Consider the following 144,179-nt stretch of genomic DNA (forward strand, 5'->3'; position numbering starts at 1 on the left):
AGTGAGATAAATTGTGATTGAGTTTTAAGGGGTCTGCCTAGTCAGTGTGTGTTTGTGTTGGTGAGGCGGGATGATAAGGTTGGCACTTGCTGGTGTTTCTAGTGTGGTATCTCCTCTAAGTGCAAGGCACTGAACTAGCACACAGTCTTCTCATCATGCATAAGGCAAATATAATAGTTGAGCAGTGATCATAACATATGGTGGAGGAAAAAAGATAAAAGGTTAAATGTAAATCTCTTACGTACTTTCAGTTATCTGCAGTACTGGGTGTTTCATGCCTAAACATTCTGAACACAAATATTTTATCCATTTTCACTGTTATATAAATATAGTTTGAAAAAGAAATACAGATACGTAGCTTCTCATTTGCCCTCTGCGTATTCTTAAATGCTTTTCATAATTGGACACCACTCAAATATCTTGAGCAGTTATCAAATTGCGTGGTTTTTTCTGAAGGTCATGTTATGAGTGTCGTGGATATGGAGAACTACCGATAGTATTTCATCTCTGGAAAGTGTAAAGTTTTGATGCTCAAATTAAACACTAGTGAGGAAAAAAATATTTTGTAAAACGTCTGGTTCTATATTTTGAATGTGTTTTTTATGGAGGCCTAATTGTGAATTTTTAAATTATAACTTCTACATATTCTATTTTGTAACACACTTGTAATTTTTACCTATTACCTAGGCCTATGCCTAATTGTGGCTATATCACAGTTAAATGTTTTATTTGTGTGTTTGTTGTGTTTTTGAATTGTATACTTAATTTTTGTCGTAAATAAGCATTCATGCTCACATCTAACCATTTATCATAGTATGTTTCCTTACACTTTTATCAAAGGATGGTTTGTTTATGTTTCCCTGTAGTACAATAAAACTAAACAGTTAATACTCCAAAAAAAGTACAATAGAACCTAGATTGTCTATGACCCGATTAACCGGGCATTCGGTTAACCAGGTTCTCAATTAAAAATTAATCATTAGGAAAGGGGCAAGAAAGGAGTAAAACTAAAAACTATTTTACTTAATTGTAACTATTACATATTTCCAGAATTGTTTGTTCATTCAAGGCAAGTTATTCGTTAAATTGCACGTACCTATGCATTTCAAATTGTAAATATAATTCATATTTTTCATTGAAACTGTGTCTTTTAGGTCATTACAAATAATTTCATTCATACATAACTTTAAAATGTAATAATTAGTGTCAATAGTACTTGTACATTTGTTTTGTTTAACTTATGAAATTTTGCTGCATTGTATAACCTAAATACATTTGAATTCGATTATCCATGATTTTTGCTTATCCATGCTGACTTCCCCCTCCCCCCCTTCCACAATTACCCTGGTTAATCAAGGTTCTACTGTACTACAGAATCAATTTAAATTAAATAATAGTGAATATGTTTTGTTAACACTGTATGTACCCATTAAAATAAATATAAATTATGTACATTTAAATGAAAATGAGTGTGTAAAATTAATGGGATATATATTTTTAAAAAAAATTTTTTACTCAGTTACCAATTTTTTTTATTAAATTCAGGAAAAATAATGTAACCACATTTTTACCTTGAAAATTAAAAATTTAACTTGTTACTCTTGAATCCAGACTATAACAGCACGAGTTTTGGTGTAGACATAGACTTCGTAATATTTTACATACCTACTGTACAGTTTTTTTTCCCAGCAGTATAGTTTCCATTTAAATTAAGTATTATTTGAGTATCATGTAAAAATAAAAGGGTGTGTCACAGTGGATGATTTTATTTGGACTCAGCATTATTTTTAACCCTGTAAAGTATGATTTATCATATACAAATAAATGAAAATCAGCCATAATTTGCACTGAAAATATAACTTAAAACATACTTCTGGTTTTGTCTCTTATTTTCTGAATATGAATGGTTTCATAACAGTTTTTACCTTTATGGCAGCAGAGTACAACTGAACCTTTGATACTGTGCTGTTTTTATTTTTTTATCGCTAAATTCCTTCCACAGAATTCTTGTGTTGAATTCTCAATCTGCTTTCTTGAATTTTTTCCATGATAAAACAGTGAAAATTGCAATGGCATGTGTCCAAGGAATTACGTATATTAAATGCACCTTTCCTGCACTGAACTCAATTGAAACCTTTACCAACCAGGCATTTTGCAACTCTGTCTGGTGTTGTGATATGAGGGAAAAAATACACAACTTGGTCATGTCTTAAGTCTGGTGGCATGTATACCATAGGCCTCTCAGATTTGTGTGTTTGGATCTGCACTTCTTTATGACAAGTATGTGAGTGAGGGAATTGTGGAGTTCGGAGGTTGAGGTTGGTATAAAGGTGGGAAATGATGAAGGGAAGGTTGTCAGTAATGGGCAGAGGAGACAGTGGAAATGGAGTGAGAGGATTAACTACTAATATGTAATAAGATGTAGTGAATAAAGACAATAAGTACAATGTGTTGAGTTATTATTAATAAACAAAAACAAGAGGAACAGAACATGGCATAGTCGGCAGGATCCGAAGGGTAGAAAAATAATAACAAAGGAATAGCACATCGCCATTGCCACAAAATGGAGTTCAACAAGCCAAGTCCGTTGAGCATGAGTGGGAATGTGGGACAGAACTTCAAGCTATTTGAACAGGAGATTCAAGTGTACTTCTTAGCAACAGAAACGGACACGAAGTCGGTTAAAGTTCAAGTTGCCAGTCTTAAGAATCTGATGGGAACAGAGGCGTTAAAAGTGGACAGTGCAATGAAACAAGCAGAGGACAGCGGGGAAGAAACAGTTGAAAGTATATTGGCAGTAATGGAAAAACATTGCATGCCACATAAAAATGAGACAATGGACATTTACAAATTTTTCAGTCTTAAACAAGCCAACAGCGAGCCTTTTGACAAGTTTTACACTGATCTAAAGTTGTTGAGTGAACCATGTGAATTTGGAGAGCAGGAAAATAAGTTGTTAAAGGTGCAAGTGGTGCTGGGAATTGCATCATCTACAACACAGGAGAAATTGTTACGTGATGATAAGACTTTAGATAAAGTGATTACATACTGTAAGTTAGTTGAAATTGCTGAAGCAAGTGCTAAGGTTATAGAGGATGGACAGGCGCTGCAGGAGGTGTTTGAGGTTAGGCCTACTCTAAAAGTGTCCAAACAGCATTAGTGGGGCGCACAAGTGCCACAAGTGCAAGCGTGGGACAAGCGGGACATTGAGTGTACTCGGTGTCTGAGAAAACACGAGGTACGGAATTGCCTGGCTTATGGGAAACCATGCAATAAGTGCCAAAGCTTTAATCATTTTGCAGTGGCATGTAAAAATGTGAAAAGACACTTGCGAAAGCACTGGGAGGGACAGGAAGATGTTTACTGTAGGTTATGGTGTAGAAAGCAGCAGTGACTGATCACCTTGAGGTGTTTTCAGTGCGACAGATCACTAGTGGACCTAACATTAAAGAATGGTATAAAAAATGTGCATAAGGAATATGAACATTCAGTTCAAGCAGGATTCTGGATCAGTTAAAAACATTACCGTACCGCGACTACAGGAAGCTTAGTCCCAAGATCCCATTGAGCAAAACGATAGTCAGACTACAAGCCTTTGGGGGGTCTCAGGTAAAGCCATTGGGTAAACTAGTAGTGGAATGGGAAACAAATAAGAAGATAGTTCTTTCAGAGTCTATGGTTTTACCAGATGAAGGAGCAAGTCCAATACTGGGGATGAATTCATGTGTTGAGCTGGGTGTTATACAGAGAGTAGGGACAATTGACTCAGATAGGGCAAAGTGCAGTAAACAAAAGGAAGTTGTCAACAAGCACAAGCAAGCTTGGGATGTTTCCCAGATGTGTATAAGTTACAATTAAAGGAGAATGCAGTTCCAGTAGCCAATCCTAGTAGAAGGGTTCCACACTCTATCAAAAGTAAGTTAAAAGAGACATTAGAGAGCCTGGAGAGTAAAAATGTCATCAAGCGTTGCTCAGAAGCGATGGAGTGGGTCCATACATTAGTGGTTGTAGAGAAGCCAAATGGGTCGCTTCGCCTGTGTCTAGATCCTCAAGACCTTAACAGGTATGTGTTGAGAGAGTATTGTTCCATTCCAACTATAGAAGAGGTGAAACCCAGTCTGGCTGGAAAGAAGTGGTTCTGAGTGCTTGATCTAAAGGATGGATTTTATCAGGTACCACTTTATGAGGAGTCCAGTAAGTTATGCACGTTCACCATGTCTTTTGGTTGCTATAGGTTCCTGAGATTACCCTTTGGACTAGCCAGTGCTCCCGAAGTGTGTCAAAAACTCAACAACAAGTACTTTGGTGACATACCTGGAGTATTTGTTTACTTTGATGATATATTAATCTGTGCTGAGACCAAAGAAGAGCATGACATAATCTTAGAGAAAGTGTTGGCCAGGGCTATTAAGTATAACATAAAGTTTTATTCAGAAAAGTTTCAGTATTGTGTTCCTCAGGTTAAATACTTAGGATTTGTAGTGAGCAAGGAAGGAGTTCACCCAGACCCGGACAAAGTGATAGCTATAGAGAGCTTGAAAGAACCCCGAAATAAACAGGAGTTACAACAACTCATGGGCATGATGAACTATCTGAGGGACTTTGTACCAGACTTTTCTGAAGTAGTTACACCACTCATAGAGTATCTCAAGAAAGATGTTTTATGGACATGGACCAACAGACAGCAAACCGCATTTGAAAATGTAAAAAATATAATCAGCATAGCTCCCACGTTAGTTAGCTTTGACCCTAGTAAAAACATCACGATACAATGTGATGCAAGTCAAAATGGGTTTGGTTGCTGTTTATTGCAAGACAGCAGGCTGGTACATTTTGCTTCTCGATCCATGACGGCAACCGAGCAAGGCTATGCACAAGTGGAAAAAGAGCTTGTGACACTCCAAGGTTGGAGTGCCACATTATTTGATTTCTTCTGGAGTTGTGTTGTGTTTCTCAGAGCGTGTCGAGAGAGAGTTCAGCGGTGTTCAAGATTGTTGAGCTTGCCTTTAGTTTTTCTGGAGTTGGTACCAGTGTGTCTGAAGGATTTTGTGCTAACGAGCGATGTCTGTATGCAGTCGTTTTTTGTTGGTCAATGGATTGAGTCTTTTCAAAAAAAATAGAGGACTGCAAACTAGATGAAGGGGTGTGCAACGAGAAAGACTGTGAATGTTAATTTTTCTTTAATTTTAGTGTCGCTGAAAAAGCAGTGCTCCGGCCTTTGTATTTTGAGAGCGAAATCCTGTAATGTTGTTGAATATAGGATTGCTACATGCTGTCACAACGATTATTTGGATTATGTGGATTCAATTATTTCTTGGGTGAGAAATAATCACTCCGTCTTCTGATGCTGATCGACTGCCATTGACTTTGGGGCTTTGAGTCAAATGGCGAGTCCTCGGCTGAAGCTGGTGGGAAGAGATACGTAGGGAATGCTGTGGCAACAAGTACGAAACTGCATTTCATATTCGTACATACTCCGTATTATTTCTTTGGTGAGAAATAATATTCCTTCTTCTGACGGTTAGCTGATTGACGACGACTCGGTTCCTAGTTTCCGCTCAAATGCCGACTACAGCATCGAAGAGGCGATTCCCGTTTTCCGTCGCTGTGGCTGCTTGAATGGGGCTGTCATGCTGGTGCGCAGTCAAAAAAGGAAGAATCCGAACCAAGTATCCTTCGTATTTTAAATTGCCTAGATGGGCAATAAAAGGTTAACTCTACGAGTCAGCTAAAAAACTATGTTTAACGTCCGAGTTTCTAACTTGTACTCCCACTTTTCAAAGTTCGTAGTGAAAGAGAGGGAGGTCATTTTTTGTGCATTATAATATATATATATATTAGGATTATGAGTTTATCACATTTTTTTTTTTTTTTTTTGTGATGGCTCAGCGAAAGTAGGTGCCCCGACATATTTAACCAAATACTGTGTGGTGTGATAGCAATTCTTAGAGTAGTGATGGGGTTCTTTTATCGTATTGTTAAATCGAAGTACCGTAATGATCTGCATATATATACGTGGTGTAGCAATGCAGGAATTCAACAGCGATGCAATTTAACGCCTTTCAAATGTTGTACAAAAAGGGTTAATATATAAGTAACTGGAGTTATAATTATATTGAATTAATCCATTGGAAGCTGTGATATTTTGTGATAAATGTGATACATATGTGTTAAAAAGATAGGTACCTACTTGAATTTAAAAATTGCTGGAACAACATTCATACTGACTCAGAGGAAATGACTGATAAATCGTTTTGTGAATTAAACATAATGAGAAAAAGCTGAGTTTCTTTTAAACTCGCTGTGGTACGTAGTGTATTGGTCGAAGGTTATATTTACAAGCAGTGCTGACTGCACGATATACCTTAAAATGGCATGTATTACCTAGTATTTTAAGCATTATATTTTTCTGTGATACAAATACATATTTTTGTTATACAAATATGATCTCTGTGATGAAGGGGGGTTTATATTAAGGTGTGGAACTCTAAGAGAAAATTATTTGTATCATAAGTGGAGGGGAGAGTGTTGATTGCTGTTATGGCCAGATTGTGGTATAGACTGGGTTGTCAATGCGTCCGCTGATGCAACAGGTCAGGAAACAGTAGTATTTTATAGCATGTAAGTGGTTCATTAGTATACTCATGCACGTGGAAGATGCTAAACGGAGTTGTACAGTCTGAGCTACCCTGATGCGCTGTGAATATAACCCCTGTCTTGTAGTCTTTCTTGCTCCCAATTATAATTAATGCTTTATTCTGAGATTTTGGAAGTGAGTCACCTTTTAGGAAGAGTTGTAAGTTGAAAGTATATTACCCTTTTATGCAGAGTTGTTGTTGCCATTTTGTTAGAATGCTTATTGCTGTTTAAAATACAATACTTAACCACTGCTCTTTTGGTTGTTTTTTTTAAGTAGCTCCCTTCCGTTTAGTCCCCAAATTTGAGTGTGAGGAAAGGTCAAGCAGGGGGGTAGTTACAAGCTTCTAGCCATAAGTTATGCATGGGAAAAATTTCATTATTACTTTAATGGCAACAGAGTTACAGTGTATACTGATCACCAGCCACTAGTAACATTGATGAAAAATCAAGTGGTACTGACGTCGACCCAAGTGTCTCCTCGGCTCCTTCAAGCCGTTATGCCTCGTCAACGTCCTCTCTTGCAAAACTAGTACACCGACTGTGAAGTGCGACGGTCAGGGACGCACCCGCATGCGCCCTAGTATGCCAGTGGGCTTCTTTTTGTGTGTAAATAAGTATGCTTTTTATGTAGTTTTAAATGGTCACGAGCCTCAACAATTGTGTATATTTTGTAATCGTAACTTATTAATTCATGTGTAAATAATTCTGTGATTTTTTCTCAAGTGTTGCCGTGCTATTAATGTAATCGCAGCCTGGAGCGTCGCGGGGTGGGCCTCTCCCACGCCGGCCGATTTCCCCTCCGCGGCCCGCGGGCCTCGGTCCGCTGGCGGGCGGGGAAGTGCAGTGGTGTTCTGGGCGCGATCGAGGACAGACGTGCACGCCGCTCCGCGCTGCTCGTGAGGCGCGTCTTTTCAGCTCGTAGTCCGACGACAGTGTAACTTCACGGGATGTCGCTACAGCCGAGCTGCATCCGTTGTATCGCTCACCCTGTTGAATTTTACGAGTTTTCCGGGACGTAACCAGACGACCGTCATAGGCCGTGTACGCGCAGTTACGGACCGCCGAACCTCGCAGTCAGTACGAGACTTTTACGTGACGGAACGCGCACGCGTTGCGCATCATTACGGAGCAATCTTAATCGGGGCCATTGTTACGGGAATAACTTCCCAGTTTGTGTCGGGACGTGTTAACGGACAAGACTTTCTTCCGGGAGTCCGAGTCGTAGCGGGGAGGGCGCTCGTTCCGCGACGGGTTCGCCAGGCTGCGGCAGGCTCTCTAAGCGACAATAAAAGGGGCTCGTGGAACATTCAACACCGAGTTATGCTTGGAACTGCCTACCATTCTTCCTCCTCACCTAAAATTCCCTCCAGGTCCCGTATTTCCCGGTCCCGGCCACGTTGGCCTGGACCCACACCTCACCGACGAGAGCTGCACGGGCAAGAAAGGGAAATTACGCAAACGGGGAATCAGGGACCTAAAGCCGAGGGATGTCAGTACAAATTAAAAATATTCGGCTTAAGAGGTTATGGTTAAAGTGGTTGATGTATAGTTTAGATGTATGCTATCTACCAAGAGCAAAAATGTATGTTGCATATTTGTTGTCTAGAAACTTTCCGGTCACAACAGTGGAAGATGATGCAACAATGAAAGAAGTAGTTCATGTTGTAGGGATGGCTGAAGTTGTATTCTCAAGGGACAGATATCAACAGTATGTTGAACAAACACACAAGGATGTTCATTAAAGTAAAGTCTTAAATTATGTACAAAATGGTTGGCCCACTCAAATGGAAGAGGGGGAGAACTAAAGCATTACTACAACATTAGAAATGAAATTTATGTTGAAAAGGTGCTAGTAAATTTTAAGGACATGCTCATTGTTCCGGGCTTTCTTAGACAACATGCTCTTCAATTACTTCATGAAACACATGAGGGATGCAACAATACTGTCAGGAAAGTCAAATCACATTTTTATTGGCCAGGCATCACAATGAAAATAATTGACTTTATAGGTAGGTACTATCATGTTACGTGTCAGAGGTTCAGTACCTAACAAAAATGTCAAACAATCACTTCTATCTACTGTGATTCCTGATTATCCGTTCCAGGTTGTGTCAGCGGACATAGCATAACATGGAGGGATATCCTACCTAGTAGTAGTAGTAGTAGACAACTTATCTAGGTGGCTTGAGATAGAACAGTTGCAAAATAAGACAAGTAAATCTGTCATTGCAATACTCTCAGGAATATTCAGTAGGCTGGGAATCCCTGAATAACTAATCATGGACAATATGGCATTTGGAAGTTATGAAATGACCATGTTTGCAAAACAATGGGGTTTTCAAATAATCACGTCAAGTCCACATTATCCAAAAGGACATGGACTAGCAGAAAAGGTAGTAGGAATCGCAAAGAAAATAATAATGAAATCTGATTACACCAAACAGAACTTGAAGTTATTCTTGTTGAATTATCGCACTACTCCCCTAAGAGATGTGAAGATATTACCAGCACAAATAATTTTTTTTTTTTTTGTTATGGTCTCCAGCCAATCAGCCAACGACCAGAGCCCGACAAGGAAGGGGGGAGGGGAAATGAGTCGGTAGATTTACAAATGGCCGACGATGATAGAGAAAATGAAACAATTAAACGAAAATGTCATACGCACGGTAACCCTATCAGGAAAATCACAAGTAAATATTATTATGAGCGAGGAAATGATAAATCAACTTAAAAATCCGAAAGGGAGCACCGATTAATGCTTCTGGAAATTTCAACGGAAAAGCAACATGTAATTCTCGAAGTCCCCTCAGAAAAAGTTCTCTGTTTGTAAAATCGACACATTCCAGAAGAAGGTGATTGAGATCCGCGCGAGGAGCACCACAGGCGCAGATCGGGTGGGGAAGGATGCGTAGCTTGTATAGGTGTGCTGGCGTAGAGTTATGATTTGATCGGATCCTAACCGATGAAACGTACGTCCCACGACCATAAACGCTGAAGCGTCGGAGATGTCGTGAGTCGAGTTCGGGATATAAACACGCAAAGTTGGAGGAGCATGAACGTCTATAATCCATCCAGTCTTGTTCCCATGAGCGCCGAATCATGCGAACTAACAGGGGGTAAAAGCCTCGGAGATAGAGTTTTTCAATCAGGGTCCCTTCACTTATTGCAAGTTTTGCCAATCGATCAGCCTGCTCATTTCCCCGTATACCAATATGCCCTGGCACCCAGATAAACGTAAACGTTACCCCCTCGTTTGTTTGTTGGAGACAAAGGGTCTTCAGTTCCCAAATAAGGGGTTCCAAAGATGGGGTGGTAGATAAAATGGCCTGTAGAACACTATAAGAATCCGTAATGAGGATGGTATGGCCAAGCCTGTGAGCAACACTAAAAAGTAACGCCTGATATAAAGCCGTAGCTTCAGCCTGGAAGACGGTCGCATGAACTGGCAAGCGATAGAGACCCGTCTGTCCTGTGCGGGGAAGAAAAAAAGCTGCACCCACACCGTGTTCGTTTTTGGAGGCGTCCGTATATATACGTGTAGAATGGGGAAACTGATGTAGCGTATCCAGGAATGTCGTGGCAGTGATAGTTGTGGGTTGGTGTTTATCCCCCACGTAAAGACATCGGGGAGAAGTAAAAGTAATTTCATAAGGTGTAGAAAATCTCTGGAATTTTAAGTCTTGAGCAGCGGCGGGAGTGTTAAAACAGGTCAATATTGTTTGAGGAACAGGGAGGTTCAACTTATCAACGCATCTGGCAACAGAACAAATCCGGAGAGCTCTCGTGTGCAACCAATATTTACCCCATAAAAGTTGCCTCCGTAGAGTTAGTGACATAATGTTACATTCTGCCTGCAAGAAAGAAATCGGCGTAGACTTGAAAGCCCCTGTAATAATACGGAGACATTGATTCTGAATAGTGTCCAGGGACCGCAATAAACATTGTGGCGAGTGAAGTAAAACGATACTGCCATAATCAAGAATCGATCGAATGGTAGCCACATAGAACTGTCGTAGCGTGACAGGATCCGCGCCCCACTTTTTAGAGGAAATTGCCTTTAAGAGTTGAATCCGTCGAAAGCATTTAAGTTGTAAGTATTGGATATGTTCCACTCCCCTACCTTTAGCATCAAACATAACACCTAGGTATTTATGAGCGGTAACAAGAGGAATGGTATAGTGACGGTAGACCGGGAGAGGAACATGTACCGCTTTCCGCTTACGGGAAAAATACATGGTGCTACTCTTCTGATGTGCCACATCTAAGCCATGTTGTACCATCCAACCCTGTAGATAATGAAGTGCATCCGACTACCCTGGCAGCCTCCGGAAAGGTTCGACAGGAGGCCCATAATACAACATCGTCAGCGTACGCTAAGAGTCGGGAGACCCCACCAATATGAAATACCAAATCCTGCATATATAAGATAAATAATGTTGGACTCAAGGAGCTACCCTGCGTTAGCCCCCGGTATGCTATCCTGGACCACGCAGGACCTGCAACCATGCGAGGACTATAACGCCGTTCTGTATTTAACGCGTGTACCAAATGAATAATGTGGATAGGTATCCCTATAGTATACATTTTTTGATACAACACTGAAAGTGAAACATGGTCAAAAGCAGCAGCAATATCTAGGAAAACCGTGGCCAGAATGCGTTTGTGAGTAATCGCTTCATGGATATGTGAATAGAGTTTGCCAATAGCGTCCCCTGCACTAATACCGGAGCGAAACCCAAATTGTTCCGGTCGAAGCAGGTGATTACTTTCTAAGAACCAGACAAGGCGGGCTTTAAGAATTTTCTCAAACAGCCTAGCAATACAAGAACGTAAGGCAATAGGGCGATAAGAGGCAGGATCATCTACCGGTTTATTCGGTTTAAGAATAGGTATAATATAAAACAATTTCCAGGTGTCCGGAACAAATGCCGTAGTGTAAATCATATTATATAATGCTAAAAGATATTGGGAACACCGGTTGGGAGATGCTTGAGGATAGAATAAGATATCAAATCCGGGCCAACTGCCGTATTCCCACAAGTATTAAGACAATGCATATACTCCGCCCTCGTGATCGGTTGTTCATAGAAATTCGGATAATGTTTAGTTGGTAATGCAGCAAATACGGGCGGTTGTATTTCATTAGCGTCTGGGAAATAGTCCGGGGCAATCAGTTCCAAGAAACGAGGCCACAGGTCCTCTTTCATCATAGGAGACGTATCATATCGTGTACAATGTACAAAGGAGCCAAACCTCTTCCATACGAGAGTTGCCGGACTCGAACGAGATAGGTTGTTACAAAATTTCATCCAACTTGCACGTTTGACAGTTTTCCACACCCGCTTGGCCAACACCTGAACACGCTTTAAGTTTACATAATTCGCCATAGTCGATTGGCGTTTATAAGTTTTTAAGGCGGTGATGCGGGCATCATTTGCATCCTGACAGTCCGAATTCCACCAGGGCGCCATACAGCGTTTTCTATTTCCCCTCATCGACCTGAGAGGCACAGTGAGATGCACCGCTGTGGATAATTGAGTTAAAAAGAAGTAATAACAATGTAGTAGAGTATCGGGTCGAACCATAGGCGTGACTTGAAACATTTGGTCCAAGTACGAATGAAAAGTGACCCAGTCCGCTTTCCGAGTATTATAGATAGAGTAACCAGAGCGTGGTGAAATCATCGTTTCCATTTTACCAGGGCATGTAATTTGGATAGGGTAGTGATCACTGCCCCAATTATCGTCCAACACCGTCCAGGCTAAAGAGTGGCAAATATCCAGAGTGGTGAGGGTGAGATCTATGGCAGAGGGCGCTGAGGAGGGGGGGCCCCGCCAGGTAATGTGTTTTGTGTTAAGAAGAAAAAGGTTCGACGAGTGTAAATACTCCACTAAATTACAACCCGCCTTGTCCGAGGAGACATTGCCCCAAACAGTATGGTGACAATTAAAATCTCCCCCCACAACAAGCGTCCCAGAAAGTTGTGCAAAAAATTGCTCCCAATCAGAGGCCTGAAAACAAGACCGCGGTGGAACATAAACAGAAACAACGAAAATTGGACCAGTTCTTAAACTGAGACGGATTGCAATAGCCTCCATAGTCATCATGGAATTGGGAATGGTTAAAGGAACTTCAAGGGCACCATATGATTCATTTACTAAAACAGCCGTGCCCCTCAGGGACAACGGGTAAACATATGGTCTGTACCTGGGAATTCGTATTGTACTCTGTGGATGTAATCCTGACTCCGAGAGGATTAGAACGTCCACAGCATGTTCACTTAAATATTTCAAAAGTGGGTAACGATTGGACCAGAGGGAACGAGCATTCCACTGTATAATGTGAAAAGTCTGATCAATCATGACTGGGTATAGAAATAATAAATAGTGTAGTTATTTAAGGTTGTAGAACTTGTAGAAAGGAGTGTAAAATACTCTCTCTGTCAAAAGTAATTGTTGGGTTTTCTCGGGCTGAGTTAAACATCAGTTCTAGTGTATCAATGAGTGAATTAAGTTTATCATGATAATCTGGCAGTGTCGGTTGTGGGCGCACCGGAGTATAAGTTTGCGTCTCCTCCCGTGGAGACGCACTTCCCCGTGCAGCCGGGTTGTTAAGAGTACTTTCCTGTGGAATAGGAGCGGTACCAACAAGAGGGCTCTTATGTCCAAAATTGCATTGCACTAGAGGTATCGGCGGATTGACATGTGTATATAAATCAGGGGTCTGTGGGCGGAATTGGGAATAATAGTGCCTGATATCAAAATTAGTAGAACGGCCCACATCCGACACTGGTGGAACGGACTTGTAACAAACAAGATACCCATCCTTACGGATGGAGCGGTGAGGCTGGGGAGAATGGGCTGCCTGCGCATACGAGTGGTCAGAATGAGTAGCGGTAGGAGGTATAGTTATTGTCTGAGTGTTTAATACGGGAAAGTCTGAGGCTGTTAGATTGGGGAAGTAACCAGGGGCGGAAGCATTACGCGTTCGCTGTGGTGTGAAACCCGTGGATTTCTGAACGACATCTTTTGCCTCTAAATAGGGAAGGTTTTTATATGCCATTACCCTCTTAATTTCGCGCTCAAATTCCCACACGGGACATATTTGTTTATCTGTGGCACAATGATTGCCTCGACAATTGACACATATGGGATTGTCTGTATGGAGGCAGAGATCCGGTTCAAGATTCTGACCACAATTAGAGCATAGACTATGCGAAGCCCTACATATGGTTGAGGCATGCCCAAACCGAAAACATTTCCGACATTGGAGTACAGAAAGAACTCGCGGGGTTACCTTGTAGCGTTCTTTATAGATTAATATTGACTCCGGTAGTGTCAATCCTGCGAAAATCACTTTCACTAACTTCAGTGGTTTACGGGGCCCGTTAGGGTCATACTTAGTCAAACGTTCAAAGGAGACAACAGTGTGCATGGGTGATTCTACCCCATTTACTAACTCCGCTACATCCACTTCCAATGGTACCCCATAAATCAAACCCTCTTTCTGTAGCAAGCTCTGGGGTATAAACACCTTTAGGTTAAGTTTGGATGGCAGTTCAGATCGAAGGAAATAATTGGCTCCTTGAGAGGATTTAAACGTCAATTTCAAACGGTTTGTGCCTGATCTCTGTATAAGTTCTATGTCAGGGTTTGGATGTAATTTACGCCCAATCGCCATAGGATGTAAGTTACCGATATGTTTATCAAGGGATTCTACGAGGATTACATAGGGCCCAGGATGTTGAATAGGAAAAGATGTTGTCGAGCTATGGTCATACCTGCTGTTGTCTAGAGTTTTCGCAGTCTCATCTGTCTGGTTGGCTTTCGTTGATCTATTCTCTTCTGGGTTTTCATCTGCTTGATGTTTCCTTTTAACGAGAGTAGTCGGTGCAATATCCATTGCAATATTCTGAGTAGTTAAATTGATCACATCACTGTCAAATGTACTCTCCACTACTGCCACTACGCTAGATTTGATCCGCGCTCTCGTGCAGCTGAGCGAAAAGTGAGCACAAATAATAATGAGCAGATAACTTAGGACCCGGCTACCCCTTAAACAACTGCTGCCAACAGTTACGGATGTACGTCAAGACTTAATTCAGGCGAGGATGAAAATCAAACTGAAATATAAGACAGCTGGAAAAGAAAAATAATTTCACCAAGGAGAGGCAGTGCTATTAAGAGATCAAAAAATGCAGTGCTGGAAGAAGGCAGTGGTCATGGGAATGTATTGACGCCCAGTGTTGCCAGGTCTACCACTCACCAAAACAGGAGATTGAACCGTGAAAAAACAGTAGAAAGAAGTAGATATCCTAAACATATAGTTTTCCTTTACAATTAATTTAGTAAACCTATTTTTACACACATTTACTTTTGCATTTACACATTTAATTTTGACCCAAAATAGACATTTTCCAACGGCAGAAAAACTCTAGGATCTTTATAATCAACTTTATCTACATCAATGGATCTTACAATTTCTGGTTTAACATAGCACTCGAGGAGAGTTTTTAATACAGAAACTACACTCGGCCTCAAATTTTGAATTTGTGGTTGCTCACTCTGCATTTGCTTGTTCAGGATATTGAACATAGGCAAAACAAACTGAAGAAACTCAAGATACAATTTGTTGAAGGGTGATTTTAATTTTTGAAGAATGGCATCTGATGCTAATAACTTATCTTCAAAGGCAGCCTGGGTGAAAAAAAGTATGAGGGCATCATACTGCTCCAAAACCCGAGATACAACTAACTCAAGGGATAACCATCTTGTCTGACTTGGATGCAACAGCTTATGTGGCTTTACATTCACAAAACTTTGAAATTCTTTGAAGGATTCAATACGTTTAGAACTTGAATGAAAATAATTGAAAATATCACGGACCAAATCTTCCGGTCCCTTGGAAGCTTCGCACAAGAATATGATGAACACAAATGGAATGAGTGGCAAATACACCTCATTATAAAAAGGTCGGGCATGTCGTTTTTCAAAAGAATAGATAATGAATGTCTTTTACCCATCATTACACTAGCGTTATCAGCAGCGAAACCGATTAGGTTTTCTTTGTAAGGAATATTTTCCTTCTCAAATGACTGTACCAAGCTGTTATGCAAGTTAACAGCATTTGCTTTACTCACAGGAATGAGATCGTAAAATGCGTCAACTACAACCTCTTCTCCAGAATGCACTCGTCCGACTACACATAAATGTTTGGTAGAACTTGTGTCAGTTGATTCATCAACAATCACCGAGAATTTATTTTCCCTCAATATATTGCAAAGTAATTCCTTACTTTCCTGCCCTAAAACATGTTTAACAATGGCAGTTGCTTTAGTTCGGCCACACTTGATTTTTTTTTGCAATTTCAGAATCAGGGCAAACTGATCTAATAAGGGCTGTCAAGTGACTAATTATATTAAATGAAATGTTGTGTTCTGCTACAAATGCAGAAAGACTAATTTCAGCTTCTTTGACTTTATTACTTAAATTGGTTGCTTGAGATGCAAATGAAATTGTCGCGGCCTCGTCTCCGGTGAAGCTGTGGAGACGGGGTGGACGTCGCTCGGTCGTTCAGTTGTGTTGTTTGCCCGGCGCCAGCTTTTGGGTAGAGCAGCCTCACACTCTGAGGCGGGAGTGGACCGTTCGGCCCAGTGCAGCTGACCGAGGACGTGCTGACAAGGAGTAGCTAGCAGGAAGATTGGGTGTAGAAGAGAGGATGCCCGCGGTCTCACGAAGAGTCGCTAGCGGAAAGGATGGAAGTTGGAGAGAGGGATGCCCGCGGTCTCACTAAGAGCCGCTAGCAGGGGATTGCCCGCGGTCTCACGAAGAGTCGCTAGCGGATGGGTGGGCAGAGAGAGGTAGAATGAGAGAGAGAGAGAAGGAAGCCCGTGGTCTCACTAAGAGTCGCTAGCAGAGGATTGCCCGCGGTCTCACGAAGAGTCGCTAGCGGATAGGTGCGAGAGAATGAGAGAGAGAAGGAGAGAGAGAAGGAAAGCCCGCGGTCTCACGAAGAGTCGCTAGCTGAGGAAAGGAAGATGAGGAATTCAAGCCAATAATACCACATTTGCCTGAGGTAATATTTATTCTCCCAGATTGGCTGGGAGAGAGGAAAGCTCACAAAGGTATTTCTACTCCCAGATTGGCTAGGAGAGAAGAGCTGTCTAGGCTTGTTAGCCCGCACAATTTATACAAGTTTCTTCTAGAACCATTTGTGTTAAAGTTTTACATGCATGATGATGATCTTTTGCATTTTACAATATTATTTCCACATCTACAAAACATACTTCCAGTATACACTTAAAATAATCTACCTAAATATTAACAATAATAACATATATAAAATAACTATGATACATTGTCTCTTTATATTTACACTGCCATCTGGTGACGAGTGGTAGCACTACCAGGGCCATGGCTGGAGTGTTGCGCCGCGGACAGGATTGTGACCCAGGTTTTTTGTTTAATAAAGAGGAGGTACGACGTCAGACCCTCCCCCCCCCCTGGAAAAGCCCGGGTCTAGGCCGTCCGCGCGCCCTCCAGCAGGCACATGATGCCTTCTCTCCTCGTAGTTGCGAGAGTCAGGGCCGGCCTGCTGGTTCCGGACTCCCTGGGTCGCCATTCACCAGTGTGTCCAGTTCGCGGCCGGTGACATAATCTTCCAGGTACAGTGGGGGCCGGCGTCGTCGTCGGCGGTGTCTCTGGTTGTCCTCAGCTGGTTCCTCCACCTTGACCCGGAATTCGGCATCAGCGAGGGAAGCTCCGTGCCCCCATCCGCCTCGGGTAGGGGAAGGTGGTTCTGTTGTCTCAATGTCATCTGGTTCTGTCACCAGGGGCTGCTCCTTCGTGGTGCCTATGCCCGCCTCTGGTGTCCCAGTGACATCAAGGATCTGCATTCGTGCTGGGTGACTCTGGTGCTGTCGCCTCGGGGTCGTGGCAGGGGCTTCTGCAGGCCTCTCCATTCTTGTCCTTGGGCTCGGTGTTCCCTGGAACAGATGCTGCCTTCCTTGGGGTGTGACAGATTGGTGGTTGTACGGCATCGGTCCTGTCACATCTGGAGTAGGGTCCTCCATGGCATTGCCCCCTTCTGGGAGTTCTGTTTTCCGGATGTGGTCCCGGTGTACTTTTCGCCTTTGCCTACCCCGGCGCACCAAATACGTACTTTGACTTAGCTGCTTCAGGATGCGGTGTGGTCCCGACCACCTGGGGCTCAGTCCAGCACAGTAGTTCCTAATTACATTGGACAGGGGATGTGTGCGGACATACACGTGGTCACCGGGCTGTAGCTCCGGTGGTTGTCGTGTGGTCTGCGGGGTTATCTGCTGAGTGTAGGCCCTCTGGGGTTCTTGCGCTGTTGTCAGCTCAATCGCTTGCCGCCGACAGCGATCCTCGGGGTCTTCCCCTTCATCTGTCACTCCATGGGCCGTCCATATTTCATCCAGTCCTTCTGCTTGCTTTGCTCGTCGACGCTCAGCATCTGAGGAGGTGCGTTGGGCGTCGAGAACTCGTTGTTTGAGTTCGATCGGGTCCGCTGGAGGTGGGTCATCATCTTCCACAGTGAGCAGGCGACAGGTCATGTCTCTTGGCCTGTGGTCGTGTGCTCTGTGAGAAGGTGGTATGCTTCCTAGTGTATATACTGCCAGGCGCTCACGTTTACCTAAATTTACCAGGCCTGATGCTGGTGAAATCAAGGCCCCCTGCTCTACCAACCATGGCTGTCCGAGTACCAAATCTTCTCTGAGTCCTTCTACCACGACTGCTGAAGTTTGGGTCACCATCTCCCGTATACCCACAGTGATGATGGCATCTCCAATGGATGTTCCGGTTCCAGTGTTCGTAGCAAGGCGCAGGGCTTAGCGTCTGGGTGTGATATCTGCGGGTTGGTACAAAGTGCTGGGCGACGAATACATGGCTCGCCCCTGTGTCTATAAGTGCGGCAGTCTGTCTCCCGTTCAGGGTGATGGGGATCTGCATCAGTCTGTTTTCTATCGTGGTGAGCTGCCCCAGTTGTTCAATGTTGTTCCCTGTGGCTTGCAGCAGGGGATTGGCTGGTACGGGGGTTAAGTCTGTAGGTCCTACACCCCCTACTGCCCATTTTCCCACCGGTTGTTGTTGCTGTTGGTGTCTCTGGCAGTCCTGATGCCAGTGATACGTGCCCTGTGGGCATCCAAGACGGCACTGTGGTGGTCGGCTTCCATCGTGCCGATTGCCTGCATTCCGCCATTCTGGAGATGTGTTTTGGTCTGTCCCACCAGGTGGGCCCTCGAACGCCTGTGTTGCTGTCCGCCATGGACGTTCCTGCGGTATGGCCCTGCTTGTTTCTGCAGGTGCTCCGACCTGGTGTCTGGGTCCTCGTTCGGGGATAGTTGTCCCAGTCCGACGTCCCAGGAGGTGTCGTAGGTTGCCTTCTGTAGCTGTTGCCTGTCGTACGTAGTTCTCTACCGTCCCATTGCAGTATGGCCTGAGGAATGGTTGCAATTCTTCTCGCATTAATGCAGTAACTTCTGGCAAAGCTTGCTCGGGGTCTTTTCCTGGGGCTATGCGCCGGTACAGCTTCAGCTTGTTTGCGACGAACTGCTCTACTGACTCTGAGTCCTTTTGGGACTCGCCGTAGAAGCGAGCCTTACAGCTCATGACTGCCATGCGGTCGTCAAAGCGCCGTGTTAAGCGGGTAGCGAACTCCTGCCACTTCATGTCGTAGCGTCCCCACAGGTTCCACCACTCACGAGCTTGCCCACGTAATTGCTCACTCGTGCGTTGTGTCCATTCTTCAATCTGCACCCCGCCTTGTGTAAACCGTCCCTGACACCACTGCACAAACTCGCATGGGTCCTCATGCGCTAGCCCACTGAACTCTGGTAGCACTATGCGTCCTGTTGCGGTAGCTGTCCGCCCCATATGCACGTTTGGTTGCACTGCTGGGCTTGCAAGTACCTCCCAGTCTATGAGGTTTACCCCTGCCTTCTGTGTTGGTGCCTGTGTGGGCCTTGGTGTCGCTATTGTATCCCAAACCAATGTACCCATTGCTAAATCTGCTCTCACTGGTTTGCACTCAGATGTGTTGTGCCACTGTTCCTCTCCTGTTATTAGGTCAAAGTCCCTTGGTGGTTGACCTGTTTCGCATGTGGTTGTCAGTCTGTGTGGTAGCATTGTGTCTCGAATTTATACACGTTCTGTCCTGCACACAGTCTTCTATACTCGTTTAGTGAATATACACACTTCGGGTCGCCGAATGCTGCTGACTGTTCATGAACTCTGGTAGTCTCGATGATGAAGTGCCACACGTTCGGGCGCCAAATGTCGCGGCCTCGTCTCTGGTGAAGCTGTGGAGACGGGGTGGACGTCGCTCGGTCGTTCAGTTGTGTTGTTTGCCCGGCGCCAGCTCTTGGGTAGAGCAGCCTCACACTCTGAGGCGGGAGTGGACCGTTCGGCCCAGTGCAGCTGACCGAGGACGTGCTGACAAGGAGTAGCTAGCAGGAAGATTGGGTGTAGAAGAGAGGATGCCCGCGGTCTCACGAAGAGTCGCTAGCGGAAAGGATGGAAGTTGGAGAGAGGGATGCCCGCGGTCTCACTAAGAGTCGCTAGCAGGGGATTGCCCGCGGTCTCACGAAGAGTCGCTAGCAGAGGATTGCCCGCGGTCTCACGAAGAGTCGCTAGCGGATAGGTGTGAGAGAATGAGAGAGAGAAGGAGAGAGAGAAGGAAAGCCCGCGGTCTCACGAAGAGTCGCTAGCTGAGGAAAGGAAGATGAGGAATTCAAGCCAATAATACCACATTTGCCTGAGGTAATATTTATTCTCCCAGATTGGCTGGGAGAGAGGAAAGCTCACAAAGGTATTTATACTCCCAGATTGGCTAGGAGAGAAGAGCTGTCTAGGCTTGTTAGCCCGCACAATTTATACAAGTTTCTTCTAGAACCATTTGTGTTAAAGTTTTACATGCATGATGATGATCTTTTGCATTTTACAATATTATTTCCACATCTACAAAACATACTTCCAGTATACACTTAAAATAATCTACCTAAATATTTACAATAATAACATATATAAAATAACTATGATACATTGTCTCTTTATATTTACACTGCCATCTGGTGACGAGTGGTAGCACTACCAGGGCCATGGCTGGAGTGTTGCGCCGCGGACAGGATTGTGACCCGGGTTTTTTGTTTAATAAAGAGGAGGTACGACGTCAAAGTTAATGTTTTTTGACCAATAAGTTCCTTTCCACATTGCACATGTTTATCAGACTCTACATGTCTAATTAATGTACCTTTACCTCCAGAAGCAATGCTAATATCACAGTTACATGACTTACAATATGCAAAACCGCATCCTTTCTTGCTAGACTGTAACCAACCCTTAAACAACTCTTCGTTTTCCCACTCACGTTTGTACTTCTGAGAATACTTCACCTTTTTACTCATAGCAAATAATTAATAATAAATTCAGCGTTATCAAAATCCATTCGTAATAAACAACGGCACACTTTGTCCGTAACACCACATCGTCCGAAATTATTACAGGCGACCGCGAGACAATAACAGTTTCACTTCAAAGCACACAAATCTGATGACTGATAAACAGAGTACCGACAGGCGACAGTGACACGACACGATGACGACACTCAACAGACGGACGAGACGAGTCACGAGTGACGACAGCTCTATCTCAACCTATAAGGGCGCCTGGGGTGGGGAACTCCCGGAAAAAGATACGCTCATGCCACAGCCACACACCACTAACGAGGGGAAAGTCCCTTAGGTAACTATCAGAGATTCGATTTAAATGTATCTCGCAGTAAATCGATATATCGCAGTGTGACACTAAAATTTGAACTGTTGCAGGCTAGAAAACTCAAGAACATAAAAATATACACTTTTTAGTTAAAATTCAAGCCATTTTTGTTAATTTTAATAAAAAAATTGTTGACGCAGGAAAAAGCAGTAGATTTGCTTGACTTTTCGCTTTTTAGCAGTAGAACAGTAGATTTTTTAAAAAGGAGATCTACTGCAAAAACAGTAGACCTGGCAACACTGTTGACGCCAACCGCCGGTGCTCCCTCTGGTTCTCACAGGCCGTTATGTCACAACAACACTTACTCTTAAGTGCATCGAATACGCCCGAGCATGATGTCCGCCGAGTGAGTGAAAGTGCACCGCGACGAACACCATGTCGACTACAACGCCCGGTTGGGTGTGGCAATGCGCTAAATTAAATCATTAATACTTATTTTAAAAACAACTAAATTAATAACAATTATAAGATAATTAATTCAAGTAAAATTATGTACAATTGTTAAATGATCATGTATTTTCAAAGATGTCATTTAAGTCCAAAACTGGTCGGAGCTGTTTTCCCACGCTTCACGTGTCTTGGCGCAAGGTCGCGCGGCGCCCTCGCGCTCAGTTACCGTCGGGAGCTCACAGGGGTCGGTCGCTCCGCGAACGCAGAGCCTTCAGATTTCGCGCCACATCCAAGTCTCAGCAATAGTGTAAGTGCATCAAATCCTTTTCCAGCTCTGCGCCTGACCCCACTCAGTCGCACGTCATTTCGTGCGACTAGTTACTTAATCATTTAATCCCAACATGGAGATTTTCTACATATTATGTAATTTTCATGTCCAGAGTTTAAGGACAGTGTAAATGAGTCTTACGCAGTTTTCAGGCTTCGAAGCCAAGTAATCATTATCGTCAAAGAACATAAATTCACCTTGGGGCAATCTGGTGCAACAAAGGAAAACAAGGAGAACGACCTCGAGGTCGATGTGTTGATAGTTGCCTGCAAAGTTATTAAGTGTTCATGTGTTCATTCACCATGCCAAGTGAATATTAATCTGCAAAATTAGTTCCAAATCTTTGTTTTTTTCTTTAATTATTGATTAAAATCTCATCTTTCTTAATTAATTAAAGATTATTCACTGTGCGATCAGGACACAAAAAACTGCCTAATTTTTCCAAGCCTCTGTGTACTTTGCATGGAAAACACTGCCTCCTGCGGCAGGGGCATATGGACGATTCGGGATATTGTGTTTGGCGTACGTCGTGCGCCGCACGAGGTCCGCCTCTGCAAACACCTGTGGCTACTGCTCTAACACATCCTCAAACAGGGGTGCGTACTCGGGCGGCACCTCGTTGCGAATCCCTGCCAGACATATGGATGGGGGCATCGGGGGATGTCGTGGTGGTCCAACGCCGTACAGAGTACGTCGCCCTTGCCGGCGCACGTGCAGCTTACCATCGCCAATGTCGATCGATGCGTCCTCCTGGATCAACCAGGGTAGCCCCAGGATCAGGTCCTCGCGCAAGCCTGGGATCGCCAATGCGGTGGTCTGACTGAGCTTGTCTTGTATGGCTATGGTTACCTGCATGCGCCCAGACGTGAGCGCGTTTACTCCATCTGTGGCCAGCTGGATGACGTCCTTCCCGGGCAGCAGCCGGGCTCCGGCACCAAGCGAGCAGCGACGAACATGTGGCTCGCTGCCGTGTCCACCAGGGCGTGGATAGGCAGCCCATTCAGGCAGACAAGGACCTGTAGCAGCTGCACCGCGCCATCCCCCTGCTGTCCCAGTCGGACAGGCGCTGTGTCCGGTTCCGCATCGGTGGCCGCACTTCCCGCGTTGTCTGGTTGTGTGACGGCCGGGGCAGCCGCCTCGACATGGAAGTGGGTTGAAGCTGGTGGTCCCCTCGGAGTTGAAGTTGCTGTGGGACACCTCTTTCCCTGGGTGGGTGGCGGCGCCAGTGTCCGCTTCCGACGTACATCATGGCTCCGTGTCGGCCGTGATTCCCACGGTGCGGGTGTTGCTCTGCTCGTCCTTGCTCCTGCAGCTGTGCTGGGTGGTAGTTTTGTCGCAGCGTCCTCCTCTGGTGATGGTGTTCTGCTTACGTCGTAAGGTCCAGTCTCTAGGGGGCAGTGTCCGACTATGTCACTGTCCCGACTGGTGTCCTTCCCTTGCTATTTTCTCCCACAATCTGGCCTTGGTCGGACACTCGGTTTGCCAATGATATTCCACATTGCAGCAGTATAGGCAAAGCGATGGCCGCCCGCTCTCTCCCTCTCTGTCCGGGAGCCTCGACTCCTGTCTCCCCGGGATGTGCGGTGCTGGTCTGATTTTTCGCCGCAGGTCGGTTGGTGTCAGCGCAGATAAGTATGGCATCACTGCCAATGCCTGTTCGGTCTCCACCTGTTCCTGTATCTGGGTCCCTCCGCCCCGCTCCTGCGACTCGTGCGCACTTCTAAATCTACACATAATTATCTTGCTCCACTCCCAAGGCTATTTCCAAAAAGTCTATTAAATCCCGGTCTGCTACTCCCCTCAAAAAACGGTCTCAGTTGTGTTAGCACTAATTTACCGATGACGGGTATGATTTGTTTCACGGGTACGTTCGGGTCCAGTAGGCGATGCAATCGTGCTTTCTTGTGTATGAAAGCTTCGACACTTTCATCCCTGCCTTGCACTTCGCAGTGTAGTGTCTGTCGGCAATGTGCCCGCGCGAGATGTCCTTCGAAATGGCTTTCGAGTGTCCGTTCGAATTCATTGCAATCTGCTAGGTAATCACCCATTTCGGTCCACCACAGTAAGGCCCACCTTCGCAGTTGTCCGCTTACTCTAGCTACCCAGGTGTTCCGTGGAACGTCCCTCAGTTTATCCCGGCACGTCAGGATAAAGGCTCGTGGATTTTCGTGTATTTCTCCCGCGAACTCCGGCAGTGGGGTCGACCTTACCGCTACTTGCAGCACCATTGGAAACTCGTTACGTCCGCCCAACGTCACCGCTACCCCTACTCCACTGTCCGTGACTTCACCCTCATCTCCCTTCACAACCACACTGGTCATTGTTTGTGCGTCCATTTCCCTGTTACCCTTGCTTTGTTCATACGTTAGCTCACGGTTACTGTCCCCGTCACACTTGTCCGTCCTCAGCTTCACCTCCTGTGTCCACAAACACGCACACAATCTCTCCGTGTCCCCGCCTGCGGCGTTATCATCTGGACGCGGTAAGTCACACCACTCACACTTTCCTGACATTAGTTCCGTCAACAGTCGCTATCTTTCCCGCATTGCCACCCGGCTTCTGTTAAGCGCCAGCGCCGTGGGATGCATTGTAACCCGATCCACCACTATCTTGTCGCGCCGCCCGGAAGCTCTGGCTTCCGCTCGCAGCTTCGTCTCCCACGCTCGGCTCTGCCGCGTCGCGTATTAGCCCAGCTCGCTCAGAATTTAATAAAAGTTTCATAAAAATGTTCAGCATGAATTTATTATGAACTGGCGACACAAGTTGGGCTTCACTTGTCGTAGTCGCGGATTTCACCCCCCTGTGATCCTGGTTGACGTTCTGTACTAGGGTCGGGGTCCACTCCTTGTGGCGGGGGTAAAACACTACTATCCACACTACAATAAAAGTTTGCCAGTTTGGATACAGCTTATTTAATTAATCCCTCACGCAGTCCCTTTACATGGGGCTACCTGAGGCACAACACCCGTCCCTCCGCAGAGTGAAGCTCGGCTGCACGTGTTTCGGTGGGCAGGCGCCTATTGCGGGCTGCCCCCTGTGGTCTCGTGGTACGTTTGTGCGAAAAACTAGCTATGACCCCTTCGCGATGACAGCTGTGAAGAAGTTATGTTAGGATGTCGGCGACTGAGACATGAAGTCCGTCCCACTACTGTAGTGACACGCCCGCTGGTAAGTGCAATGTCTAGTCACAAAAACCCTTATATACAATTAGAAATTTTTACAATAATGTTTCGCGGTGTGTCACACGTTGTCCTGAACTCCCCTCTTCTAACGCTTGGTCTCACCAGTCGCTGCTCTCCGACCCGGGCCTCCGTGCACATCCTCCTCGTCCCGTCGCCAGATGCCAACTGCCTTCCCTGCCGCACATCGCCCCTCTCCGCCCGTCCTTCCACCACTCCACGACACGCGCAGCGCTCAAAGAGATTCTGGTTTTGGCCTCGGCTTCGTCGCCCAGTGGACAAAGTTGCGTAAATATTTGAAATATTTCTTGAAAAAACATATAATTATTATCACTACAAAATATTACGTAAATAACATTGAACATATTACATATAGGTACGTTCTTGTTCTGTCGTAACGTTTTTTTAATACACAATTAACACAATATCACTTAACACACTGCAAGGGGCAAGGGTGGATCAGGGGTTGGCGCAGCATAACGGTCTTTATGAGCAGAGGAGACACTTGGGTCGATTTCAAGTGAACATGTAAACTCTATTTGGCAACAGGATGAAACCCCTTCATATTAAATTCTCTTTGTACGAGAGTGGTTGAATGTCAAATTCCCTGACCGTTTACTTGGTCCTATTGGTCAAGAAAACGAGATCTTTTTCGCTGGCCTCCATTTTCACCTGACACAACACCATTAATTTTTTCCTCTGTGTTTTACAAAATATCATGATTATGTTCCGCTGCTACCTAATGATTTGCCCGAGTTAAAACACACAATTTAAAAAAAACTACTAGGTACTACAGTATTCTGGACTTGTTAACCAAAGTGTGGGAAGAATTGGACTTTATAATGGATTTCAATCAAAACATTAACACCACCCGTCGGTGCTCCTCTCTTCGCACAGGCGGTTATGCATAATCAAACCTGATGAGAAGCATGTGCGAAGAACGCGTCTGTTCACACAGCGAAGTGCAGTTGTGAGCAGTACGTGAACACTACAAAGATAGCACCGCTACCATCCACGTAGGCAGTATCACTCCACCGGGTGAAGCAAGACACTTTCACCGAACTAGGCAAAAGGGTTTATGTATTTCTTTTCAGGGACAAACTAAAACTTGTAACAGCCTTCAATTACTTTTCTGATAAATACAAATTGTTCAATGTGCGACTATGTCGTTAAACTTGCACCCACGCGTGTTTTAACAGTGTTTCTATAATATTATAGGCCCCTTCTGGGAGAGGTACTCTCAGAATAATTATTCTGATTGCCGTAACAAAAGGGATAAACAACAGTGCTATAACAAGTAAACGAGGGTTTTTTAAAAACGACTGTTACCAGAACAATTTATTAAATAGTTTATCCAGGGCGATCAACAACTGGAATTTCACATTAACATGCTTTCCAAGTGCAAGTTATTAACATGAGCATACTCCATCATGATCTCAAGTATGTGTAAAGTTATTTTTATTTTATTAACACATTACTGTCCCTCGTCATTAAATATGTTCCTTTATCAATGCAGATTAGAAATTCACACGAAATATTGAGGGTTACAAATTTGACACACGCGGCAGAAAGCCCCATATTACACAAAGCGAGCCATCTTAAATGATCCTCAAGGCACAAACATACAAAAGTGGTTAACACGCCGTACATCAGAAATTTGCAGTCTAAATAGTTATAAAAAAAGGAAAGACTTGGTAAAGAACAAACAGAGAATGTGCGCACATTAATTACACAAAGAACAAAAAATGATAAGCTTCGCTGCCAACGCTGGGACTAACATTCCTATCCTAGCGGGTAAAAAATAGAGCCCTTACGAAAATTGTCTCGCAGTGCGCGAACCACAAATACATCTCGCGAGTCACGGTTGACTAAAGGAGGAAAAACTCTAAGAGTTACTCAAAACAGAATTTAGAAGGTGGCAGCCGAGACAATGATTTAAAAAAAAAAAAAACTAGTAAAGAAAATTTAGAACATTTACGTTAAAAAACGGGGGCGGCCACCGCGACCCATCAGAAATCACTCAAAGTCAATATCAACCGTACCTATCAGCGAGAGCAAAAGTATGTTGATCGGTCGGAGTCCCAGCGTCGAAACAGAAAGAGGAAGGGGGAACAAGCCCTTATAAAAACTACCCAGGTGGCGCTAGCGTCGTCAACCGCCGACCGAAGAAACGAAAATAGGGGAGCGGGAGGGGAGGGTTTTCAAGCAAAAGTAAACGGGGGGAAAAAGAGAGAGGGAAGGCGGTGTGCACGGGCGCCCATGCCGCCTGTTACAAACTGGTCGCTTCTGTTTTCCTGCCCCACTATGCTTTTTAGTGGGAGGGAGCGTCTCTCTCCGGCCCGGTGCTGGGGAGATAGTTAATCACTGTCAGGAGCTCACAGAGGCTGGCAGCCTCTACACAACTTGGCATCAGCACCTTCACAGCAATCGGGCATGTAGTAGAGATGTCCACCACATCGGTATAGTACTGCACATCACATGCATAGTCAGCATGACATATACACCTTGAGTAAAGTGTCAGGGTTTCATGTATGTACTTTAGTATTAGCTGTGGGGACTTAGTTCCACAAGGAAACGTCCACCCCGTCACTTGTCGGAAGAGGCCGCGGTAGCGCAGAGACGAAATGATCGGGAGTACAATAGCACCATGTACCTCGTGCCAGAATTAATAAACCACTATAAGTTATCTGTGTATTCTTCTTTACATTTAATATGGCATCCTGGGTAGCCTGAAAAACCCAGGGAATCCTTAAGTCGGCACGCCTCTGCCTCCAGTCACATGGCCAAACCAAACCTTGGGACCCGCTTATTTTCCATACAGACTCACAATATCTACAGGGATGCAGACAGTGTCGTCAGCATGATTATAATTGTGTCCCACAGAAGCATAAAATTTGTGAATAACAAGGCTATAAATTCTCAACAATAGTTTGCCGTCACACGGCTTCTGTAGAAGACCCGGGAAGTATCTGACGGGTGCTACGGGCGTCGCAGTGCTACTGTTGTCCAGGGGGTACCAGGCTAGTGAGACACTAGGTCGTTGGTGATGGGTCGTGGGTATTCTGCCCCCGCGTGCCCCGCCAGGTACGCGGCTTGAAATCTATCCTGAACTCCCCTATTGGTTGTGAGGCAGCACGGCCGTGTAGAGGACGGAGTGGAGCGAAATAATCGTAAGCGAACCCTTTTTGTTAATTTGCGTTAATGTGAGCAGCCAATAATGTGAGCAGCAATGAAGTACAAGAAAAGGTTTAAATATTAAAAAGACCACAGAATGAACGATCGGTGGAACAAAATGGAGGCTGCTCATGGACATACAATTTGACACGGCACGGAGTGGTTGGAAACTGTCGAACATGGCCGCCTCGCAAGGGAGGGAATCTTTCACCTCCTTTGTGAGTCGGGTCAAAAAATTACATTAACTTAATTTGTTCTATTATAAGCTAAAAACACGTTCCAGGTGCCCAATTAAAAGGTAGCACCTGATAATTGGGTGCTTAAAGGCTTAAAAATTGTTTTAGAGTATTTAATTATTTGAATAGTGGCATCAAGTTGGCGACTGTAAAGTTATTAACATATTGTCTCCCTGTGAACTGTACTTGTGGGATTTCTCCTAATCCAACTTTATCATTGTCACTGGCACTTTAATTAAGGCCAGTGGCTGCGGTGAATGTTAATGAGGTTCGTTGTCTGATTCGTGCATGCATATCCTAGTGTCTTGTCCCTTAATTGTGTTATGGGTTCGAGCCACCGCGGTTTCGTGCCCTTAAGTTTCTTTGAGTCTATTGGGGTCATGCCCGAGGCGCTCGCTTGACTCATTCCCGCTGGCCTAGGGGTGAGCTCCGAAAATGGGATCTGGTACTAGCGGTGCGGAGCACGTGCTTAGAAACAATGGTCGGGACGACGTCAAGTTAGAAAATAATTTCAGTCTTAAAAATTTCTATGCTAAAAGATTTTAATGCTTCATAGATCATCTTTGCTTACTACAAATTGACAGTCATCACGCCCCTGATAGACATGTTGTAACCCTAAGTCCGCTACCACTGGGGCATGCCCGCTCAGGCGGCGTTTGAGGCCGTCAAAGGCGCATTCACGTGGTGCCACACTCTAGCCCCCATAGATCCCGAGCGCCCACTCATCCTCCAGACGGACACAAGCAACTGGGCACCGGAGCCGTGCTGTACCAGGTGGACGACCTCGGGGAGCGGCAGGTGGTGGACTATGCCAGCGCAAAGTTTGGCTCAGCGGAGAAGCGGCACCATAGCAACGAGCAGGAGTGCTTAGCGGTAGTATGAGCCATGAAAAAATACCGCCCACGCCTGGAGGGCAGGCATTTCACCCTTCACGCTGACAACCGCTGCCTCACCTGGCTCCACACCATGCAGGGGAGGAAGGGGAAGCTGATCTGTTGGGCGCTGCTCCTGCAGTCATTCGACTTCACGGTAGAGCACGTGCCAGTTGCGGAAAACCATCTCCCTGACCAGCTCTCGCGCGAGCCAGACGGCAGTCGGTAGGTGCTGGACGAAGAGGAGTGGGATGAGATCCTGCCCCCCAACCATTCCAGCAGAACTGCCGACAGGCTCCCTACCTGTACCCACCTAATGATCGACGTGGAGAGGGCCGAAACCCCGCCCAGCACCGAGGCCGACCTAGAGCCGCGTGTTCTCGTGGCCCAGTGCCGATCGCCAGATGCCAACCTATGCCGCCAGCTAGCGCGCAGAGGAGGCCACCCCTCCTGGCAGCTTAGGGACGACCTGGTGCTGAAAAAGTCGCCGGGGGAGACGGACGGGTGGAAGACGTATGTCCCGCCCAAAGTGCGCGAGGCAACGATGCGATTTTACAACGACCACGACCTCGCTGGACATCCGGGCTCGGACCAAACCCGGAGAGCCGTCTGCCAGTACTACCACTGGCTGGGGGTGAACCGGGATGTCCGGGTCTATGTCCGGGAGTGTTAGACCAGCCAGCGCCACAAGGCCCGTCGAGGCGACGGCACCCAACAGCAGGAGCCTCGCCTGCTATCAGCGAAGCGATGTTGCAGACGCTCGCGCTGGACGTGACAGGGCTGTACCCCCGCTCGCCATGTGGTAAGCGCTTCCTGGTGGTAGTGATTGACATGTTCACCCGCTGGACTGAAACCTACCCCTGCGGCATCGCATGGGCGGCCACCATCATCGACGTCCATACACGCGAGTTACTTACTCGGTTTGGCTACCCGGAGTTCGTCCTGACGGACAACGGCAGCCAGTTCCTGGGGGCCCGGTGGAGAGGATGGTGCGAAGAGGCACACATCATCCACCACACCACACCCTTTTACCACCCCAGGGCCAACCCGACCAAGCACAGGAACCAAGAACTGAAAGTCCAACTGCGGCTGCGCCTAGGGGAGGACCACACCCAGTGGGACCGCCATGTCGCCGACGCACTGTTCTGCGTCCGACGGTGCGTGAATGCGGCCACTGGGATGACTCCCACGGAAATGACCCAGGGGCGTAACTTGCCGCTAGCCGGAGAGTTGGCAACCCACGGCGTTCCGCACCCGGGGAAGAACACCAAGAGGAGCACAACCAACGACGCACCCACGAACATTACGCGGCCCGAGTGCGACAAGCACACTACAACCAGTGAATAAAGCCACAGGCTGCATGACCACCGGCACAACTGCGGGCCGGCGACCGGGTGTACACCCGAGCGTACCTCCTGTTGGCAGTGCCGCGCAACTACAGCGCCGAACTCACCCCCCACTCGGAGGGCCCCTACACCATGACACGGTGCCTAGCGACGACGTCCTACATGGTGCACCTAGGTGGCCGCCACGTACAGAAAATCCACCGAGACCACCTGCGAGTGGCAGCGACCCCCGGGAAACCACTCCCGACCGAACCCGACCAAGGGGACCTGGCCAAAGGGCCAGACATTCCTCCCGATGCATGCCCTCCCGGAGAACTCGAGCGACCGTGAGAGACAGCCAAGGGCACCACTCCACTGCGGCGCCGCCTCCCGGCCCAGCTGCCTCCGCAGCATCCGTGGCGGCGACCACCAGCGCCAACACTTCACGCGCTGCGTCGCCGTCTCCCGGCCCATCTGCTTCCGCAGCATCCGTGGCGGCAACCGCCAGCGCCAATGCTTCATGTGCTGCGGCGCTGCCTCCCGGCCAATCTGCTTCCGCAGCATCCGTGGCGGCGACCGCCAGCGCCAACGCTTCACGTGCTGCGGCATCGCCTCCCGGCCCAGCTGCCTCCGTAGCAGCCGAGGCAGCGTCCGCCCACGTCAAGATCCGTGAGCCACAGGATCGCGCCACGAAGGGTGCCGGTTGTGCTAGGGGCTCATGGAGCCGCAGGATCGGGAACACGTGGCGGTGATGGGCTTCCATTTGCGAAGGGGGGGGGGGGGCTTTGACTTCGTCCCGACCATGGCCTCTAAGCCCATGCTCCGCACCACTAGTACCAGATCCCGTTTTCGGAGCACACCCTTAGCCCAGCGGGAATGAGGCGAGCGCCTCAGGCGTGACCCCACTAGACTCAAATAAACTTCAGGGCACGAAACCCTGGGGGCTCGACCCCATAAAACAATTAAGGAACAAGACATTAGGACACAATTATTAATTCACAGGCATTAAACAAGTGCGTCGTAGCTACTCCGTGCGAGCACCGCACGCACAGAGTAGACAACGAACCTCATTACCAGTCACCGCGGCCACTGGCCTTAATTAAAGTGCCCGTGACAATGATCGAGTCAGATTAGGAGAAATCCAACTAGAACAGTTCACAGTGTGACAGTATGTTAATAAATTTACAGTCGCCAACTTGATGCCACAATTCAAATAATTAAATACTATCAAACAGTTGTTAAGCCTTAAGCACCCAATTACCAGGTGCTACCCTTTAATTGAGCACCTGGAACGTGTTTTTAGCTTATAATAGAGCAAATTATATTGATATAAGTATTTGGTGCCGACTCACTAAGGAGGTGAAAATTTTTCTCCCTTGCGAGGCGGCCATGTTCGGCAGTCTCCAACCACTCCGCGCCGTGTCGAAATGTGTGTCCGTGAGCAGCCTTCAAGTTTGTTCCACCGATTTTTCACTCTGCACTTGATTTAATAACCAAACCTTTTTAATTCATTGCTGCTCACGTAGACTCGGCGTGTATTTTGCGGATCACGCAAATTATGGCATTGGCCGACTCCAGCCAACCCGTTTTTGTTAAGATCGCCGCGCAAACGCCTCCCGGCTACAACCTCATGTAAATGTAGAATAGAATTTTGGATCACGCTCATTGAGCCTTCTTAAGACAGTTAACTTTCGGCGCTGGCCGTCTCCAGCGAATTAGTAATCACGTCCCCGCTAGAGGCTAGACTGCCGCGGCAAATTCACATTGTTATGTAAGTTTCGTGTTTTGTTTTGTAACCGTGTGTTAGTGTAATTGTACAACTGCTCAAATGCCGCATAACGCATTATCATACCTTTTGTAGTGGTTCTGCCACCGCGTAGTGTATGTGTAGGGAGTACAATGTACCCATGCGTACCACCGGAGAAGTCCGTGGATTAAAAGCCCATTTAATATAAACTGTGTCGTCTACGATTATTCTTCACCATTCCGTCCTCCACACGGCCGAGCGGCCTCACTGCCAAGTAGGGAGTTTCAGGGTAGATTTCCTGCCACGTACCTGGCAGGGCACGTGGGGGCAGAGTACTCGCGTTCCATCACCACCAGCCTAGTGTCCCACTAGCCTGGCCCCCTCCCAGACAACAGCAGCACCGTGACGCCCTTAGCACCCGTCAGGTACCTCCCTGGCCTTCTACAGAGGCCGGGTGATAGCAAAATGTACATTATTTGCTGACACTGTTTAATCTTGTAAGGAAGATAAAAATATAACATTGAATATAGTTCTTCATCAATTTATTGTATATGTTTATTTCAAATGTGATAAAAAAGTTAATCAATTACCAATTATTTAAGCAGTGTTATTGTTTATATTTTTAGAACAGGATGCCGCAGGCTGCAAATGCTTGATAATGTAAATATTTCACATGTTTAGATCTTAAAATAACATTTTTCGTCTAATTTATGATTTAATAACTGAAGTTGAAACGAATTTTTAATATAGTACTTACGAATAATCATGGTAGATTTAACTGTTCATACATGACTTCAATTATATGAATACATAATTTTAGTAAGTGCCATTTAGTCATGAATATAATTTGAATTCCCGCGTTAATGTGGTCTAGCATGTGCGTCACTTCAAATTGACCAATAAAGCAATAACGTTGAATGAGATGTCCTTGGTATCTATAGGCCTTGGACCTCTTTATTTATCTATGTATGTTGATCTCTGACGCAGGGCAAGTAAACCAACAATAAATATTAATGTTATAGTAAACATCAAGAATTTGTTAATTTAAAATATGTAATCAAAGTACATTTTAGTAGTTGTATATTTACAATGTTAAGATAGTTAGATTATTTAAGTTTTTCTTTAGGATCTAGAACTTTCTAGCTTCTTTGCTGTAAACGTTGTTTGATAATTCGTGCTAAAACGTTTGCTAGAGTTCAGTTTTATGGTTTGAGATACACGATAAACGTTTATTTTCCAACTTTATTATTCAAGTTTTCCGCCTTCGTTATGGTTGATTATAGCAAATGGAAAGATATAGAGGTGAGGAAATTAAGATTTCTGATTTTTTTTTTGTGTTGAATAAAATAGAATATCTTAAGATGAACGTTTTCTTATTGAAATGGGTTGTTAACCGTACACATTTCGCCGTTTGATATTTTAATTCATAAATCACAATATTTAAATTATTGCTTGGATTTATGTTGCTGTTTCATTCACTGTTAACTGAAGTAATTATGTATGTTTATAGCTTGTATTGTTTTTTAGTTTAATGTGGATGTCATGTGCCTTGTGTCATAGTATAATCGTTCAGAAATAAGTGGGTTTATCAGAATGGACTTTTATTACATTCAATCCTGCAATCGGGCTGATTTCCGGATGCAAGGCGCATCCCCCCATCACATATTACAATTTGCCTTCACACACACTCCTAATGTCTTCTAAACCTCTTAACCTAAACATTCTCCCATGCCAGCCATTCTAATCCATCTTTTGATCCATGCTCCATTCTGGGATGCTACATGTAGGGATGCAAACGATACATCGATGTTTTGAAAACATCGATGTATTGTTCATGAAACATCGATGTTAGCATCGATGTTTTGAAGAGCGATACATCGCCGATGCATCAACGAAAAAATCCAAAAACATCGACATCATTCATCATTAAAATTGCCCTAGTTTTTTATAATATTTTGGCTATCATTTCATGAATATTTATTGAATATATAAAAAAACATTACGATACAACATTTAGTTTTTAAGATACAATTTTTTTTAACTGTCTATACTTACTATAAAAACCTACATTTTTAAGTAGGTAGGTATCATAAATGTTGTAAATACTGAACTATTTGGTTGATTTCAGTATAAATTTTTTCCAGTACTTTAAGATGTGTAAAATCATTTGGAAAAATTGAATACCGTTAAAAAAATTTGTTTACATAAGAATTTTTTTAAAATTTTGAAAAATATAAGGAAAAGGCAGCGAGACTTTATGGACAATTTCATAGCTTGTTGTACATACAAGCTATTGATTGGTACCGATACGGTCTCGCTAGCTCTATCGAGAAAATTAATATTACATTTTAAACCTGCACATACACTTCATGCTTTTTCCCTATTTTTTTTTTTCAGTTAAAAATAAATTGTGTAAAAAAACTAGTTATTTTATAAATGATTTTGGACTTCGAAAAATACTGGGAAAAAATGATAAGGATACCAACCAAAATGGTTTAGCATTTACCTACTTTTATTTATACTTAAAAATGTAAGTTTTATAAGTATCGAAAATAATAAAAAGAACGTTTCTTGAAAACTAAATGTCGTATCACAATGGTTTTTGGATAAATAGATCTCTCATGATCTGTACTATTTACAATATATTCATGAAATGATAACTAAAACATAACAAACAAGGGAAATTTTATTTTAAGTAAGCCTGTGTCTTAAGTATGCAGTCTGCCCGGGCACACACACGGTGCTCAAGATATCCGAGTGGGGTCTGTTTACAAAAAGCATTTAATTGTTCGCTGAATGCCGAAAGGTACTTTTGAATTCGGATTAAGTTATTAAACTGTGTTTTTAGTTTTTTTGGCTAAAAGGTGTGTTTTCGGAGTAATTTTTAGGCATAAAACAACCGATACAGAATCTCGAAACCACTTAAGGGCAGTGCAGTACACCTTTATCTTCATTTCTCGGTCATATAATGTTACGGTCACCGGTCAGTTCTCTCAGTTATCCTGTGACGACTAGAGTAACCTATATAGGTTACTCTAGTGACGACGAGAAGACTGCGCGCCAGTCCAGAGGAGACACTGCGCTAGAAGCACCAGCGAGCGTCGCGCTTATCATCCCACCTCACTGACACACATAAACCCCGAACAGACGGCCAGATTTACATACATTTAAATTACGGATATGCCCTTTGAATGTTTACCTTTACTTCTGCTAATGTTGTGAAGTTGTAGTCATTTAAATTTGTCCACAACTCTTTGAAGTTTATTGAGAGCTGGTCAAGTAGTTCATGCGGATTTTTAAGTTTTTGGTAGCAGAATTTGCTTTTAATACATGTTTTTGTTCTGCACGAGACACGACTGTAAATATGTTGTGGATATTGTGGTCAGGAATCTGTAGTAGGTATGGTTTTTGGCTACATACTATAGTTTAAATCATTTTGGCATGTTTTTCCTGATATTTAAAAACATCGGTTAAAACATCGATGTATCGGTTGTCAGAACGATGTTTTTTGACATCGATGCTTTTTCGTTTGAACATCGATGTACGTGATATCGAGGTTTTTAAGAGCGATGTTGCATCCCTAGCTACATGCAATAATACCAAAATAAAACTGCAAGGCACGTGTCAATATACCATATAACACTGAAATGTAATGAAGAATCCAAAATGTAACATAAAGCATGAAATCAATCAGCAATTATATATTTTATTATGGTAAATACTTTGTGTGTAATTTATTTAGTATGAATTTGGTAAAAAATTAATGAAGTAAATGGATTGATCTTATAGGTATTGCTTATTATTATTACATTAATGACATGGGAATATTTTTCAATCGCACAAAAATTCGCTGATGCATTTTTATTTGGTAATTTTTCGTATCACGTATTCAAGTTTATCCCTTGATTCTGATGGCATTATCCTATATAATTGATCGTGTGGTACATCATGCTTGCTGTTTTAATTTAGTACTTCGTAAGATCCTGGACATAACAAAAAATATTATAATACAAACATATTGATGAAAATGAGAATATTTTGTTGAAAGTACATATTAATAACAGTTAATCTGTATTAAATACAAAATTGACCTTAAAATAAAACCATAAATTATTGTCCCTATTCATCACTGATAGCCTGTGAGTCTTCATTTTTATCTCCTAATTGCTTCTTCACACACCTGTTTCACATTGCACTTCCTCAAACACCTTAACCTCTGTCTCTAGAAAGGTCTCTTAAAAATATTTCTTAAATAAATATATATATTTCTTAAATATTTCAAGATCAGCCTGATGATTCTACAAGTCATGTCTTCTACAACACTTGCCTTTAGCACCCTACCCAGCAGGCCCAGTGCCCAATACCCTTTATTGACTGTATTGCACATCCTAGATCTGCCTCCAGCGACACCTCTAGACATTACTATCCCTCCATATCCCATATCTCCTGCACCTATTCACGTATGGGTCATTTCATGTGAAATAAACTAATAAATTTACAAGGATAGAAAATATAAAATTTTAGATTTTTGAAAACCTTCCATTTTTTGGTTGCCTACTGTTACCTCATTTGGACTTTATAAAAATTGTGTGAATGAATTTCTCAAAATTTGTGTAGCTCAAATTTGGCATATGTTTGCATAATGTTTTACACTTATATATTTTAGATGTAATAAAACTGTTTTATGACCATAACTAGCCAACTTTATTTTCCTTGTGGGAATTTGCTGTGACAAACATTTTTAATGTGAACCCATGGTTATCCCATCTTCAAACTTGGTACATATGCTTTCCCAAAAGATTATGAGTGCAATACATGTGTATATACATGTGTATATGATTTAAGATATTTAAAAACATGTTATACAATATAGCCAAGTTGTGTATCATATTAAAGCTTATGCAAATCTGAAGAGAATGAAGTGCCAGCTCTCTAACTTAATTACTTTTAAAAATAGAGCCATTTATATTGAGTTTAAAACACTCAAAATAACTATTTTTTTAAATATAAATTAACAGGTATTGCGTGCGTGTTTAAATTTAGTGATGGTTCTACTGTTCAATATAAGGACATAACCGTAATAACATACCAAGCTTATGTTGTCACGAGGAAGATTTTGACGGAGTAGAAGCAGTGTGACATTGCATGGAAAATGAGTGTGTGACGGTATTGGTGGCACAGTCAATAGGCTTGCAGCTAAAGACAGCCTACAAAATCCTCTGAACAGGCAGGTCTTAACACCTTCTCAGAGGTTTGAGTGGGGTAAAGAACATAACTCAAAATTACATTTTTTTATGTATCAAACCAAGACTATTTAGAAAATGAGCAATTCCTGGAAGTGATGACATTGCAGTCACTGGTATGCGAAACGATCATGTATTCATACTATCATGTATTCATACTAGAATCAAAATTATAATGAAAACAAAAAAATTTCTAACAGTTTAAACTATGATATGTACAAGATTCAAGTAGGACCTGGTGCTGAAGATACGCTGTTTGATCAGATAACAGGATTTGTAGCTTGTGCGTATGACAACAAATGGTGGTTATCATGTGTACTCTCAAAAATTATGTTCACCAAGAAGTCAATGTATTGATTCTCCGTCCTTCCGGACCATGACCTTCCTTTACTTAACCCGAGAAGAGCAGATATTTTAAGTAGGTATACCAAAGAACTTAAAAATTTGTGAAGTAAATCCAACAAATTAACTGAAGAAGTATTGACAATGGCATCTCAGACTCTGTTAAAAAAAAAAACCTTCTTTATCAATAATTAGTACAAAACAGGACTTTTTTTTTATCACTGAAGATGTTAAATTGTATTGTATAGGGAAAGTAAGTTAAATACATACATAGACTACCTTTAATTTTTAAAGACTCAATATAGCATTCTGCAAGTGTAGGCTTATGAATAACTGACTAATATTAGGCCTAATTATCTATGTAAAACAAGTTATATAAAAAAATATTTTATTACTAAGTTGGTTATTAAAACTTAAAATTCTGTTCTCCCCTAGTTTGTAACAGTATTTATATTTTGTTTGTAAATGAAATTATTAATAAAACTGTTGAAATACCCTAGTTCGACAAGAGGCCGAATATTACAGCTCCACTGTAACAGCGGTCCCAGACACTTTCTGATGTGATCTTCCCTTCAAATGTTTTCTTTCCAACTCAAACCCTTTCCACTACTCTCCATAGCACATACCTGTCTACCATTTGGTCCATTTTGTACTTTACATTACGGCTCAATTACAAGCTCAATTGTCAGAACATGGAGATAGTGACGTTGAGGCACATGAAAAGTACTACCTAGTGTTTGAGTGTTTGATAAATGTATGTAAAGATTTGTCAGCTTAAAAAACACACACGTCCTTTGGATGAATTAATTTTGGTGTTTGTGATTGTTGCTTGGTGTGCTAAGTGATGAAACACTTGATTGTTTTATGTTTCAAAACTGCAACTGTGGCTGTTTCTCAGTTTAAAGAAAACTTTCTCTTGACAGCACTCTTTTTCAAATTTTGTGAGTTATTTTTTTTCGTACCCTCACAAATGGGACCAACGACAGATCTATATCATAGACCCAGCGTGGCACGACAAATTTCAGGTAGACATGCATTCTTGTGTCTGGTTTTGAGTTCCATTCAGAGATGATTTAGGCTGCTGTGGGTTGGATTTGGATTATTATTGTTTGTGGTTTTAATAATGCCAATATAATTGTCTCAGTGTAATGGTGTTCCAGATCTCTGATGACGAGGATGACACCCACCCAAACATCGACACTCCGTCCCTGTTCCGCTGGCGGCACCAAGCTCGCTTGGAGCGCATGGAGGAACAGCGCCGGGAGAGGGAACGCCTAGAGGCCATCAAAAAAGAGTGAGTGTGCTGTGTGCCACCTGGTGTACTGCTTTAGTGGAACTTCACAATATAAATTAACACTTAGGCTCCAAACAATGAAAGAACATGTAACTAGTTAATGTATTCCATTTAATAACTACTTAGTATTTTGTGAGGTGAAAAGTTGTTGCTGGCCTTAGTTATGTTGGGTTTTTATTTATATGCTCTTCATCCATAATATACTGGGTGGGCCAAAAAGTTATGAGGGTATTATAACTGTGAAAAATGTTTTTAATCATCATTAGTTTCCATTATTACGAATTTTATTCCACACATTAGTGTAAACAATCTCCCATCCTAGGTCATTGTGAAAAATATTGAAAATATTGATAAATAATTTATTGGTCAATAAGTACTGGTTGTTTTTTTTACCACACTTGACAAACATCACACAAATGACAATGACCATGCCTTACACACTATCAGGGGCGTAGCCAGGGGGGGGGGGTTTGAGGAGTTCAAACCCCCCCCCCCCCCCTTAGCACCAAATCTTTAATTAAATTTCTTATTCATCACTCAAACAAATTTCATATTAAAAATTAATAAAAATTTTACCATTACAATATTTAAATTTAAGTACCGAAAACTGCTAAAATAGCACTATTTTACACCTTAAAATCCTAATTTTCCCGGGGGAGGACCCCCGGACTCCCCGCTTTAATACGGGGGAGGGGGGGGGCACATGCTTCTTAACACCCCCCATACACAAATCCTGGCTACGCCACTGCACACTATAACCGGATACAGGAAAAATACAGGAGCGGGTATACACCACTTGAGTCAAGTTAAGGTTTAAACAATTTGCAAACCAACACTTCCCCTTAAATTGTTTGAAAGTACCATAAACAAACTTTCAATTGATGACATTAAAAACACACACTCAATATAGGAACAAGCAAATAATAAATCAGCTTTGACAGTAAACACAAGAACTCATGATGAAGTGGTTATGTTTTTGCCTGGTTAGGGGCTTTGTCAAAATGTCTGATATTATGTCATCTGTTGATATTAATTTGACATCATTAGTTTTGTTTTGGATATGCTCCCTAACAAAATGATGCGTGATATCTATATGTTTGGCTCTTTGTCTGGTTACATTGTTTTTAGCTAGATGTATCGCCCCTTTGTTGTCACAATACACAATGGATGGCTTGCGTTCATGTTCGGGTTGCAGTTCACTGCACAACATTCTAAACACAATACTTCCTGAACTGTGAAACCGAGCGCCATGTATTCAGCTTTGGCCGTGCTCAAGGAAACTGTTATGTGCTTCTTACTAGCTCATGAAACCAGTCCCCTCATGAACTTAACGCTGCAGCCAGTAATTGAGTGTCTGTTATTACTGTCACTCTCCCAATCTGAATCGCTGTAGCTAAGTAACTCATGGTTCCCTTTTTTTTTTATCAAAAACTAATTTCAATTCTTTAGTCCCTTAGAGGTATCTGAACACCCTCTTGACAGCAAGCCAATAGCATTTTTGTGGGTTGTTGTTAAATTTATTTAAGCAAATAACAGCACAAGATATGTCTGGGAGAGAAACTTGGGACAGGTACAGAAGACTGCCAATAGGTTGCTGGTATGGTACTGTCTCACCATAATTCACATTGTCACTATCACATTCTGTTCTGTTTTACAAAGGGTCTCTAAGGGTGGTCCTGGCCTCCGTTGGGGTTGAGACCGGGTTGCAGTCCGACATGCCAAACTTATGAAGCATGCAGTCTATATAGTTCCTCTGGTCAATGAACAGTTGTCCATTTTCTTTGTCCTTGTTGATTTTCATACCTAGACAATCATCTATCGGACCTAGGATTTCCTGTCGAATTTCAATTCTAATTTCCTCTGGACTTCCCTTTGAATTTGCAGTTCATTCGTAAGGTCATCGACATATATGTTAAAATTGACACAAGGATCTGCTTTGGACTGTCTTAGTCCCATTCCTGTGAGGACTTGGTTTAGACGATTCTAGCACCTTCACGTTGTTCAAGTCTGTGCATAGCCTTTCTGAGCTGCCAAATCTGGCCAAGAGGCTTTTCTGGAGTTTGCACATATGACTTTATCTAAGTGGCCATGTAAATAAGTCATTTTCACATCCATATGCACTATCTTATGGGCTTTCTTTACTGCCAGTGCAAAGAGGTATCTTCGAGAAGTTTGTTTGTTTACCAGTGTGAAGGTTTCTTCATAGTCTATACCGAGCTTCTGTCCACAACTCTTGACTACTAGTCTAACCTTGCATTTAGGTTCCTTGGAGTCCGAATTTTAAATTTTGAACACCCTTCTGATTTGATAGACTTTGCACCATCTGGAAAATCTACTCATAAGTTTCATTACTAACAAATGAAGATGGTTCTTCATCCATTGCTTCCCTCCACTTTGCAGCTTGCAGACTCATCAAAACTTCCCCTGGTGTGAGTAGTCATTGTTTTCTGCAGTGAAATAAGTCACAAAATCTGGATCGGCAGCTGTAGGCCTTTGGGTGCGATGAGATCTTAACTGTTGAGGACTGAAGGTTTCTTCAAGGTCATCATTTTGTGTGAACCCTTTCAAGGGCTCTTCGTCTGAATCTGCAGTGAAGACATTGATTTCCGTCTTCTGCTTAGATTCTGGTTCTTGAGAGATAAGTTTTTCATTATCACCAAAAATCTTCACTGGCCGGCCCTCGAGGAATAACATCCGCAACTGCACCAACAGTTTGCGAGGTGGGCTCACCTTCTCTCACCATTGCTAACATTTCGTTGAGCATAGAACACAATGTTGTTTAGTCTTTGTATTTATGAGGCAATAACCTTTCCTGTTATCGCAATAGTGAATATCAGTTTTCCGGATTTGGGGTCCCATTTTTTCCTCTTCTCTCTTGGAATTTGGGCCATAGCTTCACAACCGAAGATCCTGAGGTAACAAGAGGCAGGGCTTCCTTGAATACCTAGCTTCAAACAGTGTCTTTCCTGCACACGGTTGCTACAGGACTAGAAAACCGGGAAAACCAGGAAATGTCAGGGAAAATTCTACGAATTCTGGAAATTTTAAAGTTGCGTATAATTCAAACAAAGCTTTGTTTTGATGCGCTTGTACCGCTACCGAACGACTCCGCTAAAAGGCTGCTGCTTAAGGCACACGGCAACTGCAAGGTTTTTTTTTACTTGGTTTGCGATTGTCCGTTGCAATAGGCTGTTACAACCACCCACCATAACTTCTGGCCAATCCAGGCACTCGTTTGTTCACAAGCGAATCCGGCCTAGATTTGTTCGTGTTTTGCTCCTTTTTAATTTGCCCTTGAGACTTTTTATTATGTTCCGTTCCATGCAGTGAACTACAGAACGGGCATGTAGGCATGTTGATATCGGGAAAAAATATCGATATATAATATATCGATATTTTTAGTAATATCAAAGTAATATTTTGATATATCGCAAAAATATATCAATATTTTGATATATCGAGTATTTCGAAAATAATTTAATATTTATTTTTAAGCTTACAACCGCAAAAAGAAATTAGACGACATTGATTTATTGCATTTTGCTATATTAAGTTGAAGAATATAACTTTGTATACATTTTTAAATGTAATAGTAATGGAAATCTTTTGTCTTGTGCAATCACAGACATATAGTGAAAAAATAGTTTCTAATTGTTTCACAGAAGTGATGATAATGCTACAAGACGAAAGTATCAATTAGTTTAAACTAACCAAAATTAATTCAATCTCGTATTAGAGATAAAAAAATTAACAAACCCTAATATTTTTTGGTAGAAATTATCGATATGTGGATTTAGATGGAATGTTGAAATTAAAAATTTACTCATATGAAAATCAGTTAATCGAGAATTTTTGTGTGTCAAAATTTTTGACGTGACGTCTAATAAATCGATGAACGCCGGCTGCACGCACGAAAAAGTGTCCTGTTACGCACATTGTCCCGTTTCGATGTGTCCCATTATGCTCATTTTATATTGCTCTTTGCTAACCTGAACCTCCTAGCATTGAGACCGAGTCCGTGGCGTACTTCTGTTTTCATGCATTACAATGTAACATTTTCATTGCTCTTTGCTAACCCGTTCCTTCTAGCATTGCTGCAGAGTCCGTGGCGCAAATATATTATTTTTGACTGCATCTTGGTGTTGAGTAAGCCATTTTCCTTCACATCATCCTTGAAACACTCCCATTTGTTTCCTACTTTTCCTATCATTGTCCTATCCTTAACAGAATAACACAGATTGGAAGAAGTTAAATAGCAAACATGTATACAAGTTATAGTTAAAATAATCTCTTTGTTTAAGTAATAAACATATTTGAATTAATGAGTGCAAATAAAAGTAAATTTATCAATTAAATTGTAGATTTCATTTCACTCCTTCTTTGTATCCATACAAAATAGTGATAATTCAATAAAACTGATTCAATTTTATTCATAAAAGTATGTAATCATTTCATCAATGTTTTGTTATGATATTGTCACGTTAAAATAACGTCCATATACCGACTTTACAGACAACCAATTTTTTTGTTTTGGCATCGTTACTTTTCTTGTGCAGTTTAACGAATGCGTGCTGGTGCTTATTTTTTAAATGTGTTGCTAGGTTTGTTGTGTTTCCACTCGTTTTGTAAGTTTTCCCACACAAATTACGTGATACACTTTTAGAGTCTATCTTCTTGAAAAACTTCCAAACGGTAGATGCAGTTAACGACATTTTATTGGCTGTATTCATTATTTATGAAAATATTGAATGGAAATATCGCAGAAAAATATCGATATTGATATGTATGTTTGATAAAATTTTGACTATATATCTTAATATATCGTATGAAAAATATTGGTATTTCGATATATCAATATTTTTCCAACATCCCTACGGACATGGCGTCGTTTATCTTTTGAAGGCTATTTTCACATGGAATAAGGTGAGTTCAAAGCTTATGACGTGAATTTAAAGGCGTTGTTTCAGGTGAAGTTCGTTTTTGATGCGATCATAAGAAAATAAAGTGCATTTTGATAAAGAGGCAATACCAATTCTCATTTTGAAAACTGCCAAGCTGATACGAAAACACGTGGCTTTTGTGTGCGGTTATGTTTTTGCATTTTTTCTACCTATTTTTTTTAACTACTTTTTTTTCCACCGTTATAATCCGTGAGTTCTGTTGCGTGACACTTACATTGTGTATAAAAAATATGCATAACTGAACATGTTTTTCCTCAGAATCGTTAGTTAACATTGTAAGATTGTAATAGTATTGCATGTTGTAATGCTGCTATTGTAATTCTCTAAGTAAACCCGTTATATTGCTAGGTGTGAATTTGTAATAGTTTTTGTATTTGTATAGTTGTATTTTTTTAAGAATTCATAAACAATAATATTTTAACCTAACCTGAAAATATTAATATGTACCTACTTTTTTTTAACTAAACTAAACTGAAATATACAAAAATTGCAAAAGGAAAAAAGCCATTCGCATAATAACTAAAGATAAAAAACATCTAGTTGCAGAAAAAAAATTTAAAAATTAGGAATACTAACATTTACAAATCAATTCATATGCACAACATTAATTTTCTGCTATAGACACCAAACCAAATTTAAAAGAAACAAAGATATCCATTATCATAATACTCGAGGCTGCAATAAATTGAGACCCATACAACACACACTACTCAATTTGAAATAGGAATAGAGCACATTGGCAGAATACTATTTAATAGCTTACCTTAAAAAATAATGGAAATCAGCAACATAGATAAATATAAAGCTTCAATAGAAAATACACTTGTATGCAATCCATTTTACAATTTAAAAGATATTATGGAGTATACTGCTGAAAGAGGGAAAGCATTCTGGTTACAGCCAGACTCCCTTGTATAGCTACAATGCCTAACAACAATATCCTAATACCCTAAATCCTGCTTAATTTTTTTTCCTTAATAAATACTATAAGAAATTGCTTGACATATGTCTATGGGTATGTATAAAAGAAATAATGTTATATTTGTACCTAATTCAGATTATCTGAAAAATATTTATCACTATTTGTTTTACTTCAAAGTTATATGTATGTAAAACTAAATATGTATGTGTATTTAAAACTGTATTTATACTTATAACTGTAAATATGTAAATGACATGTTCCATAAGCCTTATGGTTTCAACCAAAAGAAGGCTCAATGGAATACAAATAAATAAATAAAAAATAAATAGCTTAAGAGATGTCGAAGAAAACTACATTTAAGGAGAATTGGCTCAAGGAGCCATAGTTTCAGCATATCAAACCCTCTGCTAAAAACATAAATTCTGCGTACTGCACTTTGTGTTAAAAAAGTATTCAATTCAGCAATATGGGTCGAAGAGCTCTCACCAGCCATGTCGAAGGAAAAAACACATTCGCAATTCTGTCGTCAAAATAACACAAAAAAAACCTTATTTTTACCTCATGTTGAAATTTTTATATTACATTTAATTATATTCACGTTAATGTTTATGGTATGTACTTAAAAAAAAAGTCAGGGAATTTTTCTCTTAAATTTCTGGAAAACAGGGAAAAGTCAGGGAATTCTAAGATTCTATTTCTGTAGCAACCATGCTGCAATGACTTTCATTGGGCTCCTGTTGTTGAGATGGATAGAAGTTGCTTATATTTCGGCCCAATACATTTTTGGCAGTCCTGTATCTTGTAATCAGCACTGTGCCTTTTCGACAATTTTCCGATTAGCACGCTCTTAGACCCCGTTCTGCTGTGGTGAAGCCCTGACAGTGTGTTGGTGTCTAATGCCCTTCATTTTCAGGAAACTGCAGAACTCACTGTTTAAGAAACTGTTTGCAATTATCTGAGCGCTAGATTTTTATTTGGTGACTCTTATGGTTTTCTACATGTGCATAGTATTCTTTGAACACATCACAGACCTGATAATGTGACCTCAGTAAATACTCATTTGTGTCCAAGAATAATCGTCTATGAGGAAAAAAATTACTTGCTGCCTCCAACAGATTCTGTCTCCAGGGGACCACATAAGTCAGTATGCATTAGTTCCAAGGGTTCCTTTGCTATAAAGATACTTTTTTTGAATGGAAAATGAGATAGTTTGCCTTTGACTCAAACTTCACATGGGACCTTGCTTGTCTGCAGGTTCTGCACTCCATTTGCCATTGTTTTTAACAAGTTCATAGCTTTTGTGTTTAAATGACCTAACCTGCGGAGCTATAGATCTTCACAAGTGACAGCATAAACTATAGCAGCATATGGAGACTGCAGTCTGATAAATGCCATTTTTCAATGATGCCGAGGCTATCAGTTCATCATTTAAGTTAGTATTTTACCACCATTTTTATGAAAGATCACAGTGTTTCCTTTGCTTGTGATTTTATTCACTGAGAGTAGGTTGGCTGTGACGTCTGGAGCATGATGCACCTCAATATCAACCTTTCCCACAGATTCTGTCGTCAGAGGATTGTTTGTGGTTATGATTTAACTTAGATTCCGACACACAATTCTCTAACTTATTTTTTGTCAAATGCACTGATACACGTGAATCTAAATACCACTCAATTTCACTGTTTTCCATGTTTGTTAGCACACATGCTAAAAACTTGACACGACAATCTGCAGCAAAATGTCCCGTCCCGTTGCAGTTGTAGCATTTGTGAGGCACTGTAGGGGGTTTGTTTTGTTGGTTGTTCCATGATGTTCAATTACTGTAGAGTGCTGTATCGATATTGGATGATCAAACTTGGCTTGAACTAGATTTTACTTCTTGTAGCAATTTGATTTTAATGGTGTCAGCTTTAATTGGAATTCGTGAGCTCTCCAAGGCCATTATCATGGGTTTGTATTCTTCCGGGAGACCTGCTAGCAAAAAAGTCCCAAACCATTCATCAGATATCTCAAACTTAATATCACATAGGTGTTGGGCTGTTGAAGTTATTTCATTCACATACTCTTCAACGGATTTGCAGTTATCTAAGCGAGTCAAGATTAACTGATGCAACAACCCAACTTTCCGAGTGAGGCCAGAATCTTCAAATAGCTTTTGGATCTTGTCCCATGTTGCTTTGATGTTTAACATTTTTCAATGTGGTGGATTAAATCCTTCTCTATCAGTAAGGAAATCTTGGCTAATGCCTTGCGATCTTTTTCTTTCGCTTCATCTTCCTTGATGTTTCCTTGAATGACATCCCACTGGTCTGCTAAGCTTAATAAAGCTTAAACAAATTTCCAAGTTGCATAGTTTTCACGACCTATCTGTTTTTCCACGTAGGACAGATTGTTTGTTGCCATGACGCCACGATGCAAAATGTTAATACTATCCACACTCCCGCGTTGACTGAACTCGTTAATACACACTCATTGACACACCTAGGCCCGTAACCTTTGTTGGGTGTATGCAGTTTACATAATAATGGTATTGTTATTAAGTATTGATTGTCTTTTACTACACATGACAAACATCACACAAATGGGAAGGACCATGACATACACACTACAGTAAAACCTCGCAAAACGAACTCCTTTATAACGAAATCCTCGGTATAACGAAGCAACTGTTAAGTCCCGCCAAATCGCTATGTAATCCTATGTATTTATACCTCTAAATAATGAAGCATTTTTGGATGCAACGCCAAAAACACCCGCTACAGCGAAGGTAAAACAGAAAAATCTTCAAAATATTTTTGTAGTATTGTCATAAATTTTCAATTTTTCTTCGTAAATAAATTACGCTTCGGCAAGTAAACAATATTGTCGCCATCTTACAACTGATTGGCCGTAGAAGTAAGAGTTACGGACGTACTGAAACGCACTTTGACTACCAACATAAGCTATCATACTTCGATTAATCGATCTTCCGAAACTGCCTAGAAAATTTCATCACGTGAACAATTTACATCATTGTTCTGTGAAAATGTGTGATCGTTTATCCGTGTTGTAATGAATGCCGATAACCGATACAGATTCTGTGGAAGTGTTTCGTAATTAAAATCTGTAGGTTTAGAAAGTTGTTTTTGTTCCATGTTGTAGGGGGAAATAAATTATTTAACCAGTTATGTATCTTGTTTAGAGGTTAAGTTTTTCTGGGTTAAATTTGTAAATAGGTTATGGTTGGACAAATCTCGTGTGGTAATAAATGAGACTTAACTTTCAGTAATTTATTGTTGGTGTTCGTAAAATGGATAAAAAAAAAAAAAAAAAGAAAAAAAAAAAAAAAAAAGGAAAGCAATTTCTCTTACAACGAAACTGGAAATTCTACACGCAGGGAGGTATAAAAGCAGAAATAGCTAAAATATTTGGCATTCCAAATTCAACGCTGTAAACAATAATATACAATATACTTATGTACTGTAATCAAATCGGATTGGTTTGCTTAATCTTCATTTGTTCTGCTCGAGGACTCTGTAGCATGTATTAAAAAGTAGGTAGGCCTAAGTACTTTGTGTATACTATATCTATATACTGAGTACCTACTATTACTTCTGTATTTTTTTAAATAATGATGGCTTCAGAAAAAAACCTTTGTATCACAAATCATTTGTTCGTTGGTTTTGAATTCACCTCATTATAAAGAAACCTTGCTATAACAAACACACATAAAATCAAATATAAAATCAAGTTTGTTATACTGAGGTTTTACTGTATAAACGAATACAGAAAAAACACACAACTCGAGTCTAGTTAAGGTTTAAACAATTTAAAAACCAACACACATCATCATTCCTACTTGTGCAGTGAGGTGTAGTAAAGGATTGTATACATACTAACTTATTTTTAAAACTCTTCTCCTTGCCTGAGACATGACTCAAGCCCAACATCCTTGTTAGCACCGTCACAGAACTGTTACAGTTTTAGTCCATTTCATCGTATGAACAGTTGGAGCACTGACCTGAGGAGTCATTTGACTATCACCAGCTACACAAGTTTAAAATTTTACACTTTTAGCTTTTTTGATTAGTAATTTCATATTTTGAAGGTATTCGGGCATCTCTACCGCAACTTAAACTGATCGCTATCTGCTTCTGGCTAGCTTAGTTAAGATTTTGTTTGGCCTATGATGTGTTGTCTTGCCCCAACAGTGCCAAATACTCAGCTCAGCAAGTAGAATGTAAGCCAGCATCTAGTTTTTCTAGCTCAAGTATTGCGGGCTTGTATGTCTCACTCCAGCAAACACTTTGTTCATTTAAAAATTATTAAAACAAAATTATCTGTGGAATGAATAGTATATGAATTAATAGTTCATAAGAAATAATGCATAGATAAGACTTTCATGTACCTTTAGTATTTTATTTTGTACAAAATTTCAGTAAAACATTTTATTGCAAAAACCACTATTACCTAATCCAAAGTAACTACCTTTATTCTTGAGATTTAAAATTGGTAGATAAGGGTTTGTTTTATGTTTTAATATTCATCCAATACATTTATGATAAAACAGTATTATAATAGTATAATAATGGTGGCAAGTTTTTATTGTAATTATTTTCCATAAAATGTTGTACCCACGTGCAAGTCCTACAGACCCACATCAATGAAAAATTATTTTAATATTAGTTCCTAGTGCATGGAGCAATGAGGCACCTGATGTACGAATAAGTGTTCACAGCTGTGCTCATGGCTCATGTATTTCTATATTTCAAGTACATGGCAAATTAAGTAAGCATACCTATTTATAAACTTACTTTAGTAGAACCTCTTCTTTATATTCCTAGATAAAAAGTCTAACTGAATTTTGCAAGGCTTTTTTTTTAGTTTTCTATAGTATTTATTTTTATTTAGTTGGCATTTATTTTAGGTCAATTATGTTTCTGCATGCTAATAAAATTTAAATCATTGAAGTACATATGTTATCTCCTCGCTGTACTCATTTTCTTAATGCTGGTCGGGGCAGTGCTGGTCACTGTGACGTTGGCTCACCGTCCATGTGGTGAGGTCAGGAACTGATCCAGACACAGTCGCAAGCGAGCTGGTGGGACCAACGACCCCACCCCCTTCCTAGTTTGTAGACCACGGTATGTTTGAGAAGAGGGTGTGACCGCGCAGGCACAACCAGCAGTTGGAGAAGGTGAAGTCGCAGCTGGCACAAGCGGAGAGCGCGGAAGCCTCCGCCAACCTGACTTCTCTCAAGGAAGCACTCAAGAATCTGGAGAAGGAAGATGAAGAGCTGAGGAAAAAAGAAGAAGAGTGCAAAAAGAAGGAAAAGGTAATATCTGTCATTATTTTTTTACGCTTTACTAGTAACATTTATGTACTTTGTTTTTAGACACATTAGATAGTAGCAACTTCATATTACTGGAGCGGATGAAGCCCATGTTAAAGAAGATTTGTATCATCCTGCACTAAATATCAAAATAACATTTGATATTTTCTGCTACAAGCTAAATTCTTCTACCGTTTTCAGGTCCTACAAAAATGGCGTTTATCTAGGCCTTTATAATGCTGTTAAAACCATGATTGGTCTAACTTATACCAATCCTCCGATGTTAACTACCTAGTGGATCTATTAACTACTTGTGTATGTAATAACACAAATGACTTATTCCAGTAACTAATGTAAAAATCTCAAAATACCCTCATTGGCTAATTAGATTTCATTCAAGCTTTGAAATCTAAAAGAAATTTTATAAAATTTACATAATAAGCAAAAACATGGTATATTATAATAATTTTCTTCTATTGAAAAAAAAATCCAAATACTTTATTAATCATGATAAAATTAATTGAGCCAGAACCATAAACAATATCAAGAACAACCCTAAAATGTTCAGGCGCTACGTGAAAATAATGAAAAGTGGTTATAATGAACAATACTCATTATGTAAATAATGGTTCTGTATCATGTAATCCATCTATATTGTCTAATGTCTTTGCACAATATTTTGCTAGCATCTATGTACCACAAAGTAACAATCACCAATTTCCTTAATCAACTTTTTCTGAAGGTACAATATCTGTTCTTGTCTTACTAATTCCCTTGTGTTTTGGGGCATCAAGGCTTTGAAATCTTCCAAGTCTAATGGACCAGACAGTATACTAAAATTTTGTTCTCATGTACTGGTTCCCCAATTAAGACATTGTTTAGTTTGAGTCTTAAATCCCAAACATTTCTTGATAAATGAAAATTGCTGAGGTAATACCTATTCAAACTATTTCAAATTGTTTCAAACTATTGACCTATGTCTCTTCTCAATTGTTTCTCAAAAATAGTTGAAAAAAATCTTATTTAATAATTTAAATTTCTCATTAAATAATAAATTTTCAAATAGTCAACATGAGTTTAAATCAGGAATGTCCACAGCTAACAATTTAATTACTTTCTAAATTCTATTTATAATGAAGTCATTAACAGAGGCCAACTAGACTCCTGTTACTTTGATCTAGCTTTCTAGCTCAGGGATGCCACCAAGAATGTTTATAAAATCCTGTATTAGACCATAAAAAATCCTGTAAAATCCTGTAAGAAGAAAATTTCTGTAAACAGGTTTTTCATTCGCGCCAACATTTTTTTTTACAGCTAAGACACAGGAGAAAACAAAGTATTATAAGCATATTTCTTCAAAAATCAGTTTTTCCTTCATTCCAGTTGCATAGGCCTACTTAATAATAATAATAATAATAAAATAATAATGAATGTAGATAAAAAACTGATAAGTTTACACTTAAAGAGTTAAGTACCAATATGAGGTTCTCACAAAAATCACTTAAAAAATATAAACACAGACTATGACATATTTGCAGGCATTTCTTGCCTGAACACTCAACTGCTTCACTACTTCAGGTTCCTAGCTTTTTCTCTCAGCTCATCAGTGGGTTTGAATTCTAGCCCCAAATTTTTGGTCCTGTTGTGGCAGTGAAACAATGCATTCAACATTGGCATTTCTAAATGTGACCTGTGTGCAGTTTTCACATTTTTCAAAACTGAAAATTCTTTCTACAGCAGTATTGCTGTGAGGAAGACAAAGCATCGCTTTAGCTAGTCTTGAAAGTAACGGAAACATTGGTTTTCCATTTTCTTCTGCTTCGGATACAGTGTGCCAGTAGGTGTCAATAGCCATCACAGATGAATTTTTCTCAGGTTCCTTCAGTGAGTATGATATGAATTCTTCCTGTAGCTCGTCCCGTTTGTCATCGGAAATGATATTCGGGAATCTAACCACTAGTGCTTCCAGTTTTTTCCAGTCACCTGATGACTTATGTGCAGGGTCCAAATAACTATGTTTTTAAGTACTACATCATTGAGGGGCAAGAGAAGATAAAGTTCTTGGGTTCCTGTCTCATAAAAGTCACTCACACTTGAAAATAAGTTTTTTATTTCTTCTAGGGATGCATCAGCAGTTTCTAGAAAATTTATTGTTTTATGGCCTATGAACATGCCTGCATCTGTGAGCTGGTTTTCTCTCTTGTAATCAACAGCTGTAATTTCACATTTCTGTATGACTTCAAACTGTACAAAACTTGCAATGAATTGCCGTAGAAGAATACATATTTGTGGATGGAGCTTGTGAACACAAGGCCGTTATTTTTGGAACATGACATTAAATTTTGTGAAACAAGTGAGTACTGCCTGAAGGAAATAGAAATAAAGTTTTGCTGCATCAGACTGCAAGGTAATTATAATCCGTTTAACAGCTTCAGAATTGGCCTCTTTTCCATCTAGTCTGTCAAAGTATTCTGCCAAAGCTGGCCATTGTTCTAAGAGACGCTCCACACAATTCAAAAGGGCCAACCACCTGGTAAAACAAGGCTGCAGAATACTATGATTTTCTACTTCCATTAAATCTTGAATGGTGCTGAAATCATTTCTTTTGCCAGATGACTTGAAATGAACATACACATCTTTGGCAAGCTGCTCACATACATCTGGTAACTGATTACAGGCGTGGAAAGCTGCCAAATGAGCAACATGGCATGTGCAGTGCAGAAACCACACATTTCCCTGATGTTGCCTCACATGTGAAAGTACAGAATTAAATTCACCTACCATTGCTTTGGGGATCAGAGGACATGCTGAGACAGTTTTCCCAAGGGATACAGTCTTGTTCAAATGAAGAATTTACCAAATTAAATAAGTTTTCTCCACTAGCCTGACCACTTAATTCAATCATTTTATACAGGTGAGTTTCAACTTTATCTGAAACAAACACCCTGGCCATAACAACAACTTGCCTTGTGACAGTAACATCCATTGACTCGTCAATCAGTAGTGTAAAAACTGATGTTTTCATAACACTAATTATGTTTCCTTCAACACAGGAACCCAATGCCTGAACAATGATCTGGCTCGTTTTTGTACGCGAGCAGTGAAAATTCAAAGCAATTTCGCTGTCAGGAAACATCTGCGGGATGAGTTTTGTTAAACTGTCGCTAAGTTTCATTGGCAAATTGTTTTCACAAATAAAATTCGCCCACATGAGCTCTGCATCTACAATTTTGTTGTCTGGTTTGCTGATGAAAGATGTGAGAGAAGTACTTTGTTCAGCAGCCCTCTGATTTCTCTGGTGTATCTGTGTGCTTTCGTGATGCCTAAGATCTTTCAGACCGCCCTTTTGGATGTTAAAGTCCTACCGACACAATGAACACACTGCAGTAAAGTCCGTTTTACCGGGTTTCAGCCACTTTAATTCTACTTCCCACTCACGTTTGTATCGTTGTTTATACAGCGTTCGATCTAGAGATTCCTTGCATTTTTTTCCATTTCTTTCAATTACAATCTTCACTACGATGCAAGTCGAATTTTTTGTACTTTACAATTACTTTAAAATTAACAAACTGTAAACACTCCGTCAATCCATCATAGAAATCGTGATTGCGCGGTATAACACAGACTGTAAAAACACAGTCACAGATATCACTTCGCACAAATATTACTGGGCATGTTCCGTTACACGCACTAACGCACCATTGCGCAGAAGAGAGAAACAGAACACGGTTTCTAAAACAACTGTCATAGATATTACGATGCACAGTATACTTTCATCGGTGAAATAAAAAAATGCTTCCAGACAAATAGGTAGAGCCTGAATTGTTATCATAGAAAAACTGAAACGACGTAGCAAAGTGAAGTGTCTCTTGATGATATGTTTTCTATGAAGTGGAGCGGGAGCAGTAAGTAAATATTTATGTTTGTGCGTTCGTCAATTAAAATATCCGTGATTCGAAATACTTATCCGTTAATCCGGTGTTACTCCAAAATATCCGTGAAAACGGATAAAATCCGTAAATACGGCAACCCTGTTCTAGCCCAAGCATTTGATTCTGTTAAATTGTCAAATTTTGGTCTAATCTCATTAACTGGTTCTCTAGTTAACTTAATAATCTTAGTTTCTTTATTTCAGTTCATAATTGTAATTCTACACTTTTACAAGCTAGCTCTGGTGTCCCTCAGGTTGGTGGTACCTTATCACCTTTATTATTCACTTTATTCATCGATGATATTTCTCTAGCCTTTAACTATTCTAATGGTGTTCTGTTCGCCAATGATCTTAAAATACGTAGAAACATTACCACTTTAAATTATTGTTTATTGCTTCAATCTGATATTAATTCTATTAATAACTGTTGGAAACTAAATCTCATTATGCTTGATAAAGAAAAAATTAATATCCTTTACAAGAAAACATTATACATGATTATTTTTTGGACAACACTGTAATTCCAAAATCCTCCTTTTTAAAAGACCTTAGTGTTATTCTAGATTACAAATTATTTTTTAATGAGCATGTAGATATTTCAATCTATAGTTCCCGTAGAACACTCTCCGTAATAAAATACATTACTTTTTATGTCACCACTGTTGTCTCCATTCTCAATTTTTAGCTCTAATTAGATCTAAACTTGAATATTGTTCAGAAATTTGGAATAGTATTAATATATCTGATAGTCTTAAAATTGAAAACATTCAAAATAAATTAACCTATATTATTTCACAAAAACACTTTCTCCAACCTAATTTAGCTTCTCTCTGTGATCGGAGAATTCACTCTTTATGAAAATTTGTTATAGTTCTAAAATTAATTGTAACTATATCGTAGAAAACACTGGCTTAATAGTTACTCAATTCCATAGCTGTTTGACCTCAATTTAATGTAACTCGAGAATAAAAAAATTAGTAATTATCTTCCAATCTATTATTTATTTATTTATTTATTTATTTGATTTGTTACATGCCACACCAACAGCACAAGGCTCCAACGGTGGGCACAACATGTAAGACATGTAAAAAAAACAAATACAGTAACAGAACAAAAATAAGAACAAAACAATAAATTATAAGAACAACAAAAAGTAGGACAAAAACAAAGACAAGATAACATAACATACAAATATCCATATGAGTGCTTAACTTCTGAAAAGTACTTAAAATAACAAAAATGTTTCATGAGAGTAATAAATGTATAAGTACAGAACATATAATATTATGTGGATAAATACAGTTGGTATCCTTAGATTAATACATCTGGTATTAAATAATTTAGGTAATAACATTAGAGCATAAAGATAATTAATCTTTGGATGCCGAAAGAATAATTTTTTTAACAAGTTTTTTCTCTCTGGTAGGTTGTAAGTGATTAACATACATATTAAAATTGTTAACAAGTCTATATATAATATCATTTGTATTTAAAAGTGTGCACAAGAAAGGTGGGTTACGGCTATTAAAAGAAGGAATTTTAATGCCAGTAACATCAAATATATGAGGACATATAAGATTACCATAATAACAATGGAAGACAAAAATGGCATCTAAGATCTTTCTTCTAGTTGATAATGAACCAAGGAGGGAATTTAAATCTATGTTATTGATGGTATTTAATTTTTTTTTAATATAGTCAGATACTTTAGATTGAATCCTGTCAAGCTTTTCAATATCAGTGTTATTGATGCTATTCCATATAATAGAACCATATTCAAGTTTTATTATTTATTTATTATTTATTTATTAAAATTTGTGACATGCACACCAACAGCCGAAGCTTTAGAGGTGTGCACAGAACAAGTAATACAAACACGACACATACAAACGAATAAATACAACATAAACAGGATAATAAAAGACGACACATACAAGCGAATAAATACAACCTACACAGGAAAATAAAGGACGACACAATAACAAACAAAACAAAACAAAACAGCAACTGAGATAATTTTAACTAATTGATCTAAAATTGGAAGAATAAACAGGATTATAAAATTACTCAGAATATTAGGGTAATCATAAAAATTAAAATTTGAAGTTTTTAATAAAATTTTCATATTTATTGAAATTTGAGATAAGTCTGTAAATTAAATCATTATTATTGTGTAAGGAACATAATAGGGATCGAAGGCGGCTTTTGAACTGCGGGACTCGAATACCAGAGTTATCAAGTAAGTATAAGCAATTAATTTTTGAACTATAGCACTTAAACACAAACAGGGTATCCAGATGGATGCGACGATTTGAAAGAGATTCTAATTTGGGTAATTGATGGTGTCTAGAACTAATTATTTTGAAAAATTTATTTTGTATGGATTCAATTTTGTCACTGTCGGTGGTGTTAATACTGTTCCAGATAACTGAGCAATATTCGAGTTTACTTCTAACTAAGGACAAATAAAGAGTAAGAATGGATTCAATATTAGATGCATAGTAAGTTATATAATTTATTAAATATAAGGTTCTACGGGAAAAGGATACTAAAGAATTAACATGTTGATGAAAGAATAGTTTGGAATCAAGAATAACACCAAGATCTTTTATACTAAGAGATTTGGAAATTTTTGAGTTGTCAAGAAAATAATCATATTTAACTGGATGAATTTTCCTTGTGAAAGAAATAATTTTTGTTTTATCTTTGTTAAGTGAAACTAAATTCATTTTGCACCAATTATCAATTTCAGTAATATCAGATTGAAGAAGCAGACAGTCATTTAAGGAGGAAATTTCTCTGGATATTTTAAGATCATCAGCAAACAGAAAACCAGTAGTATGATGAAGAACTTTAAAAATATCATTGATATAAATATTGAATAATAAGGGAGATAAAGTACCCCCTTGAGGCACACCAGAAGTAGCATGATATAAAGTAGAAGTTTTTTTATTAAGTGAAACAAAGAAACATCTATCTTTAAGGTAACTAGTAAACCAGGTTATATAATTATTACAGAGACCGAAGTTAGAAAGTTTAGCTAGTAAAATGGAGTGATTGACAGTATCAAAGGCTTTAGCCAGATCAAAATAACATGCATCAACCTGCCCCCTTGTTGTAACTTTATTGTATATAGGATTAATAAATGAGAGAAGATTAGTAGAAGTTGTCATACTATTTCTAAAGCCATGCTGATTAGGAGCTAATCTGTTGTTTATTGGAAAGTTAATATGTTTAAATATTATTTTTTCAAAGATTTTAGTAAAGCCATTTAATAATGATATAGGCCTATAATTAAATACACTGAGTTTACTACCCTTTTTATGTATGGGAATAACCTTAGCTATTTTCCATTTAGTGGGAAATACTTGTGATTTTAGACTTGTATTAAATAGATGCAACAATAGAGGCATTAGAATAAAAGAGCAGCCTTTAATAATGAAATTTGGTATACCGTCAGGACCAGTAGACATAGTTGGTTTTAATGATTTAATTCCCCATAAGACCTGGCTTTCTGATAAGAATGATACAGGAATTGAATCGTGAATAATATCGGGATCAATGATACGAGTGTGGTTGGTGGATGGTACATATACACTAGCAAAGTACTTAGCAAAGACATTAGAAAGAATACCAGGATCATTACAGATATCACCATTGACATTAAGAGAATGGGATTCACTATAACCATTTTTCATAACATTGACATATCTCCAGAATTTTTTAGGGTTATTCTTAACCTTATTATTGATACTACGATTCCAATTAGTTTTATCACGCTTAATAAGATTTTTAACTAGTGCTCTATATTTAGAGAAAAGAAGGTAATACTGAGTATTATTGTTTCTTTTATAGAGTTTATGAAAGTGTTTTTTAGATTTTAAGGCATGAATTAATTCACCAGAGAACCAATAAGGATGTTTAGAGGCCTTACGTGTGGATAATGGAATGTGAGTATTGATTTTATCACAGATACAAGATGTAAGTTGATCTACAAGAGCATCTACATCAGTGGTGTTATAATATTCATCCCAATTGTGGGTTTTTAGAGAGTTATAAAGGCTTAAGTAATCACCAGCTTTGTAGTTTCTGAAAATAGAATCTGGAGTAAAATTGTGTGAGGTCGCCTCAATAAGTAGTTTAATAAGTAGGGTAGGATGATAGATATCCTCTTTGACCAGAGATTCAACAGCTTTTTCAACCACACAATGGGATAGATTAGAAAGACAAAGATCTAGAAGATTATTGGAAGATTGTATTAGGTTGTGCTGAAATAAATCCAAATTAGATATGAAATCAAGCAGGCACTGAGCCTTGGATCTGACATGTGCACGGGCAATATTGAAATAGTGATTTCCTTTCCAATCTATCCCAGGTACATTGAAGTCACCTAAGATAATCACATTATCATGAGAATTAACGAGTTTTTGTTCAAGAGCTTCAAAATACAATGTGAATAGATTAGGTGATGTAGTTGGAGGAAGATAAATATTACCCAATGTTAAGTACTTATTAAAGGCAATTTTAATATTAATCCATACGGCTTCTACTCCACGATAGTCATATAATTGAATTAGCTGAACCGAAGGGAATTTATGTTTGTTCACTGCGATCAACACTCCGCCACCACGTTCCATTGATGAGAGTAGCGGATCCCTATCAGTTCTAAAAATAGAATAATTATCGGTGAAATAATGAGCATTGATACATCTTTCGTTGAACCAAGTTTCTGTTAGACAGATTATGTCATACTGAGTATTAATAAGATTATCAAAGAATTCAACTGATTTTGTTCTAAGTCCTCTAACATTCTGATATGCAATTTCCCATTCATTAAGATTGGGCATTCACTGGGAAGTGAGTAGGAAGCACTCCTCCAGGCCCTGGCATAGAAGTTGCTGGCATAAAAGGTGACGATGTACTGCAGGAACTTGGAGGTAATTGGGTAGAATTACCGAGAGCTTCAGGAGATGAATTAGTACTAACAATTTGGTCTTGATGCAGTTTTCCAAAGAAAGGACTGATTAAACAGCCACTGGGCCAAAAAACAATATTATTAATTCTACTAAAATCTTCTTCCAGAACAGATACATGGAAGGAGGCGTAAGAATTATGCTTTGTCCGGAGCTTGGCCACTTTGACTTGCTTGAGATTTAGTTCGTTGGAAATATAATCTACGACTTCTTGTTCCGTGACAGACGGCTCAAAACGCGTGACAAAGAGAGCTTTTGTTTTTTTGTAAATAGGTTTAGCAATTGTTTTTAATGTGGAAACATTCCTGATGCCAATTTGCAAGGGATTTTTCTTACGATCCGTGTTAGATAATTTTCTATCGGAGTTTTCATTATTCGTGGACTTGCGTGAATGTTGTACTACGGTGAAGCCGTCTTCGTCGACGAGCTGTTTACCGTTTTTCCTGATGACGTCGTTGGAGACACGCTGAGTTGTAAGTGGGTCACTGGTGCGCGCACTGTTGCCAGATACACCGGATGACTCGACACAAGCAGGTTTCTTGTTTGAGGAGACTTTTTTAACTACTTGACTGTATGAATTAACAGACTCAGTCTTAGAAGATAAGATCTGTTTAATCTGTTGCAGTTCATTTTTTATCTCTGCAGTTTCACTACGAGAGTCGATAAGAAGGGTTTTTAACACCATATTCTCGCTTTTTAACTCGTCAAATTTCATACTGAGGGATTTCACGGCCGAGATTAAGTCTTCCATGGTGGGATCCAGAAGTTTTACCGTCCAAGCTTCACTAGAAGATTTTTGCTTCGATGAACTTTCACTTGCTTTTTCAGATATTCCCGGCGAATTAGAAATCACTTTTTTAGTAGGCGATCTGAACATTTTAGTAACCGTGTCTGGAACTAATTCAATGATCGAATCATTATTATCGGGTAATGAAAACCCATGAAAGTCGGAAAGATTAAGCAGCGATGAATCAATTATGAGTCGAACTTAACGATAGTGAAGAAATAATAGCACATTAAAGCCGGGGAGCGCGCGCGCACGTCCGTCGGCTATGAACGCTCAGCCGTCACTTATCTTATTAGAGCTGTATAGAGGGAGAGAATAGAGTCAATATTGGAGGTGTTAAAAGTGATAAATTTAATTAGACCAAGTATTTTGTTAGATACCGAGATAATGTTTTCAATGTGAAGATGAAAAAATAGTTTTTGATCCAGTAAAATTCCTAGGTCTTTGACATGTTGAGATTTTTTAATAGGTGAGTTATCAAGTTTGTATTCATATTGCAATGGGTAGGTTTTTATAATAATAACTGTCTAATTGTCATTAGCACTTAATCTTATTTATTTATTTACTTTCTTTAGATATATACCTTTACTAGTATCTGTTTTTTCATATGTCATGTTCATTCATTGTTTTATGATTTAAATTATTTTTTTCTATTTAATATTTAGCAGTTTTGTTGTACGTATGTGTTTCTTTTTCTTGTTTTTGTGTCTGTTTGGTCAGCAGTGCATGCATGTGCATAGTGCCTGCCTGCATGTGGTGCCTACCTGCATGTGGTGCCTACCTGCCGGTGGTGACCACCTGCAGGCGGACCCTATGTACATGCAGACCCTGCATTATCTGTTTGTGTATGTAATTGTTTTTTGTGTGCACACCACAACAGCCTATTGGCTGTTAGTGTGCATGTCACAATATATAAATAAATAAAAATTTTAACTGTAATTTTTTTTTCCAGAGTATCAACTAAAATTAATTTGTGTTAGTGTTTAGTCAGGTTTTCTTTAAACAAAAAATAATGCAATGAAAATGTCAATTATTCAATCCTAATTAAATTCAGAATTGTATTAACTATTAAATAATAGCATAACTGTACGCATTGTCTTATTCCATTTTCATATTCTTTGATAAAATTCCTTCTCAATATCTAAGCAATTTTCACTTTCTAAGCAGGATAAAAATTCATAATCAGTAACAACTGTTAGTGTTATTGCAGACTTATTAAAATTTTTTATTATCCTTTATTATTATTACATAATTGTTAAATTTGTGGAATGGAGAGACTTTTTTTTATTTATAGGTGTTACATTGATATTTTTCACAGTAATTGTACCTTAAATGGTTTAGAATTGCTAAATTTGTTGGATAGCAAAAACACACACAAGCATAGCATCAATTAGCATGTCTCTGTGGTCACCTTATAGGTTTATTTCTTTGATTCATACTTGATGTAGGCTTTTGGACCTATGCCATTGCTTAGCACATGTATGTCTGCAGAAGAAAACTACAAAAAAACACAAATGACAAAAAACACAAATTAAGCAAAAATTGCTGTTGTCAGGATTTAATATATATTAATTAATATATATAATATATATAAAACAGTCAGTCACACCTGTGTTTCCGTACCATGTGCGTCTCTGCCTGAGGACGGGAGCAGATAGCAGTTCCCGAAACGTCGCTTGTTTCTGTTTTAGAAAACTGTTGTGTTTGTTTCGTCTTTTCGTTTGGTCGTGTTTTTATCTCGTTTTGACTGTTGTGCTGAATTTTTTTGGGTTCAATATTTTTTGTGCGGTCATCATTTGTGGGGGTTTTTTCGTTTCTCTTTTTGTTTTTGGTTTTTTTGGAAAACTATTGTGTTTGTTTCGTCTGTTCGTTTTGCTGTGTTTTTTTTGTCTCGTTTCAACTGTTGTGTTGAATTTTTTTGGGTTCAGAATTTTTGTGCTGTCATCATTTGTGGGGGTTTTTAGTTCTGTTAGTCCATTTTTCTTTGTTTTTTCTTGTTTGTTGACCATATTCCTGTTGTGGAATATTGTGTGGCGTTAAATCCTGACAACAGCAACTTTTGCTTCGTTTGTGTTTTTTGTCATTTGTGTTTTTTTGTAGTTTTCTTCTGCAGACATACATGTGCTAAGCAATGGCGTATGTCCAAAAGCCTACATCAAGTCATGCACAAATCTTTCAAATTGATTCATACTTTATTAATGGTCTATTATTAAATATCTGACAGATCTTGAGCTGAAGTTTTAGGAATTTTTTTGGTATTGGCACTGCAATATTTACTTGATACATTAATGAATAATCTGTTACAATTGATACCACCAATATTCAGTTGTGTTTTCTACTTGTAAACAATTTGAAAACTCTTTGAAACAAAGGCCCCTGATTAATTCAATAAAAAAATGTCAATGACCCAACTATAAAATAATATATATAACTTCAAATTCACCAGCACCATAAGCATGTGAGTGGTCGGATCACTTGCCTCACACCAGGGGGATCCATTTAGTCCCCTTGTCGCTTCATTCCATGACTGCTCCACTTTGTGTTGCCTCTAGCTCATCTCAACTAACCTTGATGTCACAAGATGTTGAATTCAGTAATCAATTCTGTTCTCCCGCTTTAATTTCTCCTACCTTGCTTGGCTACCAGATCACGGCTTGCGTGCCGCAGTTCAGTGGAAGTGACGGGACTTGCGCAGATCACCCCGTGGAACGTGGACACCATCAGCAACCCTGGCTTCACCAAGACGGTGATAAACAAGCCGGTGCCGCGAGGGGACGCCGAGCTGACGGAGGAGGAGAAGGAGAGGCGCATGCGGCAGTTCGTCAAGGACAACGAGAAGCTGCTGAAGCAGTACGGCATGTTCCGCAAGTACGACGACTCCAAGCGCTTCCTGCAGGAGCATCCGCACTTGGCTTGCGAGGACACTGCCAACTACCTCGTCATCTGGTGCATCAACCTGCAGATGGAAGGAGTGAGCTACCTCTTATCAAACTTCTCATTACACTGGATGTTTTCTTTGCTGACAAGATGTATAGAACTGGTGAAAAGCAGTTGATGCTCCAAGGTAGTATTTGCAACCATCTCCCAATCAAGTTATGAGTGGAGACCTGAAAAAAGGGAGGTTATTTATTCTTAAAAGCGGTATTATTTTTCATAAAATTCGCAACAAAAAGCAAAATTATATTATATTTATGTTCACATTTCATAAAAAAAATTAAAACAATAAACTAATGCTTATAAATAATTTTTCAAAAATAATATTTCATATTAGTTTTATCTTACTACATTTAAAACTGAAGTCGCTTAAAAATTCAAACTGTAAGTGTTGACTTTATTCATCAAAAGACAACATAGTAAACACACACCTTTTTCTTTCAGGTTCTGCCTTTTGTCTGTGAAGGCTAAGTTGTAGTGACTAAGCAACCGTTCACTGTCAACATGGTTTATAGATCTACAAACTGCACGCAGGAGATATAGTGCATTTGATTGTAATTTATACCCAGAGAAGTTGGCATTTCCAACATATCTATGTGCTTTTCTGTCTTGCAAATTCCTTGCACATCTTTAAGGGCTTCGTAACCCTAGAGAAGATTGGTGTTCTCAAAATGATGGAGTTTGGGAACATTTTTCAGTAGTGAAATAAAATCTTCTGACTTGTTAAGAATGAAATTTTTTTGCGTTGAAACACTTATTTATAGCCCTAAATACTGGTGCAGAAGGGTCATTGTCCAACATCATTACCATTAGAGTAGTTTTTCTTAGCATTCATATGTTTATCACTTTTTAAGTGCTTTGCAACTGGAATCTTATCTTTCAATCGTAACTTGACAGTTGCAGTATTTACATGTTAGTGTAACTGCATCAGATGCATAAACACCATCACTTGGTCAGCTTGTTTCCTTGCACTAACCACTATTTTTGGCATTTTTTATGTGGAGAAATTAATATTTAAGTCTGGAATTATTAATAACAGTGTTATTATAGTACATATTGTCGGGGTTCGGGTTTCGAGAGGGTTGCTAGGTGTATGGTAATGGGCGCCACCACGTGGAAGGGCACGTGGACCCGGCTATCATCCGCCCCAGGGCGTGACGTCGCCTGTGTGAGGCAAGACTGGACCCTCGGTTAACTCCCGTAGTACACTCAGACCTGGCCCGCTCTCAGTGTCGGGCACGCTTATGGTATAACACGTAATAGTGGGCTCTCCATGCGTCCCACACGCCTGCTCACGAGGTATAGGTCGCCACGTGGTCGGTGCAAAAAAATACAAGGAGACAATTAGAATTAATACGTTTAATACTGGCACGTACTCCCGTACACGGTCTCACGAGGTGCGTCTCCAAGATCCCAGGCACCTAATCGGAATGCAGGGATAAGGCCCACGCACGTGGCCTGCACAAGCGATTACTTAGACGTGAAAAGACTCGTTAAGAGTTGAAAAATGATTATATTAAACAGTCCCCCGACCGAGGCAGGCCCCGGGGATACGTGAAAGCGATTTGAATGAATTAAGCAGAAACGGAATTAATAGTCAGTGAACAAAGAGTGAAGTCCCCAGGTGCGGAAGGCAGCGTGGGTGCCCTCGAAGCAACGTGATGCTTTCCCGCCTTGCCAGTTTACCTTTACGCCTTTCCGATTAAGTGCCTTGTAATCTTATATAAAGAAATACAAAAACACTCCTAAAATAAATACAGGAGAACCCTGTTATAATGTTCCTGCATATAATGTTTTCCTGCTTATAATGTCATATTTTTAAAGTCCCAATATTTCCCCCATAAGGACAATGTATTTATTTCCTGCATATAACGTTCATAAATAGTGTAATTTCCTGCTTATAATGTTTGATTTCTAACATTCAATAAATGGGGAAAAAATGGTTTAAAACCAAATTATTTCAACACTTACGATAAAAAGTTTCCTTTATGTATGTATATGTTTACAATCACTGCCATACAATACATGAAGTTTGTTAAAATACAATTTTATGCAATATACTGAAGGTACACAATGTTCATAGTTACGTGTCAGTTGGCACCCTTAGTCAACTCTTCTCTTCCTTGCCATTCCAGTGGGTATTCAGATGCACGTACAGACCTGCCCAACTCTCATGATTTTGGTGTGAGGCTCACGATTTTAAGGTCCATCCCACGTCCTCACGCCAAGATTGTGTTTCCTCATGATTTTTTGGGGCCCCAAGATTTTGTTTGTAAAAGTTACAAAACAAGTTTTACGAAAGCTTACAGTAACGAGTTTCCATCAATACTCGAGTCATGTAAAGGAAGCAATTTTGCGTTTTGTAGCATGTGCCGTGCTGATTTTTCTATCTCGCATAGTGGAAGAGGAGACATTGTGAAACATGTCGCTACGAAAAAACACAACTAACACGTGAAGTGTATTGCTTCCAATAAAAAAAATTAATTTTGCTGTGAACAGTGATAATAGTGTTACACGAGCAGAATGTTATTTTACAACTTTTTTAGTTGCGGCCCTGCATGATCACTACACAACAGCGCTAAATTATGTTCAACTAAATTAAATCGGCAACCTATAATTTGTTGAAATAAATTTTGAATCAGAGACCATGTAACATATGTACAGGTATGTCACTTAAATTTAAAGATTCTCATTTGTTGTTTTTTATATCTAACCTGTATTTATGGGCCTGGAAATTTTTATCGAGGACCTCATGATTTTTTAAATTTGAATGTTGGCAGGTCTGCACGTACATAGTCCTACGATATTTAAGTTGCCAACCATTGAGCGAGGGCATAACTAAAAGTGTTTTCTATTGCTTACAAATATTTTTTTTTTTTCATTCATACGTAGGAATCCCAAAATTAAACATTTTCAGGTGGTAAAGGAGTAGACGTTCTCACTCTTAATGTTGTCATCATGAATCGTGAGACAATTTTACAAAAAAATGTGGCAGTGTATCTTTAAAGACAAACAAAATTTAACCAGGGAACAAGATGAAGTTAAAAAATTGTTGGCTTGTTTCAGAAAATTCATGTATCAAGTATACTATCTTTGGTTTTAACATTAAATTTGTTTACATAGCTTGGTGAGTCCATTGGTACAAAGCTTGAACATTGTTAAGTGCTAAATTGAGATTTCCTGCTTATAATTTTTTCCTGCTTATAATGATTTTTTCTTGTGCTCCCTTGAAAAACATTATAACAGGGTTCTACTGTACACATTCTCCCACGGCTCTATTACTATTTAACCTAGAGTTATTAATTAATTAAATTATAATTATATACATTTCAACTTTGTTCGTGTTCGGGTCCGCTCGGGTCCGCCCGGCAACGTCTTTAACTTACATACTAAAACTTATATTCTAAACAAAACAAAAACTCTCCCGCCCGTCAGTTTCAACACAAATGAATGGGGAAATAATAAAAAACTATACAATATAATTACAGTCAAACCTCTATCTATCGTTTTTCAGGGGACCAACAAAAAAATTCAGTAGATGCAGACATTCAATAGATGTGGACTTCACTCTAAGAATTTTTTAAAAATATTACAACCTCAAAATTAGTGTCAGAAATATATCAGTTACTTATCATTAAAGTTAATCAGTTGAAAAATAAATAAAAATGGAAGTATTTTACTTTATTCAATTTACACTTGCAAAAAAAAAAAAACATACGCACAATAAATTTACATGGAAATTAAAGTCTTTTTCAATATCCTGAAGTCTGAAATATGTTTACTCATGTCATCAAATGTAGAGCTGTACTGAAGAAGCCGATTTTGCCAATATTTAGTTGAATCGGCATTTCTGCCGACTTCCGATACGCTTGTTAATTTTCGGCCGATATTACTGAAAAACGAGAGAGACTGCCATAACCTAAAAATCCACGATTACCCATTTCACTTTTCGTAGTAGTACTGCATTCTTTCAGATCGCATTATTTCTTCGCAACATGTGCCAAACGTACATATAAAAATTTAACATCCTTTTTTTCAATAATGTTCTTTAATTTTAATGTCATAAATAAATACATTACCGTCACGGTAAATATACATCTCGGTTGTTACGGTAACTGTAGTGCAAATGTGGTAGCTATCGTGCTTCTGCAGTAATTATGGTATCGACAAAGAATCTTTAGTTCTTTTTATGGTAATTATCTTAGGATAACAATTGGGTTTGTACTGTAGTTATGGTACATCATCCATAATTCTTCGCAGGTTGTTGTTCATTTGTCTTTTCTTCATATTTAGTTACGTGCTCCATTACTTGGCTGCAGATTTAAGGTGATTTTTACTACTGTATACTATCGTTACTGTTTTTATGACGGTTTCTTTCTAAGATATGGTTATTTCTGCAAAATCTTTATGGTTAAACGATCATCTATTATAATTTATTGTGACGGGACCACATATTTTGTACGATCAATGCGGACAAAACGATAATTCGAACATCGGTACAAGCGGACTTTTTTAACCTTAGTTGTATGGCAATTTTGCCGGGACCGTAGAAAGTATACGATAAACACGGACAATCGATACATGCGAGTTCGATAGATAGAGGTTTGACTGTATTACAAATTTAGGGGGACTTCGCACTGCTGCTACAGCGCCCTCTTGATGTAGTTCGTGGTGCGCTATTCAAACACACACACACGACTACGTACTCGTGATGGTGCGGCTGCCAGTACGGGAAGTGGGACGGGAGGGCGAGGGGAAAGGTGGCGGAGGCTGACCAGGCTTCTGGGGCGCAGGCCCGGTTGACGTCAATGTGTTAAAACTGCAAGTAGGCAGTTATAAAAAAACAGTTTGATGCTGCAGCGTAAAAGATGTTGTTTGGAAAGCAAATGTATCAACAGTAGTAAAGGGTGCATGTGTAGGGTGTGTGAAGGGGCAAGAGGCTTCCTTCACAGCAGTTACAAAGAGAGGAAAGGAAATAATTAGGATCCTGCGACAGCTTCATTAGCGCTCCCCCCCCCCCCCCCCCCTTCTTTTCCTGAAAATTTGAATTGTTGTCCTGTGTCATCTGTTACCAGTGAAGACATTTCAAACACCATAAAAAAATAAGTGGTCAAAACGAGCTTAAGTAATAGAAGAAGAGCTAGCAACGGAAAATTGGTTGCAATTTATAAAGCAATGAATCCCCTCTTATCTGGCTGCCATACCATCATTATTAATTATTGTTTCGGGAGCCTGACAGCTGTTCATCGGCGGGAGTGGGCGTGGTACAGATGCAGCGAGGTCGCAAAATAAATTGAAGGTGTTTGATTTATAGAGCTCTGGTATTTGGTCTGGTATTATAGCTATATGTTTTTAATTTTATATAATATTGCCAGGAATTTTGTTTGGGCGAAAGAAGCGCCAGGTGATGTTCAAGGTCTGTAAAAAAGTGCAGATGTCGTCTCATTTATAGAGGTTGGGACTAAATTTTTCGTTACATAGAACCTTCACAATTGAGTGTGCAAAAAGATGGGCAAAAATATTTAGCCCAACACCCCGCCAGGCCCTTACAAAGAGTGAGAAATGTGTGCACGATAATCAGATGCTACAGTTAGTTTTGATTATCCACGTTGTATGTAATTCTAATGTTATGGATTACAGGGAGAAACATTTTTATTCATGATTATTATTTGTTAATTTTAAGCATGTTAATTGTTAATTTGTATCAATATCATGCAAGTAACTGTACATAAAAGCTCTGTCAGAGAAACGGTTAGATAGATTAATAATTATTCTCATTATCGTATTCGTATGAAAATTATTACGGTATTATATGTAAATGTTTTGGAGAATATTTTTAGAAATGTTGCTGAAAGTTATTGGAACTTCCCTATTTAAGTGAAGCATAAAAAAAAAACCCATCCAGTATATTGATATCAGTGTGCGTTGGTGGCTAGCTCGTTATTTTCTTCTCCAATAACTTCATCAAAGCTGGTTTGTTGGTCTTTAACATTGTTCCTTCTAAATGGGACGTGGACATCGGAACGGGAGTTACTGGATACGACAGCACTATTGCGATATCGATATTTGATTCTATTAATACTCTCAACATTCACCCGAACAAATCACTTTGCGTTTGAACTTCTTGCAATTTGCTGCCAACTGTAAATTTTTTTTTTAGAAGCAACTGAAAAATTCATAAAAGCATTCCTTTTTATGGTTTTTTTTAATCTATCATTTGATGTGGCATATTTAGAAATTAAAGTTTCCTGCAAACAATTTCCTGCAATATTGAGAAGGAAACCAGCAGTTGCATCGAGAGCAGCTGTCCCTGTCGTGAGGTAAAGAATTTCCGGATCCAAGTCAGAGTTGAATAGGTTGATATTTCTGTTGATGGGGTCCGCAAAAGTCTAAAGAATTTGATTTCGTTCCAGATTACAAGTTTTGTTGCGATTTTTGCAGCCCATTTTCTGGCCAACATTGCTGAGTAGGTATTGGATTATTCAATCGTCTTGCTGCATCAGCGTTTATCATCTGCTCCATATTCAAGGCTACAGGTTGTCTCAAGGCTTGTTCGCTTTACACAATAGTAATCTTGTTCCAAAAATTTCTCTCAATCCAGTATGTTTACTATCAACCTTGATCAAATTGTCATGGTACTTAACCAACCAACCACCTTGCATAATTTAGTTGATTGAAAGTAAAAAATAAATTAGCTATTTGAGGCAAAATATGTATATACTTAAAAGTTCGAAATCTCCCATATGAATGCTCCTTGTGATAATTTGATAATATTTGATGAGCTTGATGTACATGATGTAAAATTGAGGAGTTTTTCTGTGTCTGCCTTGTAATGTCGCTTTCTGATCTGCAAAATATTTCTTGAATAATTCTGCGAGAGCTTCTGTTTCAAATGCATCACTCAAAATTTTGTTTTTTTTGAAGATTTGTAAATGTTGATCACATCCTCGTAACCTTCTAATTTTTATTGCTCGAGAAAAGCTTTGAAATGCAAGATTTCTAGTGCAAGGACAACCATAAGATGCAACCGTTGCATGAATTAAAATGTTTTCCGCTGATGAAACCATTTATCAAACCATTGGCCAATAATTCGCTTTCCACCATCATGTAGGACAACCCACAGTCGTTAATGATTTTTCCAACAGTTTTGAAGTAGGCCATCATTATGTGAAAACTGCCAAGGTGAATGAAAACATTTTCAAATTTCTGGTGCTCGGTAGATTGTATCTGTAAAGCAACTTTTGTGATAGCCAAAACATAAGTGATTTGAGTGTAGCATTGTTTGCACTCACTAGCAGCTTTTTGAGTCTGAATCATTGTTTCAATGATGACCGAATTTTCAGTTGAAGATACATTTATCGTAGTGAGATAATTAACTTTTTGTTTAGGCTTTCGTCTGTTATTATTTTATTGTTAAATACTACACACATTGGTGTATTTTTTGGAACTTCAAAAGCACGTGATAACATCTATCTATGAGCTATCTTTTTGATAGTTGCAAATTGTGTGGAAGTGATTGTTGCATCGGATTGTCGATTGGAAGTAGGGCAGCAGTCATTTTCGGTTTTGTGGAATATGTAAGCAGCTCTGGAAGGATAACTTTGAATGATCTTCTCCTTTTACTGCATGATTTATCTGTAGATCCTCCTGTGTTGTCGTTGGTGAATTCCTGTTTATTGTTATTGGAAGTGTCGCTCTCATTTTGAAATATAATTCCAACAGTTTCATGAAGAATGTCTTTGCTGCTGCTAATTTTGACAAATCTGTCAAAAAATTTGTATCCATAAATCTGCAGACTGTGTGATACCTTGTGGGGAAATAGTTAAACGATTGGAAGCAGCAAAAGTCGCTTCGTTTCAAGCTCTTTGATGGTGTTGTAACTACAGCAATGACCATACCTGTTTAAAATGTTGATCATGTTTCTGCTGCTTGTCAAACTTCATTGCCATGGCCAGGGTTAAGTGTTTCAAGGTTTTCAGTAGGTCATTCAGAACTGTATAAATTGTGTCTTTACAAAGAGATTTTACTCTTCTTAATTTGTTAGTAGTACTTTGTCTGGGTCGACGATCTGCACCACACACTAGGTCGTAAAAAAATCATCTAACTCTTCTGGAATTGTACATTCACCGGTGATCAAATCTGTGGTCTGTGGACTATCTGGCAAATCACTTTTCTTTAGCTGCATGATTTTTTCTTTTGGGTTCAGAGCGGTTTCACAGATGCTATCGGTTATTTTTAAAGATATATATGTCTATTCATCTACAGTGACGTGTGCGGGACACACATTGTTTTGTTGGCCAAATCTTTCAGAAATATTGTCCCTGATCAGCTGCGGTTTATATTCATCATCGTAATACTTGAAGTCCTCTTGGTGTAATTTCTGTAAGTTATCCTAAAAAGAGTGTAATAAAGAGCGGAAGAAAATGTGTTTTCTTTGTTCTAACACATGATCTTTTATAAAACTGTGCAACCGCGCTGCTGCGTAACTCCCGCAACAGCGCGATTAGCAACCTTTCCCCACACTCATGCCCCAAGGCCAACCAAAGGTAAATAGCTTATTCCCTTATTCCCCGGGCAATGTGTGAGTACCATTATAAAAACACAAAAAATTAAGTGCAGTCAACATTTACTATCAGGCCTACCTAGGATTACAACCCCCTCCACGTATACATTGCATGAAACACATAGATGCCCTATACAAAAAATATATATATAAGACTATAGTTGAAAAAAAATTTAAAGTTTGTTTCAGTCCTGTGCGCGCACTTTCCCGTTTGCTCGCGGCTCATACGGCAGTCTTCATGATAATACGTAAACGTACTTGAACTGTGTCCGTGCACTCCATCCAAATTATGACTATGTGGGCCCGAGTGACAAGTTCATTAACTTCTTTAGGTTCATTCATCCACTACAAAAATTATTGCCGGTCCTGAAGAAAGTCAAATTATGTTGCGAATCACAGTCTATTTTAGCATTTAGTATTTCACAGCCCCGACCTTCGCCTATTCTGGCCATAACAAGTATGAGCGTCGACTCCTTACTTTGAGCATGTTGAGTGGGGCCCCAGCTGGTGGTCAACGCGCCTCCGCGCCGCTGCCACACCGCGGGCCAGATGGTCGCACCGAACCATCCTCCTGCTGTCGAGTCCGGCTTGCAAGTCCCATGCCGCACACTCGCGCGCCACCGCTGAGCGCGTCACTCGGCTACGTCACCATCGAGCTTCTTCGGCCGTCCTCGGGTACACTCGAAACAACGACACCCACACATGACTAGACGGCCGTTGAGCAAACGGTTTCACGTTCTTAGAGTCCTCCTAATGCAATTAAATAAAAAAAAACTAATAAACATAACTGTGAATAATGAAATAACAATAACCAAATAATAAAATTATTAATTACAAAAACAGTTACCGGAAACGGTAACAATTGGATAATGATATGAAAGCTATTATGTAGTTATTCCTTTTAATGTGCCAATCAGTAGGTGGGCACTGTGAGTTGGTAAATGATTAAATTTTGATTTGGTAAGCTTTGCTGCAATGATTGTGGTAGATAAAATTTTCATCTCCATTTATTTTTTCTAATAATTGTAAATCATTCAGTTCTGTTGCTTGGGCTTCCAAGGTATCTTTGAAAGTATTTGTTTTCACTGTACGTAATAAACATTATTTTCCTTTTGCCTTAGTGCGAGCTTTGTCACAAAATATACATTTTTTAATACTTCCCTGAGAACTAATCGTTGCAGAGACAAGCGATAACATGAACGGTTGTTCCTCTGGTTCGTCTATGATACCAACATTGCTGATACTGTCTTCAATTGAGGTATGTGGATGCAAGGTTACAGAAGACCTACTGGCTTGTTCATTTTCTTCTTTTTTTTAACTACTATTTACCCATCACTGCAATGAATCTGTTGCGATATTTATTGTGATATCCTTTTGATTCACTTGGGGTAGATGGTAAATCAACATCACCATAATACAACCCGTCCTTTAGGCAGTTTTTTTTTAATGCCCTCTAAAATTTTTTTGTTAAACAAAAATACTTTTCCACTTTCACTATTACAAATAATACACAGTCATGAAACTGAAGCCATGATTTTCAATTTACGAATAACACATTTAACACACTGTATTCAAATGCACACAAACGAACACCCCGATGTTCGTTTCTTCGACAGACCTTTCTTCTGTGTTGTGTAGAGGGTATTTCTCCCTGTAATCCATATCATTAGAATTACATACAACGTGGATAATCAAAACTAACTGTAGCATCTGATTATCGTGCACACATTTCTCACTCTTTGTAAGGGCCTGGCGGGGTGTTGGGCTAAATATTTTTGCCCATCTTTTTGCACACTCAATTGTGAAGGTTCTATGTAACGAAAAATTTAGTCCCAACCTCTATAAATGAGACGACATCTGCACTTTTTTACAGACCTTGAACATCACCTGGCGCTTCTTTCGCCCAAACAAAATTCCTGGCAATATTATATAAAATTAAAAACATATAGCTATAATACCAGACCAAATACCAGAGCTCTATAAATCAAACACCTTCAATTTATTTTGCGACCTCGCTGCATCTGTACCACGCCCACTCCCGCCGATTAACAGCTGCCAGGCTCCCGAAACAATAATTAAATTAATGATGGTATGGCGGCCAGATAAGAGGGGATTCATTGCTTTATAAACTGCAACCAATTTTCTGTGGCTAGCTCTTAAACTATAATGCAGTTTAGATGCAGAGCTCTAAACTAAACAATTTCAACTGATCTCGTCCAGCTCTCTGCCGACATTTCAGAGGCAGTAAAGAAAAAAACAACAGTGGTCAAAAGGGGCATAAGTTACTCTGTTTAGACGCAGAGCGTATAGTTTTTCAACTTGACTGTTCCAGCCCTCTGCCTGTCATGTTCTTAGGGCCGGTTGCACCAATAACTGTTCGGATCCGAGATCATAAGATCTTTGTTTCAGTGTGATCTCAAGTCGAATCTAAGATCCAGTGTATATGTGTTGCACCAAAGTGAACTTACGAGTTCAGACATTCGATCTCACGATCGAAGTTTAGGTTGGTAAAGATCGATTGTAAAATGAAAGCAAGTTTTCTATTGGCTACTGAATTCCGTCTAGTCACAGAGAATTTTCTTTAGCATGTTTGAAGTTCTTGCTGTAAATGTTGGCATCGTGATATTTACATACAAGCCTATTTGTTTACTGATTACAAACTTGTGGCAGGTTGCGAGTTGACTGTAGAGGTGTAAAAGTAACGAAAAAAAGCGTACCCGTATGTATTCGTTACTATAACAATTAGTACTCGTTACTATCGTATCGTTACGTTACTCTTTACTTCTGATGCCGCATAACAAGCTATGTTATGTTGCAGCAACGAATTGAGTCGTATTGCGTACGCGTACAGTATGACGTCGCGTAAATAATAATAAATAGAATATAAACAATTAACAATATTTGATAATTAACAGTTTTTGTTAACCAAGAAACAATTAAATCTGATTAGAGCGGTTTTATTATATTATCTCTTTTAAGATAAAAAAAAAACTGTGAAAATACGTGATAATAAAAAAAACAAAAACATACATATTTCTAATTTGTAAAAAATACTTTCTTATAAATAGTAAAAAACTTGGACGACGAATTCCCAAATTATACTTTACTTAATAAACAAACATCGTTCTTTGTAACGTAAATTCGTCGAATATGCCCGCGCATGCGTAAAACATACGAAAAATGCGAGTAACAAAATGCCGCCGTGTGTAAGGTTTCGTTACGTACTTGTTACTAGATGGCGCACCCGTTACTCAGTACCGAATACATACGGTTTGCTACAGCTCTAGTTGACTGGGTTACACGCGAGTACACATGACGATGGAAAAGAAAATTTCAGTATCTAAAAAAAGTTTTTTTTCTCTGAAAAAGAAAGTATTTTTCTTTTCAGAGAAAAAAAACATCCTTGTCGATTTGGTGCAAGAAAGACAGGATATTTTAGAGTATAAGAGAACTGATGGCGTGTTTTGTAAGCAGAAGGAAGAAGCTTGGCAAGAATTGGCATTATATTTTAAATAACATTATGATGACAATTACCGTACTTCGGGCATACCTAAAAACATATCGGCCTAAATTTCCTGTAAACTATTGTAACCCATCAAAATATCAATTGTAAACAAACCAGTATCTATGCAAACACGACTACAAAACACAACAATCCAACGAAAAATACACAAGATCTCGGATCCAACTGCTCTGAACCATCAATTTCGGTGGTTCAAACAGAGGTTCACCTCAATCCTCTGTTAGAAGGTGAACTCGAATGGTGCAATCCGTTTGTGTGACTATCCTGGTTCATTACCTCGTATGATCTCGGATCGACCAGCGATCTTCAATGGTGCAACCGGCCCTTAGTGTTGGGGAGGAGAGGTACAAAACATGAGCACATTAGGAAATGTAACATTCATTTATTTGTGTAGTAATTCATGATAAAGACTGAAAAAATTAGAAATCACATTTTAACCTAAAAACTTTATAGTTCCCATAAATTTTTGAGTTTATCATGATTGTTTTTTTCAGGTACCTAGTTGTGGCATGTGCCTGCCAATATATTTTATTTTTGTAATTTCTATTTATTTTCCATTAATTTAGTAATGTTAGTTTTATTTAATTACATATTTTATAGTGTAGTTTATTTAGTTTATTGGGTAATAATTTAATTTAATTTAAATTTCTTTTGTTAAATTTTGTTTATAAGATATCAAGTTGGTAAGAAAAGACAGGAATGAGCTGGAAGCACAGAGAAACAGATGTTTATTTTAGCTTAAGTTTACAGTTAACTTTTTATCTAACTTTTAATTTTTTTGGGGACCATAGACACAATGAATTCATTTATTTTTATTTATTTTTGTGTCTATGTGTGCATATAGAAAATTCTAGAATTTGCGAGTGATGTTTTTGCGCGACCGTGCGCAACAGTGGCATGAGGCGTGGCAATTGTGTGCGTAGGGAGGCAGGTTGCTGCCGCAGTGCAACAAGGGTTCCGAAGGTGAATATTGCGTGATGCCGTGATTGGAACTTTAAAATAAATGGCGACCATGTCTACGAGCACGTGTTACGCCAGTAGCGAACAGGATAACAGAATTATTAGCCAAGTGACATTCCTGTATTTTATGAGTCTCACGAGCAAGATTTCCATGTTGAAATGTGACTTGCATGTTGGGCATTGGATCACGCAATCCCCATGTTCGGCTGCTACTGGGAACCTGACTGTGAAACCTTCTGGAACATTTAAGGGCATCCTTATGTCCTTCTCACCTTCTGCAACTTGAGGCGTGAGTTACCTTGATCATATGAATGATGTTCCTGAAGTAGCTGTTTTTCTGTTTGCTGAGTTGCAAGCTTTTCGAATGCAAGCAAGAGCGCTTGTGTGTTTCAGAGAGAAATACATGGCTGTGAACCTTTTTGGAAGCACTAATAACCGTGGATTTTATGACTGTTGTGCACACAAAATATGTCACAAGTTGCGACGGACTTTTAAGTAGATGATGCCGGTATAATATTTTAATAAAAATTTTTGCGAGACTTTTTCTTGTAACAAATTTTTAATTTTTTTTAGCTCCCCAAAATTACATCTTATCTACAAACACTTTTTATGAACTTTTTAAAAATAATTTTTAGTGAATATATTTTAAGGTACTTTTAAGTGTGTAAATATTTTTTACCTATTCAAGATATGGTAATTTTGTTACAGTTGCTAGAATATCTAGTTTGCCTATTTGTAGAAAAGTAAATAAATAATTTTATAATTGTATTATTTATTTGTGTCTCGCGCACGCAAATTAAATGTTAGTTGGTACTTATTTTGGTGAATACAGTGTAAAGTATTTTTAACTTGTTGCAATTGGATGGTGCATTGCCTTGTTTGTTTATTTCATAATTTTTTAAAATTAAATGTTTAGCAACCACTTTAGTGAGTTAAAATATTTTTTGCCATTATCATGCATAGTGCTTAGTTAATGTTTTTTTTTTTTTTGCTTATTTACCAATAATATACTTGTATAAATTTTTTGGGCTCATACCCTATTGCGTACGGAAGTCTGGTAAATGGTCAGGCAGTGTTTTCAGAGAATTATAAAGTTAAATGGTAATGAAAATGACGACAAACACAGACCCAACCTGGGGATGGGGATGGAAGTTGGTCGCTGCTAGATACAGCACTGACATTCTTATTTATGAGTAATTGAACCTTATGCACTAGAACAGTGGTAGCTCACGTCTTGTTTCAGGGGTTTGATCTTATAGTCATTTATAAAACCTTATGGAAATAGCAATGCTGTGTCTGTTATTGAAGTCTACAAAGGTTTTTAAAATTATCAATAGCTCCAATATGACGGCACAGTTGTTGGCTGTATATTAAAATATCAACAAAAAATATTTTCAATTGTACTATCATCATGTATAGTTATTATAAACTTAACCTGTAAAAGCTAGTTGGAAATTGTAGGTTGTTTTGCTTCACAAAACAACGATTAAGTTAAATGAATGCAATTGGAAGGTTTTACAACATGAAGTATCCTGAAGGGGAAGGGGAAATCCACCTCACTTTACCTCAATGACGTTAACAATTAGAAACATAAAAAAAAAGCAATGGCCCTTGTAAGGGACAGGCAGAGTGTCAGACGTGTTGTGCGAGAACAATTAAGCCTAAAAAAAAACCTAAAGAAATAAGCGTAAATATCAGAAATACAAAAATACACACCTTTATTATCCTTTAAATCAAGCCCCATATGAATGTAGAGGGGCAACACATAACAAGAATTACGAAAGAAATAATTATGTAAACAGGTACTGGTGAGCAATACAAATAGCCAATATACAAATGTTATGTGCTAACGTTATTTAAATCAAGCAATTGCAGATAGAATGCTGTCTGTCCGGACGTGAGAGGTGCGGCGGAGAAAAACTGCAAACGCCCCAACGGAAAATGGGTCGAAAGCAAAAAAAAACAAAATCAAAGAAATGAACAAGGTGAAACACACTGGCAATGCAAACCAGAAAATTACGAAACAAATTCGGTGTCCAGCAAACATTACTTTATGAGGCCAAAAGGAGGCAAGCCAAACATGACGCAGAAGGCAAACTACAGAATGATAAAAAAAAAAAAATAAAATAATGTAAGACACCGACCAGAGATCACCTCCTATCCAATTATAGCCATATATATAAAAAATAGGGATGGGACGAATCCACATTTTGGTCGAATCCGAATCCTTGTTCGAATCCTCAGTGTTTGTCATCGAATCTCGAATCCCAGTCCCACACTAAACTTCACCACATGTTATTAAAAAAAATTCACACATTTTAAAAAATTACATAGGCCTATGTATTAAAAAAAATCACATGTGTATTTATAAAATTATAAAATAAGTGCATAGTGTATACACCTGATATAAAATAGAGACAAATAACCTCAAAAACCACACACGTAAGTTTGCATCTGTCTAATTCTCTGTTAAATTAATCCTTCCTATGTTTTCAATAAAATACGTTTGTATAGCAGACACCATTTAAAAAAAGTTGTTTTTTTCTGCAATGTTATATTATTGAAAGTTGGAAATGATAGAGTAGTTATGCTAGTTGACAAAATGCAGCGTAGTTTATCTTATGTTTGTGCCATTACCGTTACCTTTATAATATAGTTTAGGTATACCTACAATTTTCTAGAGCTGGACGAACCTCAGTTCTCTGGTTTCGAACCGAGCCGAGCCGAACCGAACCTCATACAGAAATAATTGTTTTCAATTAAAATGAACCGATGACCAGCATTTTGGTCTTTAACTGAGTGGTGAGAAAGAAAGATTCTCCAGCCATATGTAAAATTAAAACATTATATAGCTTAGCTTATATATATACCAACTTTTAATTCGTGAAGAAGTTACATCTAAATTTCAAAAACACTATATTCCTTTTTAAGTGTACACTAACCTTCATTTAAAAAAAATATTATAAAGATGACGAACATTCACTGAGGTGAAGTTAGATTCGAATCTCAGATTCGTTTTCCAACGCGTACCATAATTATAGTACACCAAGATAAAACCGAACGAAAATGATACAGGGCTTCTCTGCAAGAAGGACATAAGGAAAATAAATGGTAAATATGTATTTAAAAAGGAAAATTTATTATAAACAAACTAAATAATTATAAACACTACCAAAATATATTAATATTTTTATGAACCGGAGGAAAGGGGAATATAAAATAAGTATTTGAGTAAAATATAGCATATCAGATTCGTTTTGACAGAGGTTTCTGCTCTATGTACAGCCCTGTCAAATTAGCAAAATTCAATGACATAGTGTGGATATTGCCAAATTCAAGGCGTTTTTTAAGGTGACTCGATTTGCGTACCGTATAGAGACGTACCTCACCTTAAAAAGCACACATTTGAGTAAAATATTGCATATCAGATTCGTTTTGACAGAGGTTTGATCTCCATGTACACTCCTGTCAAATTACCAATATTCACTGACATAGTGTGGATATTGCCAAGTTCAAGACGTTTTTTAAGGTGACTCGAATTGCGTACCGTATAGAGACGTACCTCACCTTAAAAAGCACACATTTGAGTAAAATATTGCATATCAAATTCGTTTTGACAGAGGTTTCTGCTCCATGTACAGCCCTGTCAAAATACCAATATTCACTGACATAGTGTGGATATTGCCAAGTTCAAGCCTTTTTTTAAGGTGACTCGACTTGCGTACCGTATAGAGACGTACCTCACCTTAAAAAGCACACATTTGAGTAAAATATAGCATATCAGATTCGTTTTGACAGAGGTTTCTGCTCCATGTACAGCCCTGTCAAAATACCAATAATCACTGACATAGTGTGGATATTGCCAAGTTCAAGCCGTTTTTTAAGGTGACTCGACTTGCGTACCGTATAGAGACGTACCTCACCTTAAAAAGCACACATTTGAGTAAAATATTGCATATCAAATTCGTTTTGACAGAGGTTTCTGCTCCATGTACAGCACTGTCAAAATACCAATATTCATTGACATAGTGTGGATATTGCCAAGTTTTTAGCCGTTTATTAAGGTGACTCGACTTGCGTACCGTATAGAGAAGTACCTCACCTTAAAAAGCACACATTTGAGTAAAATATTGCATATCAGATTCGTTTTGAAAGAGGTTTGTGCTCCATGTACAGCACTGTCAAATTACCAATATTCACTGACAATGTGTTGATATTGCCAACTTCAAGGCGTTTTTTAAGGTGACTCGAATTGCGTACCCTATAGAGACATACCTGACCTTAAATAGCACACATTTGAGTAAAATATTGCATATCAGATTCGTTTTGACAGAGGTTTCTGCTCCATGTACAGCCCTGTCAAAATACCAATATTCACTGACATAGTGTGGATATTGCCAAGTTCAAGCCGTTTTTTAAGGTGACTCGACTTGCGTACCGTATAGAGACGTACCTCACCTTAAATAGCTTACATTTGAGTAAAATATTGCATATCAGATTCGTTTTGACAGAGGTTTGTGCTGCATATACAGTTCAGTAAAAAAAGCTATATTCACTACCAATGTTTCGAAATCGCCAAGTTCAAGACTTTTTTTAAGGTGACTCGAATTGCGTACCCTATAGAGACGTACCTGACCTTAAATAGCACACATTTGAGTAAAATAAAGCATATCAGATTCGTTTTGACAGAGGTTTCTGCTCCATGTACAGCCCTGTCAAAATACCAATATTCACTGACATAGTGTGATAATTGCCAAGTTCAAGCCGTTTTTTAAGGTGACTCGACTTGCGTACCGTATAGAGACGTACCTCACCTTAAATAGCTTACATTTGAGTAAAATATTGCCTATCAGATTCGTTTTGACAGAGGTTTCTGCTCCATGTACAGCCCTGTCAAAATACCAATATTCACTGACATAGTGTGGATATTGCCAAGTTCAAGCCTTTTTTTAAGGTGACTCGACTTGCGTACTGTATAGAGATGTACCTCACCTTAAAAAGCACACATTTGAGTTAAATATAGCATATCAGATTCGTTTTGACAGAGGTTTCTGCTCCATGTACAGCCCTGTCAAATTACCAATATTCACTGACAATGTGTTGATATTGCCAACTACAAGGCGTTTTTTAAGGTGCCTCGAATTGCGTACCCTATAAAGACGTACCTGACCTTAAATAGCACACATTGGAGTAAAATATAGCATATCAGATTCGTTTTGACAGTGGTTTCTGCTCCATGTACAGCCCTGTCAAAATACCAATATTCACTGACATAGTGTGGATATTGCCAAGTTCAAGCCGTTTTTTAAGGTGACTCGACTTGCGTACCGTATAGAGACGTACCTGACCTTAAATAGCACACATTTGAGTAAAATATAGCATATCAGATTCGTTTTGACAGAGGTTTCTGCTCCATGTACAGCCCTGTCAAAATACCAATATTCACTGACATAGTGTGGATATTGCCAAGTTCAAGCCGTTTTTTAAGGTGACTCGACTTGCGTACCGTATAGAGACGTACCTCACCTTAAAAAGCACACATTTGAGTAAAATATAGCATATCAGATTCGTTTTGACAGATGTTTCTGCTCCATGTACAGCCCTGTCAAAATACCAATATTCACTGACATAGTGTGGATATTGCCAAGTTCAAGCCGTTTTTTAAGGTGACTCGACTTGCGTACCGTATAGAGACGTACCTTACCTTAAATAGCACACATTTGAGTAAAATATAGCATATCAGATTCGTTTTGACAGATGTTTCTGCTCCATGTACAGCCCTGTCAAAATACCAATATTCACTGACATAGTGTGGATATTGCCAAGTTCAAGCCGTTTTTTAAGGTGACTCGACTTGCGTACCGTATAGAGACGTACCTCACCTTAAAAAGCACACATTTGAGTAAAATATTGCATATCAGATTCGTTTTGACAGAGGTTTGTGCTCCATGTACAGCCCTTTCAAATTACCAATATTCACTGACAATGTGTTGATATTGCCAACTTCAAGGCGTTTTTTAAGGTGACTCGACTTGCGTACCGTATAGAGACGTACCTCACCTTAAATAGCACACATTTGAGTAAGATATTGCATATCAGATTCGTTTTGACAGAGGTTTCTGCTCCATGTACAGCCCTGTCAAAATACCAATATTCACTGACATAGTGTGGATATTGCCAAGTTCAAGCCGTTTTTTAAGGTGACTCGACTTGCGTACCGTATAGAGACGTACCTCACCTTAAAAAGCACACATTTGAGTAAAATATTGCATATCAGATTCGTTTTGACAGAGGTTTCTGCTCCATGTACAGCCCTGTCAAAATACCAATATTCACTGACATAGTGTGGATATTGCCAAGTTCAAGCCGTTTTTTAAGGTGACTCGACTTGCGTACCGTATAGAGACGTACCTCACCTTAAAAAGCACACATTTGAGTAAAATATTGCATATCAGATTCGTTTTGACAGAGGGTTCTGCTCCATGTACAGCCCTGTCAAAATACCAATATTCACTGACATAGTGTGGATATTGCCAAGTTCAAGCCGTTTTTTAAGGTGACTCGACTTGCGTACCGTATAGAGACGTACCTCACCTTAAAAAGCACACATTTGAGTAAAATATTGCATATCAGATTCGTTTTGACAGAGGTTTGTGCTCCATGTACAGCCCTGTCAAATTACCAATATTCACTGACAATGTGTTGATATTGCCAAATACAAGGCGTTTTTTAAGGTGCCTCGAATTGCATACCCTATAGAGACGTACCTGACCTTAAATAGTACACATTTGAGTAAAATATAGCATATCAGATTCGTTTTGACAGAGGTTTCTGCTCCATGTACAGCCCTGTCAAAATACCAATATTTACTGATATAGTGTTTATATTGCCAAGTTCAAGCCGTTTTTTAAGGTGACTCGACTTGCGTACCGTATAGAGACGTACCTTACCTTAAAAAGCACACATTTGAGTAAAATATTGCATATCAGATTCGTTTTGACAGAGGTTTCTGCTCCATGTACAGCCCTGTCAAAATACCAATATTCACTGACATAGTGTGGATATTGCCAAGTTCAAGCCGTTTTTTAAGGTGACTCGACTTGCGTACCCTATAGAGACGTACCACACCTTAAATAGCACACATTTGAGTAAAATATAGCATATCAGATTCGTTTTGACAGAGGTTTCTGCTCCATGTACAGCCCTGTCAAAATACCAATATTCACTGACATAGTGTGGATATTGCCAAGTTCAAGCCGTTTTTTAAGGTGACTCGACTTGCGTACCGTATAGAGACGTACCTCACCTTAAAAAGCACACATTTGAGTAAAATATTGCATATCAGATTCGTTTTGACAGAGGTTTCTGCTCCATGTACAGCCCTGTCAAAATACCAATATTCACTGACATAGTGTGGATATTGCCAAGTTCAAGCCGTTTTTTAAGGTGACTCGACTTGCGTACCGTATAGAGACGTACCTCACCTTAAAAAGCACACATTTGAGTAAAATATGGCATATCAGATTCGTTTTAACAGAGGTTTCTGCTTCATGTACAGGCCTGTCAAAATACCAATATTCATTGACATAGTGTGGATATTGCCAAGTTCAAGCCGTTTTTTAAGGTGTCTCGACGTGCGTACCGTAAAGAGACGTACCTGACCTTAAAAAGCACACATTTGAGTAAAATATTGCATATCAGATTCGTTTTGACAGAGGTTTCTGCTCCATGTACAGCCCTGTCAAAATACCAATATTCACTGACATAGTGTGGATTTTGCCAAGTTCAAGCCGTTTTTTAAGGTGACTCGACTTGCGTGCCGTATAGAGACGTACCTTACCTTAAAAAGCACACATTTGAGTAAAATATTGGATATCAGATTCGTTTTGACAGAGGTTTCTGCTCCATGTACAGCCCTGTCAAAATACCAATATTCACTGACATAGTGTGGATATTGCCAAGTTCAAGCCGTTTTTTAAGGTGACTGGACTTGCGTACCGTATAGAGACGTACCTCACCTTAAAAAGCACACATTTGAGTAAAATATTGCATATCAGATTTGTTTTGACAGAGGTTTCTGCTCCATGTACAGCCCTGTCAAAATACAAATATTCACTGACATAGTGCGGATATTGCCAAGTTCAAGCCGTTTTTTAAGGTGACTCGACTTGCGTACCGTATAGAGATGTGCCTCACCTTAAAAAGCACACATTTGAGTAAAATATTGCATATCAGATTCGTTTTGACAGAGGTTTCTGCTACATGTACAGCCCTGTCAAAATACCAATATTCACTGACATAGTGTAGATATTGCCAAGTTCAAGCCGTTTTTTAAGGTGACTCGACTTGCGTACCCTATAGAGACGTACCTCACCTTAAATAGCACACATTTGAGTAAAATATAGCATATCAGATTCGTTTTGACAGAGGTTTCTGCTCCATGTACAGCCCTGTCAAAATACCAATATTCACTGACAATGTGTTGATATTGCCAACTACAAGGCGTTTTTTAGGGTGCCTCGAATTGCATACCCTATAGAGACGTACCTGGCCTTAAATAGTACACATTTGAGTAAAATATAGCATATCAGATTCGTTTTGACAGAGGTTTCTGCTCCATGTACAGCCCTGTCAAAATACCAATATTCACTGATATAATGTGGATATTACAAATTTCAAGCCGTTTTTTAAGGTGACTCGACTTGCGTACCGTATAGAGACGTACCTTACCTTAAAAAGCACACATTCGAGTGAAATATTGCATATCAGATTCGTTTTGACAGAGGTTTCTGCTCCATGTACAGCCCTGTCAAAATACCAATATTCACTGACATAGTGTGGATATTGCCAAGTTCAAGCCGTTTTTTAAGGTGACTCGACTTGCGTACCCTATAGAGACGTACCACACCTTAAATAGCACACATTTGAGTAAAATATAGCATATCAGATTCGTTTTGACAGAGGTTTCTGCTCCATGTACAGCCCTGTCAAAATACCAATATTCACTGACATAGTGTGGATATTGCCTAGTTCAAGCCGTTTTTTAAGGTGACTCGACTTGCGTACCGTATAGAGACGTACCTCACCTTAAAAAGCACACATTTGAGTAAAATATAGCATATCAGATTCGTTTTGACAGAGGTTTCTGCTCCATGTACAGCCCTGTCAAAATACCAATATTCACTGACATAGTGTGGATATTGCCAAGTTCAAGCCGTTTTTTAAGGTGACTCGACTTGCGTACCGTATAAAGACGTACCTCACCTTAAAAAGCACACATTTGAGTAAAATATTGCATATCAAATTCGTTTTGACAGAGGTTTCTGCTCCATGTACAGCACTGTCAAAATACCAATATTCATTGACATAGTGTGGATATTGCCAAGTTTTTAGCCGTTTATTAAGGTGACTCGACTTGCGTACCGTATAGAGAAGTACCTCACCTTAAAAAGCACACATTTGAGTAAAATATTGCATATCAGATTCGTTTTGAAAGAGGTTTGTGCTCCATGTACAGCACTGTCAAATTACCAATATTCACTGACAATGTGTTGATATTGCCAAATTCAAGCTGTTTTTTAAGGTGACTCGACTTGCGTACCGTATAGAGACGTACCTCACCTTAAATAGCACACATTTGAGTAAAATATAGCATATCAGATTCGTTTTGACAGATGTTTCTGCTCCATGTACAGCCCTGTCAAAATACCAATATTCACTGACATAGTGTGGATATTGCCAAGTTCAAGCCGTTTTTTAAGGTGACTCGACTTGCGTACCGTATAGAGACGTACCTCACCTTAAAAAGCACACATTTGAGTAAAATATTGCATATCAGATTCGTTTTGACAGAGGTTTGTGCTCCATGTACAGCCCTTTCAAATTACCAATATTCACTGACAATGTGTTGATATTGCCAACTTCAAGGCGTTTTTTAAGGTGACTCGAATTGCGTACCCTATAGAGACGTACCTCACCTTAAATAGCACACATTTGAGTAAAATATAGCATATCAGATTCGTTTTGACAGAGGTTTCTGCTCCATGTACAGCCCTGTCAAAATACCAATATTCACTGACATAGTGTGGATATTGCCAAGTTCAAGCCGTTTTTTACGGTGACACGACTTGCGTACCGTATAGAGACGTACCTCACCTTAAAAAGCACACATTTGAGTAAAATATTGCATATCAGATTCGTCTTGACAGAGGTTTCTGCTCCATGTACAGCTCTGTCAAAATACCAATATTCATTGACATAGTGTGGATATTGCCAAGTTCAAGCCGTTTTTTAAGGTGACTCGACTTGCGTACCGTATAGAGACGTACCTTACCTTAAATAGCACACATTTGAGTAAAATATAGCATATCAGATTCGTTTTGACAGATGTTTCTGCTCCATGTACAGCCCTGTCAAAATACCAATATTCACTGACATAGTGTGGATATTGCCAAGTTCAAGCCGTTTTTTAAGGTGACTCGACTTGCGTACCGTATAGAGACGTACCTCACCTTAAAAAGCACACATTTGAGTAAAATATTGCATATCAGATTCGTTTTGACAGAGGTTTGTGCTCCATGTACAGCCCTTTCAAATTACCAATATTCACTGACAATGTGTTGATATTGCCAACTTCAAGGCGTTTTTTAAGGTGACTCGACTTGCGTACCGTATAGAGACGTACCTCACCTTAAATAGCACACATTTGAGTAAAATATTGCATATCAGATTCGTGTTGACAGAGGTTTCTGCTCCATGTACAGCCCTGTCAAAATACCAATATTCACTGACATAGTGTGGATATTGCCAAGTTCAAGCCGTTTTTTAAGGTGACTCGACTTGCGTACCGTATAGAGACGTACCTCACCTTAAAAAGCACACATTTGAGTAAAATATTGCATATCAGATTCGTTTTGACAGAGGTTTCTGCTCCATGTACAGCCCTGTCAAAATACCAATATTCACTGACATAGTGTGGATATTGCCAAGTTCAAGCCGTTTTTTAAGGTGACTCGACTTGCGTACCGTATAGAGACGTACCTCACCTTAAAAAGCACACATTTGAGTAAAATATAGCATATCAGATTCGTTTTGACAGATGTTTCTGCTCCATGTACAGCCCTGTCAAAATACCAATATTCACTGACATAGTGTGGATATTGCCAAGTTCAAGCCGTTTTTTAAGGTGACTCGACTTGCGTACCGTATAGAGACGTACCTCACCTTAAAAAGCACACATTTGAGTAAAATATTGCATATCAGATTCGTTTTGACAGAGGTTTGTGCTCCATGTACAGCCCTGTCAAATTACCAATATTCACTGACAATGTGTTGATATTGCCAAATACAAGGCGTTTTTTAAGGTGCCTCGAATTGCATACCCTATAGAGACGTACCTGACCTTAAATAGTACACATTTGAGTAAAATATAGCATATCAGATTCGTTTTGACAGATGTTTCTGCTCCATGTACAGCCCTGTCAAAATACCAATATTCACTGACATAGTGTGGATATTGCCAAGTTCAAGCCGTTTTTTAAGGTGACTCGACTTGCGTACCGTATAGAGACGTACCTCACCTTAAAAAGCACACATTTGAGTAAAATATTGCATATCAGATTCGTTTTGACAGAGGTTTCTGCTCCATGTACAGCCCTGTCAAAATACCAATATTCACTGACATAGTGCGGATATTGCCAAGTTCAAGCCGTTTTTTAAGGTGACTCGACTTGCGTACCGTATAGAGACGTACCTCACCTTAAAAAGCACACATTTGAGTAAAATATGGCATATCAGATTCGTTTTAACAGAGGTTTCTGCTTCATGTACAGGCCTGTCAAAATACCAATATTCATTGACATAGTGTGGATATTGCCAAGTTCAAGCCGTTTTTTAAGGTGTCTCGACGTGCGTACCGTAAAGAGACGTACCTGACCTTAAAAAGCACACATTTGAGTAAAATATTGCATATCAGATTCGTTTTGACAGAGGTTTCTGCTCCATGTACAGCCCTGTCAAAATACCAATATTCACTGACATAGTGTGGATTTTGCCAAGTTCAAGCCGTTTTTTAAGGTGACTCGACTTGCGTGCAGTATAGAGACGTACCTTACCTTAAAAAGCACACATTTGAGTAAAATATTGGATATCAGATTCGTTTTGACAGAGGTTTCTGCTCCATGTACAGCCCTGACAAAATACCAATATTCACTGACATAGTGTGGATATTGCCAAGTTCAAGCCGTTTTTTAAGGTGACTGGACTTGCGTACCGTATAGAGACGTACCTCACCTTAAAAAGCACACATTTGAGTAAAATATTGCATATCAGATTTGTTTTGACAGAGGTTTCTGCTCCATGTACAGCCCTGTCAAAATACCAATATTCACTGACATAGTGTAGATATTGCCAAGTTCAAGCCGTTTTTTAAGGTGACTCGACTTGCGTACCCTATAGAGACGTACCTCACCTTAAATAGCACACATTTGAGTAAAATATAGCATATCAGATTCGTTTTGACAGAGGTTTCTGCTCCATGTACAGCCCTGTCAAAATACCAATATTCACTGACAATGTGTTGATATTGCCAACTACAAGGCGTTTTTTAGGGTGCCTCGAATTGCATACCCTATAGAGACGTACCTGGCCTTAAATAGTACACATTTGAGTAAAATATAGCATATCAGATTCGTTTTGACAGAGGTTTCTGCTCCATGTACAGCCCTGTCAAAATACCAATATTCACTGATATAATGTGGATATTACAAATTTCAAGCCGTTTTTTAAGGTGACTCGACTTGCGTACCGTATAGAGACGTACCTTACCTTAAAAAGCACACATTCGAGTAAAATATTGCATATCAGATTCGTTTTGACAGAGGTTTCTGCTCCATGTACAGCCCTGTCAAAATACCAATATTCACTGACATAGTGTGGATATTGCCAAGTTCAAGCCGTTTTTTAAGGTGACTCGACTTGCGTACCCTATAGAGACGTACCACACCTTAAATAGCACACATTTGAGTAAAATATAGCATATCAGATTCGTTTTGACAGAGGTTTCTGCTCCATGTACAGCCCTGTCAAAATACCAATATTCACTGACATAGTGTGGATATTGCCTAGTTCAAGCCGTTTTTTAAGGTGACTCGACTTGCGTACCGTATAGAGACGTACCTCACCTTAAAAAGCACAGATTTGAGTAAAATATTGCCTATCAGATTCGTTTGACAGAGGTTTCTGCTCCATGTACAGCCCTGTCAAAATACCAATATTCACTGACATAGTGTGGATATTGCCAAGTTCAAGCCGTTTTTAATGTGACTCGACTTGCGTACCGTATAGAGACGTACCTCACCTTAAAAAGCACACATTTGAGTAAAATATTGCCTATCAGATTCGTTTTGACAGAGGTTTCTGCTCCATGTACAGCCCTGTCAAAATACCAATATTCACTGACATAGTGTGGATATTGCCAAGTTCAAGCCTTTTTTTAAGGTGACTCGACTTGCGTACCGTATAGAGACGTACCTCACCTTAAAAAGCACACATTTGAGTAAAATATAGCATATCAGATTCGTTTTGACAGAGGTTTCTGCTCCATGTACAGCCCTGTCAAAATACCAATATTCACTGACATAGTGTGGATATTGCCAAGTTCAAGCCGTTTTTTAAGGTGACTCGACTTGCGTACCGTATAAAGACGTACCTCACCTTAAAAAGCACACATTTGAGTAAAATATTGCATATCAAATTCGTTTTGACAGAGGTTTCTGCTCCATGTACAGCACTGTCAAAATACCAATATTCATTGACATAGTGTGGATATTGCCAAGTTTTTAGCCGTTTATTAAGGTGACTCGACTTGCGTACCGTATAGAGAAGTACCTCACCTTAAAAAGCACACATTTGAGTAAAATATTGCATATCAGATTCGTTTTGAAAGAGGTTTGTGTTCCATGTACAGCACTGTCAAATTACCAATATTCACTGACAATGTGTTGATATTGCCAAATTCAAGGCGTTTTTTAAGGTGACTCGAATTGCGTACCCTATAGAGACATACCTGACCTTAAATAGCACACATTTGAGTAAAATATAGCATATCAGATTCGTTTTGACAGAGGTTTCTGCTCCATGTACAGCCCTGTCAAAATACCAATATTCACTGACATAGTGTGGATATTGCCAAGTTCAAGCCGTTTTTTAAGGTGACTCGACTTGCGTACCGTATAGAGACGTACCTCACCTTAAAAAGCACACATTTGAGTAAAATATTGCATATCAACACATTGTCAGTGAATATTGGTAATTTGACAGGGCTGTACATGGAGCACAAACCTCTGTCAAAACGAATCTGATATGCAATATTTTACTCAAATGTGTGCTTTTTAAGGTGAGGTACGTCTCTATACGGTACGCAAGTCGAGTCACCTTAAAAAACGGCTTGAACTTGGCAATATCCACACTATGTCAGTAAATATTGGTATTTTGACAGGGCTGTACATGGAGCAGAAACCTCTGTCAAAACGAATCTGATATGCAATATTTTACTCAAATGTGTGCTTTTTAAGGTAAGGTACGTCTCTATACGGTACGCAAGTCGAGTCACCTTAAAAAACGGCTTGAACTTGGCAATATCCACACTATGTCAGTGAATATTGGTATTTTGACAGGGCTGTACATGGAGCAGAAACCTCTGTCAAAACGAATGTGATATGCTATATTTTACTCAAATGTGTGCTATTTAAGGTCAGGTACGTCTCTATAGGGTACCCAATTCGAGGCACCTTAAAAAACGCCTTGTAGTTGGCGATATCAACACATTGTCAGTGAATATGGTAATTTGACAGGGCTGTACATGGAGCACAAACCTCTGTCAAAACGAATCTGATATGCTATATTTTACTCAAATGTGTGCTTTTTAAGGTGAGGTACGTCTCTATACGGTACGCAAGTAGAGTCACCTTAAAAAACGGCTTGAACTTGGCAATATCCACACTATGTCAGTTTATATTGGTATTTTGACAGGGCTGTACATGGAGCAGAAACCTCTGTCAAAACGAATCTGATATGCAATATTTTACTCAAATGTGTGCTTTTTAAGGTGAGGTACGTCTCTATACGGTTTGCAAGTCGAGTCACCTTAAAAAACGGCTTAAACTTGGCAATATCCACACTATGTCAGTGAATATTGGTATTTTGACATGGCTGTACATGGAGCAGAAACCTCTGTCAAAACGAATCTGATATGCTATATTTTACTCAAATGTGTGCTATTTAAGGTCAGGTACGTCTCTATACGGCACGCACGTCGAGTCACCTTAAAAAAAGGCTTGATCTTGGCAATATCCACACTATGTCAATGAATATTGGTATTTTGACAGGGCTGTACATGGAGCAGAAACCTCTGTCAAAACGAATCTGATATGCAATATTTTACTCAAATGTGTGCTTTTTAAGGTAAGGTACATCTCTATACGGTACGCAAGTCGAGTCACCTTAAAAAACGGCTTGAACTTGGCAATATCCACACTATGTCAGTGAATATTGGTATTTTGACAGGGCTGTACATGGAGCAGAAACCTCTGTCAAAACGAATCTGATATGCTATATTTTACTCAAATGTGTACTATTTAAGGTCAGGTACGTCTCTATAAAGTATGCAATTCGAGGCACCTTAAAAAACGCCTTGTAGTTGGCAATATCAACACATTGTCAGTGAATATTGGTAATTTGACAGGGCTGTACATGGAGCACAAACCTCTGTCAAAACGAATCTGATATGCAATATTTTACTCAAATGTGTGCTTTTTAAGGTGAGGTACGTCTCTATACGGTACGCAAGTCGAGTCACCTTAAAAAACGGCTTGAACTTGGCAATATCCACACTATGTCAGTGAATATTGGTATTTTGACAGGGCTGTACATGGAGCAAAAACCTCTGTCAAAACGAATCTGATATGCAATATTTTACTCAAATGTGTGCTTTTTAAGGTGAGGTACGTCTCTATACGGTTCGCAATTCGAGTCACCTTAAAAAACGGCTTGAACTTGGCAATATCCACACTATGTCAGTGAATATTGGTATTTTGACATGGCTGTACATGGAGCACAAACCTCTGTCAAAACGAATCTGATATGCAATATTTTAATCAAATGTGTGCTTTTTAAGGTGAGGTACGTCTCTATACGGTACGCAAGTCGAGTCACCTTAAAAAACGGCTTGAACTTGGCAATATCCACACTATGTCAGTGAATATTGGTATTTTGACAGGGCTGTACATGGAGCAGAAACCACTGTCAAAACGAATCTGATATGCTATATTTTACTCCAATGTGTGCTATTTAAGGTCAGGTACGTCTTTATAGGGTACGCAATTCGAGGCACCTTAAAAAACGCCTTGTAGTTGGCAATATCAACACATTGTCAGTGAATATTGGTAATTTGACAGGGCTGTACATGGAGCAGAAACCTCTGTCAAAACGAATCTGATATGCTATATTTTACTCAAATGTGTGCTTTTTAAGGTGAGGTACATCTCTATACAGTACGCAAGTCGAGTCACCTTAAAAAAAGGCTTGAACTTGGCAATATCCACACTATGTCAGTGAATATTGGTATTTTGACAGGGCTGTACATGGAGCAGAAACCTCTGTCAAAACGAATCTGATAGGCAATATTTTACTCAAATTGTGTGCTTTTTAAGGTGAGGTACGTCTCTATACGGTACGCAAGTCGAGTCACCTTAAAAAACGCCTTGAAGTTGGCAATATCAACACATTGTCAGTGAATATTGGTAATTTGACAGGGCTGTACATGGAGCACAAACCTCTGTCAAAACGAATCTGATTTGCAATATTTTACTCAAATGTGTGCTTTTTAAGTTGAGGTACGTCTCTATACGGTACGCAAGTCGAGTCACCTTAAAAAACGGCTTGAACTTGGCAATATCCACACTATGTCTGTGAATAATGGTATTTTGACAGGGCTGTACATGGAGCAGAAACCTCTGTCAAAACGAATCTGATATGCAATATTTTACTCAAATGTGTGCTTTTTAAGGTGAGGTACGTCTCTATACGGTACGCAAGTCGAGTCACCTTAAAAAAAGGCTTGAACTTGGCAATATCCACACTATGTCAGTGAATATTGGTATTTTGACAGGGCTGTACATGGAGCAGAAACCTCTGTCAAAACGAATCTGATATGCTATATTTTACTCAAATGTGTACTATTTAAGGTCAGGTACGTCTCTATAAAGTATGCAATTCGAGGCACCTTAAAAAACGCCTTGTAGTTGGCAATATCAACACATTGTCAGTGAATATTGGTAATTTGACAGGGCTGTACATGGAGCACAAACCTCTGTCAAAACGAATCTGATATGCTATATTTTACTCAAATGTGTGCTTTTTAAGGTGAGGTACGTCTCTATAGGGTACGCAAGTCGAGTCACCTTAAAAAACGGCTTGAACTTGGCAATATCCACACTATGTCAGTGAATATTGGTATTTTGACAGGGCTGTACATGGAGCAGAAACCTCTGTCAAAACGAATATGATATGCAATATTTTACTCAAATGTGTGCTATTTAAGGTCAGGTACGTCTCTATAGGGTACGCAATTCGAGTCACCTTAAAAAACGCCTTGAAGTTGGCAATATCAACACATTGTCAGTGAATATTGGTAATTTGACAGGGCTGTACATGGAGCACAAACCTCTGTCAAAACGAATCTGATATCCAATATTTTACTCAAATGTGTGCTTTTTAAGGTGAGGTACGTCTCTATACGGTACGCAAGTCGAGTCACCTTAAAAAACGGCTTGAACTTGGCAATATCCACACTATGTAAGTGAATATTGGTATTTTGACAGGGCTGTACATGGAGCAGAAACCTCTGTCAAAACGAATCTGATATGCTATATTTTACTCAAATGTGTGCTATTTAAGGTCAGGTACGTCTCTATAGGGTACGCAATTCGAGTCACCTTAAAAAACGCCTTAAAGTTGGCAATATCAACACATTGTCAGTGAATATTGGTAATTTGACAGGGCTGTACATGGAGCACAAACCTCTGTCAAAACGAATCTGATATGCAATATTTTACTCAAATGTGTGCTTTTTAAGGTGAGGTACGTCTCTATACGGTACGCAAGTCGAGTCACCTTAAAAAACGGCTTGAACTTGGCAATATCCACACTATGTCAGTAAATATTGGTATTTTGACAGGGCTGTACATGGAGCAGAAACCTCTGTCAAAACGAATCTGATATGCAATATTTTACTCAAATGTGTGCTATTTAAGGTGAGGTACGTCTCTATACGGTACGCAAGTCGAGTCACTTTAAAAAACGGCTTGAACTTGGCAATATCCACACTATGTAAGTGAATATTGGTATTTTGACAGGGCTGTACATGGAGCAGAAACCTCTGTCAAAACGAATCTGATATGCTTTATTTTACTCAAATGTGTGCTATTTAAGGTCAGGTACGTCTCTATAGGGTACGCAATTCGAGTCACCTTAAAAAACGCCTTGAAGTTGGCAATATCAACACATTGTCAGTGAATATTGGTAATTTGACAGGGCTGTACATGGAGCACAAACCTCTGTCAAAACGAATCTGATATGCAATATTTTACTCAAATGTGTGCTTTTTAAGGTGAGGTACGTCTCTATACGGTACGCAAGTCGAGTCACCTTAAAAAACGGCTTGAACTTGGCAATATCCACACTATGTCAATGAATATTGGTATTTTGACAGGGCTGTACATGGAGCAGAAACCTCTGTCAAAACGAATCTGATATGCTATATTTTACTCAAATGTGTGCTTTTTAAGGTGAGGTACGTCTCTATAGGGTACGCAAGTCGAGTCACCTTAAAAAACGGCTTGAACTTGGCAATATCCACACTATGTCAGTGAATATTGGTATTTTGACAGGGCTGTACATGGAGCACAAACCTCTGTCAAAACGAATCTGATATGCAATATTTTACTCAAATGTGTGCTTTTTAAGGTGAGGTACGTCTCTATACGGTACGCAAGTGGAGCACCTTAAAAAACGGCTTGAACTTGGCAATATCCACACTATGTCAGTGAATATTGGTATTTTGACAGGGCTGTACATGGAGCAGAAACCTCTGTCAAAACGAATCTGATATGCTATATTTTACTCAAATGTGTGCTTTTTAAGGTGAGGTACGTCTCTATAGGGTACGCAAGTCGAGTCACCTTAAAAAACGGCTTGTACTTGGCAATATCCACACTATGTCAGTGAATATTGGTATTTTGACAGGGCTGTACATGGAGCACAAACCTCTGTCAAATCGAATCTGATATGCAATATTTTACTCAAATGTGTGCTTTTTAAGGTGAGGTACGTCTCTATAGGGTACGCAATGCGAGTCACCTTAAAAAACGGCTTGAAGTTGGCTATATCCACACATTGTTAGTGAATATTGGTAATTTGACAAGGCTGTACATGGAGCAGAAACCTCTGTCAAAACGAATCTTATATTTTGAATTTTACTCAAATGTGTGCATTTTAAGGTGAGGTACTTCTCTATAGGGTACGTTATTCAAATCACATTGAATAACTTCTTTAACTTGCCGTTTTCGGCAATTTGGCAGTGATAATTGCTTACTAAACTGTTCTCTATATGGTGCAGTAAACTTTTTAAAACGTATTTTATATACCCCGTTCCCCCGGTTTTATAATTATATTAATTTTTTTCCAAGTGTTTATAATTATTTAATTTGTTTATAATAAATTTTTCTTGATAAATACATAATTTCATATTATTTCCTTATGTCCTTCTTGCACTGAAGCGCGGGATAATTTTCGTTCGGTTTTATCGTGGTGTACTATAATTATGGTACGCGTTGGAAAACGAATCTGAGATTCGAATCTAACTTCACCTCAGTCGAACATTCAGCATAAGGCCACATAACATATTTTTGTGGTAGACATAACCTAACATTTTTAATAAGTAAAACTTTTTAATAGGACATCAAAAAAAGGCGAATGTGAATTAAGTTACCTATCTACATTACAAAACCCGCTGTCTGCAGTTGCTGTTTTCTTGGAAGAATGCTGCTCGTTAGAAGAAACTTTAGACGGTTTTTTTTGGGGTGGTTCTGGGTCATCCGGGTCGTCATTATCTTTTCTCCATTTGGAAAACTTAAACGACGTTAGCCTGCTCATCGCAAATCACCTCAAGAACAATAATATTGTAAACGTAACGTAAAAAGTGTGGTTATAGAAATTTGCGTCGGAAAAAAGAAAACACGAGAAATAATGATGGCTGCCGCGACTACGCTAGTCAACTTAGTACCGTACTGTAACATTTACTGGACCAGTACTTTTAATACACAAGATTAAATTAATATTTTCATTACCTGACTGTTTAAACCAAAAAGGCCAAAGAAAATAAATACATCCCAGTAATTTAAAATACGTAATTTACGTAATCATTTCCTACCGCATTTGTCTTGTGTTAACTTGATCACGTTAGTTTTGCCGAAATACGAGAGTTCTCGTACATGCGCTTTAGTTTAACGTATGGGGTACGCAATCTTTGGTGATTTTACAACACTTCTCGTACACGCACTATAGTTAAAGGTATAATATACAATACCTTTGGCATTTGTACGATAGTTTATATTACGTAGTACGACAAATGCATACAAAATTCTCTAAAGTAATCATAAAACAAAGCGCGCCCATATGAAAAAATGCTATGCGAGTTATGCGACGATTCATAATTTTATTTTTATTTTGTCTGCGCTTGAAACTGTTGAGGCGACGATTATGCGATAAAAGTCGGAATATTACAAGTAATAGAATTTTGTTGAGCTGTTTTGTGAATGGTCTCAAATGGGGGTTAGAAAATTAGAAAAACGTATTTTTTTTAAACGATCGTTCGGTTTTTCGAATATATTTTAAAAGGTTTCGAACCGAACCGAACGTAAGGGTTCGGTTCGGTTCTAAATTTTCAAACTTCGCCCAGCACTACAATTATCAATTACTACCTAAAACTCTTAAAAACCCACCTCGGATCCTACGAATCCTCGAATCCATAGGATTCGGTATATTCGACGAATCCAAGATTCGAAAATCCCATCCCTAATAAAAAATCCAGATGGCGCTAGTGTCACATTCAGTAGGCCTGGAAGGAGGCGCCTAAATCACGCAGACGTCACGAGGGAGTGCGGGAGGGGGCTTTAAGAGGAACGAGGGAAGGGGAGGAGCCGGCGGGCGTCTGAATGCCGAAGCGCACGTTGCAAAGAAGGAAAACAAATTTAGTTTCTCTTTCACCCACAGATCTACAAATTAGTCTGCTTTTTTTCTTCTTGTTCTTGATGTAAATATCATGCTTGAACACTGTTTTGACATAAATTAATTTTGTATTTTATTTTCTCTATGCAAGGATAAGGGTCTGTTCTGTTTACACTTTCATTTTCAAAGCAAACCAGAAAATAATATTTAAGCCCTGCAACATTAAAATTACTTCAGGCTGTATGTTTTTTTTATAAGCTGTATTTCAATTGATATCTCACAAATTGCACATTATAAGAATAGTAATACTTAACAGTATGTGCAGTCAACACACACAGGAGCCAGTGGAAATGGAACACTCGGAAGGAAACATTGTAAGCTGTGTACAAAAAAGTAGTGCACACAACTAAAGTTTGCTTCTGTGCTGGGCTGTAGATGCGAAATCCCCACCACTTTGCTTTCGGCCATTTCTTGTATTCAGTGCAGTTGTTAACACTTGTGTGTTTTCCTCTTTCAGAAAGGTGAACTGATGGAACATGTTGCCCACCAATGCATCTGTATGCAGTACATCCTGGAGTTGGCGAAGCAACTAGATGTCGATCCCCGAGCATGCGTTTCCTCATTCTTCAGCAAGTGAGAACACTGAAATGTATATTTGGGTTCTCCTGTTAAAGCACTTAGATTATAGCTGAGCAGGATTCCAATTATTTTGGGAAATACGGAATGTATCTTTTCCAAAACGTTGAGGTGAAAATTGCAATTTTCCAGTATTTGTTTATTCCAGTTATTCATGCCCATGTGTCAGTACTGCTGTAACTATTTTCAAGTAAATACATTTACACAACCAATACGGCACCATTTTAGCATTTCCATTTCAAAACTATTAACAATAGCGTAAAAACATTTATTGGTACGATCTTAAACAACCACTTTATCCAGCATTTGAAACATACAATAGATAATCAAACTTATTTCACTACTCTTGTGAAATGGTAGCGGCACAATCAGGGCCCGTGAATAATAATACTAATTAAAAGTGTGAGATGAATTACAGTAGAATCTCGTTATAGCGAGCACGGTAATAGCGAGAACACGGCTATAACGAGGTATTTTTGAGGAATTTACGGCGTGATCGCTTGAAGCGCGCTTTTGTTATTTGTCTGCTTTATCTCCACCCCTCTCGCTCGCCACTAGACATCTTGCGGCGTTGACGCCTGTCACATTCTTCAGCCGTGCAGTCGCCACCTAAGTGCGTGGCTTTAAAAATAGAATCCCGTCCTTTCTTTCTTTTATCAAACTTCCGTTAGTTATCTGTGCCGTCTGCCGTGTGTAGACAAAGTTTGAGATTGGAACAGAAACAACGTAAGAAAGTATTTTTTACAAATTAGAAATATGTATGTTTTTGTTTTTATAATCGCGTATATTTTCACATTTTTTTTGTTATCTTAAAAGAGATAATATTAAAAAGCCGCTCTAATGAGATTTAATTGTTTCTTGGTTAACAACTATTAATTGTTTATATTCTATTTATTATTATTTACGCGACGTCATACTGCACGCGTACGCAATACGACTGGATTCGTTGCTACAACATAACATAGCAAATTATGCGGTATCAGAAGAAACGAGTAACGTAACGATAGTAACGAGTACTAATTGTTATAGTAACGAATACATACGGGTACACATTTTTTCGTTACTTTTACACCTCTAGTAGGCACTACCGTATTTATTTCCGAATCGCTAGGACAGTTTTCTTGTAACTTTTGTTTCGGTCAGTTGTTGGGGTATTTGTCCGGGAAAGGGGTGGTGATGGTTTGAGTTTAATCCCAAAGTTGACAGGTTTCTTTAAATGAAAAAGTATAGTTTTCCAGCGACTATTTCGTTTGAGGCGTACGTGCGTTGCCGCAGCCGCACTCCTGCTTTTTTGTAAGGAATTAAATCGCCGCGCTACACTAGCACTACCTGTTATCAACATCCCGAACCAACATGGCTGCCAGCAGACAGCCCGCGTCGGCAATAGATAGCAGGACAATGCTGCGTCGGCCGCGGGCTGAGATGCTATACTTACGTGGCGTGGTAGGGTATTCTGGTTATTTTGACGCAATCGGTGATCGCATCCGTACTTATGGGGTATCGTTTTAAAGAGAATTCACACATCTGCTCACAGAAATTAAGATTTCGTTAATATAACATGTTATTTTCCAATTATACAGGTTTAAACACAATTTTTATGCTATTTTCGGTTAATTTTTATTTTTTGGGGGCCAAAATTTGTCCAATTCGGTTATAGCGAGGACACGGTTATAGCGAGGATCAAACCCGGAACCGTGACACCTCGCTATAACGGGACTCTAGTGTAGTTGTTTTGTATTATGTATGGATAAATGGAAAAAAAAATTGTCCTCAACCAGACTACATCAACAAAAAATACGGGAACTCATATGTTATCTACAAAATGTGAACACGATTGTAGAAACAGTGTTCAAATGAACAGTTACGAATGATCCACCACATTGTTTACTCAGAAATAGCTTACTTGCTGCATTTATCTACAACGCTGTAAATGTTGCAACTTTTGACCTGAAAGCAAAATAAACAGACACAAATATAATTGAAGTGCCAGGTTCATGCCATTGTTTGTTGTTAATGTGTTTGTACTTTGTAATATTGTCAGATGGTTACGTGACCATCATAAATAACTAAAACAAGTGAAGAACTAAATTCGAAAATGTAAATATGAACTATTTTTGTCACTATTTGCTAATAACTAAGATCATTTTAATTTTGTGGTGATTACAAAAAAAATTAATTTAGTCATTTTGTGTGGTATTTTTGTAATAACTATCTGCCTCTTATCAATTTTTAAAACTTTTTTTGTGGAAACCAAAGTTCTCTATCCCGCCCAGCTCTACAAGTTTATCTTATTGAGTAACTAGCTGATGTACCCGTGTGTTGTTATGGAAGGCTACTACTCACTGCTCATTGTGCATGAATGGTGTGAAATATCGATAGTGTTGTTACAGTGACTATTCTTACCTGTGCCAGCTATTAAAACCTTTTTATTTAAATTTACTGTGATCATTTATTGAGTGAGTGACTGCCACACTACGTATGTCCACCAATGCTCCTGTGGGCAGTGGGTACGCCACTGCTGTGCTACATCAGTCCACCTCTGCCCCTCCTGGGTCCGCCACTTCCCCTTCTCTTTGGGGTGACTTTCGCTCCCACAAAATCAAGGTTTTTTTTTATTCTGGGAAAAATTTGCCTCAAACTGAAATTTAGTACAATGGTAATATCAGAGTTTTCTAGTAACATGTATATCACACCGAAAACGTACAGTTCAGTCTTAAATAATAGCTTCTTGCAGTGCTCAGTAATAATGCATTCCATAAATGTAATTATTGTACACCTCTAATAAAACAAGCCAAAATAATCTAAAAAAATTATTTAACATGACAATAAAAATTTTAAAAAATATATACTATTTAATGAAATGATTAAGAAAAATCTTACTCAAATTCACAGCGAATGAAAATACAGATTACATGAAAATTGCTTAAATAAAACTGGTTGCTTATTTCGTAAGCTTTAAAATGGTATATTTGTTAAGAATCTCTCAAACTCAATCTGATTGCTAAAACCTTTTGAACGTCGTTGTGTTTACTGTACTCTGGCGGTGCTGAAGGTGCTAGAGCTGAGGCAAATTTCCCTGGTAGGAAACAAAGGTTTTAATATATGAAAAATTATCCCTAAGCTTAACTTTTGTACAGTGGCAGAATCAACGCTTCTTAGTAACATATCAAAATTTAGCCGCTGCAAACATTGTGCATCACATCGAAAATATGCAGTTAAGTCCTAAGTGATAATTTCTTGCTACAATCCACAAAAATGCATTTTGTAAATTCAATTTCTATAGTAGATTCTCAAAACGGACATCAAAAAAGTCTAGAAACATTACATGGTAATAGAGAAGGATGTATTAAATTTTTTTTTACATATTTTTGTTGTGATCCCTAGAAATATGTAAGAAAAATTTCTATTGAATTTTTTAATGTTTTTAAAAGGCAAGGTAATGGCCGTATTTGAGGGGGAAATAAAAAATAGTTGTTAATTTACCAACAGATAACTAAATACATTTTTGGATTGCAGTGTGTATGGATTGTGTGAAGGATCCAGGTGGCGGAGGCAGAGTACAAGAATTCCTTCGACGATGAGTGCGACCAGTTCAAGACGCGCATACGGCGGCGAGCGGAGGAGAAGATAAAGGAGGCAGAAGAGGAAGAGAGAAGGCAACGGCTGGGGCCGGGAGGACTTGACCCCGTTGAAGTGTTTGAGACGTTGCCTCCCGTGAGTCTCGAGCTCTTCTCTTTCGCTCTATCTTGAAAGTTTTGTAGCGGTGTTTTGTTTGGTCGTGTTGTATACTGCAAATATTAGGTGAAATATTATGTAAACAGTAAGTATTGTAGTGGAAGGTGTACTAATGTAAATATTCTCATCAAATGAATACAATTTAGTGTGTTTTATATGACAATGTGTGATGGGCACATTTACAATCAAAAAAAGTTTCACTGTACCCCTTAAGGATTTTTAAAGAAAAATTATTGAAGTTTGTTGTTTTTTCTATTAAAAAATAGCCTTAGGTTTCAGAAATAAATAAATACCTGTGAGATGATAAAAATAAGTGTGGTTGATAATGATAGAACATTCATTAAAAGAGAAGACAAAAACTAAATAATACCCAACAAATAAATAATATAAATTTCTCAATTTGTTGCCCAATTGTTTTTATGTCTTGTAGTGATGAATTGTAATAAATCTTTTAGAAAGGCTAGAATTTGTTGTGTATGATATTTCAGCAATTTCCCAATTTATTTTGTTTATGATCAACATAGCTTTAATTTTGGACGTTTGTGACTGAGATATAAATGGCGCACATTGCAGCAAACAAAACAGTTGTGGACACTAGCCATTTTACATTCATGACTTAGCATCCATCATGCTAGAGATGTTATCATTCACAGTTAATGAATAAAACATTTATTACCTGATATAATTAGTAGACACTTACGGCAAGATTATTAAAGAGTGCTGAAAATAAAACTGGCAGATGTTAACACTGGTACCAAAAAAACTATTACTTTTACAGAAAATGATAAAGGCAATTTATAATTTTCAATGATAGCTTAAGTCCACAATAAACATTTAATAGAAACTTGAAGTTTGGTCACAATGTTTTTTTTTTTTTTTTGAAGTTTAGTGCAAGGCTTATTCTAAACAAACAAATATATTTCCTTATTGTCTAAATATTAAGGGTGCGAGGCTAATTAGAAGGTGCAGATTTTCACGTAACTGAGGTATCATTGTGGTATTATAAACTAGTTCTCAGATGAGGTTATTAGATTCAGCAGTTCAAATTCCACATAGTGTATTTAAGATAGAGCTAATGAATCAAAATCATTATTTATTTACAAACGTCAAGGATTCATTGACTTTTGGTTTCTTTTGTTAGCAGAAATCATCAAAGTTAACTTACATCTGTACTATCCTTGTTGGAAGCGGTATCGTCTCGTCTACAGGGTAGCATGAAGCCACCAGAGTTCAATCTTGTAACATTAAATTTATGCTATGATTGTGATTTCCAACTTGTAGACATTGGATAAGGGAATCTTTTTTCAGGCAGGTTTGCTAAGTCAACCGGGTGTTAGGGGAGATTCTGTGTCTCGGGCCGCTTATGGCCAGTGCTTATCCTCAGTGACCACAGTTTGTGTAGTTTAAGGGAGAGTTGGAGGTGGAGCGAGGCAGCATGCAACAAATAAGTAGAGTAGCAGAAATTTGCCAGAAAGTTATTTAATTGTAACAAAACCCATAATCCAGCTTTTTGTTCCAGTGTGTGTTTCCAGCCCAGAATAGTTCAGGACACGTCAGATTTTGATTAATCTCGGGAGTGACGCACTTGCGCCTGCATAACGCTGTTGTTTGTGTTGTGGTAGGAGCTGCAGAAGTGCTTCGAGACACAGGACATCCCGCTCCTCCAGCAGACGATTGCGGCTTTGCCCGAGGAGGAGGCTGTGTACCACATGAAGCGCTGCGTCGACTCGGGCCTGTGGGTCCCGGACGCCCGCAAGAATGCGTCCAGTGACGAGAGCCAGACCCTGGAGCCGGGCGCCTTTCCGGAGAAATGACGGGTGTCGATCCTTGCCTGTACATTGCTCTTTGACTGCTTAACCCCCTGTTTGTCATGTATGTTGCAACATAGCGTCATGTTATGTTTAACATTGTGTACATATTTAGAGTGTAGTGCCAGATTACTTAGTGTCTTTTACAGTCTTGATTATTAATATTGTTTTTTTAGCATTGCATAGTTATTTTTGCAAAATATAAAATATCAAATACTATTAATTTTTACTGGTAAGTAAGAAAATCAGTGATGTTTTTTATGTGTAATTTCTTTACTGTCAGACTTAAGTTTTCACAGCACACATTTATGTAAGTCACTATTACTAGTTTCATAAATTTTGCTGCAAACATTTTCGATCTAACATGTGTTAAATCAGCTTTTGAGAAGTATGTCGAGGTTTAACAGAGATTGGTTGTATTTTGTTGGAAAAAAATTGCCTGAATATTCTTTAAACATATTAATTGCAAATATCAAAATGTTCAAAAGTTATTTTGATTGGAAAATATTTCTCTTGCAAATTTTAGCTGTAATATATTAGTGCTGTAATCAATCACAATCATTGTATGTAATTATAGTTAAAATTATTATTTGAATGTATGTTGGCTCATGAATTGTTAATTACAATTTTTTTCACAATTTTATGAAGTATGTATATCAAAAAATCCCTTTCGGCACAGCCTACAGACGTAGGTAGATTTCGAAGTACCTACGTATTTATTATGTAAGTATTTTCAAAACTTTTATAAACTTCTGGAACATTTTAAGAACTTAATGTACATAATGTATTTATGTTCTCCAATATAACAGAATGATCGATTAAATATTTTCTGATTTTCCATGCAGTGAAAATATTACAAATATTTTTAACTCATGTATCCAGCATTGAATAGTTTAGATCACAGCATTGAATAGCTTAGAATGAATTTCATATTATAAGCCAACTAAGGCAATTATTTAATTTTTACCTTCAAACACTATTTTTCGTCCCTTGTACTAATTACATAGGTGTACAGTGAAATTCCGTTACTACGTACTTTAGAATAACGTATCTTTCAGTTCAACGTATGATTTTAAATTCCCGCTCAAAACACCAATATAAACAACGTAAAAATATTTCACTTTAACGTTAAAAATGTATACTACCTTTAAATACAACAACCATTCTTTTCCAGTTATCAGGAAAATTTTACATAACAGTTACTGATTTTGCGCAGGGGTTCTTTAATATAAATGTACATTACGATTAATTTTTATCACTTTCAAGAATCGTTAACAAGTATAAAACGTAAACAAATACTGTCTCAACGATTCATAGAATCATAGTACAGTATAACGCGCCATTTGTCCTCCTCCATGGATCACACACTTTAGTGCACGAGACGATCTAAACAATCAATTGCTGTCTCGCCCCTCTACAAGACAATTGTTTTTAGCTGTGCCATCTTTTGGTTATTTATAGAACACGTTTTAAAAGTTTCAATTACCGCAGATACAAACGTTAAATAAAAATTATATTTTAAATTATATACAAAATAGAAAATCCAAAAATTTTAATTTATGCAGGTTAATTTTTGAACTGTTTGGTGTCACAACATGGCCGACACGCTTTGTTTTGCCACGAAGGTCGGAATGTTGCCTGGCACAGCCATGCTCTCAACGCACGCTACTAGTGTGGAGCTATGGTTATCTATGGATGAGAGGTTTGTTTACGTTTGACGTGGCACGAGGAAAACAATATTGTTGATTGAATATTTTAATCAGGATGGATGGCCAAAAAGATAAAAAGAAACGCAAGCAGTTTACTTTGAAGGAAAATGTGGATATTTTAAAAGAAGTTGACAAAGGCAGGAAAAATGCAGATGTGGCACGGTCATTTGGTTTGGTTCACACTACACTGTCAACAATAATAAAAGATCGCGAAAAAAATTACTAAACTGTATGAACAGTCATCTTTATCTGCTGGTCACAAGAGACTTCGCCTAGGAGATGACGAGGGAATTCTATCCCAATAAATGTACATATCTGAAAAATAGTTTAACCCATTTGTCATTTTGTATATGTAGGCCTAGAATTTAGGCTGCTGTATTAAGTTCAGTAATTTTTTTTAAATTCTTGTTGTTTTAAAAATATTTGCTTCCATGCTAATGTAACATTTGATCCCCTTCTACTTTATTTTTAAAAATTCAAAAATACTACATTTTAAAGGTAACTTTCAGAATAAAGTACTTTCATTACTAAGTATAAAAGTTGAGGCTTTATTGATGTACTTTATAACGAGATTCTACTGTATAAAAATTAGCTTTTCACCAATTAAGATGGTTTCAAATAGATTAAAACAAATTTGATACTAAGAAAGTTTTGAATTTTCTTTTAATTTCAATCCATTTTTTTATGTTAATAATTCATTTCATCAAACATTGTTTGAACCAAAGTTTTTGATGAAGTTTAGGATTCACACAAATAATAACGGATATAATAGCATATCTATTTTAAAAAAGTAATGTTTATTTTTTACTTTCAAATAGGGTTGTGCGAGAATGAGATTCAGGCCTCGAGAAATTTTTGAGAAAGAAAATATTTTTCTCGCGAGAAACGAGCCGAGAATGAGAAATTTAAAAAAAAAACAAGATTTACTGTAGATATCACTTTCAAAATATATTGTTCTGTACATAAAACTGTTGTTTATCATATAGAATGTCAATTTAGTTGCCTGTGCACAACTGACATGCACCACACGTTATGTAAGCCTACACTAAATTATAAATAAACATTCACTCACTTAGGTAAAAGTCTAGTAGCTAACATGTTAATTGTGGTTCCCGTTGACTTATCGCCACTTTTTGTGTAATACTGCCACACTGATATGTCCACATCTTCCATTTTACTGTAAACTCAAAGTTTAATTTGACAACAAAGTTTACTTCTGTTAAACTGTTATATTCCCGCAACACTTTTTTTTTCCACTTGGTTACGCCGCAGTTAGAGATAAAGCAGTATTAGGAAATTATTCTTATATTCCTAATAACATTTTACAGGCGTCACATTATTTATTCATACCCGCAGAGTAGCTCGCGCAAACGGGAAACTCTAGTACTGTAATGAAAACAAAGAAATTGATACTAGTGAGGCTTTGGCGGGATTCATTACTCGTGACGTCTTACGACTGAGTGAAACAAAGGTGGAAAAGGAAATGGGATGAACAACTATTTATTCTGCCTTTTCAACGGGTTTGAACACACACATTCACGTAATTTTACGTAATACAAGGGCGTGAATTGTTCTGCGTGTTCAATCCATTCCTTTACATTCCAGTCCATTTAATAATCACATGACTTGCGCAGTCTTTTATTGGAATGAAATAAGAAACGGAACAGCGAAACAGACTCAGTCTGGCAGCATGACCACCATTCCCTTTTGTTCATTAAAAAGTAAATTTTGTATTTTGCCGTAATAATCAACATTTCAGTATGCTATTAAACATTACCGAACAAAATATTATGACTAAATTAAAGGTAATGCTTTTAATAACTTTACCGTAATAACGTGTATGTAAACAAAACCAATTTTGTAGGTTAGGTTCGAACGTATTTTATTATGTATTACGCTTACGTAATTTAAAAAATTAAATACGGCAGTTTTTCTTTCAGGATAAATTGGAATTTCATATGACAGTTTTTATTCACAGTTTCGGTTATTGATAAAGGTTTTCGGTGGTTGACTATCGGCTAGTCTAATATCTCTTAATGATAGCATCGTATTTGCTTTGTGTTCCGCCAAATCATTTTTCGTCCAAACGGGCAGACGCGTTTGGTATTTTTAAAACATTTAAACTAAAATAATGGAGGTGTGTGTGTAATGTTCAACATATAAAAATACAACTATCAATATCAAATTTAGTTTCCATACCAAATTGAGTTGTTACCGGTACCAAAAAAAAAATTCTCGTTTTTTTTCGAGAAATTATTTTTCTCGCTCGCTGTTCGAGAATGCAATATTTCTCGAAATTTTTCTCGAGGTTCGAGATCTCGCACAACACTACTTTCAAACCTTATTTCCACCCCCTTGCAGTAATGGTTGGGCAAACAAAAAATTATTTTAACAATAGTTTTAGTCAATATTTAGACAGCTAAACAAAAATAATAATGGATTCAATGATTCAATAGTATACTGGGTAGGGACGTTTAACTTGATTTCTCATTACAATCCAAGGTTTTTTCAACCACTTGCAATAATGGTTTTTATTATCAAAAAAAGTTTCATACAAAAGATTTAGATAATAATTATAAGATTTACAAACAATTGAATGGATTTGATATGTGCTTACTGAGGATGTTATGAATTTTTTGTTATTCAATGTGTGTTCATTCCACCCCTTGCAGTCATGGTAAGTCATATAAAAAATTAATACAGATCAATTAAAAATTAATCCCTTGTTTTTTTTCAACTCCTTGCATCAATGGCTCATCTTGTCAAGAATTGTTTCAAACAAAAGTTTTAGATAAAAATATCAGGTCTAACCTTGGTGTTTTATGAAAACTGGTATTTTGAAACAGTTGAATACCGTATTTACTCGAATAATCGTCGCCATTGCTTAATCGTCGCACCTATTGTTTGAGGTAATGAATTTGGTATTTAAGATTCTCCCCATATTCATCGCACCCTAATTTATTGACAGCGACTGAGGCGCGAGGCGCAAATGGAACAGCCGTAAACACAATGGAACAGCCTGCTTTCATGTGGCGTGTGGCGCGAATGGAACAGCCATAAACACATTGGAACAGCCTGCTTTCACGTGGCGTGTGGCGCTTATCATTGGTCCATCATTGAGCGGCATGTCCTAATTGGCCGTGTGGGAGGAAGGAATGTGTGTGGAAGATAAGATGCTGTGATGCCATTGTTTTATCTCGTTTGCATTGGAGTGGAAAGTACTGGTAATTGCAGAGTTTGAGAAAGTTCATTTTGTGAAAATATGGGTAAATAAAATTTGTATACTGCCGCTTTCAAGTTGCGCGTAATCGCATTTGCAGAAGAGCACGAAAATCGGGCCGCGGAAAGAGAATTTTCAGTAAGTGAAAAACTTGTTTGTGACTGGCGAAAACAGACAACTTGAATAACACGTGACGACAGCGGCGACTAAGATGACGTTGACGTCCCGGCAAATGAATCTGATGCATCAGAATCTAGTTCAGACAATGAATAGATAAACTTCGTGAGTGTTCAGACTGAATGTGTTTTATAAATGTATTTTGTTTATTGATTTTTTCGCAATGTTTATTTTTATTTTGCCAAACTTCTTGTAACTAAAAGTTGTTTTGTTTATTTTGTGCGTATTGTAAATAAATATTATGTATAGGTACCATGTACCTAGATATTAACTTCTTTAATTTAGCATTTTCAAGCGATTTACTAAAAAAATTTACTTAAAAAAATTTTTTTTCAATGATTCCTCACATAATGGTTGCACCTCACTTTTTTTCCATAAAATTTGGTAAAATTGCCGCGACGATTATGCGAGTAAATACGGTACTAATTTGTATAAACTATCATCACCAGTTAACTGATACTTAGTCAAACTTTAATTCTTAAAGAACAATTAAATCGCCAACTCATGCAATGAAAAACTAATTGTGCTGAGTGCCATAAACCCACCAATTATCTTTTCCGGTGGGTTGACAGAAAAAGGTCGCTTCACCCGGCATAAAAAAAAAGGCTACGCCACTTATTCCCCATACAGGAAACACACTGGCTGCCTTCTGTCTCCCCCGCATTTATCTTTCTTCTAACATTCCATGTCTCGCCTCTCGCTCGAGCAATAACGAAGCGACCACGCATTAGGCCGTTTTAGGCTTGCTTTGGTGACAGCAGCTTCATTTTATTTGGTATATTCCTTTTCATAGGACCCTTGCTATTAAAATACATTAATATTTAAGTTTGAAAGCTTGTAAATTCCTTGCCAGAGATGACTGAACTCGAACTTGGTGTGAAAAGTGACATATTTTGACATACTTTTTTTGGGCGTGTTTGGTGGGAGGGAGGGGTCCGAAAATATTTACAACGATCCTACCGCTCCCTCACCACTTTAGTACCCCATTCATAATAGCCCAATTTTACAGAGGAGAAGGGAGGGTGAAATGAGCATTTTCTCACTGAAGGTTTTTCAAAGGAGATTGAAGTTAGGGTGTTATAAGGGAGGACACTAGATGGTTTGTGTGTCTGGGAGGGATGAGCTAGCCTTGAAGAATGTTACCAAGGGGAGGGAGGGGTGAGCGTATGAGTCATGAAGCCGCTGCCGCCAGCCAGCCGGGCGAACTTGGTGTGCGCCCACTCGCATTGCAGAACCTACCGCTGCCATATTTTTAAAGGAAATGTCCCATTATTTTTTTTGTTATTCTTACATGAACATTATTGGAAGTATTAAAGCCGACACAAAAATATGCTGTGTGTTAAAATTAACAGATTTTAATGATCTTTCATTTCATTTTGTTTTTAATTTTTTTCTGATTTTCACATTTTGGTCAAAATCAATTTTTTGACGGATCCCGAGAATGTATTAAAATCACTGCTTCTTTAAATCCGGGGTTCATGACATCGGGGTTCTAGTGTATTTAACTACGGCAAGCAGAAAACGTACATGTAAACTAACCAGTAAAAATAAACTGCCTTTTGACATATTTTCTTTAGAGGTGGCCTGTAGGGCGACGGACTTGTCATGAAGGTTGAAGTGGGTTTAAAGCAAAGCCGTCTAGCATTGTGAGTGACAGCATCCTGCCATTGTATGGCTGGTTTCTTAGCGTGTAGCAGTTTGGTAAGGGGGGGGGGGGGGGGTGAAAAAACTGAAAATGTCGGAAAACATCTATTACGACCCTATTCCTGGGAACCGTGAGGGGTCGTTTCAGAGAGGTTTGACTGTACACCTATCCCTCACTTAGCACGTCTTCAGATTGCGCGGATTCATTTAGTGCGATATGAATTTTACTGCCCCAGTCTTGAATAGCACGTCTGAAAATTTCAATTAGCACGAAATCTCGGGCAAAAAAAAATCTAGTTCGACACCACTAAGTCTGTTTCAACTTCTGTAAACAACAGATGTGCCGTGGGATACAGTTAGCCAAACACGGGGGAAGAGATGTGCGCACAGGTCTGTCTACGCTATCGGCTGTTGTACAAACATCAGCTATGGCAAGTTTAATTGTGGCTATGGAGTGTAAAGGACCAAATGTTTTTACGTCCGCGCGTATTCCGTCGTGCCATACCGTTTTCGCCTGGCCACAAACCGGGCCGTGAACTCAGTCTAGCCATTGGCAGGGAATTCACTCAAACAAAAGCAACATCTGCCCATTCAGCTGCCAGTAACTGTACGTGCTTGATCACTCATAATGCATCGTGTTCAAGTATTTGAGACAAAACTAGAAGTATTACAGTATGCAAATTGTCATGAAGGACTCCGGCCAAATTTTAATTTAAGTCTGATGCTGTTGGTTGTACTAGCTAGAATATATTTGATACCGGAACAGAAATGAACAGATGAGTCACGTGGAAAAGGTATTAGGTAAATGAATGTTGCAATGTAAAAAATAATCATTGGCCTGGCGGGCATATGCAATCCACCCCACCGAATGGGTGGACCAGATAGGTCCATTACTACTTGGGGAAGCTTCTAGATGGTGGAATAACCATGAAGGGCTCTATGACACCTGGGAAGAGTTCACAGGGGGCTTCCTGAACCATTTTGGAAACCAGCCAAGACTGGCAAAGCTTAACGCCCAATTATATGGTACCAAACAAAAGGAAGGAGAGGATCTCGAAAGTTTCTTACTACAGAAAAGGAAATTTTATGAGAGGCTACACCCAGGGAGAGACCCAAATGAATTTCTCCCTACCTTGTTGGAGCTGGTGCGGCCCAACCTACAGCCATTTCTGCGGCATCCACCTCCCGAGAATTTATCCGAACTTATGGTTCGAGCCACTGCTGTGCAGCGAGACTGTCTCGAAACTAGGGACACTGTAACAAGTAAACCTTGGTCACCACCAACCCCGGTACAAGAATATGCTACCCCTAACAAAAGATTTCCGAAGTGTTGGCACTGTCCTGAACAACACTTTCATCAAGACTGCCCAGTGCTCCGCTGCAAACAGTCTGAAAGGAACAGCCTCAACACAGTATGCCCCTGGAGGAAAACAGTGGTGCCAATGAGCCCTACCCCTACACCCAAGGCAGAAGACCTCAACTCCCAAGCTCAGCTCGAAAGTAGACCGACCCCGAGCGTTATATGCATACAGCACCACCCACAACAAGAACTGCCAAGAGTCAAGGTGCAACTGGACTCGCAGCCTATTCAGGCCCTTATCGACTCGGCCGCCACCTCTAATTTTGTGCGCTAGAGTGTTGTGCAGATAATAGGGACCCCTATTAAGTCCCAACCCCAAATGGCCCAGCTGGCCACGCAGGGATCCACTATGACCTTTCTGGGCAATGCTGTGGTGTAATGCTGCATAGCCGATGTGGAGATGGAGATCCCATGTCTAGTCGCAAAAGACCTTCGAGAAGAACTCGTGCTGGGCCAAGATTGGCTCACGCAGCAGCAGGCGACATTAGACTTCGAAGATAAAACTATATGCTTCGGACGAATGTCCCGCCTAACTCTTAACTGGGGCACCACAGGAATGTGTGACCCGAACACCCCTAATCAAAGTGGTGTTAACACTAATCCTGGAATCTGCATGGAACAGCAAAGAGACCACCCTATGGTAATGTTGGCGCAAGGGGACCAGCGACCCCAAGAAACTCCTTCCCCACGCTCCGCCACAACCAAGCTGAGCCAAAATAACTCAGGCAGTGGTTTCCAGTGGTGCCAGAAAGGAGGAACCCCAAAGGGGTAATCGACCATGCAGTCATGGAGATAGCCACCGAGCGGCACCTTCATAAAGGCAAGATGCAATTGGAATAAAGAGTCTTTGCCAGACCAAGGAATATGGATTCCCCAAAACGGGTTTCACCTGCAGCCATGGAGACAGAAAACAGATCTGTCAAAAACCCCGGAACCCCAGGAACCTACTAGCCCCTCTCCACAAGGGCAGGTACCTCCAGGACCATACAACCACAAGAACGGCTGGTCAGACTAGCCCATTACCGGCTAACCTCAGCATAGTGCAGTGGCCAGTGTAGGGAGGTCAGCCCTGGGACTGAAGCCCAGGTTACAGACCTCTGGCAGGTGCGACGATCCAGGCCGAGGCCACAGAGGGAGGGGGAGAATTGTACTTCGCGCCCCGCCGTCGTTTCCAATGATTCAAACAAAGTGACGGGGTCGCACTATTTATATTGGCACCCACATAGCGAGTTATGGGAACGTAAGAGTTCCTGGTCTCGCTGTCTCACGCTCCCGGCCGAGCATATCGTCGGTCTAATTAGCAAACCTCGTAACTCCACTTTTAGTCAAAAATTGGTTTTTGGTACTACTATATACTCAGTTATGTGTTCTATTACCATTCCAAAGATCATAACAATAAACAATCCCTATGGGCTACAATCCTATTTTCAGAAAACCTCTTATCTCCAGCTGTCGATATCCTGCATATTAGCATACCTCGTAACTCCATTTTGTTAGTAAACGAACACAGTGTTATTGTTGGACTGTCTATTAATTGTTTTTAAAATATTATTCTAATTGTTTCGATATTGTTTGTACGTATGGAGCAGGTACATTTTATTATTATTTCACACTTTAACTATTGTCCATCGGTTATTTATGCATACAAAACACTTATTGCAATAAATTATACTTTTCAAACTTTTGTAATACAGGCCATAATATCAAATGTTTTTGGAGGTAATGTATAAACTATTTTATACGATTTAGCTATCCATTCTTTATTTCAGAATGTCAAGAGCCAAGAATGATTTCGGCATGGATCTCATGAGTACTCGTTGTAGAACATCATACATTCTTTACGATATTGGCACTTTCATTGTTTTCTTTTACTGTTTTAGATTTGAAAGCCAAAGATGGCTTCTGTTATCTGTGGAACGAGACTGAGAGGGGCCTTGGTTCAAATGAGTTTGCTACAATAATTTGCAACTTCATCTTGTCGCAACTACCTTTGAGGAACGATGCCGACAAATTGATACTGTATAGTGATGGTTGCTGCTATCAGAACAGAAATATGACTCTCGCCAATGCACTCTTACAGATATCGGTGACAAAGTGTGTAACGATAAAGAAAAAGTTTCTGGAGGTCGGACACACACAAATGGAGGCAGACTCCATGCACTCGAAGATAGAAAATAACCTGAAAAACAAGAAGATTAATGTTCCAGCTGACTACATTGCACCTTGCAGGGAAGCACACAGAAATCCACGTCCATATGAAGTTCATTATTTGACTCAGTTTTTTTTAAAAATTTGATCATGCTCAAGTGTATAGCTCTATCAGACCAGGCAGAATAACTGGGGATCCATGTTTTACCGACATCAGAGCCTTGAAGTACACTCCAGATGGGGTTATTTCCTACAATTTGGGTTTCATAGAAGAGTGGAAGAACTTGCCTATTCTCAAAAAGAACATTACTGCTAAGCAATTTAATCGTTTGCCAGCACTGTACACTGAGAGGCTGAAGATAAAGAAAACTAAATACGACCATTTGCAGTCCCTGAAAACAACTATGGAGTCAGACTATCACTTATTTTATGATAGCCTTCCTTTTCAAAACTGAAGCATTGATTTTCTGAGGGGTAATTTTTTTTTTTTTTCAATTTGTTGGAGTAATATTTATTGCCTCATTTATCAGTATTTAAAAGCTAGTTTTACCTTGATGTTCTTTCAAACGAATTCATAGTCAATGTTGATTTTATGTACTATACAATATTGCTGTTGTGTATTGTATACTGTCCTTACTGTTCAATATCGGAAATAACCCTTGTATTGTTAGAGATATTTTTTTATAATACACGAATAAATTTGGTGCTATAACTATTCATCTCAAAATTGTTCTAATATCAATAATAAGTTTACGCCTATAAGAAGATTTATATCTTATCAAACCTCGTATCTCCATATTTAGTTTGAATTTATGATTGTAAAACCTCGTAACTCCATTAAAAAAAGGTTTAATGATTAAAAATTGACACAGAGTTTGTTGACAAACGTCAGGGGGTGTTTTAACTTTTATGTGATGAATTAAACACGTATTTAGTACAAACAAAAAAGTTATTCAGTTTTTTGCTTCTCTTGTAAAATTTGTCTTCAGGGAGTTACGAGGTTTGCTAATTAGACCGACGATATGAGGAAACGGCGGAGGAAAATTAGATGAGCTTGACTCATATCATTTTCGGTACTAATTCAATTAACTTTCAATGCTCAATTTTGTGCAGCGATATTTAGCTGAACTTTTGGTATTCCCGACTGGGACAAATTTCGCGAAGACCTGGAATTAGAGGTGGGTTGTTACAGCAATTTTCGGTATCTGTTCCAAACTGATACTGATATGGTAATGTACCTAGTCACAAGTATCTGATATTTTTGTATCAGAGCAGTAGCGGTCCCAGGAAGCGATAAGGTATCAGCAATTTCGTTACAGGGTAGAGGTGGGTTGTTACAGCAATTTTCGGTATCTGTTCCAACCTGATACTGATACAGTAATGTATCTAGTTACAAGTCTCTGATACTTCGATATCAGACGGTCCCAGGAAGCAACAAAGCTCCGCGTACGCAGACCGTGCGACCGGAAGGAGAATCTGATACATTATTTATCACGCCCGGTAATTCTCTACCTCTGTTACTCTCATGCCCGCCTGATACAGCCAGTATCAATCAGTTCAACATTCACTGCAGTTCGTCCTGGCCGTGTATCACCATGTACATTGTTGCGGGCTGTCATGCTTTGTAGTTACTATCTTTATAGTGAAATAAGGAATGGATAAGTGCACGAAAAAGACTTCATTTTTGTGGAATTTTTTTACGGAAAATAATGAGTTTGCTAATTGTAATTTGTGAAAACAAAAACTGAGTTATAAATCATCATCGACTAATCTGAAGAAACATTTGAAACGTAAACATTGATATAGTATGCTCACTAATGTACGTATCTGTTTTTTTTTTAATTTTTAATTTTTTATAAAATCGTAATCTTTTAATGTATGAAAACACTAGTTACTAATTGTTTTCGAAAAAAAAAGTCCTAACGTTGATTACATCTGTTATTAGTGTCAACTGAGAATTTATTTGCATTTTCATAGCTGTTAGGTGCACAAATATAAATATTATATCTTGTATTAATGTACTTTTTAATATTAACATTTCATTAGTTTTATTATTGAACGAGACTGTGCACGCACTGCGCACTGAGCGTACTTTGATGTGGGACAATAACCAAACCACTCGTAACAATTTCGCTTTGCGCCTCCCCTTCAACGTCTTCCCCTGCGCTTCCCCCCCTACATTATTTCCCTTCTTTATCCCTTATTCGTCATTCCTGCTCCCTCCCCTTTCACAAGCTCCGCCCAAGTGACCGTCATCTGCGATCGGGTTCTGCGCACATTGGCCGTGGTGTTGTTCCAGGCGAATTCTGAACTGATACTAAAGTACTTGATACTTTTCAAGTGTACTCGTTTGCCGTTCCTGTAAAGGCGCGTATCAGTGCCAAAGTATCAGGTTTATACTTTTCGACCCACCTCTACCTGGAATTAACTTTTACAGAAACTCAAACTCCAGAGATAGATACAGCCGATGAGCTCGAAACTCACGTAAAACTTTTCACCGACACAGTTACAGACGTGCGCAAAAACACACGAAAATCGTGAATAAAAGAGAATTTACGCGAATAAATTACCCCGATGTAGACATGCTAATCGTTTTAAAACGTCAGGCGCGCAACATTTATCAACGAACGAGAACACCGCAAGCTAGGACTGAATACAATCTCCTTAAAGCTCAAGTCTCACGAAAACTTAAAGATTTAAAAATAGAAAAATACGGAAACCTAATAAAGTTGCGCACTCTGTTAACAGAGTGCGCAACTCAACCTCGGCAAATGTGGCGGCTCACACGCAATTTACGAGGAAAAAATAAATTTATCTCTACACCTGCCATTGTTACAAATGCGGGCATTAAATATGACGCGATAGATAAAGCAAATGCTATAGCAGACATTTTTGAACAACAATTTTCACCAAACGAGGACATTAATGAGCCTCAGTTTACTAGGACCACGACAGTAGCTGTTAATAACTATTTACAAATCGTTCCACAAGCCGAACCGGAACTCGTAACAATTAAAGAGCTCTTAGAAGCTATTCACTCGCGACCAAAAAATAAAGCAGGCGGACCTGACGGAATAAATTTTGACACCTTAAAGAAATTACCTTTTCAGGCTATACAATATTTTCTTAAAATAATAAATGCTATTTTTATTCTTAAATCCTACCCATCGTCATGGAAACTAGCTAAAGTTATAACCATTCCGAAACCGGGAAAAAATGCGTCCCTACCACAAAACAGGCGACCTATTAGCCTTTTAAATAGCATGAGTAAAATTTTCGAAAACATTTTACTCAAACGACTTCAACACCATTCGGACGAACACGAAGTCATTCCAAATAACCAATTTGGTTTTAGAAGTGGCCACTCTACCTCTCACCCCCTAATTAAGCTAATTGAAGAGGACACTGACGGTTTTAATTCACGAGCGAAATTTACTGTCGCAACGATGCTCGATGTGGAAAAAGCCTTCGACAAAGTTTGGATACCTGGCTTAATTCAAAAATTAATTACATTTAACTTTCCGGATACGTATATTCATCTGGTGGCCCACTATTTATGGCGCCGAAAATTTTTTGTGTCAATAGAGGGGGCGAAATCATCCACTCGGGAGCTGACAGCAGGAGTGCCGCAGGGGTCCCCACTCTCGCCCTTTTTCTATAATGTTTATACAGCAGACATCCCGCGGGAACATGCTCATGTGCAACTATATGCAGACGATACAGCAATAATTTATCAATCCCCAAATCTGAAGTTCGCTTTAACCAAAGTTCAGAGGCAGCTTACCTCACTCGAACAATGGTACACTCGCTGGCGCATTAAAATAAATGGAGCCAAGTCCACCACTATAATTTTAACTAAAAAATACACCGCCCCCGATCGCGAATTAAAATTTTTTAATCAAGCCATACCATTTGTTAAATCGGCTAGATATTTAGGATTAACTCTAGATACCAGGCTCACCTGGAAATTTCACACCATAAAGGTGACACTGGTTGCGCGAGGCACTTTGCGCAGCCTATACTCAATGTTTAAGGCCCCCCAATTCCCTAGAAAGAAAAAATTACAACTGTATTTACAAATAGTTCGCCCTCAATTATTATATGCTTACGAAATCTGGGGCTATGCAGCAAAATGCCATATCGATAAATTCCAGGTAACTCAAAATAAATTTCTTAGAGCCATTGCAGATTGCGGCTGGTACACCAGCACACTAGAAGTACACCAGTTACTCAAAGTAGAGTATGTAGAGGAATATATAAAACGGCAAAACAGGTCTTTTTATGGCCAGCTCCCTGAACATGCCAATACTTTTATGAATTCACTTCCGGATTATGACCCATCTGCACAGCGACAGTTTAAAAAACCGCGACTTGCCTAAGCCAGGTTATACTAGAATCCACACATCCCATATACGCAGGGCAACTTAGCAAAAATATCAGACTTTAATGGCCGATGTGCCTATCTACGTCCTGTGGTGCAAATATTCAACATTGGACTAGCCAATAATTGACATGCCCAGGACACTTAAAAAGTGCGTCAACACTATTTTTGGCCCAGCGGGGCTCTAATTAATTGCGTCAAAACAACCTTCGGCCCAGCGGGGCTCTAATTAATTTCGTCAAGACTGCTTTTGGCCCAGCGGGGCCCTAATTATAACTCAGCGACAACTCGACCACAGGCCCAAATTCCTTATAACAACCAAATCTTTCCTTCCCCCACCTCCTCCACTAGTCCTTGATAGTTGCTTTCCCCGAGTCTCTTTTAAAATTAATTCTACAGCCATCATCGCAGTGTTAATTAATACTATGCGTTCTTTCCCTCACCGGACTATACCTACACGATGATATGCCTGCTTGGTCAGCCGGGTATGTGCGGCCTTGGAGCTATACACTACACTCACACAACGAGATTAATTAGGCCATTTTTGCGCACACTCCACATGCCTCTAAATACAGACATCACGACACTTTCATGCATCAGTTAGCCAACTAACTGAGGGGAAAGGGCTACCTCCCCCCGCCTGACATCTACACTATTAAAAATAGAGCCAAGCAACATGCGACAGCTATTTTACTTCTTTCTGGACCGTGAGCCACCTTTAATCTTAAAATCGCACACTTCGCGCCCCGCCGTCGTTTCCAATGATTCGAACAAAGTGACGGGGTCGCAATATTTATATTGGCAACCACATAGCGAGTTATGGGAACGTAAGAGTTCCTGGTATCGCTGTCACACGTTCCCGGCCGAGCATATGAGGAAACGGCGTATCAGTCAGAGATCCTTACCCCAGAGATATCGGGGGTAATACAGCACTAATCTAGAATTGGGTGTAGAATTGGGTGTTTTATTTACTGCTCTCCTCTTCTCCCCTCTCATTCTTTCTCTCTCTCCTTCCTCCTGAGTGGCCTTCTGGATTATGCTCTGGAATTCTCCACTGGAGCAGCCTGCGGGATTATGCTCTAGTATCCCTCTTCCCCTGGAGCTGCCTTTTGAGGATTATGCTCTAGGACCCTCCTCCTGGAGCAGCCTTCCGAGGATTATGCTCTCGGACCGTTCCCCTGCCCAGCTAGAGGACAAGCGCTAACATCCGAGAGACAAGGAGCAGCTGCCAGCATACCAGCGGGCCTTTCACCCCACCTCAAGCCACTCCAGCACTGTACGCTGTTGCCGGGACACGTCAGAAGTATGCAATTCCCTACACTGTTCTGCAGAGACACTTGAAGGGTAAAGATAAACACATTGGTGGCCAGACTGTGTTAAGCGAACATGAAGAAAAATTGCTTGTTGAAAAACTCTTAGTATGTGCAGAATGGGGATATCCTTTAGATTTGTATGGTTTGCGGCTTATCGTTAAAAGCTATTTAGATAACAGAGGGAAAGTCATTGCAATATTCAAGGACAATCTTCCAGGAAGAGAATTTGTAGTAGGTTTCATGAAGCGCCACAAAGAAATAATTTCAGAGCGCTTCTGTCAGAACATAAAATGTGCTAGAGCAAGCTTATCTACATCTACAGTCAACGAGTACTTTGATAATTTAGCCGAAAGCATCAGAGATGTTCCAGGTAGCCACATCGTTAAATTTGACGAAACAAATTTGACGAATGATCCTGACCAAAATAATTATAAAACGTGGTTGTAAATACCCTGAGAGGGTAGTAAACCAAAGTAAGTCTGCAGTTTCCATTATGTTTGCAGCATCGGCTTCTGGAGAATTGTTGCCATGTTATGTTGTATACAAGTCCAAACACCTGTACACAACATGGACAGAAGGTGCACCCAAAGGAACCCGGTTCAATTGCACTCAGAGTGGATGGTTTGATGGGTTTACATTCGAAGATTGGGTTAAAAATGTTGCATTACCATATTTTAAAGACAAGGAAGGAAAAAAAATTCTGATAGCTGACAACCTTTCCTCACATTTGTCTTGTGATGCCGTAAGAGTATGCCAAGAAAACGACATCCATTTTGTGTTTTTGCCAAGCAATTCTACACATCTCACCCAACCACTCGACGTTGCATTCTTCAAACCATTTAAAGTAGCTTGGAGGAAGGTGCTACTGAAATGGAAGCTAGGACCGGGAATGAGAGAGCCATCATTGCCGAAATATGTATTTCCGAGACTTCTCACGAAGTTGTTGCAGCAAATAGAGCTGAACGCAGTTGAAAACATTAAGTCTGGTTTTGAAAAGTCAGGAATCATGCCACTTAATCGCAAGAAGGTCTTGGATATGTTACCTGGTACAGAGGATAAGGAAGGCGTAGAAAAAGCCATGCAAGATTCATTAAAGACTCTTTTGTATAACATGAGATATGGTGACACAGGTACTGGTACACAACCAAAGAGATCAAGGAAGAAAATACCCGTGGAAGCAGGTAAAAGTGACCAGTGTCCGATACCAGTATCAGATAAAGATTATGAACCAGAAGTACCAGAAGAAGCATACTCTGAGAACACACAAGATGTTGCCTTTCCAGAAAAAAGAAACAACACTGCAGATGACAGCTCTGATGACAGCTCTGATGACAGCTTTTCCGATGGTTCCATTGAAAGTCAAGAGCTTGAGGAATCAAAAGTGACAAAGTTTGGAAGGACATTTAACAACATAGAGCCTGTATCGGAAGATGACATTCACATTAAGGACTGGGTTCTTGTAGGATTCTCTGCAGAAACTGCAAGCAAACCAGGTCCCAGCAAACTTTTGTATTACATAGGTCAAGTTGTGCAGAAACTCTACTGTGAAACCTTTGAAGCAAGTTTTCTAAGATTCAAACAAACGCGAGATTTTCCGGGACACATATATATGTGTTTCCAGCTGTGTTGGACTTTACCAGTTTTACCTTCAGCCAGGTTGTCGGGAAGCTTTCAGAACCAGAAGTTATCCGGAGATGGCAGCTCAAGTTCAAATTTAACAAAATTAAATTTCATGAAATGCTGCTAAAATTATACCTTAAGTTCAAATCATTAGTGGTTAGTTATACAGGACCATACAGTATGTATTTTAATTTTGTGGTGCTTTTCTGTTGTTTTAGAAGAGACTATACTTGTACCAGGTAATATATAAGATATTCAAGAACAGTTACAGGTCTGTTCACTAAAATGAAAAAAAATTAATCCCTAAGCTATGTATTATTACAAATAATGTGAAAAAACTTATTGAGAAACAATTATAAATAAAATGTTTTACATGGCTTGACGCCAACCGCCGGTGATCCCTCTGGTCCGCAAAGGTCGTTATGCCACAACAACACTTGCCCCTAAGTGCGTCGAACACGCCCGAGCGTGATGTCCGCCGAGTATGTGAAAGTGCGCCGCGACGAACACCAAAGCGACGTCAGCGCCCGGCCGGGTGTGGCAATGCGCCTAACTAATTAGATATAATTATTTGTCAAATTAAAACAACTAAATTAATAACAATTTAAAAGAGGATTCATGTAAGGGAAATTATGTCTAATTGTTTTATAAGCATATATTTTGTAACTTGTCTTTAAGTCCAAAACTGGCCGGGTCGGTTTTCCCGCGTTTCACGTGGTTAGGCGCGAGGCCGCAGGGCGGTCTCGCGCTCAGTTACCGTCTGGAGCTCGAAGGGGTCGGGCGCTCCGCGAACGTCGGGTCATCAACTTTAGCATCTCTTCAACATTTCAGCAATAGTGTAAGTTTTGTAAATCTTTTAATCAGCTCGGTGCCGACCCCAACCCAGTCGCACGATATTTCGTGCGACTCTTAACTTATTAAATTCTTCCCATCAGGGAACTTAATTTTCATACGTAAATCCATGTCCAGTTTAAGGACCGCGTAGTAGTGGTACGCAGTTTTCGGCTCTTTAGCCAATTAATCGTTATCGTCGTAGATCCTCCTTAATAAGTGTTGAGAATAACACTGACTATCTTTCGTCTCTTAACTTTCTCCATTTTGATAGTGCAAAGTGTAACGTGTATTTTAAGTGACTAACTTTCATTTGCAAGAGACTGTTACGTGTACGTCTTCAGTTGGCGTGTCCACGTAATTTCCGAAACGTTAATATTTCGTAGCAGGCTAGACTGCAAACCATCCTGAACATAGGAACTTTTCTACGTATTTACCAGCCCGCCTAAGTTGGGGCAATACCAGTTTCATTTACATGCTAAACCTTTCACAGGGGCGAGAACCCACTGTTTCAGTTTGTCGATATAACTTTGCAATCCATCTTGGTCGCGCAAACCGTCACGTATAGAGATACACGTGTCATAGCGGTCCGACAATGGACGCGGCCAGTATCGGGACGAATGAGTGTATCAATACTGAATAAAGTGCAGTGTCCTGTAACTCGTTTACCATTCATTTACAAGGCGTCCTGGGTGGCCTGAACAGCCCAGGTAATTTCCGAACCGAGACGCGCTCCTGCCTGCAGCCACCAGGCCGAACCCCCGTTAAAACCCCTGAGATCTTTTACAACGTTAATATTTAATTAAAAAACTAAAACAGGCAGCGGGAGTGGCGTCATTTGGCGCGCAACTAGTGTGGCTTTCGAAAAACTAACTTTTGAACGTTTTTCAAACTTTATAAAGTACATCAAAATTAATTCAGCACGAGTGAGTTTAAGGCCAGCAAGTGGCATTCAGTTTTGTGCCATTTTTATTATTTCGGGACTATTCAATAAGGAACATTTGTATTTTAAAAATTTTAATTTTATTTTCACAACTCCGACGCGACAGTCTCACGCCAAGGCGGCAGCGGAAGCCGGCGCGCCAGACACGGGATACGGCGCCGCGAGATAGCGACGGGAGACGGCGCGGCGAGATAGTAACGGGAGACAAGAAGATCGGTTTCGCCGCGACGCGATAACGTCGGCACAGCGAGATACGGCCGGGATCGGTTACACGGTGTCTCACCGCGATCGGTTACGACTCGGAACCGCGGGAACGGCGCGCCGCAACCGCGGGACACCTGCGCGGCGCAGAGTGACGTCACAGAGGGACAGCTGTGCACAGCCGCGCACGCATCACCGAGCTTCCGCGGGACAGGAGGCGTGTGAGCACGGGACACCGACTCGGGGGTGAGGGGAGGCGGTCCTCCCTACCTGCTCGCGCCCTGTCATCGACGTCCTGATCCGTCGACCGGACAGTCTGCCGCGAACGCGTGACAGGTCACACGTCAACATGAACGGGGACGACCCATGGGAAACGTGCTTGCGGGCGGTAAAGCACACCGCGGAGACAGACGACGCGGGACATCCCGGGGACGAGAGTGACCAGCCCGCAAAACAGGATCCGCAGAAACCGGACGTACGAGGGGGCGAGTGCGGGGCCGCGCAGTGCCGCGGACAGTCAGACGAGTTAGCCACTTGCTACCAGTGCGGCACGCTGCGCCACCGAACATGTACAGTCGCGCGAGAATTCCTAGTTTTCCGGGATGGACTATTTATGTGCCAGCCGTGTGAATGTAAGGCGACCGCGCCGACGCAAGTAGCTGTCATGGCCGGCCCAGCCCGCGCAGGCGCCGGGATTAGGCTTCCCGAGTTCGCCGGGCAGGAACATGAAGACCCAGGAGCATTCGGCCGCACCTGCCGAGACCGGCTGGCCCGTTACGGCGTTCCACTCGATGAGTGGACAGAGCGGGTTAGTGACCAGCTTAGAGGGGCCGCCCGGGACTGGCGGGCCATGGTCGGGGAAGGCGAAATGGCCTGGGACGACTTCATCTCTCGGCTGGAAAGCCGGTTCGACGATGCGCGGGCACGAGCACAGTGCCGACGCTCTCTGTTCTGCACCCCGCAAGGCGACGACGAGGACTTGGAGGCGTTCATACGGGCTAAGGTGCGGCTCCATCGCCGCCTAGCCATGGGAGGTTATTTGAGCGAGGCCCTAGGACTAGTGGTCGAGCTGATGAGGCGGGAGCTGCGGCCCCACCTGAGGGGGGCCACCGGATGTGACCTGGAGGACTTCGTGCAGTTGGCCAGAGAGATCGAGCGGGACGTACAGGCACTCACGACAAGGACCAGTCAACAGGTGACGGCGCGGCCACAGCCCTTAGCGCCAGAAGATCGATTGGCGGTAGTGCCCTACAGAGCCCCGGCACCTTCAAATGCTACACCAGCCAGCGAGAGGCGGGGCCGCGCCCCTCCGACGGCCGCACGCCAGCCCGAGCAAGCAGCACAACAGAACCGACCCCCAGGCGAGCAGCAAACACGACCACCTAGGTGCAGATATTGCCAAGGGGTGGTATATCACTGGCACGGAGGTTGCCTTACCCGCGCTGCGCTGGAGAGAATTCAACGGTCAGGGACTTCTCCGGCGGGAAACGCCAAGTAGGGGGCAGCGTACCAGCAGGCTAGCCCCCAGCTCACGGCCTCGTCACCGGAAACCAGGCCCGTCCGCACCGACTCGTCAACCGCCGCATCAAGCGGTGATGCCACGCACCACGTGTCGCCACCCCGCCCCAGGTCGCCGCCGCGCCACGCTGACACGTCAGCGCACTCGGCGACTCCGGCACTACCTGCGGGGCGCGACCACGCACCACCGCCACCTGTCACGTCAGGCGGTGGTGCCACGCACCACGTGTCGCCGCCCCGCCCCAGGTCGCCACCGCGCCACGCTGACTCGTCGGCGCACCCGGCAGCGCGAATGACGACACCAAACCGGCTGGGGCGAGCAGGTGACAACGCAGGGGGCCTGATCTGTGTGCCGGTCCTGGTCAACGGGCGACCTGTCCACGCCCTGGTGGACACTGCGGCGAGCCACTCCTACATCGCCGCCCACTTGGTACCTGAGGCAGAGCTGGAGTCGGGGGAGGAGGACGTCCTCCTGGCCACTCGTGGGACCCGCGCGCTCACGTCTGGGCGCGCTCAGGTAACGATCACCATAAGAGATATGAGCAGTCAGACCACCGCCCTGGTGCTGCGGGAGTTGAGGGACGACCTCATCCTGGGGCTCCCGTGGCTTGTCCAGGAGGACGCGTCCATCGACGTAAGGGACGGTAAGGTGCACGTGGGACGTGCGAGTCGCAGGACGGTGTACAGCATCGGCGGGGACAGGCCACTTGTGACCGCGCCAGCCATCACCGTGGGGGAGTTGCGCAATGAGGTACCTGCGGAACACGTGGACCGGTTCAACGAGGTTCTAGAACAGCACCCCCAGGTGTTCGCGGCCGCGGACATGTTATGCCGCACCACGGTGACGCAGCACACGATTCCTACACGTGCTCATGAACCTAAATTTGTAAAACCTTTCAGTTTCGGACCCAAAGAACGTGAGGCCATTCAGGTACAAATAGCAGAAATGCTACGTGACAGGGTAATTGGGCCGAGCGAGTCGCCCTACAACTGTCTAGTGGTGATGGCGAAAAAGAAGGATGGCTCGCTCAGGTTTTGTGTTAACTTCAAACCCATCAATTCCGTCACCATACCAGCACCCCCACCTCTCATTAACATAACGGATGCTCTGGCAGGGCTGGGGGACGCCTGCGTTTTCACCTCACTAGACCTCAAGTCGGGATATTGGCAAGTCCCAGTATGCCCGGAGGACAGACCCAAAACAGCATTCACCACTCCCGAAGGCCGCAGATTTCAGTTCTGCGCCATGCCGTTCGGGCTGATGGACACCCCCGCGACCTTCCAGACCATGATGGTCCGCATCCTGGATGGGTTCGTGGGCAAGTTTGCCGCGGCCTACCTGGACGACGTGATTGTCTGGTCGTGGACGTGGGAGGAGCATGCGCAGCACCTTGCCATGGTCCTCGAACGGCTGGCCAGACATGGACTGACCTGCGCGCCCCACAAATGTCACATCGGCGCTACGGAACTAGAGTACCTGGGCCACATTGTGAGCGCGGATGGATGCCGACCCCTGCCAGCGCAACTCGACCTAATCGAGTCCAAGACTGCACCACGTACCCGCAAACAATTGCAGCAACTCATAGGCCTACTCAATTGGCTGAGGGGCTTCATCCCCCACTTTGCCACTGTCACGGCGCCGATGACAGCCCTTCTCTCCCCCAAGAACAGGTTCAGGTGGACAGACGAGGCGGACCGCGCGCTGGCTGATGTGAAGCGCTTGTTCCGGGAGTGCCACACCCTCGCCCGCCTCCGCCCCGAGGAGCACGTGTTCCTGCAAACGGACGCTAGTCAGGAGGGGATGGGGGTGGTGCTGTACCAAGTAGGTCCGGAGGGGGAACAGCGCGTAGTGGAATACGCGAGCGCTAAGTTCAGCCCAGCGGCTAGCCCACAAAGACACCACGACGGCCACGCAACCTCCACTGCACCTACACAAGTGTCAGATGCGGGAAGTTCCGCACCAGGGACTCCAGCCGAGTCCACAAACATCATGGACTCTCCGGTCCCGAACTGCCCCCCACCCAACCTCCTTCCTCTTGCGGCAGACAATACCAACCTAGACCCGACCTCTCTGGAGGAGGAGGAGACGACTCCCCTTGTCTGGCAACAGGACGATGGGGACGCGAACGATGTGGAGGACGAAGTCGACGAGCCCTGGTGGCCGCTGGACGTAAGCTTGAGCGAGTCCGCGTTTACCATGTCCATTGAGGAGCCTACGTCAGAGGGGGAGGGAGAGATAGTGCAGAGGCGGTATCCGCAGAGGCGGCGGCGGTTAATGACCCGCACGTGCTGCTCACAACCGCAACCGACAGTTGGAGGCTCGACAAGCTCTGGGAAAGGGCGCACAGCTGTTAACAGGATCAGTGATGAGGGGGAGAGCCAGACAATTTTAGATATTAATGTTAGCGAAAACGCCGTCCCTTCCAGGCGGGCACGACGCCCTCTGGTCCATCTGCAGGATTACGTCACCAGAAACATCCAGAAACAGGGAAATGCAAGTGTCCAGGGGGTGACTAGCGCCCACCAGGGGGGGGGGGGGGGCGACAGGAACAGGCAACACCAATGTTACTTCCTATCAGAGTCTCACACCGTGTTCCACAGGTACCAACACACTTAGGGGACTACTTCCTGCGTCAGATCATGGCGGCGGAATCCCGAGGGAGGACAGGGCTGTCTCCGACTCCGGCAAGGCAGGTCCCACACCCATTTTTCGGCCCTTTAATAGGCTCGCAATCTTATACAAACAAAAGTCCCCAAGGCTCACGATTCACACCCCCCAGATGGGTAATGCCAGAACCACCATTAATTCAATTATAAATTATTCACTAGGTATGCCACGCCCAGGTTCCCACCTTGCCTGACCTCCTGAGTGCGTCGAACCGGTGCACCACTTCCATTCGTGTGAGGCGCAGTGTTGTTGAGCATAATGGCCTCGTTGGGGGGGGGGGGCATTTGACGCCAACCGCCGGTGCTCCCTCTGGTCCGCAAAGGTCGTTATGCCAAACAACACTTGCCCCTAAGTGCGTCGAACACGCCCGAGCGTGATGTCTGCCGAGTGTGTGAAAGTGCGCCGCGACGAACACCAAAGCGACGTCAGCGCCCGGCCGGGTGTGGCAATGCGCCTAACTAATTAGATATAATTATTTGTCAAATTAAAACAACTAAATTAATAACAATTTAAAAGAGGATTCATGTAAGGGAAATTATGTCTAATTGTTTTATAAGCATATATTTTGTAACTTGTCTTTAAGTCCAAAACTGGCCGGGTCGGTTTTCCCGCGTTTCACGTGGTTAGGCGCGAGGCCGCAGGGCGGTCTCGCGCTCAGTTACCGTCTGGAGCTCGAAGGGGTCGGGCGCTCCGCGAACATCGGGTCATCAACTTTAGCATCTCTTCAACATTTCAGCACTAGTGTAAGTTTTGTAAATCTTTTAATCAGCTCGGCGCCGACCCCAACCCAGTCGCACGATATTTCGTGCGACTCTTAACTTATTAAATTCTTCCCATCAGGGAACTTAATTTTCATACGTAAATCCATGTCCAGTTTAAGGTCCGCGTAGTAGTGGTACACAGTTTTCGGCTCTTTAGCCAATTAATCGTTATCATCGTAGATCCTCCTTAATAAGTGTTGAGAATAACACTGACTATCTTTCGTCTCTTAACTTTCTCCATTTTGTTAGTGCAAAGTGTAACGTGTATTTTAAGTGACTAACTTTCATTTGCAAGAGACTGTTACGTGTACGTCTCCAGTTGGCGTGTCCACGTAATTTCCGAAACGTTAATATTTCGTAGCAGGCTAGACTGCAAACCATCCTGAACATAGGAACTTTTCTACATATTTACCAGCCCGCCTAAGTTGGGGCAATACCAGTTTCATTTACATGCTAAACCTTTCACAGGGGCGAGAACCCACTGTTTCAGTTTGTCGATATAACTTTGCAATCCATCTTGGTCGCGCAAACCGTCACATATAGAGATACACGTGTCATAGCGGTCCGAGAATGGACGCGGCCAGTATCGGGACGAATGAGTGTATCAATACTGATTAAAGTGCAGTGTCCTGTAACTCGTTTACCATTCATTTACAAGGCGTCCTGGGTGGCCTGAACAGCCCAGGTAATTTCCGAACCAAGACGCGCTCCTGCCTGCAGCCACGAGGCCGAACCCCCGTTAAAACCCCTGAGATCTTTTACAACGTTAATATTTAATTAAAAAACTAAAACAGGCAGCGGGAGTGGCGTCAGGCTGTTTTGTTAATAATTGTTAGTTGCAAGAAAAACACTGATCCTTTTCACACCGCAGGCTCTACAAAAAGGATCATGCATACATTTCAATGAGTGATCCTATTCACCCCATATTTGGGGTGAATAGGATCACACAATATTTATTATTTTTTTGAAAAAAAAAAAAACCATTAGAAATACATAATAGAACATGACTAAACCACTAGAAACTATGGATAAAGACTCAAGTTTTGAATGGATCAAAACATTTTTTGATTTCATATTTCCCATTGACATACCAACGTGAATTTCCAAACTGATCCTATTCACCTCATTTTACGGTACATGACTTGTTTGAAAGGTATATCAAGTATCCAGATATTACGCATCTTGATACTGACCACCAAATGGATATGCCTTTTCAACCTATCTGACGTGCCTGGCCATAGAATTGCGGTGTCTAGCCAACAACCGGATGTGCCTGGCCATTGATTGGATGTGACTGTCCACCAACAGGCCTTGCTAGCCTGACCAACCGACTGATGTAACTGTCCAACCTTTCTAACATGCCTGGCCACTGACTACAGATGTCTAGCCAACAACTACTGGATATGGATGCCCACTTAATAAATGTGCCATGCCAACAACAGATCGTGTTAGTCTGACCATAAACTGTACAGTCACCCGGCCTCTGTAGAAGGCCCGGGAAGTACCTGACGGGTGCTACGGGCGTCGTGGTGCTGCTGTTGTCGGGAAGGGAGGGGGGGGGGGGCGTTAGACTAGTGGGACACTAAGTCGTTGGTGATGGGTCGCGGGCACTCTGTCCCCGCGTGCCCCGCCAGGTACGCGGCTGGAAATCTACCTTGAAACTCCCAACTTGGCTGTGAGGCCGCTCGGCCATGTGGAGGACGGAATGGTGTGGAATAATCGTTGACGACACAGTTTATATTAAATTGGCTTAAATCCACGGACATTTCCGGTGGTACGCATGGGTTCGCTGTACTCCCTACACATACACTATGCAGTGGCAGAACCGCTATAAAAGCTATCATTATGTGCTATGCGGTGTCTGAGCCATTGTAAAATTAAACTAACACACACTGATTACAAAAAAAAAACACGACACTAACATAACACTGTGAATTTGCCGCGGCAGTCTCGTGGGGACGTGATAACTAGTTCGCTGGAGACTGCCAGCGCCGAAAGTTAATTGTCTTAGGAGGGCTCAATGAGCGTGATCCTAAATTCTATTCTACACTTAAGTGAGGTTGTAGCCGGCAGGCGTATGCGCGGCGATCTTAACGTAAACGAGCTGGCTGGAGTCGGCCAGTGCCGTAAATTGCGTGTGCGCGGAGTGGTTGGAGACTGCCGAACATGGCCGCCTCGCAAGGGGGGGAAACTTTCACCTCCTTTGTGAGTCGGTGCCAAAAACTTATATAAACTTGACGTCGTCCAGCTGAAGGCCACCTAAAGCCCGACCTGCACCTGCCAGTATCCGACCCCGCAAACAGAACGCACCCCTAGCCATGGCCCACCCTAGTCAGGCGAGCCTCTGATACCAAGGTAGATCCAAGGGCTGTGTCTAATTAATTAAACACCTCGACCCCCATTCATTAACAATCTAACATAATTTAAGGGTAACTTCAATATTAATTAAAACCCCCGCCCAAGGAAAGTGCGACGCAGGAGTGCCTGAGTCACTCACGTGTGAACTTGCCATAATAAGTTTGTGAGTGTCTCCTTTGCAGCCTTCAGCCTTAATTAATTATAGTGTTGTGTTAACATAAATATTACCTCCCCGTTTTTTATGTGTAACTAGCCACTGGAGCGGTCAGCAAGCGACGAACAGTCTCTGGTGTGACTCTGAACATTGAAACTTTTATTTACACAAATTAATTAACCATAATTATTAAGGGCCATCAGCCAATCAGATTAATTAATATTAATTAATGTATGAATTTAGAGCTGCTCTCAGATTATTATTAAAATAAATTCCGAATAACGGAACTTTAGCAACTTTGGCGCGAGAGAACGACGAGACCTTCCCTCGCGCCAAGGCCATACGCCAGTACCGAGCGACTCGCAGACCGGGGCAGATGTGTGTTCCACGGGGAGCCATCATCCTTTGTTCTACACTGAGCAGTATTTCTGGTAATTATAAGTCATCGACCTAAACCTGTCTTATTCTCTTTACGTAAACTCCCCGTGCATCCCCGGTTCTTTTACGGTGCAGGGCCTAACCCGACCGCTTAACTTTAAACTCCCCGCACGAGCCATTACAGGGGGTTGTTCACCTTACGGCACGGGCCGACTCCCGCTACCAACGAACTTTTACTCAATGTCGAGTGCACGGGTGCCGACGACAGCTACATGTAAAAACTTTTCATCTAATTTAACTGCAGGCTGCGACTCACACAGGTGAACACTGATGCCGCCAAATTAGCAACTTTCGGGATTGGCCATCTCTAATTAACCCCATCCCCAACCACGGCTGGCATGAGGGCTTAAACTAGAAATAGTGTGTGAGAGCACAATTTTTCACCAAGTGTATTTTTGTAGGGTAATTCCTTGTGCGCAGTGCAAGTATAATGTAAGTGTAATTGCGACTGTAATTGTCCACCTGATTAAACGACCACTCCACACACTCCGTGCGCGACGTGTCATCAACAGTATAAATCTCGAGTTCGTGTTTGTTATTGTATTGAGTCTCCCTATCCCAGCTAGGAACCAGTGTATTATGCTGCACAGGGCCTGTGATGTGATACCAGCTAGGGACCCCTCCATCAACCACGGACTTTGCCGACGGTCCTAACGAGCCACGCAGGGGCAACACACCCACGAAACCCAAATTTGGTTAGATGCCGAGCTAACCTGGCGCCCTCCCGGAACATAATTTTAATAAGAACCAGTTTCCTGCTAGGATACACGCCCGGTGTCGAACACAAGAACCTGGAAGGCGGAAAACTTAATTTGCTCTATTATAAGCTAATAACATGTTCCAGGTGCTCAATTAAAGGGTAGCACCTGGTAATTAGTAGCTTAAGGCTTAACAACTGTTTTATAGTATTTAATTATTTGAATTGTGGCATCAAGTTGGCGACTGTAAATTTATTAACATACTGTCTCACTGTGAACTGTTCTAGTTGGATTTCTCCTAATCTGACTCGATCATTGTCACGGGCACTTTAATTAAGGCCAGTGGCCGCGGTGACTGGTAATGACGTTCATTCTCTACTCTGTGCGTGCGGTGCTCGCACGGAGTAGCTACGACGCACTTGTTTAATGCCTGTGAAATAATAATTGTGTCCTTATGTCTTGTTCCTTAATTGTTTTATGGGGTCGAGCCCCCGGGGTTTTATGCCCTGAAGTTTATTTGAGTCTAGTGGGGTCACGCCCGAGGCGCTCGCCTAACTCATTCCCGCTGGGCTAAGGGTGCGCTCCGAAAACGGGATCTGGTACTAGCGGTGCGGAGCACGGGCTTAGAGGCCATGGCCGGGACGACGTCAACTGGAAGTATCTAACCACCAACTGGACATGTGTAGCCATCAAACTGAATGTGTCTGACCACTAAATATGTGCATGACCACTGAATAGACATGTCTGGCCACCGACTGGGAGCATCTTGCCACCTACTGGATGTGCTTCATCGCCAAATACGTACCTGGCCACCAACTGGATGTACCTTACCACCTACTAGATGTGCATTCCGGGTCACTGAATAGATGTGCCGGACTACCGACTGGATGTACCTTGCTACCAACTTGATGCGACTGGTCGCTGACTGGACATGCCTAGCTGATAACTGGACATGTCAGCCACAAATGAAATGTACCTAGCCGCCGATTACGTGTCTGGCTACTGAATAGATACGCCTAGCTACTAACTGGAGGGGACGCACCACAACGCCGAAATACCACAACGCCGAACGTACAATAACGCCGAATACCATAACGCCGAATTCCAAATTGACCACAACGCCGACGACCCGAAAACTGCCATGTACCACAACGCCGAATGACCACAACGCCGAAATACATTAACGCCGAAAAATGTCATTGCAGTACTGCCACAAAAACAAACTCAGAAGAAAGTCACTAAATATACTGAAAGAGAATTCAAATGTACAACAACGCCGAAATACCATAACGCCGAATGCCACAACAACGAATCTACAATATGACCATAACGCCGAAACCATTATATGACCATAAGGCCGAAACCATTATATGACCATAACGCCGAAATTCTAATATGACCATAACGCCGAAATTCTAATATGACCATAACGCCGAAACAATAACTTGTTGCCTACCTGCCAGGCATTGAAATGCTGTATTCGTAAGATAAGCGCACTCTCTTGCAACTGTGAAGCTAAACATACAGCCAACATGTTTATCTTTTTGCACATTCAATATCAGTACTGATTTTTCCCCTAGTTAAAACATAACACTTTATTATTTTTTATAGGGCAAATGGAACATTGATCGAAATGAAATATATTTTTGAAAGAATAATTTTTTTTTTTTTACAATTGGACCCGGATCGCCTAGGTGGGAGGCTAATGCTGTAGCTAACCTCCACTCTTGCAGTTACTAATATATTATTCGATTCAGACTTACGTAGTTATAGCAAAAATGATAAGGTTACCGCTTAAAGTCCCGTAGGTACACGCTGCACAATGAAAACGCTGCATGCTCGTTCAATTGCTTGTGCGTGAAGGGCGACTCAGAGTTGGAGGCACCGAGGATAAGGGCGGTATATCGATTTAGTGTCTCATTCACACAAGTCACCTGTGAGTGGACGAGCGTCTTAAAACATTTGTCTCAATAAGTGTAGTAGTTTGTTGTTCGTAATTTACACATAAAGTATTTGATGTTTATTATAAATATCGTTAATTCTGTATACATTAGTTGTAAGCAAAGTTTGCATATTTTTCTCAAAACAGCTTGTTAAAGACAAAATATGCATGTTACACGAGCATACAATAAGTAAAAACCAATATTAAATTATTCAGAATGAAATTACATGCGATAGGCAATATGCTGAAATATACCCATAACGAAATAATTTCTTCTTTTTTTATAATTGCTGAGTTTTCGAATTTTTTTGTAAAATACGACGTTCTTCTGGTATTCATGTGATATCTTTGGGTTATTATATCCAGTTACGTGAAATTATTTAAGGAGGTTGTTTAGACCGGCCACTATAAATACTGTGCAGAGCTTCAGCAGTTCACGTATCACACAAGTGTACCGCGTGTGAGCTCGGCACTTGCTACCAATACCACTTAACATATGTTACACGTGTTCCTAGACCATTGATGCCAGCTTATACAATACTCTATATAAATAACCTCTTTTGGAAGCTGAAAATGGCTAAAATGGTTATTTTCACCGTCAATTTTAGGTTTGAAAATAAAGTTTCACTGACTTTAAAATGGTTTAGGAACGTGTAAAAAACCTTCATATTTAATATTTCGTCATAAAATGATAGGATCCCCACTGAAATTGCCTTAGAGGGGAGTCTTCGACAATGTTGCTGCATGTCAGAAGACCGCCTGGCGGATATAGGCGTAAGGACCTTGATGCGCGTGTCTGTATCGCTCTTAGCTCTCCCGCCCTTCCCACGCCTCGAACATTAAAAACATACCCGCTATCAGATGGCCACCTTAAATCGTTGCGCAATATTTAGGATTCCTGCGTAGAACTGTTTCACAGCGGAAAGTTTTAACATATTTATGTTGAAATCATCTAATAAGATTATATCTTCATATTTTTCTAACATGTTAAATAATTCATTTTCAAGGTAGGCCGTTCACGGTAAAGTGGACACTTTGAAAATCACTACTATTTGAATAACCTAACAACCAATATTATATTTCGTAGAGGTTTCGGACATATAATTTTTGTTGGGTTGAAAAAACAGACTATCCTGAATAGAAAAATATAAATATTTAGCATAAATAAGTAGTGAAAGGATACAAATTTATCGAGAGAAAAAAGTAACCAGGTGCTCAGAAGTGTTAAATTTACTATGAACAGTCTTCAGTTTAATTAGTATATGGAATATACCTACATATTATTTTTTTTTTTTGCTTGTACAGGACCCTTACGGCAATATCCCTGTGCTTATGACGTACTTCTGCTGATAAGTATTCATGCCTACCTGGCATGAGAAAGTCTAAGGCAGTCACTTTTATGCTTTTGTGTATATATATCGCTATTCCTACACCTGATATTCCAGTGATTCATTCTCATTTATGAACGTCTTTAAAAGCGCAGAGGGCATGCTAACGTTCCTTACACTGGACACATTTAAAATACACTTTCTTTTTATTGATATGTTATTTAAAAATCAATGCTCAAACGATACAATTACATAAATGTTACAAATACACAAAAACACTCCTAAGTGGCAGACTAAGTACTAATATAAAAAATTACAATTCTATTACGTTCATGAACACTCACACCCACAATTATACAGATCTGAATAAACATTTTGCGTGATGTCAGTGTCATCCCCTCAGCCATGGGATGACTAATCTGATGTCGGTAAACTATTCCAAGCTTATGACAAGGCATTGGTGGATGACTTTGAATATAAATTAGTCTTGCATAGTGGTGTTAACCATCTATTGTCACTTTAAGAGCGGTGTTTACAAGGTGAAAATAATTCAAATATGAAAATAATTTTTTTTTAAGTTATCAAGCGTGGAAGAATTTAGTATTTTAGCGCCAGTGGTATGGCAGATCACAACCAGCATTCAGTATTTGCGTAAATCTGTAAGTATTATCATCATCTTTAGTCTATTATATCCCTCACATTGTTGACACACTACTAAATGAACGTTTATAATAGTAGTTATAGTACTTAGTAGTTGATGGTAGACGTTGTTTGTTTACAATGTGGGATATGTACCACCCCGCCCCTTCCCCCCACTTAAGTCCCTAAACAGGTTTATGGTAGTGTGAGGATGGTTCAACCAAATATTTTAGGACAATATAGGAAAGTCGTCGAAAAAACGGGCGACACTTTCATTAGCGCATTCTGGCGGCCTAGCCTGGACATACGTTGTAAGCGCATTTGAGACAATGTTATTTTGATAATTTTGAATGGGCGTTTTTTCTTTGTTTTCTCCTGTTTAAGTTATTTATAATGACTGGAAAAGTTTGTGCAATGTTTGGTTGCAATAATTACGATGTATCTAGCTTTTAGAAGTCGTTTTTTAGTTTTCCGAAGGCTGAAACTATAGCCAAATATCTTAATAGGAACTACAATATTTGCTATAGCCATGTTTACTTGTGTATAGTTTAAATCAAATATTCCTTTTCCACTGTTTAAAAATGATAGTGCCTTATTGGAAACAATGATGCATATTTCAAAATTCAATGTTTTAAAATATTTTTTAATCTATTTTTAATATAATTTTGTTTTTAAATTTTTATTGTATATTTTTAAACCAGAGCATTACCTAAAAAATAATTTAAATATCCTCAAATTTGTATTTTTGCGCTCCACTCATTATGCTGAATGACTTAGTTGTCACTGTAGTATTTCAAGCAGTTTACCTAAATTATTGATTTCAAAGGTTTTATGTTTGGTTTTCAACATAAAAATAATGTAAATTAGTTTTAAGTGTTTGGTTATGTTAAATAAATTAAATTAATCTCAATTTTATAAGTGTTTGGTTGACTTCAAATTAGCAACATTAAAAATACTTAATTTTGGTTCGGGACAATTCATATTCAATTTTTAAGTTGTTTTTTTCACTGTAAGCAGTTCCTCGAGGAAATTTTTTTCAACTTTCACGGAATATTTATAAAATATGTGATTTATAAAATTTCAGGTTTAGAGTTAAGTATGTTTCATTATTAAAAACTGTCTGATTTGCGTCATTTGGTTGTCTGTTATGTTTACAGTAACACTATATTTAATGGTCTTAAAAATCAATATAGCTCTGTAAATTGGGTAACTGTTTTGAAATATGAATACTCTGTTTCAGTAAAAATATATTGACCGTAAATTTATTTCACGATAACAACAATATTTCAAGAGACGAGAGTAAATCTGTGCTGGTATCTCCCATTGTAATGCATGGTAATTTTAATTTCGCGGGCGTTCCTTTAGGCAAAGCCACCAGGGTCGCTGCTGTCGGGTGTCGCCAGCTTTCACCATGTTAAAAGGCTCGAATTTCCTATATTGTCATTCTAAAATATTTGGTTTAACCCTCCACCACCACCCCCACACTCCTACTACAAAACGCTCATTCCGCACAGTGACCTTGACTATCCAGGGTGGACGGCATAACCTCCCGCAATTTGTTTTGATTTATTTTTGTAAAATTTTTATTTTTTTATTTTTATTTTACAGAAACAAAATGTAAACAAGTTTTGTGATTTAATTGTTCGTGTGTTTTTCGTCGTGATGAATTTTAACGAACTGCTGATTTTCATGGTAAAATATTTTAGAGGTGTAAAAGTAACGAAAATAAGCGTACCCGTATGTATTCGTTACTATAACATTCAGTACTCGTTACTATCGTATCGTTACTCGTTACTTCTGATACCGCATAACATGCAACGAATCGAGTCGTATTGCGTACGCGTACAGTATGACGTCGCGTAAATAATAATAATTAGAATATATACAATTAACAATATTTGATAATTAACAGTTTTTGTTAACCAAGAAACAATTAAATCTCATTAGAGCGGCCTTATTATATTATCTCTTTTAAGATAATAAAAAAAACGTGAAAATTCGCGATAATAAAAAAAACAAAAACATACATATTTCTAATTTGTAAAAAATACTTTCATACGTTGTTTCTGTTCCAATCTCAAACTTTGTCTACACACACAATACCTTTAATAAACAGTAAAATAACTTGGACGACGAATTTCCAAATTATACTTTACTTAATAAACAAACATCGTTCTTTGTAACGTAAATTCATCGAATATGCGCGCGCATGCGTGAAACATACGAAAGATGCGAGTAACGAAATGCAGCCGTGTGCAACGTTTCGTTACTCGTATATAGACGGCGCACCCGTTACTCAGTAACGAATACATACGGTTCGCTACAGCTCTAAAATATTTACTATATATATGACAAGTTGGAGAAAAACTTTAAAATGAAATGTTTAAACGTAAGACGAGGAGATTTATGCCTTCCATTATTTCTGAATTCCTTTCCAAATGTCTATTTAATATATTTCCAGATATACTACCGTACATATACAAAGATTTAAAAAGTAATTATTTTGATACTCTTAGTTTTATGTGACGCCACGCTTGCTATTTACCGGCTGTTTTTCTTACGGGTCTGTGTAGTTGTAGAAAGAGAAAAATACGGACGGAACGGAACAACGATCCGTTTTCGTTTTCGGTTCCGTCTGTTCCGTTACCGTTGTATTTTAGAACAGGCCTTACTAGAAAAACGTAACGATTTTTCACTATACGCACAGTACCTACTGCATCACGGCAACGTAAATTTATGGCAAACCCAATAAAATATCTGACCTACGCTTTCGAACTGAACATACATATATTTAGTTTACATAAATATTCACACTGTCGACTACGAAGTTGTCACGTTTTGTGTTCTGGACTTTCCGGCGCACTTCGTTCACTTGGAAAAGAACAGACGAGTAAGTGACAACAGCGCGCCTTCCTTAGCACAATGGCCGCGCCAAGCACCTCTAGCAGAGCACTCCACGCATTCTAGCGGGCTCTTCGGAAGCAACGTTTACCCTCGCGGTATAGAGAATAGTTAGTTCTTGCGCTCCTGCACAAACCAATTACCTTTCTTGAACGCAGTAAACTTACGAACGGGACCTAACTCTAGCTCTATCAGTTTACATACATGCTATTTTACTAATTCGTCGCTACGCTTTAATAAGATAAATTTATAATTAGGTGCATACAATTTACAGTACGGTATCCAAGTAAATAATATTTAATTTATTATTTATTGCATCACACTAATTTCTATCTATGCTAGGCTCAAGATAAAGCCCCTGGGAATAAAAAAAACAGCAAATATGTTCGCTAATTATACTTTCATAAAATCTGTAACATAAATACGAATGGTTCAAGAAAACATTATTAGGTGTACTATGCTTATTTTTTTTGTTAAACACATTTATATCGCATTTAAGAATGCATTTGCGGCTAGAACAAGATTTATTCTTAACATGAAAAAATTCACAAACCCCTACGATATGTAAGGAATTTATGAAATGTAATTTTCAAGACCCTAAAAACGCCCGAATATCTCAACCGCGCCATTTCAGCATTATCCTTTCGGGAAACCATTGAAAACCGGAATCAATGGTTAAAAGTTGGACATTGTTTGGTACAAATATAAAACTACAACTATTATTGCGTCCAAACCACCTTAATATAATGCATAATTATGTTATGTAGTCATCTTGCAAGACTTAAATGTTTTCCAAGCATTTGAATAGCTACTTCAGCTATATGTACCTCCACAGTGCACAATGAAACTTAGGCATGCGGGTTAATAATGATACATGGAAGTGAGTTTAAATGCTATCATGAAATGATAACGAAGCATTAACTGAGGAGACAGCTCGAGAGGAATGATTTTATAAATAACTATTCCGTTCACCAAGTATCCGGGGCTACTAATCATCGCTAACAATTCATATAATAACTGACAATTATAACTTACTTTAATTAATTGTGCCACTTTACAACTACAGATAAGATTCTAAACTTTTCTGCTTTCGTTATAAAGAAAATAAGTTTCCAAATACTGAGTTTAGGTTCCTGGCTGGTAGGCAACACGCTAGGGATTCGGCGCTGTGGTCAAATACGGATTCGGCGTTGTGGTCAAGTATGGATTCGGCGTTATGGTCAATTTGTATTTCGGCGTTATCGTCAACATTTAATTCTGCGTTATTGTCAATTACCGATTCGGCGTTATGGCATTCGGCGTTGTGGTATTTCGGCGTTAAGGTACTTTTGAGAAACACACATAAATTCATTTAGTGGTTTTCAGTTTGCTCATTTGGCACTCCCGCAGCAACATTTTTCGGCGTTATGGTCATTCGGCGTTGTGGTCATTCGGCGTTGTGGTACACAGCAGTTTTCGGGTCGTCGGCGTTGTGGTCAATTTGGAATTCGGCGTTATGGTATTCGGCGTTATTGTACGTTCGGCGTTGTGGTAATTCGGCGTTGTGGTAACGACCCCTAACTGGATGGTTCTTGCCACCTACTGGACATGCGTTTCTGGCCACTGAATAGACGTACCTAGCTACTTATTAGGCATATCTTGCTATCGACTTGATGTGTTAGCCTGACCAAACGTGGCCACCGACTGAATGTGCATGACCACTGAATTGACGTTCGTGGTTAATCGGCTGTCCTGCAGAACTGTCCTGAAAACACATGCCAAGGCTTACAAAGGACTTGCTTCACTTTCTAAGAAGATTGTAGAAATAGCGAAATGCTAATAATTTGCTATTTTATTTGTTCCTGTAGAAATTACACAATACATTTTTTATTTGCAATGGTGTTGTTTTATTGCGCGAACACGTGTAATTTTAAACAATATTTTTTTTTGCATCGAGTAAGGATATCGATCGAATGAAAGATTTTTTTAACAAACGATTTTTTTGAAAATTAATTTTGGATTTGTCCAGAAATTCTTGGTTAATAATTACTAATTTCCAAGATGGCGGCCTATATGGCCTCTATAGCTTACTGATGGCTGTTTTTTTTTTTTTTTTTAGGAATTTTCACCATGTTTTATCAAATAAGTTTTTTTCTGAAATAAACATTTTGCATTTACCAAGGATCTAACCAAGGCCAGGAATCAATTGAATCGATTGGAGGCTGGTAGATGAGGAATTTATGTCTCTTTTATGATTTTTCACGGATATTATTAATTAGTTTTTTACATAAATTTTTTTTTGTATAGATGAGGACAATAATCGATTGAACTAAGTGCTGGCTAATGTATGAGGAGTATATACTTTTTTTTAAAAGTATTTTTTCAATTTATTTTATTAAATAAAATTATTTTTAACCTGCTATTACAATTTTTACAAAGAGTAAGAATCGAACTGAAAATAGAAATTAATCGAATCAATTATTATTTTAATAACCTAATTTTTAAAAATGAATTTTTGGATTTACTTTTGAATTTCTAGCTTAATATCTACAAAATTTCAAATATTGATTCCAAGAAGGTGGATATGGAGTCATATAAAATGGACGCTGAACTACTGATTTTTTTCCCTAACCTAACTAAAACTAAGTGTATTTTGGAGGGTCCGGGTTAGGGAGGGACCTAGGTGCGTCTCAGGCCGAAGCCTATACGCCTAGTCATGCTGGGATTAGCCATGCAGGGAGAGGGTCGCATGCATCATGTGCTAGGAGGGGATTGGCCAGCCATGGCAGCGATTGGCGCCATGACTAACTCCCCTCACTCTTAAACCTAGACTATAACTAGAGATAGGTTGGGCCCAGGTAAAACCTGCATAGACACAGGGAATACCCTGGGCACATTCATGCGGGATGCAAATTGGCATGCATTACGTGTAGGAATTTACAGGAGACAGAGGATGGTCTGGATGAAGTGTTGGACAGAGTAGAAAAGAGTCTACCATGCGGGGGTTGGGCACTTGGACTCGTGGTCCGCTTTGCTATTTGTCCAGTACTGGATTTAGTGACCAGGGACGCAAGCGCCCCTGGTGGTGAATGGTTGCACTGAACACTCACTCCGCCGCCAGTCAGCACCAAAAAAAAAAAAAAAAACTAAGAAACTAAGACAGAAACAGATAAATGACTTACAAACTAGGCATTTCGTTACGAAATATGCAAACACCCAACTCAGGGATGGACATATAGTGCTTAAGATAAAACTAAAATAATAACTATAAATATTATTTTTTATATTTATTATTATTTTCTAGTTTTTATTATTATTTTAGAAATATATATTTTTGATGACTATTACTTAGTATCTAGGACTTATTACTAGTAGGGGCAGTAAGCCGTTACTGTGACCGATGTAAACATAGAAATGTAAACACCGGCCCCAGTAACAGCCTGGGGGCCGTCATCTTGTTTCATGGGCGCCGCCATCTTGTCACGTGGGGACCGCCATTGTTGTTGACATTGGCTACCAGGGCCCGCCACCGTCGCAGCCACTGGGGGCCACCATCTTGTTCCGTCTGCTGGCGGCCGCCATCTTAGTTCAGCCTTTAGTTACCGGAGCGCGCCACTGTCGCTCCGAAGGCGGGAATTGTATACAAAAAATCCTGGGCGCTGGGTGGATTCGATCCCGGGGACGCACCAACGTCGTGGTTACGAGGCGGACGCCTTGACCACTAGACCACGGGACCAGATGAAGTATGGGGAATTAAATAACGAACATATGCTGACATGTCTTTAAATTACGAAAAAATATGCAACCATACTAGCTATGTCTAAACCGTTAGCAATTACTGCAACCCCACCCCCCAGCGTATGCTTAAAACAAACACCACCATAATAGCTATGACTAAATACCTGAGAGAAACATAACCTCAAAAAAGCACCATAATAGCTATGTCTACCCCACCCCCACCACCAGTATGCTTAAAACAAACACCGCCATATTAGCTATGACTAAATACCTAGGAGAAACATAACCCCAAAAAGGCACCATACTAGCTATGTCTACCACACCCCCACCACCAGTATGCCTAAAAAAAAACAAACACCGCCATACTAGCTATGACTAAAGAAACATAACTTCAAAAATCCCACGCAGAGAGAGCGAGATGTTGTCCGCTGGAGCGTTACTCATAAACTGCGCAATTATAACCCCCCACATAATATTATAAGCATAATAAAGGCGACATGTTGTATGCTTAAAACCCCCACCATACTAGCTATGCCTAAACAGTCATATTTAAATTTCGAAAAGAAATAAATCGAAAAAAAATATATGTCTATAAACCCCCACCCCAAGTATGCCTAAAACCCCCGCCATTATGCTTAACTGTCATGTTTTAAATTTCGAAAAGCAAACCGCCAATTCGTTAAATTACAAAATATGCTAAATCAAATACCACCATATTAGCTATGACTAAACCCCTCCAACCCCACTACAAGTAAGCTTAATCGCAATGTTTAATTCCCAACCACTATATTTCGAAAAAAAATTTTTTTAAATGATACAATCATTCTAGCTATGTCTATAAAACCCCACCCCTATATTAGCTATGACGAAAACCCTCCACTCCGAGTATGCTTAATCGCCATATTTATATTTCGAAGAGAAATAAAATACTGCTATATTTAAATTTAAAAAAAGTATGTGTAAAGGCCCCGCCATACTAGCTATGCCTATGCCACCATGATGTAAGCTTAAAACACACACACACCCCAAGTATGCCTAAAAGAATCCCTCGCCATACTAGCTATGCCCAAACCGCCAAATTTAAATTTCCAACAGCCATATTTAAATTTGGAAAAGAAATAAAATACCGCCATGTTTAAATATCGAAAAGCAAATACCGCAACCCCACCACCCAGCGTATGTTTAAAACAAACACCACCATAATAGCTATGACAAAACACCTGAGAGAAACATAACCTCAAAAAAGCGCCATACTAGCTATGTCTACCCCACCCCCACCACCAGTATGCTTAAAACAAACACCGCCATACTAGCTATGACTAAATACCCGGAGAAACATAACCTCAAAAATGGCACCATACTAACTATGTCTACCCCACTCCCACCACCAGTATGCGTAAAAGCCCCGCCATACCAGCTATGACTAAAGAAACATAACCTCAAAAATCCCACGCAGAGACAGCGAGATGTTGTCCGCTGGAGCGTCACTCATAAACTGCGCAGTTATAACACCACACATCATATTATAAGCACAATAATGTCTTTAAAAAAATGCTTTAAGTAATAAGCATAATTAAATTATCTAATATTAGGAAAACAGAAAATAAGCATAGTTAG

General features: G+C 40.0%; 1 protein-coding gene across 2 annotated transcripts; it reads left to right on the plus strand.

Annotated features, from left to right (window-relative positions):
• The first annotated feature begins 33,622 nt into the window (after positions 1 to 33,622).
• LOC134541568 (hsp90 co-chaperone Cdc37) lies at positions 33,623 to 104,531 on the plus strand. 2 transcript variants are annotated; one of them, XM_063385083.1, is made up of 7 exons: positions 33,623 to 33,987; positions 39,431 to 39,564; positions 50,602 to 50,761; positions 63,145 to 63,420; positions 98,232 to 98,347; positions 101,887 to 102,064; positions 103,708 to 104,531. In XM_063385083.1, exons 1-7 carry the CDS (start codon positions 33,955 to 33,957, stop codon positions 103,897 to 103,899), a joined length of 1,089 nt encoding a protein of 362 aa, XP_063241153.1. In that variant the 5' UTR covers positions 33,623 to 33,954; the 3' UTR covers positions 103,900 to 104,531. The 2 variants fall into 2 exon arrangements, with proteins under 2 accessions (XP_063241153.1, XP_063241154.1); XM_063385084.1 differs by having other exon boundaries at positions 33,724 to 33,738; positions 39,415 to 39,564.
• The last annotated feature ends 39,648 nt before the right edge of the window (positions 104,532 to 144,179 follow it).

Source organism: Bacillus rossius, assembly GCF_032445375.1.
Source record: "Bacillus rossius redtenbacheri isolate Brsri chromosome 4 unlocalized genomic scaffold, Brsri_v3 Brsri_v3_scf4_1, whole genome shotgun sequence".
NCBI classification, from domain to species: Eukaryota; Metazoa; Arthropoda; class Insecta; order Phasmatodea; family Bacillidae; genus Bacillus; species Bacillus rossius.

What these genes read in the sequence shown, in the direction of transcription:
- LOC134541568 (XM_063385083.1), top strand. Translation starts at nt 33,955, where the DNA reads ATGGTTGATTATAGCAAATGGAAAGATATAGAG. An exon ending in GCAAATGGAAAGATATAGAG is followed by an intron (nt 33,988 to 39,430) that starts GTGAGGAAATTA and finishes ATGGTGTTCCAG; the next exon opens with ATCTCTGATGACGAGGATGA. An exon ending in TCAACCTGCAGATGGAAGGA is followed by an intron (nt 63,421 to 98,231) that starts GTGAGCTACCTC and finishes TTCCTCTTTCAG; the next exon opens with AAAGGTGAACTGATGGAACA.